Source organism: Salmo salar, chromosome ssa10 (genome assembly GCF_905237065.1).
Source record: "Salmo salar chromosome ssa10, Ssal_v3.1, whole genome shotgun sequence".
Taxonomy (NCBI): Eukaryota; Metazoa; Chordata; class Actinopteri; order Salmoniformes; family Salmonidae; genus Salmo; species Salmo salar.
Window position 1 is genome coordinate 60490904 of NC_059451.1, and position 144179 is coordinate 60635082.

Below are 144179 nucleotides of genomic sequence, written 5' to 3' on the forward strand. Positions count from 1 at the left end.
GCCCGCGGGCCTCTTGCCTAAGCACTCCCTAGGTGCCTTCCCCTTCCCCCCTGGGAACAAATGAAACAGAATATTCCAAATGTCTTTACAACAAACTGAGAAAAAAACCACTAACTCAGGACATTAAAGAAGCTCTCTCTGAGCAACAAACTAACACAGAAAATTACAATCAGCTCTCACAGCAACAACTACACAGTACATACCAAATGTCTTAGCAACAACCAACATGATATAACTCTCAGCCATTATCTGTGTCTCCCAGCAAATATCTCTCTGTCATCATCTGTGTGTCTCCTCCTCTGAGCAACAGCACACTGGCTTATATAGCTTTAGGTGGGGTTGTTAATTGGAGACAGCTGTGTCCTGACGAGGGGGCGGGGTCAGCTCTCCAATCAGGAATGGGGCCGACCAATCAGCTGCTTGGAGAACTTCAGGAAGCCATTACCTGAAACACAAACTACAACACAGAAACTGGGGAACGTAACAGAGGGAAATAAGTATTGACCCCCTCTCAATCAGAAAGATTTCTGGCTCCCGGGTGTCTTTTATACAGGTAATGAGCTGAGATTAGGAGCACACTCATAAAGGGAGTGCTCCTAATCTCAGCTTGTTACCTGTATAAAAGACACCTGTCCACAGAAGCAATCAATCAATCAGATTCCAAACTCTCCACCATGGCCAAGACAAAAGAGCTCTCCAAGGATGTCAGGGACAAGATTGTAGACCTACACAAGGCTGGAATGGGCTACAAGAACATCGCCAAGCAGCTTGGTGAGAAGGTGACAACAGTTGGTGTGATTATTCGCAAATGGAAGAAACACAAAAGAACTGTCAATCTCCCTCGGCCTGGGGCTCCATGCAAGATCTCACCTCGTGGAGTTGCAATGATCATGAGAACGATGAGGAATCAGCCCAGAACTACACGGGAGGATCTTGTCAATGATCTCAAGGCAGCTGGGACCATAGTCACCAAGAAAACAATTGGTAACACACTATGCCGTGAAGGACTGAAATCCTGCTGCGCCCGCAAGAAAGCACATATACATGCCCGTCTGAAGTTTGCCAATGAACATCTGAATGATTCAGAGGACAACTGGGTGAAAGTGTTATGGTCAGATGAGACCAAAATGGAGCTCTTTGGCATCAAGTCAACTCGCCGTGTTTGGAGGAGGAGGAATGCTGCCTATGACCTCAAGAACACCATCCCCACCATCAAACATGAAGGTGGAAACATTATGCTTTGGGGGTGTTTTTCTGCTAAGGGGACAGGACAACTTTACCGCATCAAAGGGACGATGGACGGGGCCATGTACCGTCAAATCTTGGGTGAGAACCTCCTTCCCTCAGCCAGGGCATTGAAAATGGGTTGTGGATGGGTATTCCAGCATAACAATGACCCAAAACAGACTGCCAATGCAACAAAGGAGTGGCTCAAGAAGAAGCACATTAAGGTCCTGGAGTGGCCTAGCCAGTCTCCAGACCTTAATCCCATAGAATATCTGTGGAGGGAGCTGAAGGTTTGAGTTGCCAAACGTCAGCCTCGAAACCTTAATGACTTGGAGAAGATCTGCAAAGAGGAGTGGGACAAAATCCCTCCTGAGATGTGTGCAAACCTGGTGGCCAACTACAAGAAACGTCTGACCTCTGTGATTGCCAACAAGGGTTTTGCCACCAAGTACTAAGTCATGTTTTGCAGAGGGGTCAAATACTTATTTCCCCCATTAAAATGCAAATAAATGTATAACATTTTTGACATACTTTTTTCCCTCACTGCAGTTGAAGAATTTATGTCAAACTAGGCATTGGTTTCTTGGGCGCTGACATAATCATTGCGTCTTCATTATCCGGATGGACCCTTAGTAGACTAGACCCGTTGATAGATTTCTCGGGTGTTTTAATCTACATGTTGGGTACTTGACCCAGCTCCATGGCTGTTTGACTGGGTATATCTTGTTTCACTCAGACATGTCTGAACAAATAACCTTAAGTTTTGTGACTTATATATAGCCAAAGTGGATTAAAAAAATAAAAAGATCAGAGCATGTTCGGATCAAAGTAATCATAACATGGTGACCCCACAGTTATAACATTTTATAATCAAATTGCATTACCTCCTGCCACGCCCCCCTCATAAATCCTTATGCTCCACCACTTTCAACCAAGACACTATGCAGTACAATATTCCCAAGCCAAGCCTCATCTGTACCCCCCCCTCTCCCCAATATGTGTGTGTGTGTGTGTGTGTGTGTGTGTGTGTGTGTGTGTGCGTGCGTGCGTGCTTGCGTGTGAGGTAGGGACAGGACGAACACAGTGTGAGTTACATGCCAGTCATTGTCTTGTCTCTCGCTTTCTTTTGCTCGATCTCTTTATTCATCAATCTCATACAATGTTTACCATGACAACCACAGTGACAGGCAATAGTGATGATGATGGTGATGATGAAGAAAAATAAGCTGATGATGATGTGGATGAAGAAGAGCAAAAGGTTCGGAGGTGTTTTCGTAGTTCTGCGACCAGCCTCTGGGAGGAGTCGCGGATGTATTCTTTCATGTTACTGTTTCTCTCAGTTCTGTTATTCACTCTATCTGTCTTTCTTTCAATTTGGTCTTTGTTTTTTGTCAGGTTTTTTTTGTGCCATGAACATGTAACGTCGCCAGTAAGCACCTGAGGCCTGGCCCACAATCCTGCCAGGACTAGCCTGATTAGTGGAACTGGGAGGGGCAAGGGAGAGGAGGTGTAGGAGAGGGGAGAGAAGAGTGGGAAGAGGAGTAGGAAGTAGAACAGTAGGAAGAAGAAGGAGAGGAGGAGTAGAAGAGGAGGGATGAAAGCAGTTCCTGCTCAGTGCTGAATCCTCCTGATGGACTGGATCTGAGGGGTCTGGGCGTGGGAGCCAAACTCACGGTAGCACTTATACTCTCCTCCGTGGCAGTCACACTCCATGACGTACTGGTGGCCACGGTAGCCGGGGAACTGGTAGCACACGAAGCTACAGGGAGAGAAGAGAGCAGGCCAATCAGATACACTGTTACTGTGAGGTGAGTCACAGTGGGCCAATGGAAATGAGGGTGAGGATCAACTTGGCAATAGGACAGCATAATGCAGGCAATATAAGTGCAAATATCACTACAGTAGTATAGTACTGGAGTAGCAGCTTCAGATTTGCAATTATAGAGTAAAGATTGGTCTGTGCTAGAAATGTACAGTAGTAGTAGCACGAGTTGTAGAAGCAATCATTATTAGCACTAGATATTGGTCTGTGTCGGTAGTGTACAAGTAGTGGTAGTACAAGTAGTAGTAGAGTAGTAGTAGTCGGTGGCAATTGTGTACAGAAGCAGCAGTGGTAGTATATTTAGTGTGAAGTGGCAGTGTCCCTGTCATGGAATTAGTACTTACGCTCCGCTCTGGATGTGCATGGATCCAACCTCATTGTTGAACCAGCCCATGGCCTGCAGGGAGGGGTAGTCATCACACATCTCAAACTGGCGACCAGTCATGTTCTCCTTCTCATAGATGGTTATGCGGGACTCCTTGTGGCTCTGATAGAGATGGAGAGAGGGAGATAGATAGAGAAAGGAGGGATGGTGAGAGCGATGAGCGATAGAGAGATGATGGGATGAAAAGGAGAGACATTTTAACACACAGTTTACATTCTTATAGTATTTCATATATTGTTATTGATAATTGAATGTATCATAAGGTTATACAATGTTATGCAATGTAAATATAATCTGGTAACATAGGCATGGTAATATGTCATGTTCATTATGTAATAAAGTAAAGATATTGCAGTGTGATTTGATGTATTGTAGATACTGTTGATAATGTGGAGTGACTCACAGCGGAGCAGATGGGTCTGAAGGAGATCATCCTCTCAATGCGGTAGGAGTTGCTGCCGCTGTAGGCCTCGAAACGGGGGTAGTCTCCCTTCTCCAGGACAAACTGCTGGCCACAGAAACTGGAGTGCTCATAACCCACCCAACTAGAGGGAGGGAGAGAAAGGGAGATGGAAAGAGGGAGATAGTGATGGAGGGAGATGGATTGAGAGAGAGGGCGATGTAGGGAGACAAAGGAAGGTAGGGAGAGAGAGGTAAAGAGATAAGAAAGGGAGATAGTGAGATTGAAATCAAGGAAAGAAAGACAGTGATGGATGGAAGGAGAATTGAAAGAAGAGATGAATAAGGAGAGAGAGTGATTAGTTAGTGCCCAATGTAAAAAGTTTTGGGACTACTTACGCTCCACACTCAACCTTCAGGGATCGGATGTTCTCCATGCCACACTCCATGATGTTTTGGCAGCAGGCGGTGAACTCCATACGTTTTCCCTGGAAGTACTCCTGGTCGTACACAGTAATCTTCCATGGGCCCATGGGCATGGTATTCATAGGGTTGGTCAGAGCCATTATGTCCTTCTGCCTCAGTGCTGACCTGGAGAGAGAGAGGAGGGAGGGAGTTAGAACAAATAAACATGCAATCATCCATACTGACATTCTTCTCCAAGCATGTCTCTGCACATAGACAATCATCACTGTATAAAAACATAGAAGCTCTCACGGAAATAGTCTGATATACATATAAATAATTCAGTTAATTCTTGATAAAATATATTTTTATCAAGAATGTCTTGAAGCTCGCAGTGAATGACCCATATCCTCTGGTCCCCTGACCTGTAGCTACAGAACAATACAGTTCATTGAATCATGAGGTAAAGCCTTAGACAGATGCCTGACCAGCTCTTTTAAATAAACAGAGTGATCTATGCATGATGACCAGTCATTTATACCTCTCCACTGAAGCTCCCTGTCATCAGAGCCTCAATGGTTCTCAGACTATTTTATACCATGATCCACTTAAACTGAAGCCTTTCAAATAATAGCATTGTAATCCTCCAAATAAGACAAAACAAAATGTATCTTAATTCTAACAGGTCTTCCGTGAGACCTCCCAGTCACCCCCCACCACTGTTTCCAGATACATAATTTGGGAAACACTACCCTGTAGTCCCGTTCTAACAGCCCTGCGAAGCTCTATCACACAGACAAATAGAAGTCTATGGGCCGGCTATGCTATGTCAAGACCCATCAGATCAGACCTATCCAAACAGACAGGACTAAATTAAGTCTGTTAGATAAACATGAAGCAATGTGCTAGCAGACCTACCTAAAACGTAAGCTGTGTCTGTCACAGGGTTCCACTGACTGGTCTGCCAGAGAGGTGTGTGTGTGGGTATATATACACCCCGGGGCCTGGGGCTAGGGGGTCGGCCACACCCGATTCACTGTCAGCACTTTGCTTTGGGATCCATTGTTACTAAGCCTGAACCTGCCTGAGATGGGGTTAACACACATACATATGCATACATGGGCGTACGCAGACACACACAGAAATAATTAAGGCAGGTCTTTATACCTTAGAGTGTTCATATATGGATTAATTGTGTATTCAGTAAATGGACATGCACACACACACACACACACACACACACACACACACACACACATTTGCTCACAGAGACACAGGAGCACAGACTTACAGACACATAAAGTCAGACCACTGTAGATACAGATGGGGGGAGGGGGGGCAACTCAATATTAGGAAGATGTTGCTAATGTTTGGTATACTCAGTGTATGAAATAATATTACTAACTGGGTAGTTTGGGTCCTGGATGCTGATTGATTGAAACAGCATTTCAACTGTGTGTATATCAGATAATAGACCATGGGTATGAAACAAATAATACTTGTTTACTGTTCTACTGATGTTGGTAACCAATTTATAATAGCAAAAGACTTTGCGTCGTGCATTAGAACAGCCCTTGGTATATTGGTCATTATAAACTGGGTGGTTCGAGCCCTGAATGCTGATTGGCTGACAGCCATGGTATATCAGACCGTATACCACGGGTATGACAAAACATTTATCTTTTACTAATTACATTGGTAACCAGTTTATAAAAGCAATAAAGCACCTTGGGGGTTTGTGGTATATTGACCAATATACCACGGCTAAGGGCTGTATCCAGGCACTTCGCGTTGCGTCGTGTGTAAGAACAGCCCTTAGCTGTGCTATATTGGCCATATACCACACCCCCTCATGCCTTATTGCTTAAGTATACCACTAACTCTTTATTATGATAACAGTGTAATGTAACTTTACTTACTATGCATTTTTAGCTCAGTGTAACAGTGTTGGTCAAAAATACACGTTATGGGTCATTTGTGAATGACATAACTGATCAGCATTTTGGGAATAGTAGAAGGACATTTGTTAGGATGAGGGGGCAGTGGTACAATGCCAGGGGGGTAATGAGGGGGCAATATAACCCTGGTCTCTGCCATGGAGGATAGAGTGGTAGTTGGGTAGATCTTTGCACTGGTAAAGTCTGGTACAGTTTATTAGTACTGGCTGGTTATTTCTGATCTCTAGTGTGAATGGACCATGATTTAATAAAATATCAGATGTGGGGGTGGTATAAAAGAGCGAGAAAGAAAAAAAGAGAAAGAGAGAGAAAAAGAAGAGCTCTTGTTGCCAAGGATACAGAGTGAAAAATAAGAGCTCTTGTTGCCATGGATACAGAGAGAAAAAGAAGAGCGCTTGTTGCCATGGATACAGAGAGAAAAAGAAGAGCTCTTGTTGCCATGGATACAGAGTGAAAAATAAGAGCTCTTGTTGCCATGGATACAGAGCGAAAAATAAGAGATCTTGTTGCCATGGATACAGTTAGAAAAAGAAGATCTCTTGTTGCCATGAATACAGAGGGAAAAAGAAGAGCTCTTGTTGCCATGGATACAGTGAGAAAAAGAAGATCTCTTGTTGCCATGGATACAGAGAGAAAAAGAAGAGCTCTTGTTGCCATGGATGCAGAGAGAAAAAGAAGATCTTGTGTTGCCATTGATACAGAGAGAAAAAGAAGCGCTCTTGTTGCCATGGATGCAGAGAGAAAAAGAAGAGCTCTTGTTGCCATGGATACAGAAAAAAGAAGATCTCTTGTTGCCATGGATACAGAGAGAAAAAGAAGAGCTCTTGTTGCCATGGATACAGAAGAAAAAAAGATCTCTTGTTGCCATGGATACAGAGCGAAAAAGAAGAGCTCTTGTTGCCATGGATACAGACAGAAAAAGAAGAGCTCTTCTTGCCATGGATACAGAGGAAAAGGAAGAGCTCTTGTTGCCATGGATACAGAGAGAAAAATAAGAGCTCTTGTTGCCATGGATGCAGAAAGAAAAAGAAGAGCTCTTGTTGCCATGGATACAGAAGAAAAAAATAAGATCTCTTGTTGCCATGGATACAGAAATAAAAAGAAGAGCTCTTGTTGCCATGGATACAGAGTGAAAAAGAAGAGCTCTTCTTGCCATGGAGACAGAGAGAAAAAGAAGAGCTCTTGTTGCCATGGATACAGAGAGAGAAAAGAAGAGCTCTTCTTGCCATGGATACAGAGCGAAAAGGAAGAGCTCTTCTTGCCATGGATACAGAGAGAAAAAGAAGAGCTCTTGTTGCCATGGATACTGAGAGAAAAAGAGGAGCTCTTGTTGCCATGGAGACAGAGAGAAAAAGAAGAGCTCTTGTTGCCATGGAGACAGAGAGAAAAATAAGAGCACTTCTTGCCATGGATACAGAGGGAAAAAGAAGAGCTCTTGTTGCCATGGATACAGAGAGAAAAAGAAGAGCTCTTCTTGCCATGGATACAGAGAGAAAAAGAAGAGCTCTTGTTTCCATGGATACAGAGAGAAAAATAGATTTGTTCTTCTCTGGAGAATGTTGCAGTTTTTGGATGAGATGCAGAAGAGTTGTTTGTCAACGTTACTCACTGTTCACATAGCCATTGTTCATTTGTTTGTGTTCTAAAGTAGTGTATAGTTAAGTATGTAGCTAATTATTTACATTAGCCATCAACATTTTAGTTGTATTCAAGATTCTTCCTAGATTTATTTTGTTTGTGTCTATATGCTTGTGTATGTACACTTGTCTGTCCTAAGTAAATGCACTGATATGCTGAAAGCAGTGACAAACTGTGTCTTGGACTAGTTTCTAGTAAAGCATGCATTTACCAATATGCTGGAGGCAGAGCAATTTTCCATTTCACCTCCTTTTTCCTTTTCTTTTTTACAATCAACCTAAATGAACATGAATTGTGGCGCTGTCATTATTTCCATGTACAGTACGGTGTAGTGAACTGTACATCCATACTTAAGGCAAAGCAGGCACGCTCTGTCTGGTACAATGGGAGATTAGACAGGACAGAGCTAAAGTAAAATGCTATAGCCTATTCTAAATCTCTATGGCGCTATGCCTCTCTCCCCTGTATGTCATTGTGCTGCTAAAGCAAACAAGCAGAGATGGGACAAAACAGTATAGCGAGAGACTGGTGGGACTGTAGAATGCTTAACATCTAACAGAGGCTACAGCATCCATCCATCCACTCCTCTCACCAAACAATGAACACGTTGGGAACAGCTTACTGAGGTCAGCACATTGCCCAGACCTCTGTGTGTGTGTGTTTGTGTGTGTGTGTTTCTCAGTGAATGTTGGTCTATGCATATGTTTTGGATGTTTTGGTGTGCAGCGGCTTTGTTGCTAGTATGTGTATAAAGCATATGTCACGTCCTGACCAGTAAAAGGGGTTATTTGTTATTGTAGTTTGGTCAGGGCGTGGCAGGGGGTGTTTGGTTTGTGTGTTTCGGGGTTTTTGGTTTATGTTCTAGATGATCTATTTCTATGTGTTTATCTAGCTTGTCTATTTCTATGTTAGTTTTGTCAATGACCTCCAATTAGAGGCAGCTGGTTGTTGTTATCTCTGATTGGAGGCCATATTTAGTTGTGTGTGTTTTCACTTGTGTTTGTGGATGGTTGTTTCCGGTATAGTCTGTGCACCTTACTTTGTTTTGTTTAAGTGTTTTTCTTTAATAAAATAAAGAAGATGATAAATATACCCGCTGCATTTTGGTCCGCTCCTTACGATGACCGTTAGAGCATATCAATGTATGTGTGTGTGTGTCTGTGTGTGCGTGTGTGCGTGCGTCCGTGTGACACCCTTAGCATGTATTCCTCTGTGTGTGTGTGTCTGTGAGTGTTTCTGCTGATGTTAGCAGCAGCCTAGAAGTGACAAAGAGACAAGCACTGTCAGCAAGCCTATGGGAGGAGCTCTCTGTGACCATATATACTCTACCGTATACAGACATCGGCCATTCAACAAACACGCAGGCGGACAGACACACTCACGCCTTAGACCTGTGCTAAGAAACATAATCACCTTATCAGATGAAAATGTACACAGGTTGCTGTTTGTTTTGGATGAACCGATTCTTCAGTGCTGCAAACATTTTTTGGTGGGTGAAAAAGCTAAACATAATCCACAAAGAAAAGACTGCTAATAATTCTCCACAATCATAGAGTCCGCCCTTTTCTTTTGCGGTGTTCTCTTTCCGTTATTGCACCTTTTATGAAAATGTATTCTAGTAAACAAACTCAGCAATGTATTTTTTACAAATGGACTTCAGGAAAAATGTGAAAATGCTCCTTTTCAGCCTTGATGACAAACCAAACCATAACAAACCCATCCTGAAATGTCCACTGTGACTGGTTCTGCAGTAGAGGCCTGTAGGATGCAGCATTTCCTTATGGATGAACTTGTAGAACTGCTGTGACATTTTGGAACAGCTGTGACATTCCAGAATCTGTTTGACTTTCCAGAATGTCTGGGATATTCACTGGAAATCTCATGGACTAGACTGTATGCCATTGGCCATATTGGCAATGGCATACAATGCCATTGGCATATTGGCAGTCCGTTTTACCATATGGCACATTTTAATAACCTAAAGTTGCCATCTCCACATGCACCTACCTTCTCACCGATCTGAAAGAACAGGCCAGCCAGGTGAATGCAAACCTTTTGCAAACCTTTGGCATTTGCTTTATTGCAGAGGCAAGGAGAGAAGGCCACTTTTTTAAATACGCAACCTATGACCATATAGGAAATAACCCCAAATGATGTATAGACTGCCGTCTAGTCCAGTGACACTACATGGTCTGGTCAGTACAGGGTAGGGTACTGATAGGCTGTGGTAAATATTAGTCTCGGAAAGTCAAACCCACTCTCCACAGAGTCGGCAGAAAGTGGATGTTTCTGGTTCTCAAGGGTACAGTATTTTCAACCTAACTTCCATTTCCCCTGAAAAATGGAAGTGGGGACTCAGTTTAGGCATCTTTTTATGCCTGCTACCTGCTACCTAGGCAAGCTGGAATATTGGTACATTGTGTGTGGTAACCAGTATGTCTAGAGAGACAAATTAAATACTGCTAAGGCATTCAGTGTTGTGGTTCTGACCTATTACTCAATTGTACTTCCTAATGCACCTGCTGCAAATGATGAAACAATATGGAGAAATTTAGGCTATATAGGTTTATAGGCCTACCCCACATGATTAATATATCTGTTTGGTCCTCTGACAAACCAATAGGCCTAATTGACTTCTCTTGATGGAAATCAGCAGCCAGTATCATTTCAGCTGACATGGCAAAACATTTTTGGAGTGACATCCAAACGGACCATACATAATTGAGAGATAGGGGTAGCGCCCAATAGGGATCAAATAAAATATTATATCAGATGTCTAAAACCTTGCATTGTTTTTAAATGTAACATGTTAGTGGAGAAGATGCAGTTTGGGCATTTGGATCTCAACCAGTGCCACTTCCCTTTTTCCAATTACGACGAAAAGGCACAATGCTCACTTTGCCTTGCAATCTTTACGAGGCAGCTGCAAGCCCGCAGACGACTCCACCAGAGACTGTTTCAGTCAGGATACAGTGCGCTGTTGGTGGATTTGTTCGATGTTAGGAAGAGAGAGAGCAACTCTATAGCAGTATCATCTCCTGCAGACAGCAGACTTCAACTCAGAAAGAAGAAGGGCTTTGAATTAAGCACCAAGCAACTACAGACAGCAGCTGTAGCCTTTGGAGAGGGAGGGAGGGAGGACGACCGTTTTGTATCTTGCAGGCACGGGCTAGGAGAAGGGGGAGGAGAGACAGAGAATGAGCTATTCTTGCAGCAGCAGACGCAACAGCCGGGACCGTCAAGCGCTAAGAAGTCCACAGGTAATAATCCTGGCAGTTGCTGATACCGGAGTAAACAGCAGTAACAACATCAACAGCCAGGCTAGCCTGAACGCGAACCAAAGCCCAACAGCAGCAATGAAAGTAAAAAAAGGCTGCAACTCAACGGGTGTGGGGGTCCCAGCGACCACGGAAGAGGAACTGCTCGGGAACACGGCGATCACTCCCGAGGACGTATTGGGCTTGCAGAAGATCACCGAGAGTAAGTTCGATAGTCCATATACCACACTAGGCTTACCGATTGACTGGCTGCTTTGGGTAGCCTAATAATAAGACACGCATAAAACCCCATTCATTTAGTGAATGAAGTGTGAAGGGGCCTAAGCAAAGTGTTGCAGAGAGGGTGTTTCTTTTATTAAACAGTTTCCTTCTCTTCCACAATGTTCATGCATTCATTGCAACAATGTAACCACATTCCATCTTCTCTGGTTAATAATACATTGTCAGCTGAATTTTACGGAAAACTGCCCAGCTAGCACAATGGATCTGGGCCGATTCCAGCTGAGAGTCGGGGCACTCAGCTGAGAGTCAGACTCGGCCGATGTCATGTGGCCCGAGTCTGGGCCGCCTTCGGCAGTATTACTTATGGCTAGGATGCGGGGATTGAGCTCGGGCTGATTCAGGTGTGAGTTATCTGGCCCAAATGTATTACTTGAGGCTCAGGCCGATTGAGCTACTCTCTGGCAGATGATTATACGGGCTGCTTTATGTAATTAGCATTTCATTATTTATTTGGCCATATTTTCTCTTTGTTTCTGTGATCCAAAAATACAATTAACATTTAAATGAAATTCTTTAAGAGTCCTGTGTAGTATTTCAGTATTTTGATACTTTGTGCAAGGCAATTGATAAGCATTAAAAACTGTGTGGATGGAGCCTCCCGAGTGGTGCAGCGGTCTAAGACACTGCATCGCAGTGCAAACTGCGTTGCTACCGGGAGACCAATGAGGCCACCCACAATTGGCCCAGCGTCGTCTAAGTTAGTGGAAAGTTTGGCTGGCCGGGATGTCCTTGTCCCATCACGCTGTAGTGACTCCTGTGGAAAAGGTCAAGGTTTCTGAATACTTTTCCAATGCACTGTGGAGAGAGAGAGAGAGAATGGTTTAGCAGCTATATCTATCCATCTCTGATGCCCTAACCCCACTAACCTCCGTGTGCAGGAAGTTAAGTAACAGGTGGCCAGTAGGGCACTTAACTATTTTAAGTAATACCTTCTTACACAACAGGTGACGTCCCAAATGGCACCCTGTTCCTTATATATGTAGGGAATAGGGTGCCATTTGATGCCCATCCAAACACCCTCCCTCCCCTCACACTTAGCCTATAAAATGCTGGTTGTTGTTTTACTTAATCAAATCAAATGTATTTATAAAGCCCTTCTTACATCAGCTGATGTCTCAAAGTGCTGTACAGAAACCCAGCCTAAAACCCCAAACAGAAAGCAATGCAGGTGTAGAAGCACGGTGGCTAGGAAAACTCCCTAGAAAGGCCAGAACCTAGTGAGAAACCTAGAGAGGAACCAGGCTATGAGGGGTTGGCCAGTCCTCTTCTGGCTGTGCCGGGTGGAGATTATAACAGAACATGGCCAAGATGTTCAAATGTTCATAAATGACCAGCAGGATCAAATAATAATAATCACAGTAGTTGTCGAGGGTGCAACAGGTCAGCACCTCAGGAGTAAATGTCAGTTGGCTTTTCATAGCTGATCATTCAGAATATTTCTACCGCTCCTGCTGTCTCTAGAGAGTTAAAAACAGCAGGTCTGGGACACGTAGCACGTCCGGTGAACAGGTCAGGGTTCCGTAGCCGCAGGCTGAACAGTTGAAACTGGAGCAGCTTCTGTTATTCTGTGTAGCATGCTGACCTCCAGCCATACACTTATAAATTAGGATTCTTCCTCTGCACTACAGGGATGAGAGTTCCTCATGGAACCTTTTTTAATCCAGAACTTCTTCAGAACAATCTTCTCTATGAAAGAAATGGTTCTTTGTTAGATGAAAATGTTCTACCTGGAAGGATCCTTCTAGATGGACAAGTCGAGAACCCTTTCTTATACAGTGCTACTGCCATAGAAACAGAACAAGAGTAGTGTTGAACAATGTCCAGCTGGGAATACCCTAATGAGCCCAACTCCGAGGCCGGGACAAGCTCCAACTCGGAGTGTCGGGACGAGAGGGGAGTCATGCTTGGATGGCTGCAGCATCTTGGAAAATCTCTCCATGGTTACAGCAGCCTATCTCTCTGTGGCCTAACAGGAACACACACACAGAGACAGTCCTCTCTGTGTCAGGAGGGAGAGTCTGTCTCTCTGTCTGTCCATTCGTCCGCCTGGCTGTCTGTCTGCCTGCCTCGTTGGCTTGCTAGCTGGCTCATTCGCTGTCTGCCTGTCTGTTGGCCTTGTTTCCTCTGTCCCCTGAAGAACAAAGGGATCACACTCTTTCAGAGGCTGACACCATTTCTTCCAGTCAGAGAGAAAGAGGGAGACAGAGAGAGAGGAGAAGGACGCCTTATAGTCAGTGTTTGTGTGTGAGTTTATTGAGTTCTAACAGAGCACACAATGGACAAGACAGGAGTCTGACAGTCAGTGACTTTCATTTAGTTCTGTGACGACCCTCCCACTCTGTCTGCCGAATTCTTTCTCTTTGCTCTTGTGTTCCTTAATAGGATGTCAGTGGGCGGAGCTGGGAGGGTCTTCAACGAAATGGGACACACCCGGGATAAATACACCTTTTCCCCATTCATTGAGGAGACTCTCTCCATGCAGACACACTGTTGGATTTTGGTTGTGGGATTTTTGTGGCCTTTTTGGCTGTTTGCTTTGGCACCTTTCAACACATCTCATTATCACATCTACAGTGGGGACAACAAGTATTTGATACACTGCCGATTTTGCAGGTTTTCCTACTTACCAAGCATGTAGAGGTCTGTAATTATTATCATAGGTACACTTCAACTGTGATAGACGGAATCTAAAACAAAAATCCAGAAAATCACATTGTATGATTTTTAAGTAAATCATTTGCATTTTATTGCATGACATAAGTATTTGATACATCAGAAAAGCAGAACTTCATATTTGGTACAGAAACCTTGGTTTACAATTAAAGAGATCATACGTTTCCTGTTGTTCTTGACCAGGTTTGCACACACTGCAGCAGGGATTTTGGCCCACTCCTCCATACAGACCTTCTCCAGATCCTTCAGGTTTCGGGGCTGTCGCTGGGCAATACGGACTTTCAGCTCTCTCCAAAGATTTTCTATTGGGTTCAGGGCTGGAGACTGGCTAGGCCACTCCAGGACCTTGAGATGCTTCTTACGGAGCCACTCCTTAGTTGCCCTGGCTGTGTGTTTGGGGTCGTTGTCATGTTGGAAGACCCAGACACGACCCATCTTCAATGCTCTTACTGAGGGAAGGAGGTTGTTGGCCAAGATCTCGCGATACATGGCCCCATCCATCCTCCCCTCAATACGGTGCAGTCGTCCTGTCCCCTTTGCAGAAAAGCATCCCCAAAGAATGATGTTTCCACCTCCATGCTTCACGGTTGGGACGATGTTCTTGGGGTTGTACTCATCCTTCTCCTTCCTCCAAACACGGCAAGTGGAGTTTAGACCAAAAAGCTCTATTTTTGTCTCATCAGACCACATGACCTTCTCCCATTCCTCCTCTGGTTCATCCAGATGGTCATTGGCAAACTTCAGATGGGCCTGGACATGCGCTGGCTTGAGCAGGGGGACCTTGCGTGCGCTGCAGGATTTTAATCCATGACGGCGTAGTGTGTTACTAATGGTTTTCTTTGAGACTGTGGTCCCAGCTTTCTTCAGGTTATTGACCAGGTCCTGCCGTGTAGTTCTAGGCTGATCCCTCACCTTCCTCATGATCATTGATGCCCCACGAGGTGAGATCTTGCATGGAGCCCCAGACCGAGGGTGATTGACCGTCATCTTGAACTTCTTCCATTTTCGAATAATTGTGCCAACAGTTGTTGCCTTCTCAACAAGCTGCTTGCCTATTGTCCTGTAGCCCATCCCAGCCTTGTGCAGGTCTACAATTTTATCCCTGATGTCCTTACACAGCTCTCTGGTCTTGGCCATTGTGGAGAGGTTGGAGTCTGTTTGATTGAGTGTGTGGACAGGTGTCTTTAATACATGTAACGAGTTCAAACAGGTGCAGTTAATACAGGTTATGAGTGGAGAACAGGAGGGCTTCTTAAAGAAAAACTAACAGGTCTGTGAGAGCCGGAATTCTTACTGGTTCGTAGGTGATCAAATACTTATGTCATGCAATAAAATGCAAATTAATTACTTAAAGATCATACAATTGCTTTTGATGTGATTTTCTGGATTTTTGTTTTAGATTCCGTCTCTCACAGTTGAAGTGTACCTATGATAAAAAATTACAGACCTCTACATACTTTGTAAGTAGGAAAACCTGCAAAATCGGCAGTGTATCAAATACTTGTTCTCCCCACTGTATGTACGCAACCACTCACTTACGCTACTGATTACTGACTACACACCCCATTGTTAATTGTATTTAGGTTACTTCAGTTAATAAATATATTTTGTTATTCCTTATCTCCACATTGTCTCCCTTTTTGTTACGGACTTCGAGCTGGTTTGTGACAGTTCACTGTTCTTGTCCTTTAAAGACATGCTCCGGGACTTTAGCAAATTGGGCTAAACTACATTAGGATTTTTTTAACATCCCGCTTTAGGCTGGATGTGTCAATGTGTAGTTCATACATGTGTAATCTATGAGCAGAATTACTGTTTTACCTTAATAAGCCATGAAATCCCTAGTTTGAAAGTGACTGTTGATTGGTAACTGTGTGGCACCATTTTCCTATTCAGGGAATCTACACACATTTTAGTGACATACTGCAAGCTTGACCCATGTGGGCCAGCCCGCTAGCGATTTGAGTTCCAGCCCCTTGCTATTATTTTCAACATGTCAACCAAATAAGGTTTACAAGCTATACATAGTGCATTTATGAACGGGGATTTACAAACTGATGTATTTTATAACATCACTGTTTGCTAGTCGAGCTAGGCTAACTAGTTAGCTATAGCCAGAGCCATATATATATATATATATATAGAGAGAGCTATATTTAGAAACACGAAATACATGGCTCTCTGGCCATAGCTAGCTAACTTATCATAATAAGGCTCTGGATTATTTGAAAAATAAATAGAAAGGAAAATACTCCACATAGTAGCTATGTAGCTAATGCAAATATTCTACTGATAAAGCTACAGGATTAGTAGCACCCATTCATAACTTCACTAATTAATTTTTATTACTTGCAATTTACATATAAAATGTAAAAACCATAAGTCTATTAGTAGCTTGCTTCCCATATTGATAATCAATTTATACAATGTGTTGCTCATCATCAGACTAGCCGAGGGAAAGAACATGATCTACGGATAAAAGGAGGACGAGGACGGGCTGTGCAAGGTGCTCCCCTGGGCCAGGCTTGAGTTGCATAGGGGCGACGTTCAGCAGAGAGGGACTGGAATAGATGGTCCAAGTCGAGGAGAGACAGAATGCGGGAGCAGATGATGAAACAGTAGGATAAGAATTTGCAATTGCGCTCAGCATAGCAAAATGTCAACAGATAATGTCCTAGGCCTTATTAATTATACCGTTCATAACTTGTAAACATAACTCTCTTTCCCACTGTAATGCATTGATATTTAATAGCATGAATAAACAATATGCAATATCATTCCAGTAGCCTATGAAATGTTTTCTAGCACAATAGTAATAATAATAGTTACACCTGTATAACTGTGCTATTTATGACCCTTTCGAAAGGGTCTCTATGAATCATAACGAGTCTTATAATGCTACTCCTGAAAACATGTAACTAACATACAGTGGGGGAAAAAAGTATTTGATCCCCTGCTTATTTTGTACGTTTGCCCACTTACAAAGAAATGATCAGTCTATAATTTTAATGGTAGGTTTATTTGAACAGTGAGAGACAGAATAACAACAAAAAAATCCATGTCAAAAATGTTATAAATTGATTTGCATTTTAATGAGGGAAATAAGTATTTGACCCCTCTGCAAAACATGACTTAGTACTTGGTGGCAAAACCCTTGTTGGCAATCACAGAGGTCAGACGTTTCTTGTAGTTGGCCACCAGGTTTGCACACATCTCAGGAGAGATTTTGTCCCACTCCTCTTTGCAGATCTTCTCCAAGTCATTAAGGTTTCGAGGCTGACGTTTGGCAACTCAAACCTTCAGCTCTCTCCACAGATTTTCTATGGGATTAAGGTCTGGAGACTGGCTAGGCCACTCCAGGACCTTAATGTGCTTCTTCTTGAGCCACTCCTTTGTTGCCTTGGCCGTGAGTGTTGGGTCATTGTCATGCTGGAATACCCATCCACGACCCATTTTCAATGCCCTGGCTGAGGGAAGGATGTTCTCACCCAAGATTTGACGGTACATGGCCCCGTCCATCGTCCCTTTGATGCGGTGAAGTTGTCCTGTCCCCTTAGCAGAAAAACACCCCCAAAGCATAATGTTTCCACCTCCATGTTTGACGGTGGAGATGGTGTTCTTGGTGTCATAGGCAGCATTCCTCCTCCTCCAAACACGGCGAGTTGAGTTGATGCCAAAGAGCTCCATTTTGGTCTCATCTGACCACAACACTTTCACCAGTTGTCCTCTGAATCATTCAGATGTTCATTGGCAAACTTCAGATGTATATGTATTCTTGAGCAGGGGGACCTTGCGGGCGCTGCAGGATTTCAGTCCTTCACGGCGTAGTGTGTTGCCAATTGTTTTCTTGGTGACTATGGTCCCAGTTGCCTTGAGATCATTGACGTAATCCTCCTGTGTAGTTCTGGGCTGATTCCTCACCGTTCTCATGATCATTGCAACCCCACAAGGTGAGATCTTACATGGAGCCCCAGGCCGAGGGATATTGACAGTTCTTTTGTGTTTCTTCCATTTGCGAATAATCGCACCAAATGTTGTCACCTTCTCACCAAGATGCTTGGCGATGGTCTTGTAGCCCATTCCAGCCTTGTGTAGGTCTACAATCTTGTCCCTGACATCCTTGGAGAGCTCTTTGGTCTTGGCCATGGGGGAGAGTTTGGAATCTGATTGATTGATTGCTTCTGTGGACAGGTGTCTTTTTTACAGGTAACAAGCTGCGGTTAGAAGCACTCCCTTTAAGAGTGTGCTCCTAATCTCAGCTTGTTACCTGTATAAAAGACACCTGGGAGCCAGAAATCTTTCTGATTGAGAGGTGGTCAATACTTACTTCCCTCATTAAAATGCAAATCAATTTATAACATTTTTTACATGCGTTTTTCTGGATATTTATGTTGTTATTCTGTCTCTCACTGTTCAAATAAACCTAACATTAAAATTATAGACTGATCCTTTCTTTATCAGTGGGCAAACGTACAAAATCTGCAGGGGATCAAATACTTTTTTCCCCCCACTGTAAGTGGACTATGTCTTATGAAGTAGGCCACATTCATACAAAACCATAATACAGAACTATATGCTTGACAGTATATTGTCATGTGAGAAACCACAAGGTTGCTTTATCGAATCCCTGAGCCGACAAGGTAAAGAGCTGTCATTCTGCCCAAGAGCAAGGCAATTAAACCCCACACCAGCTGCTCCTGGGAGCCGATGATGTTGATTAAGGCAGTTCCCTGCACCTCTCTGATTATGAGGGGATGGGTTAGATGCGGAAGACACATTTCGATTGAATGCATTCAGTTGTGCAATGACTAGGTATAGTGCATTTGGAAAGTATTCAGACCCCTTGCAAATCAATTTACAATATTTTTGACATGCGTTTTTCTGGATTTGTTTGTTGTTATTCTGTCTCTCACTGTTCAAATAAACCTACCATTAAAATTATAGACTGATCATTTCTTTGTCATTGTGCAAACGTACAAAATCAGCAGGGGATCAAATACTTTTTTCCCTCACTGTATATATAGGGCGCACATGTATCAACTTTCACAGTGAATGCTTTTGTTCAAATGTTTTGTGTGCGTATTAATTGAATATTACCAAATGCATAAGTAAAAAATATTGCACCTATTTAATGTAACCCTTGCCGTTAATAGATTGTAAAGCAGCATAGAACTGACCTAAACGTTTGGAAAATATAAGTTCACTTTTGCATCCATAGTATTAAAACACATCTGAAGTGCAAGTGCACTGTTTAGCTGGGGAGGACGGCTGGGGAGGACGTCTACTGCTGATCACTAAAATATCCTAATGACTATCACACTTCCTCAAGCCAAAGATTATGGTGACACTATACCAAAGATGGTTTGGTATGGTTTAGAAACCAAGCTTGAGTTATCAGTATAACCCTGATAACCAATCACAGATGGTGTTGGGATCCAGAATGTCCTCCACCTGAACCCAACACCGCTCCTCTGGGCCATACCCCTCCCAGTCCACCAGATAGTGGAGCCAACCCCCAAGATGTCGGGAGTCCAGTAGAGATCTGGCGGCATAGGCCGGACCCCCCCTCGATGTCCAGGGGGGACAGCATCAGGGGACCAGGAACCACCGGCCTGAGAAGGTAGACATGAAAAGGTGAGATACAATAGTCACTGGGAATCTGTAGCCTATACGTCACCTCGTTCACCCTCCGGATAAACTTCAATGACCCCACAAACCGGGGGCTCAGCTTCTTGCTGGCCAGGCGGAGTGGGAGGTTCCTGGTAGAGAGCCAGACAATCCCCAGGGTGGTACATGGGGGGGCAGTGTGGTGGCATTCTTCCTGCTCCTTCTGACAGTTGATGGCACGCTGGAGTCTCACGTGAGCATCGCGCCACAGTTCTTCTGCGCACCCGAACCACTCATCAACCGCAGGAGCTTTGGTCTGGCCCGGGGTCCACGGAGCCAGGGCCGGCTGAAAACCCAGAACACACTGGAAGGGGGTCAACCCAGTGGAGGAGTGACGCGGCAAGTTCTGGGCGTGTTCTGCCCATGGAAGGAATCGAGCCCACTCTCCCTGCCAGTCCTGAAAGTGACTCCTCAGGAACCTCCCCAGCTCCTGGTTCATCCTCTCCACCTGCCCGTTGGACTATACCTCGAGGCCTATACCTGGAAGTGAAGCTGACCGTGACCCCGAGCTTCTCCATAAAGGCTCTCCATACCCGTGATGTGAACTGGGGGCCACGGTCGTAGACAATGTCCTCCAGAAGGCCATAATGCCAGAAGACCTGCTGGAATAGTGCCTCAGCGACCTGGAGAGCTCTAGGGAGACCAGAAAGAGGGATTAAACAGGATTTTGAAAGTCTATCCACAACCACCAAAATGGTGGTGAACCAGTCAGAGAGGAGATCAGTAACAAAGTCAATGGATAGATGGGACCAGGGATGCTGCGGCACGGGAAGGAGTTTCCCTGCTGGAGAGTTCTGGGGGGATTTGTTTTGGGCACATACGGAACAGGAGTTGACGTAGCGAGTGACGTCATGTGCCAAGGTGGGCTACCAGTACTTCTCAGAGATGGATTGGTAGTGCGAGAAATACCTAGATGTCCAGCGATGACAGCTGTGTGTGCCCAGGTCAGCAGCTGATCCCTTATCCTCGTGGGAACGGAGATGCGTTCGGGAGGACAGTTAGTGGGTGCGGGCTCCCTCTCCAAAGCCTGGCGAATGCCCACCTTGCTTGGCACAGATTTAGCCTCCTCGCTGTTCAGGTTCCGATGGTCGGTGAGGATGACGAATGGTTCCTTGGCACCCTCCAGCCAGTGTCTCCACTCCTCTACTACTCCACTACTCACCGCCAGGAGCTCTCGATCACCGATGTCGTAATTCCTCTCTGCAGGGGACAGTTTTTTAGAGTAATATGCACACAGACTCAATTTCTGTGGATTACCCTGTCATTGAGACAGAGCTGCCCCCATGCCCCCCTCTGAAATGTCCACCTCCAATGCAAAGGATATCGTGGGATCTGGGTGTTTGAGCAATGGGGCGGAGGTGAAACGTCCATTTTACATTTACATTTTACATTTACGTCATTTAGCAGACGCTCTTATCCAGAGCGACTTACAAATTGGTGCATTCACTTTATGATACCCAGTGGAACAACCACTTTACAATAGTACATCTATATCGTTTTTTTTGGGGGGGGGGGGGTTAGAAGGATTACTATATCCTATCCCAGGTATTCCTTAAAGAGGTGGGGTTTCAGGTGTCTACGGAAGGTGGTGATTGACTCCGCTGTCCTGGCGTCGTGAGGGAGCTTATTCCACCATTGGGGTGCCAGAGTAGCGAACAGTTTTGACTGGGCTGAGCGGGAACTGTGCTTCCGCAGAGGTAGGGGGGCCAGCAGGCCAGAGGTGGATGAACGCAGTGCCCTTGTTTGGGTGTAGGGCCTGATCAGAGCCTGAAGGTACAGAGGTGCCATTCCCCTCACAGCTCCGTAGGCAAGCACCATGGTTTTGTAGCAGATGCGAGCTTCAACTGGAAGCCAGTGGAGTGTGCGGAGGAGCGGGGTGACGTGAGAGAACTTGGGAAGGTTGAACACCAGACAGGCTGCGGCGTTCTGGATGAGTTGTAGGGGTTTAATGGCACAGGCAGGGAGCCCCGCCAACAGGGAGTTGCAGTAATCCAGACGGGAGATGACAAGTGCCTGGATTAGGACTTGCGCCGCTTCCTGTGTAAGGCAGGGTCGTGCGAATGTTGTATAGCATAAACCTACAGGATCGGGTCACCGCCTTGATGTTAGCGGAGAACGACAGGGTGTTGTCCAGGGTCACGCCGAGGCTCTTAGCACTCTGGGAGGAGGACACAATGGAATTGTCCACCGTGATGGCGAGATCATGGAAAGGGCAGTCCTTCCCCGGGAGGAAGCAGCTCCATCTGGCCGAGGTTCAGCTTGAGGTGGTGATCCGTCATCCACACTGATATGTCTGCCAGACATGCAGAGATGCGATTCGCGACCTGGTTATCAGAAGGGGGAAAGGAGAAGATGAATTGTGTGTCGTCTGCGTAGAAATGATAGGAGAGACCATGTGAGGATATGACAGAGCCAAGTGACTTGGTGTATAGCGAAAATAGGAGAAGGCCTAGAACTGAGCCCTGGGGGACACCAGTGGTGAGAGCACGTGGTGCGGAGACGGATTCTCGCCACGCCACCTGGTAGGAGCGACCTGTCAGGTAGGACGCAATCCAAGAGTGAGCCGCGCCGGAGATACCCAACTCGGAGAGGGTGGAGAGGAGGATCTGATGGTTCACAGTATCAAAGGCAGCAGATAGGTCTAGAAGGATGAGAGCAGAGGAGAGAGAGTTAGCTTTAGCAGTGCGGAGAGCCTCCGTGACACAGAGAAGAGCAGTCTCAGTTGAGTGACCAGCCTTGAAACCTGACTGATTTGGATCGAGAAGGTCATTCTGAGAGAGATAGCAGGAGAGCTGGCCAAGGACGGCACGTTCAAGAGTTTTGGAGAGAAAAGAAAGAAGGGATACTGGTCTGTAGTTGTTGACATCGGAGGGATCGAGTGTAGGTTTTTTGAAAAGGGAAGCAAATCTCGCTCTCTTGAAGACGGAAGGGACGTAGCCAGTGGTCAAGGATGAGTTGATGAGCGAGGTGAGGTAAGGGAGAAGGTCTCCGGAAATGGTGTGGAGAAGAGAGGAGGGGATAGGGTCAAGCGGGCAGGTTGATGGGCGGCCGGCCGTCACAAGACGCAAGATTTCAGCTGGAGAGAGAGGGGAGAAAGAGGTCAAAGCATAGGGTAGGGCAATGTGAGCAGGACCAGCGGTGTCGTTTGACTTAACAAACGAGGATCGGATGTCGTCGACCTTCTTTTCAAAATGGTTGACGAAGTCATCCGCAGAGAGGGAGGATGGGGGGAGGGGGATGAGGATTCAGGAGGGAGGAGAAGGTGGCAAAGAGCTTCCTAGGGTTAGTGGCAGATGCTTGGAAGTAAGAGTGGTAGAAAGTGGCTTTAGCAGCAGAAACAGAGGAGGAAAACGTAGAGAGGAGGGAGTGAAAAGATGCCAGGTCCGCAGGGAGGCTAGTTTTCCTCCATTTCCGCTCGGCTGCCCGGAGTCCTGTTCTGTGAGCTCGCAATGAGTCGTCAAGCCACGGAGCAGGAGGGGAGGACCGAGCCGGTCGGGAGGATAGGGGACATAGAGAGTCAAAGGATGCAGAAAGGGAGGAGAGGAGGGTTGAGGAGGCAGAATCAGGAGATTGGTTGGAGAAGGATTGAGCAGAGGGAAGAGATGATAGGATGGAAGAGGAGAGAGTAGCAGGAGAGAGAGAGCGAAGGTTGCGACGGCGCAATACCATCTGAGTAGGGGCAGAGTGAGTAGTGTTGGAGGAGAGCGAGAGGGAAAAGGATAAAAGGTAGTGATCGGAGACTTGGAGGGGAGTTGCAGTGAGATTAGTAGAAGAACAGCATCTAGTGAAGATGAGGTCAAGCGTATTTCCTGCCTTGTGAGTAGAGGGGGACGGTGAGAGGGTGAGGTCAAAAGAGGAGAGGAGTGGAAAGAAGGAGGCAGAGAGAAATGAGTCAAAGGTAGACATAGGGAGGTTAAAGTCACCCAGAACTGTGAGGGGTGAGCCATCCTCAGGAAAGGAACTTATCAAGGCGTCAAGCTCATTGATGAACTCTCCAAGGGAACCTGGAGGGCGATAAATGGTAAGGATGTTAAGCTTGAATGGGCTAGTGATTGTGACAGCATGGAATTCAAATGAGGAGATAGACAGATCGGTCAGGGGAGAAAGAGAGAATGTCCACTTGGGAGAGATGAGGATTCCAGTGCCACCACCCCGCTGACCAGATGCTCTCGGGGTGTGCGAGAACACGTGGTCAGACGAGGAGAGAGCAGTAGGAGTAGCAGTGTTTTCTGTGGTAATCCATGTTTCCGTCAGCGCCAAGAAGTCGAGGGACTGGAGGGTAGCATAGGCTGAGATGAACTCTGCCTTGTTGGCCGCAGACCGGCAGTTTCAGAGGCTGCCGGAGACCTGGAACTCCACGTGGGTCCTGCGCGCTGGGACCACCAGGTTAGAGTGGCAGCGGCCACGCGATGTGAAGCGTTTGTATGGCCTGTGCAGAGAGGAGAGAACAGGGATTAACAGACACATAGTTGATAGGCTACAGGAGAGGCTACGCTAATGCAAAGGAGATTGGCATGAAAATTAACTAAACAACTGGGGAAGCGAGAGAGCAGGGCCTCCCTCACTAACAATTCACTGAAACGCTAAAACGCTAAAATATAACTTTTTTTCTAGCTACCACTAGAAATTAAAATTTATGTGAACTACATTGGTTCAATGTTTCCAGGAATAGGCTCGAACTTAGTTTATTCCGCTAGATAACTTGGTACAGTATTCTTCCGTGAAAACCCACCTAGTGCACCGTGTCCTATGACGCCGTAGCTAACTAGCTAACTAGCATGCTAGCATCCTATAACACACGGTTAGCACCAATATTTGGTAACAACAAGCTACCAATGGATCATTCGTGTCCGTGTCTAGTTCATAACGCAGAAGTAATTAAACGTTGGCTAGCTAACACAAAGTCAGTCCTGCTAGCTACACAGGTGGACTACACATCTCGAATGTTCAGAAAGTTAAGCTTACTTTGCAAAAATCTTATTGACTAAAAATGATACAGCTAGCTGGTAGGGTTAGCTTGCTAGCAGTGGGTGCGTTGTTGACTATGTAAGAAAATGTAGCTGGCTAGCTAACCTCGATAGTTACTCTGTACTACGCCTTTATCTTGATACAAAGACAACTATGTAGCTAGCTAACATTACACTAGTCAAATCGTTCCGTTGTAATGTATATAGTTTCTACAGTACTGCTGATTGGTAAAGTTGGCTAGCTAGCTGTGGTGTTATGGTGTTGACGTCCCTTAGGGAGATGGAAGGCCTTGGCTGAGGAGAGAGGTGAGAGGAGCGGCTACGGAGCGCAAGTTCCTGATAAAACGGCAGGAGAAGTTGGCAAACCCAAAAAACTGTTCTAACCCCTTTATGGTGGTTGGGACTGGCCATGACCTGACCGCATCTACCTTCTTGTTATCCTCACTCTCTGCAGGCTGATTTCGTAGCCTAAGAAGGAAACAGCCTTCTGATGAAATTGGCACCTCTCAGCCTTGACGAACAGGTGGTTAGCAAGGAGGCGTTCCAGGACTGCTCGAACGTGAGAGATGTGATCCTCCAGGGTAGCCGAGTATACCAGGATGTTATCAAGATACACAACCACCTGGCACCGGAGCATGTCCCTGAACACCTCATTAACGAATGCCTGGAACACTGACGGAGCGTTGGCTAAGCCAAATGGCATCACCAAGTACATGTAGTGGCCAGACACTGTGCTAAACGCAATCTTCCATTCATCCCCCTCCCGGATTCAGATGAAATTGTATGCACTCTGTGGGTCCAGTTTAGTAAAGAACCGGGCACCACGGAGCTGTTAGATGGCTGCCGGGACCAATGGGAGAGGGTAACGGTACTTCGTGGTGATTTCATTGAATCCTCTAATCAATGCAGGGACGTAACCCTCCATCCTTCTTGGCCACAAAGAAGAAACCAGCCGACGCGGGAGAAGTAGACGTGCAGATGAAACCTTGTTGGAGCGTCTCTTGGATGTAATCCTTCATGGCCTGGGTATCAGCCACCAACAGAGGGTAAATGCGGAGGGTATCTTGTGACCTGGTGCACTGGTGATGAAGGGGATGTTCTCCTGATGAATGGACTCCACAGTGAGGGTGATGTGTGTGATGGTTCCGGATCCTAGTGGCCGATTATCGAGGCCTTGAACCGGGAAAGGAGAGTAGAGTGGGTATGTGATGATGTTAAGAGAGGCAAGGGTCTAGTCAATAAAGTTCCCCGCAGCACTGTAATCCACCAACGGTGTAGTTGACAGTCCCTCTTGTACTGTGTCTAGTGTGATGGACAAAAAAATAAAACAAATAAAGAGTTTAGCAGAAAGTGATGAAGATGAAATACTCACTCCTGCACCAGGAGGTGGAAGATCACTTGACCATCCCTCTGCTCTTGTGGATCCCGGATTAGGAAGTGTCGGACACCGCTGGAGCTGGTGCCTTCCTTGACCACAATACAGACAGAGCCCCAGTTGTCTCCATCTGCGTCTCTCCACCGCGGGGAGACATGTGACCCCTACCTCCATGGGTTCAGGCTCTGATCCTGAGTTTTCAGTGAGGGAGGGAGAGAAGCAATGAGTATACCGACACTCCCGAAGTAGGTTATCCAGATGGATGGCCATCGCAATGAGTGCGTCTAGGAAGAGGTTGTCATCGCAACAGGTCAGTTCTGTCTGGACCTCCTCACGCAGACCGCTTCTGAATAGCGTACGAAGCATCTGCTGGATGCTGCTACTGTCCGGAAGGTGACTGTGCATTCGGCAGCCGTCTGGTCCCCCAGCCACAATTGAAGTAGGCGCTCACCCCACTCTCTGCCCTCCAGGGGATGATCAAAGCATTTGAACAGAGCCATGAACCCCTCATATGAATCTAGCACCTCCTCTCCTCTCTCCCAGATGGCCGTAGCCCATTCCAATGCTCACCCGGTCAGCAGAGAAATAACTGTGGCAACATTAGACCTCTCGGTGGTGGGGGACCCATGTGGTGCGTAAAGTAGAGGGAGCACTGAAGCAGGAAGCCACGGCATTTAGATGGGGTGCCATCATATTTAGTGGGGGGGACAAATGGGCATCGCTGACCTGAGTGAGTTGCTGAATGGGCTGTTGTGCTGGCTCTCTGGGTCAACTGGTTGTAGAGTATACTCCGCTAGTTGACGATAACGCCTCCTGGGTGTGTTCAAGACGTTGCACAGTGTGAAGAACCTCTCACATAGCCATCCCCAGTTGTACCAACTGGTCATGGTGATGACATAGAAGGTATCCCTGCTCGTCAACTGTCTGGAGATGCTCTTTTTTCCTGCTGCCTCCATTGTTGGAGTCAGTGTTCTGTAACGGAGACGCTGAGAGTCGAGAAGCAGGTGAAAGGTTTAATAAAACAATAAACATGGAACGAGACAATATAACAGCATTTATAAACACAGGAATAATACTGACTGGGGAAAGAACCTAAGGGAGTGCCAGATATAGGGGAGGTAATAAGTGAGGTAATGGAGTCCAGGTGTGCCTCATGATGACGTACAGGTACGCGAAATGAATGATTGCATTTAGCTGTGGTTTTGGTTTTTGTGACATTATATGCTAGCTTGAAAAATGGGTGTCTATTTCTGGCTGGGTACTCTGCTGACATAATCTAATGTTTTGCTTTCGCTGTAAATCCTTTTTGAAATCGGACAGTGTGGTTAGATAAAGGAGAGTCTTGTCTTTAAAATGGTGTAAAATAGTCATATGTTTGAAAAATGGAAGTTTTCGGATTTTAGAGGACTTTGTATTTCGCGCCACGCCCATCATTGGATATTGGAGCAGGTGTTCCGCTAGCGGAACGTCTAGATGTATTAATCTAACCACATTGTCCGATTTCAAAATGGCTTTACAGCGAAAGCAAAACATTAGATTATGTTAGGAGAGTACATAGACACAAATAATCACACACGCATTTTCCAAGCAAGCATATATGTCACATAAACCATATCGGACATATCGAGTGCATAGAGGAGTTCTGTATCTATAATTCTTAAAATAATTGTTATGCTTTTTGTGAACATTTATCGTGAGTAATTTAGTAAATTGTTAGTGAATTCGCCGGAAGTTTGCGGGGGGTATGCTAGTTCTGAACGTCACATGCTAATGTAAAAAGCTGTTTTTTGATATAAATATGAACTTGATTGAACAAAACATGCATGTATTGTATAACATAATGTCCTAGGGTTGTCATCTGATGAAGATCATCAAAGGTTAGTGCTGGCTTGGTACTCTGCTGACATAATCTAATGTTTTGCTTTCGTTGTAAAGCCTTTTTGAAATCGGACAGTGTGGTTAGATTAACGAGAGTCTTGTCTTTAAATAGCTGTAAAATAGTCATATGTTTGAGAAATTGAAGTAATAGGATTTTTAAGGTATTTGAAAATCGCGCCACTGGATTAGACTGGCTGTTGCGTAGGTGGGACGAATTCATCCCGCCTAGCCCAGAGAGGTTAATCTGAGTAACAATGCCCTGTCTTAGGTCAGTTAGGAACACCACTTTATATTTAGAATGTGAGATGTCAGAATTATAGTAGAGAGAATCGTTTATTTCAGCTTTTATTTCTTTCATCACATTCCCAGTGGGTCAGAAGTTTACATACTGTCACCACTTCCGCTGAAGTCGGTCCATCTCATTGTTCGGGCGGCGTTCGGCGGTCAACGTCACCGGTCTTCTAGCCATCGCTGCTCCACTTTTCATTTTCCATTTGTTTTGTCTTGTTTTCCTGCACACCTGGTTTACATCTCCTCAGAATTACTATGTGTATTTAGCCCTTTGTTCCCTCTATGTCTGTGTGGGGTATTGTTTATTGTCAAGGTTGACAAGCTTCCGGCTGGTTTGCGCCAGGTTTTGTTTTGTACCCGTGCTTTGTGGCAGCCGGTACTTTGTACTTGGTTTTTGTACTTTGTGCTACCTCACTTGTTCTTTGGGCATTTGTTTTTGTGACGCGGATTGCGTTTTGTTCAAATGATTGCCTAAGTAAAGTGCTTTGTCCACTCATCTCTGCTCTCCTGCTCCTGACTTCCATGCACCAGCTACACCCACCGTTGACACATACACTCAATTAGTATTTCGTAGCATTGCCTTTAAATTGTTTAACTTGGGTCAAACGTTTCGTGTAGCCTCCACAAGCTTCCCACAATAAGTTGGGTGAATTTTGGGCCATTCCTCCTGACAGAGCTGGTGTAACTGAATCAGGATTGTAGGCCTCCTTGCTCGCACATGCTTTTTCAGTTCAGCCCACACATTTTCTATGGGAATGAGGTCAGGGCTTTGTGATGGCCACTCCAATACCTTGACTTTGTTGTCCTTAAGCAATTTTGCCACAACTTTGGGAGGTATGCTTGGGGTCATTGTCCATTTGGAAGACCCATTTGCGACCAAGCTTTAACTTCCTGACTGACGTCTTGAGATGTTGCTTCAATATATACACATAATTTTCCATCCTCATGATGCCATCTATTTTGTGAAGTGTACCAGTCCCTCCTGTAGCAAAGCACCCACCCACAACATGATGCTACCACCCCCGTGCTTCACGGTTGGGATGTTGTTCTTCGGCTTGCAAGCCTCCCCCTTTTTCCTCCAAACATAACGATGGTCATCATGGCCAAACAGTTCTATTTTTGTTTCATCAGACCAGTGGACATTTCTCCAAAAACTATGAACTTTGTCCCCATGTGCAGTTGCAAATCGTAGTCTCGCTTTTTCTATGGCGGTTTTGGAGCAGTGGCTTCTTCCTTGCTGAGCGGCCTTTCAGGTTATGTCGATATAGGACTCGCTTTACTGCGGATATAGATACTTTTGTACCTGTTTCCTCCAGGAACTTCACAAGGTCCATTGCTGTTGTTCTGGGATTGATATGCACTTTTTGCAGCAAAGTACGTTCATCTCTTCCTGAGCGTTATGACGGCTGCTTGGTCCCATTGTGTTTATACTTGCGTACTATTGTTTGTACAGATGAACGTGGTACCTTTAGGCATTTGGAAATTGCTCCCAAGGATGAACCAGACTTGTGGAGGTCTACAATTTTGTTTCGGAGGTCTTGGCTGATTTCTTTTGATTTTCTCATGATATCAATCAAATAGGCGCTGAGTTTGAAGGTAGGCCTTGAAATACATCCACAGGTACACCTCCAATGGACTCAAATGATGTCAATTAGCCTATCAGAAGCTTCTAAAGCCATTGCATCATTTTCTGGAATTCTCCAAGCTGTTTAAAGGCGCAGTCAACTTTGTGTATGTAAATTTCTGACCCACTGGAATTGTGATAAAGTGAATTATAAGTGAAATAATCTGTCAGTAAAGAATTGTTGGGAAAATTACTTGTGTCATGCACAAAATAGATGTCCTAACCGACTTGCCAAAACTATAGTTTCTTAACTTCTATGAGCTAGGTGGGATGCTAGCTATGGGCTAAGTCCACCTGCGGGACACACTATTCAACAGCCAGTGAAATAGCATGGCGCGAAATACAAAACAGCAAAAATCTCATAATTTCATTTTCTCAAACAACCAACTATTTTACACCATTTTAAAGATAAACTTCTCGTTAATCTAACCACATTGTCCGATTTCAAAAAGGCTTTACGGTGAAAGCATAAAATGAGATTATGTTAGGACATAAACTTCACAAGAAAAACCACACAGCCATTTTCCAAGCAAGGACATGCATCATAAAAACCAAAAATACAGCTAAAATATTCACTAACCTTTGATGATCTTCATCAGATGACACTCATAGGACTTCATGTTATACAATACATGTATGTTTTTCTCAATAAAGTTCATATTTATATCCAAAAACCCAAGTTTTACATTGGCGCGTGATGTTCAGAAAATGTATTCCCACCAAACATCCGTTGAATGTGCACATCAATTTACAAAAATACTCATCATAAACAGTGATAAAATTTACAAAAGTTATTGAAAGAATTATAGATATCCTCTATGGGCTAGGCGGGACGAATTCGTCCCACCTACGTAACAGCCACTTGAAGCCTGTGGCGCGATTTTCAATACCTTAAAAATCCTATTACTTCAATTTCTCAAACATATGACTATTTTACAGCATTTTAAAGACAAGCACTCACCATAATCATATTTACTATTATAAAAATGTCATTACCTTTTGTTGTCTTCGTCAGAATGCACACCCAGGACGTCTACTTCAATAACAAATGTTGGTTTGGTCCAAAATAATCCATCGTTATATCCGAATAGCGGCGTTTTGTTCGTGCGTTCCAGACACTATCCGAAATGGTAAAGAAGGGTCGTGCGCATGGCGCAATTCATGACAAAAAAAATCTAAATATTCCATTACCGTACTTCGAAGCATGTCAACCGCTGTTTAAAATCAATTTTTACGCCATTTTTCTCGTAGAAAAGCGATAATATTCCGACAGGGAATCAAATTTTCGGCAAACAGAGGAAAAAATCACAAAGGCGGGGGCGGTCGGGTCACGCGCCTAAGCCCAGAGTCCCTTGATCGGCCACTTGAGAAAGGCGATAATGTGTTTCAGCCTGGGGCTGGGATGACGACATTCAGGTTTTTCCCGGGCTCTGAGCGCCTATGGACGACGTAGGAAGTGTCACGTTAGAGCAGGATCCTTAGTAAAAGATAGAGATGGAAAAGAAGTTCAAGAAATGGTCAGACAGGCCACTTCCTGTAAAGGAATCTCTCAGGTTTTGACCTGCCATTTGAGTTCTGTTATACTCACAGACACCATTCAAACAGTTTTAGAAACTTTAGGGTGTTTTCTATCCATATATAATAAGTATATGCATATTCTAGTTACTGGGTAGGAGTGGTAACCAGATTAAATCGGGTATGTTTTTTATCCAGCCGTGTCAATACTGCCCCCTAGCCCTAACAGGATATACTTCTCCTTAATGCAACCGCTGTGTCAGATTTTAAAATAGCTTTACGGAGAAAGCACATTTTTCAATATTCTGAGTACATAGCTCGCCATCAAAGCAAGCTATACAGATACGCGGGGTCAACTAAACTCAGAATTAGTATTATAAATATTCTCTTACCTTTGCTGATCTTCGTCAGAATGCACTCCCAGGACTCCTACTTCCACAAGAAATGTTATTTTTGTTCGAAATACTCCATATTTATGTCCAAATACCTCCGTTTTGTTCGTGCGTTCAGATCACTATCCAAAGGCATAACGCGCGAGCGTAAATCCAGACATGAAAAGTCAAATAGTTCCATTACCGTTCGTAGAAACATGTCAAACGTTGTTTACAATCAACCCTTAGGGTCTTTTTAAGGGGTCTTTTTAACATAAAACGTCGATAATATTCCAACCGGACAATAGCGTATTCATTACAGAGGAAAAAGAAGGAGAGGCGGGCCAACGTGCCCACGCAGTAAACAACTCACTGGTCCCAGGCAGTCCATTCATTGACTGAGCTCATATTTTCTGCCCAGTAACAGGAGAAGGATGAAACACGTTTCTAAAGGCTGTTGACAGCCAATGGAAGCCTTAGGAAGTGCAATGTGACCCCACAGACACTGTAATTTCGATAGGGATTCAAAAGAAGAACTACAATTCTCAGATTTCCCACTTCCTGGTTGGATTTTTCTCAGGTTTTTGCCTGCCGTATGAGTTCTGTTATACTCACAGACATCATTCAAACAGTTTTAGAAACATCGGAGTGTTTTCTATCCAAATCTACTAATAATATGCAAATATTTGACTCTGGGCCCGAGTATTAGGCAGTTTATTCTGGGCACGCTTTTCATCCGAAAATGAAAATACGGCCCCCTATACCTTAAAAAGTTAACAAGAAATTTGGGGAGTGGTTGAAAAACGAGTTTCAATGACTCCAACCTAATTGTATGTACATTTTCGACTTCCACTGTATGCTGAGCACTTGTTGGCTGCTTTTTCTTCACTCTGCGGTCCAACTCATCCCAAACCATCTCAATTGGGTTGAGGTCGGATGATGGTGGAGGCCTGGTTATCTGATGCAGCACTCCATCACTCTCCATCTTGTTCAAATATCCCTTACACAGCCTGGAGGTGTGTTGGGTCATTGTCCTGTTGAAAAACAAATAATAGTCCCACTAAGCACAAACCAGTTGGGATGGCGTATCGCTGCAGAATGCTGTGGCAACCATGTTGGTTAAGTGTGCCTTGAATTCTAAATACATCACAGACAGTATTACCAGCAAAGCACCCCCACACCATCTCACCTCCTCCTCCATGCTTCACTGTGGGAACCACACATGCGGAGATCATCCACTCACCTGCTCTGCGTCTCACAATGACACGGTTGGAACCAAAAATGTAAAATTTGGAATCAGACCAAAGGACAGATTTTGGTGTCATGTCCATTGCTCGTGTTTCTTGGCCCAAGCAAGTCTCCTCTTTTTATTGGTGTCCTTTAGTAGTGGTTTAGTTGCAGTAATTGATTCACGCAGTCTCCCCTGAACAGTTGATGTTGAGATGTGTCTGTTACTTGAACTCTGTGAAGCATTTATTTGGGCTGCAATCTGAGGTACAGTTAACTCTAATGAGCTTATCCTCTGCATTAGAGGTAGCTCTGGGTCTTCCTTTCCTGTGGTGGTCCTCATGAGAGCCAGTTTCATCATAGCGCTTGATGTTTTTTTCGACTGCACTTGAAGAAACTTTCAAAGTTCTTGAAATTTTCCGTATTGACTGACCTCCATGCCTTAAAGTAACGATGGACTGTCGTTTCTCTTTGCTTATTTGAGCTGTTCCGGCCATAATATGGACTTGGTCTTTTATCAAATAGGGCTATTTTCTGTGAACCACCCCTACCTTGTCACAACACAACTCATTGGCTCAAATGCATTAAGAAGGGAAGAAATTCCACAAATTAACTCTAAACAGGGCAATTGAAATGTGGTCCAGGTGACTACCTCATGAAGCTGTTTGAGAAAATGCCAAGTGTGTGCAAGAGTGTGCAAAGCTGTTAGCAAGTCAAAGGGTGGGTACTTTGAAGAATCTCAAATATAATAAATATTTATTATATTAACACTATTTTTATTTAACCAGGCAAGTCAATTAAGAACAAATTCGTATTTTCAATGACGGCGTTCCCCGGCCAAACCCTCCCTTAACCCGGACGACGCAGGGCCAATGGAGGGCCGCCCTATGCGACTCCCGATCACGGCCGGTTGTGGTACAGCCCGGGATCGTAACAAGGTCTGTAGTGACTCCTCTAGCACTAAGATGCAGTGCCTTAGACCGCTGTGCCCCTCATGAGCTACTCATTTTCGCCCTACCCTCTGTAGCGCCTTGCAGTTGGATGGCAAGCAGTTGACATACCAAGTCAAGATGCTCTCAATGGTGCAGCGGTAGAACTTTTTGAGGATCTGAGGGCCCATGCAAAATCTTTTCCGTTTCCTGAGGGGGAAGAGGAGTTGTTCTGCCTTCTTCACAACTGTGTTGGTGTGTACACCATGATAGATTCTTAGTGATGTAGACGCCAAGGAACTTGAATCTCTCGACCCACTCCACTACAGCCCTGTCGATGTGAATGAGGGCGTGCTCGGCCCTCCGTTTCCTGTAGTCCACGATCAGCTCCATTGTCTTCTTGACATTGAGGGAGAGATTGTTGTCATGGCACCACAGTGCCAGATCTCTGACCTCCTCCCTATAGGCTGTCTCATTGCCCTCTGTGATCAGGTCGTCAGCGAACTTAATGATGGTGTTGGAGTCTTGCGCAGCCACCAGTCGTGGGTGAACAGGGAGTACAGGAGGGGGGGACTGAGCATGCACCACTAAGGGGCCCGGTGTTGTGGTCATCCTGGTGGATGTGTTGTTGTCTACCCTCACCACCTGGGGGCGGCCCATCAGAAAGTCAGGATCCAGTTGCAGAGGGTGGTATTCAATCCCAGTGTTCTTAGCTTAGTGATGAGCTTGGAGGGCATGATGGTGTTAAACGCTGAGCTGTAGTCAATGAACAGCATTCTCAATTATTTTTTTACAGGAAACAAGCACAGCACTTACACAAATAACTGATGATTGGCTAAGAGAAATTGATGCAAAACAAGAGCGCTACACAAACAAGGAGGTGATTCCACCTCGGGAGGCAGGAAGGAGGCAGTAGGCTAGCTAGCTCGTCTTGACGAGTCAGCTAATGTCACGTTTCGATGGCAGGAAAAGGGGTGAAGTCAAGCGCAGGAGACGGAGGTCCGTTGAACAAAACGTTTAATAATCTATAAACAAAAATGCCGCAACAAGGCAGGGTGCAAAGTCCCAATAAGGCAGGAGAACAGCTCCAAAATACAAAATAGACAGGCCGCAGCCCGGCAACCCTTAAACCTAAATAGTACGCGGCAAAGTCTAATACATAAATAAATCCTGGCCACAACGTAAAACATAACAAGCAACAATCCCACACAAATCCCCAAACCAAGCAGACAAACTAAATACCCCCCTAATTACAAACAAGGAACAGGTGCAGACAAAAAACAGACATAACTAACAGACACTGAAACATGGATCGGTGGCAGCTAGTAGGCCGGCGACGACGACCGCTGACGACACAGGCGTTGTGACAGCTAACCTGACAGCTAACCTTCTGTGGACGTTGTGACAGCTAACCTGACTAGCACGCTTTGCAGTGCTGTTTAGTTAGCCTGATCCCGTCCACATAAGAACAGATCGTCAACAAAGTCAAGGAAGAGAGGTAAACATGCATGAGCGAGGCAGGCACAGGCTGCAGGGAGTGCCCAACAACCTAACCGCCCTCTTGCTTCAAGTCGCCTCCCTTACCCGGCGACAGAGCACACAGCAGTCGGGTTGAGCTAGAGCAGCTTTCGCATGCCTCAGCCCAGGCAGACAATGTAAGCCCCTAATCCTTCCCTGGGTTCCGTAACCCAGCTGAGGTACGGGCAGCTGTGAGAGGAAGCCATAAGAATTCCACATGTTTTCCAAGGGAACCTACCTGCAGCATGGACTAGGGGAACATGCCAGGCGTGGTCAAGACGCTGTTACGTGTTCAGCCCGCACACAAGCTTACACGAGTGGGGGGCAGCCGGAGCATGCACCATGCTGAGACATACCATATATCAAGAACATCTTTTCATTTATTTGGGCATGGTCTTGAACCCGAACCCAGCTTCTTAGCCTTCGTCGTTTTGGTTGCGTTAGCCATCTTAGCCAGTTAGCCAGGCTAAACAGGCCTAAGAATAACTAACAGATTCAGCAGGAAACTCACAAAACCAGTTGCCAAGAGTTAACCAGAAGGATGAGCACGCTCTCTTTAAGTGGGACAGTTAAGTTGGAGTAATGGCTGACAGATTTCACGTTTACATGTTTATTTAAAAAAATGTGTGACATTGTTCTGCTCAGCTGAAGGTGAATAGCAGAAGAATATAAGGAATTTATCTCTGCCTCGGTTATCAGTGGAAGGCGGGGCATCCGGTGAGGCACAGGTTCATTGGCCTTGTCAGGCGTGATTCAAATGGGATTCAGTAGAGGGCGCTAGCGCAAACTCCCCAAAGCTGTGTTGTACCTAGTTGACCGACTGAAATGGAACTGAACAAACACTCCCAATAACAACATCTGCTTTAGACTCAGGTGTCAAGTCTCTAAGATGCTGGCCAAATTACTACACTCGGCTTCTGTTCTGTGGGAGTTCTCTCTCTGTCCCCTGCTTCCATCTGTCTGCCTGCCAGCCTGCTTGTCCGTCCAACTGTCTGTGTAGTGTTGTGTTAGAATGAAGTGACCCATCCTCTGATTGGAGAGGACTACATGGTCACACCATGACAACATCATGGATCACCAAGCCCTGGGGAGTTAGCGTTCAGAGGCAGGGCTGGACATTTACTACATGCCACTGTTACGAACATGTCAAAATAGTTATTCCCTGTTACGAACATGCCAAAATAGTTATTCCCTGTTAGGAACATGTCAAAATAGTTATTCCCTGTTATGAACGTGTCAAAATAGTAATTCCCTGTTACGAACATGTCAAAATAGTAATTCCCTGTTATGAACGTGTCAAAATAGTAATTCCCTGTTACGAACGTGTCAAAATAGTAATTCCCTGTTACGAACGTGTCAAAATAGTAATTCCCTGTTACGAACCTGTCAAAATAGTAATTCCCTGTTACGAACCTGTCAAAATAGTAATTCCCTGTTATGAACGTGTCAAAATAGTAATTCCCTGTTACGAACGTGTCAGAATAGTAATTCCCTGTTACGAACATGTCAAAATAGTAATTCCCTGTTACGAACGTGTCAAAATAGTAATTCCCTGTTACGAACATGTCAGAATAGTAATTCCCTGTTATGAACATGTCAAAATAGTTATTTCCTGTTATGAACGTGTGAAAATAGTAATTCCCTGTTATGAACGTGTCAGAATAGTAATTCCCTGTCATGAACGTGTCAGAGTAGTAATTCCCTGTCATGAACGTGTCAGAATAGTAATTCCCTGTTACGAAGATTGTTTCAGATCTGCAATGGGCCATTAAGTGTTGTCTTGGAGTAGATGTCAGAGTAGGGCCTGATTTTGGAACTAGGCATCTGTTTTTCACCTGCAGCACAGCCCCATATCCATCCCCATCACATCCCCTCTGGGCCAGCACAAAATAATTTGGCAGCAGACCACCATACTGTACCCTCCTTCCCTCCCTCTTCACTCAGATTCTCTCCAACCCTGCCCACCTACGTCACCTGCTCCCTCCCTCTACTAACCATACTGTGTCCCCCCCTGCCCCCCTGCCCCTCTGGTTCTAAACCTTCTCCCCTACCCCCTCTTGCTCCCCCCCTGCCTCCCTCTCTCCCCCCACTCTCCAGTGAGTGATAAAATGGATATGCTTCCTTGCGAGTCACTAGTCCCGTTGAGCTGTGTTAAAGCGCAGTGGCTTCCTGCTCGTCCCTGATTGGCTGTTCAAACAGACCTGAGTGGTCACTCTGGCTGCACATGTATTCTTTTATAATCTTGTTTTATTCTTCTCTCCTTTGATGGCTAGAGAGTGACACATAACATGGTCATCATGATCCTCATGGTAATCTATTGAGTGTTAAGGAAAAGACAGGCCATTCTCCATTCAAACTCAGCTTAATGTGATGTAAGTTTTGAGAAATACAACTTTGTTATATGTCAAGGTCAAAACTGTAGCCTACATTTGAAAAGAGAACACTAAAAACTTCACTCCCCACAACTCCAGTTCAAACCCCACTGTTTCCTTTATGAGGCATGCTAGATGTATGTAGCCTTCAGACAGTGTGTGTCTGTTTTATTATATCCATACACAACTAAAAGCCAAACGCTGTGGTTACAGTGACACAGACTCTGCTCTGCCGTTCATTTCACAACTCTGTTTTATGTAATCCCTACTGTATGCATTTCTAGCCACATCCTGATTCACATCCTGATTGGCTCAGTGGAGAAAGAACAAGCCCTCATTGGTCAAAGGCCGGGACAACTGTGAAGATGTCAGGGTGATGATGTCAGTTAATGGTATCATCATCATATTTTACATCTCCAGGTGGGGGGTTTGGATAGAGAGGTGAGGTGAGGTGCCCAGTGTGAGTAAGTGATTCGAGGGCAGGGGACCATGGTAATGCTGCTTCCAGTGGTTAGAAGGCCACCCATCACTGTGAGAGTCAGTTGGCTTTTTCAGTTGTCATGGTGATTAATTATACAGTCCAGCTGATGAGAACTGGGTCAAATGCACCTACAGTTTGGGGTCATGTACAACTATGTGGGCTGTATGGATAAGTGGGTTTCCTATTGTTATTGTATGAAGCCTATAGCTTACTTAGTGAATGGACTGATAGTGATTTAAAATATCAGCCTTCTATACAAGCGTTTTGTTAGCTGTTAGGTGCATATTTGTGGCTGTTGAATGGTAATGAGTGGAAATGTAATTTCAACTGCTGTTGTGTTGGCTTCCTTTGGTACAAAACCTGTCTTCTCTGCTATGTTCTGCTCTCCTCTCTTGCTCTTTTTCGGTTCCCATCTGCTCCTCCCTTGTGCTCAGTTTCTCTCTCTCTCTCTCTCTCTCACTCTCTCTCTCTCTAATGTCAATGTTTTCTATTCTCTAAACACACACACACCCTACTAATCCCCAGGAGGCTAATCTGAGATCGAGGATTAGTGTCTAAATAAAGGCACCATCGTCCCTCAGCTTTCTGTCCCCATATACCACCGTCACATGACATCACCCACATGACCCAGGCATCCCACTGCTGGCTTGCCTCTGAAGCTAAACAGGGTTGGTCCTGGTCGGTCCCTGTATGGGAGACCAGATATTGGTAAAAGTGATGTTGGAGGGCCAGTAGGAGGCACGTTAAACAGGTGTCCTGAGACTCTGTGATCATGGCACTTAGGGTAAGAGTAGAGGTGTTAAACCTGGTGTCCTGGCTAAATTCCCAATCTGACCCCCCCAATCTGACCCAGCTCCTCAGTAAAAGGCACATGACAACCCGCCTAGAGTTTGCCAAAAGGCAGCTAAAGGACTCTCAGACCATGAGAAACAAGATTCTCTGGTCTGATGAAACCAAGATTGAACTCTTTGGCCTGAATGCCAAGCGTCACGTCTGGATGAAACCTGGCACCATCCCAACGGTGAAGCATGGTGGTGGCAGCATCATGCTGTGGGGTGTTTTTCAGAGGCAGGGACTGGGTGAATAGTCAGGATCGAGGGAAAGATGGACGGGGCAAAGTACATAGACATCCTTGATGAAAACCTGCTCCTGAGCGCTTAGGACCTCAGACTAGGGCGAAGGTTCACCTTCCAACAGGACAACGACCCAAAGCACACATTCAAGATGCAGGAGTGGGAGTGGGACAAGTCTTTGAATGGACTGGCCCGCCCGTTCCCCAGACCTGAATCCAATTGAGCACATCTGGGACATCATGTCTCGCTCCATCCACCAACGCCACGTTGCACCACAGACTGTCCAGGAGTTGGCGGATGCTTACAGGCACGTGGAGGCCACACACACTACTGAGCCTCATTTTGACTTGTTTTAAGGACATTACATCAAAGTTGGATCAGCCTGTAGTGTGGTTTTCCACTTTAATTTTGAGTGTGACTCCAAATCCAGACCTCCATGGGTTGATAAATTGGATTTCCATTGATTATTTTTGTGTGATTTTGTTGTCAGCACATTCAACTATGTAAAGAAAAAAGTATTTAATAAGATTATTTATTTCATTCAGATCTAGGATGTGTTGTTTAAGTGTTCCCTTTATGTTTTTGAGCAGTATATATAAATGCAACATGTGTTGGTCCATGTTTCATGAGCTGAATAAAAGATCCCAGAAATGTTCCGTATGCACAAAAAGGTGATTTCTCTAAAATGTTGTGCACAAATTTGTTTACATCCCTGTTAGTGAGCATTTCTCCTTTGCCAAGATAATCCATCCACCTGACAGGTGTGGCATGTCAAGAAGCTGATTTAACAGCATGATCATTACACAGGTGCACCTTGTGCCGGGGACAATAAAAGGCCACTCTAAAATGTGCCACAGATGTCTCAAGTTTTGAGGGAGCATGCAATTGGCATGCTGACTGCAGCAATGTCTACCAGAGCTGTTGCCAGAGAATTGTATGTTCATTTCTCTACCATAAGCAACGTTGTTTTAGAGAATTTGGCAGTATGTCCAAACGGCCTCACATCCGCAGACCACGTGTACCCGCGCCAGCCCAGGACCTCCACACCCGGCTTCTTTACCTGCGGGACGGTCTAAGACGAGCCATCCAGACAGCTGATGAAACTGTGGGTTTGCACAACTGAAGAACTTCTAAAAAAAACTGTCAGAAACCGTCTCTGGGAAGCTCATCAGCGTGCTCGTCGTCCTCACCAGGGTCTTGACCTCACTGCAGTTCGGCGTCGTAACCGACTTCTTCAGTGGGCTAATGCTCACATTCCATGGCCACTGGCACAGTGGAGAATTTTTCTTCAGTGTAGATGTCACCTTGATACATACAGTCTACTACTCAATGGTGAGGGCATGAATGGCAACAACAGGGCAACAATACCAGGACACAGTGCTTTTCGTTCCCACTTGACATGCACTACTGTCTGGCAATGGAATGGGAAGTACCTTGCCAATATCAGGGTGACCTTCACAGTAAGCACATGCATACAACACACAAAGCAATAGTAGACCTATCAGCAATACTTAAAAAAAATACATATTATTTGTTTCTTTTTTTTTTACCCCATTTTCGTGGGATCCAATTGGTAGTTACAGTCTTGTCTCATCGCTGCAACTCCCTTACTCGGGAGAGGCAAAGGTCGAGAGCCGTGTGTCCTCCAAAACACAACCCAACCAAGCCGCACTGCTTCTTGAAACAATGCCCACTTAACCTGGAAGCCAGCCGCACCAATGTGTCAGAGGAAACACCGTACACCTGGCAACCGTGTACAGCCCACCACAGGAGTCACTAATGTGTGACGGGACAAGGACATCCCTGCCGGCCAAACCCTCCCCTAGCCCAGACAACGCTGGGCCAACTATGCCCCACCCCATTGGTCTCTCCTGGACTTGAACCCAGGATCTCTAGTGGCACAGCTAGCACTGCAATTCATTGTCTTAGACCACAGCCCCACTCGGGAGGCCAAGCAATACTTTTAATAAAAAATAAACAATCGTTAGTTTTATAACTGAAAATTTACAATTATTTGTGTAAGACTAGCATTGAAATATGACTCATCCTCTGGCTTAAAAACCGAAGTCCAAACTCTCGCGGTACAGTAGCTCAATGCAGTTGCATGGTAAGAAACCAAAATAAAAAAATACAGCTCAATCAAAACTGTCTAACCAAAAGCAGAGCACTTTCGACATACCCACTCCTTACTACACGCCCAGTACTTTCCTTTCGACATACCCACTAATTTCTACACGCCCAGTACATTCCTTTCGACATACCCACTCCTTTCTACACGCCCAGTACTTTCCTTTCGACATACCCACTCATTTCTACACGCCCAGTACTTTCCTTTCGACATACCCACTCCTTTCTACACGCCCAGTACTTTCCTTTCGACATACCCACTCCTTTCTACACGCCCAGTACTTTCCTTTCTACATGCCCAGTACTTTCCTTTCGACACCCACTCGCCCATACTCAGATCGCCATATTGGAATGCAGCTACCCCCTTCTCCTCATGCCATCATGGCCACCTAATCATCCCCAGCTTCAAATTGGCTTATTCATCCCCCCTCCTCTCCCCTGTCACTGTTCCCCAGGTCGTTGCTGTAAATAAGAATGTGTTCTCAGTCAACTTACCCGGTAAAATAAAAATACATTAAACAGGGAAAAACTCTGAGCCACAAAAGATACATTATTGGCCAGGGAGTGTAAATCAAATCAAATTTGTATTGGTCACATACACATGGTTAGAAGATGTTAATGTGAGTGTATCGTAATGCTTGTGCTTCTAGTTCCTACAGGGCAGTAATATCTAACAAGTAATCTAACAATTCCCTACTAGCTACCTAATACACACAAATCTAAAGGGGTGACTGAGTATATGTACATATAAATATATGGATGAGAGGTGGCCAAGCGGCATAGGCAAGGTGCAGTAGATGGTATAAAATACAGTATATACATGTGATATGAGTGATGTAAGATATGCAAACATTATTAATAAAGTGGCATTATTTAAAGTGGCATTGTTTAAATTGACTAGTGATCCATTTATTAAAGTGGCCAGTGATTGGCTCTCAATGAGTTAATGATTGCTGTTTAGCAGTCTGATGGCCTTGAGATAGAAGCTGTTTTTCAGTCTCTCGGTCCCAGCTGTGATGTACCTGTACTGACCTCGCCTTCTGGATGGTAGCGGTGTGAACAGGCAGTGGCTCGGGTGGTTGTTGTCCTTGATGAACTTTTTGGCCTTCCTGTGACATCGGGTGCTGTAGGTGTCATGGAGGGCAGGTAGTTTGCCCCCGGTGATGCGTTGTGCAGACCGCACCACCCTCTGGAGAGCCTTGCGTTTGAGAGCGATGCGGTTGTGCATCTGTAAAAGTTAGTAAGGGTTTTGGGTGGGTTTTGGGTGACAAGCCACATTTCTTCAGCCTCCTGAGGTTGAAGAGGCGCTGTTGCACCTTCTTCACCACACTGTTTGTGTGGGTGGACCATTTCAGTTTGTCTGTGATGTGTACGCCGAGAAACTTAAAACTTTCCACCTTCTCCGCTACTGTCCCTTCAATGTGGATAGGGCGGTGCTCTCTCTGTTGTTTCCTGAAGTCCACAATCAACTCCTTTGTTTTGTTGACGTTGAGTGAGAGGTTGTACGCTATAGATTCAGGGTAGATATTGAATGTACAGTAGCTGGGTTACAGTGCATTCAGTAATTATTCATACCCCTTGACTTATGCCACATTTTCATGTGTTACAGCTTGATTTGTTTTTTTTACACACAATTACCCATGTTTTTGGAAATGTTTGCAAATGTATTGAAAATGAAATACCTCATTTACAGTGCATTCGGGAAGTATTCAGACCCCTTGACTTTTTCCACATTATGTTACATTAGTCTTATTAAAAAATGGATTAAATAAAAATAAATCCTCAGCAATCTACAAACAATACCCCATAATTGTCACACCCTGACCTTAGAGATCCCTTTTATTCTTGTAACGCCCTGGCCATAGAGAGGGGTTTTTGTTCTTTATTTTGGTTAGGCCAGGGTGTTACATTGGGTGGGCATTCTATGTTCCTTTCTCTATGTTTTTGTATTTCTTTGTTTTGGGCCGTGTGTGGCTCCCAATCAGGCACAGCTGAAGCTCGTTGTTGCTGATTGGGAGTCACACATAAGGAGCATGTTTTTCCTTTGGGTTTTGTGGGTAATTGTTTCTGTTCAGTGTGTTTCCTGTCAGTACTGTTTGGCTGTTGGTTTTCCTGTTTTTTTGTATAGTGTTCTCTTTGTTTGAATTAAATTTCAAGATGAACACTAACTCCGCTGCACCTTGGTCTTCTTCCGACGACAGCCCTTACAATTCTCTATTTGGTTAGGTCAGGGTGTGACTAGGGTGGGAAATCTATGTTACTTATTTCTATGCTGGCCTGATATGGTTTCCAATCAGAGGCAGCTGTCTATCGTTGTCTCTGGTTGGGGATCATATTTAGGCAGCCTTTTCCCACCTGTTGTTTGTGGGATCTTATTTTGAGTTAGTGCATGTTGCACCGCTGTTGTCACGGTTTGTTGTTTTGTTTATAGTTTGTTGTATATCTTGCATAGTTTCACATATTAATAAAGATGTGGAACGATACTCATGCTGAGCCTTGTTCCTTCTCTACACACAAACGTGACAATAATGACAAAGTAAAAACAGTTTTTTAGACATTTTCAGAAATACATTATTTACATATTTATTCAAACCATTTGCTATGACACACAAAATTGAACTCAGGTACATCCTGTTTCCATTGATCATCCTTGAGATGATCCTACACCTTTACTGGAGTCCATCTGTGGTAAATTCAATTGATTGGACTTGATTTGGAAAGGCACACACCTGTCTATATAAGGTCCCACTGTTGACAGGTTTATTTGAGATTCTTCAAAGTAGCCACCCTTTGCCTTGATGACAGCTTTGCACACTCTTGGCATTCTCTCAACCAGCATCATGAGGTAGTCACCTGGAATGCATTTCAACTAACAGGTGTGCCTTGTTAAATTGTGGAATTTATTTCCTTCTTAATGTGTTTGAGCCAATCAGTTGTGTTGTGACAAGGTACGGGTGGTATACAGAAGATAGGCCTATTTGGCAAAATTCGAAATTGTGTTTTTTTTACATTGGTTAACAGGCACAGTGCAACAAAATGGCATATCATACACTGCATTTGAGGAACAATGGGAAAGTAATTCTGCTTTGAATGTTGATAAACTTGTAACCTCACTTTTGAGATAATGGCCAAAATAGAATGTTTTGGTACCTACTGGAGAGCTCTTCTTTGTCTACACCCATTCAGCATCGTTCTCACCCTCTTAAGCTTTAGTCCCCACCCAAACCCTAACCATTTTACTCACCCTAGCAGAGCTGGTTAGGCTGTTTTCATGTTATCCAGAGCATTGGTGACTATAACTGTGCTGCTTACAACAATTTATTACGCTTTTTTGCCAACGTTTACTGACACCGGCCATGGGTGTTGAGCGTTCGTAAATTCATCAGTTATTCTGAGCTTTGGCACACTCAGATGAGAGTGCTCTGAAATCGGAGTAGATGGCCAGACTGGATTTACGAACAAATCCGAAATGGTTACTTGCACAGTGAAGTCTTTTGTTAAACATTTAGCTAGCTAGCTAGGTAAACAATGAACCATAATCTCAACTCATGATGTTTATACCCTGCTTGAATCTGCAGGTAGCTAACCAACCAGGTTCAATGTTAGCTAGCTAACATTAGGCCATAACTAGCAATGCAAATGGCTCTGAGATACGAGTAACAAGATCATACACATAACGTTAGCTAGTGAGCCAGCCAGCTAATGTTCGCTAGCTAACAGTACACTTTATGAAATCACTTTCAAAATTAGAAATGTGTAATGTCTGAAAATGTAGCTAACTAGACTATCTTACCTGTATTCATCATGGATGGACACGTCTCCTGTCAAGGATAGAAAATAAAACATAGAATGCCCACCCACCTATCACACCCTGGCCTAGCTAAACAGAGAAAACACAGCTCTCCTAGGTCAGAGTGTGACATCATGAATGGACACGTCTGCTGTCGGTTGCCATGGTTGCACTAAGTTTGAAGATGTAAACCGGAGACAGGTGTTTTCGCTATCTCCTTAGCTATCATACTCAAATTCCACTGATTTCAAAACTAGGTCCTCCAGAAAGTGGAGAGCAACACTTATGCAGTTTTACTACGTGATACATTGACACAAAAAGAAGTGTTAGACAGGATTACCTACACATACTGACCAGCTCAAATAGACAGAACCGTGCTATATAGTAGACAAATCCAAACTCCTCTCTCAGCATGTCCAGCCCACTCATTATCTCAGACAATCATGGCTAGCAGAAAGGTTCCTGTTTTTTTCTGTGGCTAAACCAACTTAGGCTCGTAATTTAACAATTTTATTTGTATTTACAGATGACATACACGTTTGTTATTAAGGCACATGAAAGATCACATGTTCGAGAAGGCATTTCTGCCAATTAAGGCATTTTGATTTAAAAAAAAGTTTACGTTGAAATGGCGACATATGCCTAGTTTCTTGAAATGGGCCACATATTATGGCAAGAACAGCTCAAATAAGCAAAGAGAAATGACAGTCTATCATTACTTTAAGGCATGAAGGTCCGTCAATCCGGAAAATGTCAAGAACTTTCTTCAAGTGCTATGATGAAACTGGCTCTCATGAAGACCGCCACAGGAAAGGAAGTTCATTAGAGTTACCAGCCTCAGAAATCATCATTTAACTGCACCTCAGATTGCACATCAAAGAGTTCAAGTAACAGACACATCTCAACATCAACTGTTCAGAGGAGACTGTGTGATTCAGGCCTTCATCGTATAATTGCTGTAAAGAAACCACTACTAAAGGACACCAATGAGAAGAAGAGACTTGCTTGGGCCAAGAGACATGAGCAATGGACATTAGACTGGTGGATATCTGCTTTTTGGTCTGATTTTGAGATTTTTGGTTCCAACCGCCGTGTCTTTGTGAGACGCAGAGTAGGTGAACGATAATCTCCGCATGTGTGGTTTCCACCGTGAAGTATGGAGGAGGAGGCGATGGCTGCGCCCGGCTGGCGGGCGGCGATGGTTGCGCCCGGCTGGCGGGTGTCCCTGGCTGCGCCTGGCTGGCGGGCGTCCCTGGCGGCTCCGGCGGCACTGACCCAGGATTCACCAGGCTGGGGAGATATGAAGGAGGCCAGGCCCTGGGCGCAAGCACAGGACTCACCAGTCTGGCGGGCGGCTCTGGCAGCTCCGGGCTGGCGGGCGGCTCTGGCGGCTCTGGCCCAGGATTCACCAGGCTGGGGAGACATGAAGGAGGCCTGGCCCTGGGCACAGGCACAGGACTCACCAGGCTGGGGAGACATGAAAGAGGCCTGGCCCTAGGCGTAGGCACAGGACTCACTGGGCTGGCGGGCGGCTCTGACTGCTCTGGACAGGCGGGCGGCTCTGGCGGCTCCGGACAGGCGGGCGGCTCTGGCGGCTCCGGACAGGCGGGCGGGTCTGGCGGCTCCGGACAAGCGGGCGGCTCTGGCGGCTCCGGACAGGCGGGCGGCTCTGGCGGCTCCGGACAGGCGGGCGGCTCTGGCGGCTCCGGACAGGCGGGCGGCTCTGGCGGCTCCGGACAGGCGGGCGGCTCTGGAGGCTCCGGACAGGCGGGTGGCTCTGACGGCTCCTGACTGGCGGGCGGCTATGGCGGCTCCTGATTGGTGGGCGGATGTGGCGGCTCCGGACTGGCGGGCGGCTCTGGCGGCTCTGGCGGCTCCAGATTGGCGGGCGGCTCTGGCGGCTCCGGACCGGCGGGCAGCTCTGGACTGGCGGGCAGCTCTGGACAGGCGGGCTGCCCGCCGGTCCGGAGCCGCCAGAGCCGCCCGCCAATCTGGAGCCGCCAGAGCCGCCAGAGCCGCCCGCCAGTCCGGAGCCGCCACATCCGCCCGCCAATCAGGAGCCGCCATAGCCGCCCGCCAGTCAGGAGCCGTCAGAGCCGCCCGCCTGTCCGGAGCCTCCAGAGCCGCCCGCCTGTCCGGAGCCGCCAGAGCCGCCCGCCTGTCCGGATGGGGAGACCCACTGGCGGCCTAGTCCTGGGAGGTGGCACAGGACGGACCAGGATGGGGAGACCCACTGGAGGCCTGGTCCGAGGAGGCGGCACAGGAGAGACCAGGATGAGGAGACTCACTGGAGGCCTGGTCCGTGGAGCAGGCACAGGACTGACCAGGATGGGGAGACCCACTGGCGGCCTGGTCCGTGGAGCAGGCACAGGACTGACCAGGATGGGGAGACCCACTGGAGGCCTGGTCTGAGGAGGAGGCACAGGACTGACCAGGATGGGGAGACCCACTGGAGGCCTGGTCCGTGGAAGCGGCACAGGAGAGACCAGGATGGGGAGACCCACTGGAGGCCTGGTACGTGGAGCAGGCACAGGACTGACCAGGATGGGGAGACATGCAGGAGGCCTGGTTCTGGGCGCAGGCACAGGATAGACCGGGTCCTGAAGACGCACTGGAGGTCTAGAGCGCACGGCCTGCACAACCCGTCCTTGCTCGATGCCCAATCTCCCCAGGCAGATGTTAGGAGCTGGGATGTAACGCACCGGGCTCTCCACGCGTACTGGGGACACCGGCGCTTTACTGCATAACACGGTGCCTGACCAGTACTACGTTGCCTCCTGTAAGCACGGGGACCTGGCTCAGGTCTCCAAGGGCATGCCTTTCGTTAACCTGTTAGGGCTAGGGGGCAGCATTGACACGGCTGGATAAAAAACATACCCGATTTAATCTGGTTACCACTCCTACTCAGTAACTAGAATATGCATATACTTATTACATATGGATAGAAAACACCCTAAATTTTCTAAAACTGTTTGAATGGTGTCTGTGAGTATAACAGAACTCAAATGGCAGGTCAAAACCTGAGAGATTCCTTTACAGGAAGTGGCCTGTCTGACCATTTCTGGAACTTCTTTGCCATCTCTATCATTTACTAAGGATCTCTGCTCTAACGTGACACTTCCCACGTCGTCCATAGGCTCTCAGAGCCCGGGAAAAAAGAGAATGTCGTCATTCCAGCCCCAGGCTGAAACACATTATCGCCTTTCTCAAGTGGCCCATCAAGAGACACTAGCTTATGCGCGTGACCCCGACCGCCCCCGCCTTTGGGATTTTTTCCTCTGTTTGCCGAAAAGGAGATTCCCTGTCGGAATTTTATCGCTTTTCTACGAGAAAAATGACGTAAAAATTGATTTTAAACAGCGGTTGACATGCTTCGACGTACGGCAATGGAATACTTTGAATTTTATTGTCAGGAATTGCGCCAAGCGCCGACACTTCTTTACTATTTCGGATAGTGTCTGGAACGCATCGAACAAAACGCCGCTATTCGGATATAACGATGGATTATTTTGGACCAAACCAACATTTGTTATTGAAGTAGACGTCCTGGGTGTGCATTCTGACGAAGACAACAAAAGGTAATGACATTTTTATAATAGTAAATATGATTATGGTGAGTGCTAAACTTGCCGGGTGTCTAAATAGCGAGCCCGTGATGCCTGGGCTATGTACTTAGAATATTGCAAAATGTGCTTTCACCAAAAAGCTATTTTAAAATCGGACATATCGAGTGCATAGAGGAGGTCTGTATCTATAATTCTTAAAATAATTGTTATGCTTTTTGTGAACGTTTATCGTGAGTAATTTAGTAAAATGTTAGCGAATTCCCCGTAAGTTTGCGGGGGGTATGCTAGTTCTGAACGTCACATGCTAATGTAAAAAGCTGGTTTTTGATATAAATATGAACTTGATTGAACAAAACATGCATGTATTGTATAACATAATGTCCTAGGGTTGTCATCTGATGAAGATCATCAAAGGTGAGTGCTGCATTTAGCTGTCTTCTGGGTTTTGGTGACATTATATGCTGGCTTGAAAAATGGGTGTCTGATTATTTCTGGCTTGGTACTCTGCTGACATAATCTAATGTTTTGCTTTCGTTGTAAAGCCTTTTTGAAATCGGACAGTGTGGTTAGATTAACGAGAGTCTTATCTTTAAATGGCTGTAAAATAGTCATATGTTTGAGAAATTGAAGTAATATGATTTTGAAGATTTTGAAAATCGCGCCACAGGATGGCAGTGGCTGTTACGTAGGTGGGACGAATTCGTCCCGCCGGTCCCATAGAGGTTAAATAGCAGAAAGGAAATCTTTATTGGAAAGATACTTATCTACCATTTGACAAATACAAATAATCTTGCTCTTTTGTCCATAAAAAATCATAATAATTTTGCTTTCAAGACAACTGGAACTCTGGGACAACTGGGGGAAAAAAATAGATCAAATCATAAAGTCAGAGATAATCAGGTCAGAAAGTCGAAGCTCTAGAAATAGGCTCAAGTTCCCCACCTGGAATTCCGAGTTGGATGACCTGTTAAAAAAACTTTTCCCAGTTCCGAGTTGTCTTGAACACACTGAAGTCGGAAGTCGGAGATTTCCAAGTTCCGACTTTCCAGTTGTTTTGAACACAGCATAATGTCATCATGGGTACTCAACTCTTACCATACGAGATCCAGAGACTGCTGGTTTTCTTTTCTATCTCATAGTTAATTGCACACACTTGGTGTCCCAGCACACACTTGGTGTCCCAGGTCATAATGCACTATCCTTCATTGCGGGTGATAGGTTCCGTACACATCACTGAATTCTGTATCAGAAAGTAGGCTGGACCTCTTAAAACTCGCAGATCAATGCGCTGCTCTCTTTTTGTTTATAAAATCCTTACTTCATTATTGAATTACAGACATTTGAGTCACCAGACCCGATCACAGGTATGGCTAACTTTGGAGATCCCTTCGGTCTCCACAGAGTTAGGTTTAGTTTTTTTGCACCTTACTTGTGGAATGATCTCCAGAACTCTCTAAAGTTAAATGTTTTGGTGCCACTAGGGGCAGTTCAGACGGCTGGTTGAGGAAAGTGTGATTGTTTTTCATGATTGGATTTTGTAAGTTACTTTTCTTACATTTCTTGTAAATATTGTTTTTCTTTACTTTGGTATTGTGAATTTATATGATTGTGTGCCAGGCTCCCTTGTAAAAGAAGCCTTGGTCTCAATAGGATGTCCCTTTTTAAATAAGATGTAAATAAAGATAGAATATTGCTTTGGTAATCTCCTGCCTGTGTATTCCTAGTAACCTAACCTATTTACACTGTATGTGTAATCCTCAAGGTTATTGTTATGCACTCTGCATTGGCAACCATTTATTTAAAGACTTTACAGAAACAGAGGATCAGTAGACGAAGACTTCCTTTCTTCTATAAAAAAAGAAAATAGTATATAATTGTGTTTATATTAACATCCTTTCTTTCTCTCCTTTTCCCTCCCTTAACACCCCCTCCCTCCCTCCCTCCCTCCCTCTATCAGACTACTTATGTGGGCCAGGTCAGAATGTGTACAGCATTGACTTCACCAGGTTCAAGATCAGAGACATGGAGACAGGCACAGTGCTGTTCGAAATCACCAAACCTCCTCATACAGGTGAGACACACACACACACAGGGGTCTGATTGGCCTATTATGATGAGTGTTACCTTTGAGTGTTATCTCTGTCTGTCTGTCTGTCTGTCTGTCTGTCTGTCTGTCTGTCTGTCTGTCTGTCTGTCTGTCTGTCTGTCTGTCTGTCTGTCTGTCTGTCTGTCTGTCTGTCTGTCTGTCTGTCTGTCTGTCTGTCTGTCTGTCTGTCTGTCTGTCTGTCTGTCTGTCTGTCTGTCTGTCTGTCTGTCTGTCTGTCTGTCTGTGCGTAGATAAAGCAGGAGATAAAAGCGCCATTGATCCAAACGCCGGGAGGTTTGTCCGCTACCAGTTCACCCCCGCCTTCCTGCGGCTAAGACAAGTTGGCGCCACGTAAGTCTAACCAATTAACTCACAAGGAGGTCTGTAACCCTAATCCCCATCTTACACAGAAGTCTAACCCTAACCCCCAATCTACACAAGTCTGTAACCCTAACCCCAAATGTACACATAAGTCTAAACCTAACCCTCAGTTTACACAGAAGTCTAACTCTAACCTACAAAGAGGGATGCATTTTAATCCTAAGGATATTGCCTCTTCCCCTCCCCCGCCCCCCCTCTCTTTCTGCCTTTATCTCACCATCCTTCCCCTCTCTCAGTGTTGAGTTCACCGTAGGAGACATGCCCATAGAGAACTTCCGGATGATTGAGAGGCACTACTTCAGAGAGAAGCTGCTCAAAAGCTTTGACTTTGAATTTGGCTTCTGTATGCCCAGTAGCAAGAACACGTGCGAACACATCTATGAGTTCCCCCCTCTGTCTGAGGATGTCAGTGAGTACACACACACACACACACACACACACACACACACACACACACACACACACACACACACACACACACACACACACACACACACACACACACACACAGCGAGAGAGAGAGAGAGAGAGAGAGAGGGGCCTGGGAAATGTGCTGACAGACAGTGTTTGTGTCCAAATACCCATACTTGCGTCCTAAATAGTAGGCCATTTGAGTATACGAAAAAATTATGTTTAATAGTATGCAACAGTTCCAAAATCGAGCATACTTTAAATGCCTGGATGTCATTAATTTCGGCTTTGACAAAAGCTGATCAATTAGATATGGGGATGTGCTACCAAAATCAATGAATAGCAGGAAACAATGCAATTGCACATGACTCATTCTCAGTATGTGAAAATAGAATTCTAGTTATAGTATGTACATTTTCAAAAATCGAGTATGGTTTAAATGCCAGGATGTTATACTAATTTTGGATCTTCGTCTAGTAGAATTCGATGCACACTTTTCCACAATACATTGGAAGAGGTGGGCTGCGAGTGAGAGGACATAGTTCTCTTCAAGTAGCCAAACAACAATACTAGGCTACTTAATTGGGAAGAGGCCGAATAGCAAAGCTTCTGCACAGGTGTTCAAATGTAGGCTAAGTAGTTTTGTTCTCCTTAACATGATCACAAGTATTGTATCGTAGCCTACTTGAAAACAGAAGTCTATATATTTTTTGTTTTACCCAAAGTGGATTTCTGTTTTCTCATTGAAAAGTGTTTCTGGTTTTCTTGGCCTTCGTCAGAGCTTCAAATAGATGAAATTAAGGTTGTTTTGGTCAGTGTTTACACACAATACCCCATAATGTCAAAGTAATTTTTACAAATTAATTACAAATGAAAGGCTGAAATGTCTTGAGTCAGTAAATAAGTATTCAACCCCTTTGTTATGGAAAGCCTAAATAAGCTCAGGAGAAAAACTGTGCATAAGAAGTCCCATAATAAGTTGCATGGACTCACTCTATGTGCAATAATAGTGTTTAACATGATTTTTTTTATGACTACCTCGTCTCTGTACATACAAATATCTGTAAGGTCCCTCAGTCAAGCAGTGAATTTTAAGCACAGATTCAAGCACAAAGACCAGGGAGGTTTCCCAATGCCTCGCTAATAAGGGCACCTATTGGTAGATGGGTAAAATGAAAAAATCTGACATTGAAGTTATTAATTACACTTTAGATGGTGTATCAATATACCCAGTCACTTCAAAGATATAAGTGTTCTTCCTAACTAAGTTGCCGGAGAGGAAGGAAACCGCTCAGGATTTTCACCATGATGCCAATGGTGACTTGGCTGTGATCCAATACAACACATTACTGAGTATCACTCTCCATATTTTCAAGCATAGTGGTGGCTGCATCATGTTATAATGGGTATGTAATCGTTAAGGACTGGGGAGTTTTTCAGGATAAAAATAATCCTAGAGGAAACCTGGTTTAGTCTGCTTTTCACCACACTGGGAGATGAATTCACCTTTCAGCTGGACAATAACCTAAAACACAAGGCCAAATCTACACTGGAGTTGCTTACTAAGAAGACAGTGAACGCTCCTGAGTGGCCGTGTTACAGTTTTGACTTAAATCTACTTGAAAATCTATAGCAAGACCTGTCTAGCAATGATCAACAACCGATTTGACAGAGCTTGAAGAATTGTTTAAATAATAATGGGAAAATGTTGCACAATCCAGGTGTGGAAAGCTCTTAGAAATGTACCCTGAAAGACTCTGTAATCGCTGCCAAAGGTGCTTCTACAAAGTATTGACTCAGGGGTGTGAAAATTCAGACGTTTGATTGCAAATGCCGAGGGAGTCGAAAATAGAACACAGAAGGCTGTGTAATCTCTGAATTACAGCTTCAAACTAAGGGCAACCATCCGTGACAGAGAGGGAGAAAGAGCTGATGATTCTTATGGCATTGCACATGGTCAGTGTGAACCAGAGTGACTTGACACAATGGGCCAAGCAAGCTGTACAAAAAAAACGGAAACGACAGAGGACGTCTTATTTAAAGAAAGGGGTTGCAGTCTGCCGTGAAGCATTCATCCATGTATACGGGTAAGAGTCTAGCTGCATTTTCAGATATTAGAAGTTTCTAATTTTGTCAGAAAGTTGTTTTCATTGCAAGTTAAAACATTCTGTTAGCTAGCTAACATTGAACCTAGTTGGTTAGCTTTAGCTACCTGCAGATTCATACTACATCATGGTGTATAGCAATGACAATTTGTTTCTATTGCTACTGTATGAGGATTATGGTTCATTGTTTAGCTAGCAAGCTAGTAGCATGCCTAAACAAAATACTCCACTTCGCCAGATGATTACATGACCAATCAAGTTAGCCAGGTGTACAGTCGTGGCCAAAAGTTTTGAGAATAACACAAATATTAAATATTGCTGCTTCAGTGTCTTTAGATATTTTTGTGAGATGTTACTATGGAATACTGAAGTATAATTACAAGTGTCAAAGGCTTTTATTGACAATTACATGAAGTTAATGCAAAGAGTCACTATTTGCAGTGTTGACCCTTCTTTTTCAAGACCTCTGCAATTTGCCTTGGCATGCTGTCAATTAACTTATGGGCCACATCCTGACTGATGGCAGCCCATTATTACATAATCAATGCTTGGAGTTTGTCAGAATTTGTTTTTTGTTTGTTTGTCCACCCGCCTCTTGAGGATTGACCACAAGTTCTCAATGGGATTAAGGTCTGGGGAGTTTCCTGGCCATGGACCCAAAATATCGATGTTTTGTTCCCCGAGCCACTTAGTTATCACTTTTGCCTTATGGCAAGGTGCTCCATCATGCTGGAAAAGGCATTGTTCGTCTCCAAACTGTTCCTGGATGGTTGGGAGAAGATCGCCCGGCAGATGTTAGGAGCTGGGATGTAGCGCACCGGGCGCTCAACGCGTACTGGGGACACCGTGCGCTCTGCCGCATAACACGGTGCCTGACCAGTACTACGCTGCCTCCTGTAAGCACGGGAAGTTAGCTGAGAATTCCTTCCTGACTGAGGCCAACTTCTCGTGTGCCCCCCCCCCCCACACAATTTTTTTTGGGGGGGGCTGCCTCTCGTGCCTGCCTTGCCTCATACCACCGCCTCTCAGCTTTCGCTGCCTCCAGTTCCTCTTTCGGGCGGCAATATTCCCCAGCTTGTCCTTTTCCGTCCAGAATTTGTCCCTTTCCGTCCAGAATCTCCTCCCAAGTCCACGAATCCTGAACCTTCTGCTCCCTGTTACCACGCTGCTTGGTCCACTTATGGTGGGTAGATCTGTAACGGTCGTTGTGAACACAGGACCAAAACGCAGCGGGGATATGAATGCTCATCTTTTTTAATATTGAGAAAAGTGAACACTTACAAAATAAACAAAACAACGACTACACAGTTCCATAAGGCACAGTAGCTATATGGAAAACATCTACCCACAAAACCCAAAGGAAAAACAGGCTACCTAAGTATGACTCCCAATCAGCAACAACAACATACAGCTGTTCCTGATTGAGAGCCATACCCGGCCGAAACAAAGAAATCCCAAACATAGAAACACGGACATAGAATGCCCACCCAAATCACACCCTGACCAAACCTAAATAGAGACATAAAAAGGCTCTCTCAGGTCAGGGCGTGACACTTGTGGGGGCCGTAGAGCAAAACGGTGAACACCAGTGTGTTTGTGAGAGTCTCCCATTGTGTTCGTGAGAGTCATAATAGTAGGTGAAACTGTTCGAACGCTACAGATGTTTACGTGAGAAGACAGATATTCGGGATGTCTCATGGTCTGACAAAACCAGTCCTTTCACCCCAGATGCAGAAGTGTGACACTGGCAAAAAAATGTATATCTCTAGCTTAAACAAACAGATATTGATGGGAATTTTTGTTATGTTACTTAGATAGACAGTGTGTTAATCAACTCTAGTGGCTTAAGTGTTGTTAGATTACATAGTTACCTCAATCATTATTTAAAATAATTTCTGTGACATCACAGCAATTGCAGCAATTGCTAGCTAGCAGGCTCAGATAAATAAAAATCCCTCTAGATACAGCCACTTCTCATAGTCATGTCATGAGATTTGTAAATTTGTAAATGAAAGAGGAATATAATAATAAGAATCGAATGGAGTTTCCCATCTCTCCATTTGGAGTATTTCTGGTGCAGCACAGATGGTGTGACAAAGGCATTTCCTAAAAGACCTGCTAAATTCTTTGTTAATTTTAAGGTTGGAACCAATATGCACTACCTCCAGCAGGCAGAGAGGCAAGCATGATTAGTCCGCCAGCTCAGGGACAAGCTACAATTTTAACACCCCTGTGTAATGTTCAATGTAATTGCATTGCTGGACTTCTTGAAACTAAATGTATTTGTATTGTAAAAATGTTTTATTTCTAAAAGGAAATGTATGGTTTAAACATGTCTTTAATGTTTGTTTGTTTTAGCTGATCGTGATAATTCTCTAAGTGTTAATACATTTGTGTATGTATCATTAATCCTTTATGTATGTGTTATGAATGACCAAAGGTGTCTGACTTTATAGATAGTACAGCGTCATATGATACAAGGCATGTATGTATGTGTTATAAACAGGAGTTAAAATCTGATATCAACTTTGGAGGGGACAATTACATGAAATTTTCTCAAGAGCAATTCCTGAGGGGGACACCAAAAGTAGTGCTGTAACACATAGCCTACATTGTAATATGGTAAATGTATATTGAGGAACCAAAGAAATAAGGTGTTTGCCGTACTCCTAACTACCGGTACCCAAAACTACACAACTAATCACAACAGCAATACCATTGCCTTTAACAAATCTTAGTTCAGTCACCAGTTTAAGTTGAGAGTGGGGGTATCCATGGCATTTTCCAATTATGTTCCTATTTTACAAGTAAAGAAAATTGAGAACCTTTCATAATGTTGTCAAACAAAGACTCAACAAACTTACCTGAGACTCCCTGTCTCTGCCAGTCTGTCCCTGCATATCTGTTCCCAACTCTGCTGTCTGTGTGCCATCTGTTGCCTGCTCTGCCTAATGACATCATTGTGAAACATTTCCGTTAGAATTTCATTTCTTTCTTATGAACATTTTATCAACTAGTCTTTGAGATATTAGGCTACTAGGGTTCTTACTTTGCGTTTTGGTGTACTGAAAAATACTCTGATGTCCATCTTTTATTTTTCTGCCATTTTTCTACCTGGCTGGCTGGCTGGCTGGCTGGCTGGCTGGCTACACACACACACACAGTGTGTAGGTTATTTACAGTAGGAGATGGGCTTCTATCATCTTATCTTTTATCATTCTATTTGGGCTTCGATCTAAAAGGTAGCTAGCAAATGTGAAACGGATTAAAATGACAAGAGTTGACAGCTGTATGAGTTCACCATTTACACAACATACGCTGCAACCTTTTGCAATTTTAATAGTTTGTTTCATATTGGCTGGCTTCCAACAATAGCTGAATTTGCAAAGCTAGCGAGCATCAATTCCGTTTCAGTGGTGTTTGCTATAATCTTTGCTACCCGTGTTAAATAAAGGTGAAATAAAATAAATAAACAAAAGTTCCCTTGCGACAATTTAGCTTTTGCAACGAGACCATTAAATATATTTAAGACAATGGTAGAAGAGAGTGTAGTTCTGTTCAGTTTGGACTTCAGTTTATCGCTAACCTTATCACAGGGACTTTGAAGCACTAACTTACATCATCTGCATGCTGATCTTGGAATAAATTGACGATAGCAAAGATTCCATTTTTGACGAGGCCACATAAATGGAATAGGTACTAGCTAGATTAATAGTTAATATTTGCGCGCTAGCTCTGCATATTCAGCTAGTGTGTGTGCGCGATTGACTGGATTAACCTCACGTCAGTTATGTTCATTGAGTGCCTTTCAGACAGTGGATACGACCCCTCTGTTACCTTGCCAACTAAGGAACTGGCAGTGGATCAAACCATTGTGAGGCAAAGGGTGGGGGGGTCGCAATCTTTTGAAACTTAAAAACGCGCTATTAAGTGTCTATAATCAGCACAATTGCTTTCATTGCATATTATTAATATTATTTAAATTACATAGTTATGTTTCAGTGATATATTGGGGGGGACAAATCATATTTTTCCCAGGATGGGGGGGGTCGTGTTCCCCCCGTCCCCCCCGGGATTCCCGCCCCTGGTTATAAATTACCAAAGGGATCTGACTTTAAAGTACAGTGTCATGCGATGTAGAGTCTTTATGGATGTGTTTTGAATGACTGAAGGCGTCTCACTTCAATCTAAGTATTACAGGGCACTACATAAAGTGTCAATAAATAGGTTATTAACGTTCTGCTGACTCATGAAGGACAGCCACAAAATCATAATTAGGGCTTAATTCTGGCCATTTCCACAATTTCTCTTCTTAAAATTGTATTTTAAATCTAACACTAGCTAATGAAGGACAAGTTTGATGTGTTGGTCCACCAGATCTTCTGTACATTTGAGCAGAAGTGTCTAGGAACGAGATTAGGTGTAATGTGACTAACATGAGTTCACAGAGCGTGTGCCATCTTTCAGCACAACATGCCACCCTTTATACAAAGCACATGTTTATATCATATTTGACATAAGTGAGTTATGTCACATTTGACATTGGTGATTATGTCACACAGTTATGCCACATTTATGAACCCTTCATAAAGCATGACATACGGTTATAGATGTTTTGTATCACATGTAGTATTTATGAAGGCATTATGAAGCCTTTATAAGCTGAATGTAATTTAAAATGGGATAAAATATGGTCATCTAGAAATTTTCTATTTTTCTATTGCCACTATTCAAATAACAATTTCAGTGTACCGTTTCTACCTTCTGTATCCTGTGACATTAAACTTTGATTTGATATAGTGTGTGTTTACCAGGGACAGTAATGTGAAGATCAACATGACCTGCACCAAAGTCAGATTAGGATATAGGACAAGGACTAGATAAAGTGTATTTTTACCTGGAGTTTTTGCTTATTGTAGGCTACTGCTTTCACCACTTTTAGTCTTGAAATCTTTGTTTATTTACTGCACTATCTTGCTCTGTTTAGCACATGGCCTTAAAGAGATGGGTGGGGCTAAGGCTTAAGTGTTACGTCCTGACCATAGAAAGCTTTTATTTTCCCTGGTAGAGTAGGTCAGGGTGTGACAGGTTTTTTTTGTCTAGTTTATTTATGTCTATGTTGGTTCTAGTTTCTTTTTTCTATGTTGGGGGTTTTGTCTAGTTTATGTATTTCAATGTGGGGTTCTAGTTTCTGTATTTCTGTGTTGTTGTTTTTTGGGATGATCTCCAATTAGAGGCAGCTGGTCATCGTTGTCTCTAATTGGGGATCATATTTAAGTTGTTGTTTTTCCCACTAGGTTTTGTGGGAGATTATTTTGAGTTAGTGTAGAGTTGAGTTAGTGAGTTTGTTGTTTTGTTTATTCGTTTATTTGTATGTCTTGCATAGTTTCACAGTTATAATAAAATGTGGAACGATACATACGCTGCGCTTTGGTCCCATTCTTCAGACAGCCGTGACATTAAGAGGGTGTAAACGAGGTTGAATGAGTGTAAACAAAGAAGAGCTCTCTAGTACAAAAACATTCAAAGGCCATTTTCTTAAAAGTGGGGTTACAAATTTCAAAACAGCATTACTTTTCAATTGTTCCTTAACTGTAGTGCATTGTATATTTTGAAGCTCTGAGTCAGTACTTTTATCCAATGTAGATAACATCATTTCACATTTTGGAACATAAGATCGTAAAGAGATGGTCGGTCATATTTGGCCTTGTGTTTTAGGTTATTGTCCTGCTTAAAGGTGGATTTGTCTCCAAGTGTGTTGGAAAGCAGATTGAACCAGGTTTTCCTCTAGGATTTTGCCTGTGCTTAGCGTTTCTTTTTATACTTAGCTCCATTCTGTTTATTTTAATCCTAAAAAACTCCCTAGTCCTTGCGATTACAAGCATACCCATAACATGATGCAGCCATTACTATGCTTGAACATATGAAGAGTGATGTGTTGTGTTGGATTTGCCCCAAACATAACGCTTTGTATTGAGGACATAAAGTACATTTTTTTGTCAAATTTTTTCGAGTTTTACTTTGGTGCCTTATTGCAAACAGTATGCATGTTTTGGAATATTTTTTTTCAGTACAGGCTTCATTATTTTCACTCTGTCATTTGAGTTAGTATTGTGGAGTAACTAGAATGTTATTGAGTCATCCTCCGTTTTCTCATATCACAGCCTTTAAACACTGTAACTGTCTTAAGGTCATCATTGGACTCATGGTGAAATCCCTGAGTGGTTTCCCTTTCACCTTTATTTAACCAGGTAGGCTAGTTGAGAACAAGTTCTCATTTGCAACTGCGACCTGGCCAAGATAAAGCAAAGCAGTGCGACACATACAACAACACAGAGTTACACATGGAATAAACAAACATACAGTCAATAATACAGTAGAAAAAAATACATTTAAAAAAGTATATATACAGTGTGTTCAAATGAGGTAAGATAAGGGAGGTAAGGCAATAAAATAGGCCATAGTGGCGAGGTAATTACGAGATAGCAATTAAACACTGGAGTGATAGATGTACAGAAGATGAATGTGCAAGTTGAGATACTGGGGTGCAAAGGAGCAAGATAAATAATACAGTATGGGGATGAGGTAGATGGATGGGCTATTTACAGATGGGCTATGTACAGGTGCAATGATCTGTGAGCTGCTCTGACTGCTGGTGCTTGAAGTTAGTGAGGGAGATAAAAGTCTCCAGTTTCAGTGATTTTTGCAGTTTGTCCCAATCATTGGTAGCAGAGAACTGGAAGGAAAGGCAGCCAAAGTAGGAATTGGCTTTGGGGGTGAGCAGTGAAATATACCTGCTGGAGCGCGTGCTGCGGGTGGGTGCCGCAATGGTGACCAGTGAACTGAGATAAGGCGGGGCTTTACCTAGCAAAGACTTCTAGAAGACCTGGAGCCAGTGGGTTTGGCGACAAGTATGAAGCGAGGGCCATCCATTGAGAGCGTACAGGTCGCAGTGGTGGGTAGTATATGGGGCTTTGGTGACAAAATGGATGGCACTGTGACAGACTGCATCCAATTTGTTGAGTAGAGTGTTGGAGGCTATTTTGGAAATTACATCGCCGAAGTCGAGGATTGGTAGTATACTCAGTTTTACAAGGGCATGTTTGGCAGAATGAGTGAAGGATGCTTTGTTGTGAAATAGGAAGCCAATTCTAGATTTAATTTTGGATTGGATGCTTAATGTGCGTCTGGAAGGAGAGTTTACAGTCTAACCAGACACCTAGGTATTTGTAGTTGTCCACATATTCTAGGTCAGAACTGTCCAGAGTAGTGATGCTGGACGGGCGGGCAGGTGTGGGCAGCAATCGGTTGAAGAGCATGCATTTGGTTTTACTTGCATTTAAGAGCAGTTGGAGGCCATGGAAGGAGAGTTGTATGGCATTGAAGCTCGTCTGGAGGGTAGTTAGCACAGTGTCCAAAGAAGGGCCAGAAGTATACAAAATGGTGTCGTCTGCGTAGAGGTGGATCAGAGAATCACCAGCAGCAAGAGCGACATCATTGATGTATACAGAGAAGAGAGTCGGCCCGAGAATTGAACGCTGTGGCACCCCCATAGAGACTGCCAGAGGTCCGGACAACAGACCCTCCGATTTGACACACTGAACTGTATCAGAGAAGTAGTTGGTGAACCAGGCGAAGCAGTCATTTGAGAAACCAAGGATGTTAAGTCTGCCAATAAGAATGTGGTGATTGACAGAGTCAAAAGCCTTGGCCAGGTCGATGAATACGGCTGCACAGTATTGTTTCTTATCGATGGCGGTTACAATATCGTTTAGGACCTTGAGCGTGGCTGAGGTGCACCCATGAGCAGCTCTGAAACCAGATTGCATAGCGGAGAAGGTGCGGTGGGATTTGAAATGGTCGGTAATCTGTTTGTTAACTTGGCTTTCGAAGACCTTAGAAAGGCAGGGTAGGATAGATATAGGTCTGTAGCAGTTTGGGTCAAGAGTGTCCCCCCCTTTGAAGAGGGGCATGACCGCAGCTGCTTTCCAATCTTTGGGAATCTCAGACGACATAAAGGTGAAATAAATAAATACAAATAAAATGCTAGCTAGTAGCTAGTTAGCTGGCTAGCTTCTGTTGGGGGATTCTGGTTCGAAAGTAAAGAAAAATACTTTAGAAAGTAGCAGATCCATACCACATTGGGTGAGGCGGGTTGTAGGAGAGTATATTGAAGTTGAGGTTTAGGAAAAATATAAAAAAGATATGCGAAGAAAAAAGATACAAAAGATATATACACGGGACACGGGACAAGACGAGGACAACGACATCTGACTCCTACTCCATCTTGGATTCCTCTCCGGCAACTGGGTTAGGAATGATGCCTGAGTCTTTGTAATGACTGGGTGTATTGATACACCATCCAAAGTGTAATGAATAACTTCACATGTTCAAAGGGATATTCAATGTCTGTGTTTTTATATATATTTTTAACCAATCTACCGATAGGTGCCCATCTTTGTGAGGCATTGGAAAACCTTGGTCTTTGTGGTTGAATCTGTGTTGCTCGACTGAGGGACCTTATAGATAATTGTATGTGTGGGGTAAAGAGATGAGGTAGTCATTCAAAAATCATGTTAAACTCTATTATTGCACACAGTGAGTCCATGCAACTTATTACAAGACATTTCAGCTTTTCATTTTTTATTATTTTGTAAACATGTCTAATAACATAATTCCACTTGGACATTGAGGAGTACTGTGTGTAGGCCATTGGAACAAAATCTAACTTGAATACATTTTAAGTTCAGGCTGTAACACAACAAAACGTGGAAAAATAAAGGGGTGTGAATACTTTCTGAAGGCACTGAATAACTATATTCCTATTCTATTCAGAGTTTAGAGAGAAAATCTAATTGGATATTAGCTATTATCCAGGTTGGTTAATGAGATGTATGTCTGTTGAATTTGAAAAAGAAACACCCTCACTCGGCCCCGCCCCACCTACTCAGCCAGTCAGGATCCGCTAGTCCATTGTGGGCATGGCATACTGCATGCTTTTTATTGAACAGTATGTGCTATATAGTATGCAACGATGAGTACAAATGATGCAATTTAAGTATGTAGTACGCTAGTATGGGTATTCGGACACAGCCACAGTGTTGTTATGTGGTGATTTTGATCTGTTTGGTAATTAAAACCCAATAATGTTGTTGGTCCAACAGACCCGCAAACACTGGGTGAATAACAAAAACATGAACACCACACATGGGTTACATTTATTTTCAATTGCTAATATGCATTGGTCAAAACTGAAGTCACATTGTCCAAACTCTTCACACAGTCAACGAAACAGAACTGTACGTGGAAAAACTGTGAATCATTTTTTATTGCTTTCACACAAAATACATTCAATGACCACATTCTCTGAAATCCATTAACTCTTTTCTCATTCATACTCCACCACCTGCAAAACGATATATTTGCAGCACATGTTTTCAAATGCTAACACACCATTTTCAAAACTGTTGATGGCAAATGTCGTGCATTTCTGCAGTAACCAGATTGAAACATAGAAAATCTCAGAAGAATATTTAATCGTTCCAAACATAGCTGATTGCAATTTCATCTGAAAGCCTACCCAAGTGTCCTTTTTTTAGTGTCGTTACCAAACAGACAAAAGAGGACGGCTTTGGGATGATTTAGTTTGGAAACATGGATCAAGGAAGACAGGTTAGTGTGGAAAGAAGAGTGTCAGGGAGAGGGAGAATGCATGGATGACAAAAGAGAGGAAGACCAAGAGCGGTGGTCTCTGATGAGATAAGGGCCACAATTATTGACCATGTTGTAAACCATGGTCTCTCTTTGAGAGAGGCCGGTTTAAGGGTGCAGCCAAATCTGCAGCGTTCAACAGTTGCATTTATAGTACGAATTTTCCGGCAAAACAACAGGTGAGATGTGCATCCTTCAATGATAATTGAACTACATATTACAGTACAATACAGTATGTTCACATTTTTGTTCAGTATGTTTATCCCCGCTAAACACCAGTCTCAACGTCAACAGTGAAGAGGTGACTCCGGGATGCTGGCATTTTAGGCAGAGTTGCAAAAAAAAGCCATATATCAGACTGGCCAATAAAATAAAAGATTAAATGGGTAAAAGAACACAGACACTGCTAAACTGAAGGCCAGCATCCCGGAGTCGCCTATTCACTGTTGACGTTGAGACTGGTGTTTAGCGGGTTCTATTTAATGACTCTGCCAGTTGAGGACTTGCGAGGCATCTGTTTCTCAAACTAGACACTCTAACATATTTGTCCTCTTGCTCAGTTGTGCACCGGGGCCTCCCACTCCTCTTTCTATTCTGGTTAGGGCCAGTTTGCGCTGTTCTGTGAAGGGAGAAGTACACAGTGTTGTACGAGATCTTCAGTTTCTTGACAATTTCTCGCATGTAATAGCCTTCATTTCTCAGAACAAGAGTAGACACAGAAGGAAGTTCTTTGTTTCTAGCCATTTTGAGCCTGTAATTGAACCCACAAATGCTGAAGCCTCAGATACTCAACTAGTCAAAAGAGGGCCCGTTTTATTGCTTCTTTAATCAGAACAACAGTTTTCAGCTGTGCTAACAAAATTGCAAAAGGGGTTTTCTAATGATCCTTTTAAAATGATAAACTTGGATTAGCTAACACAACGTGCCATTGGAACACAGGAGTGATGGTTGCTGATAATGGGCCTCTGTACGCCTATGTAGATATTCCATTAAAAAAAATCAGCTGTTTCCAGCTACAATAGTCATTTACAACATTAACCTGTTATGGCTAGGGGGCAGTATTTTCACGGCTGGATAAAAAACGTACCCGATTTAAACTGGTTACTACTCCTGCCCAGTAACTAGAATATGCATATAATTATTGGCTTTGGATAGAAAACACTCCAAAGTTTCTAAAACTGTTTGAATGGTGTCTGTGAGTATAACAGAACTCAAATGGCAGGTCAAAACCTGAGAGATTCCTTTACAGGAAGTGGCCTGTCTGACCATTTCTTGAACTTCTTTGCCATCTCTATCTTTTACAAAGGATCTCTGCTCTAACGTGACACTTCCTACGTCTTCCATGGGCGCTCAGAGCCCGGGAAAAACCTGAATGTCATCATCCCAGCCCCAGGCTGAAACACATTATCGCCTTTGTCAAGTGGCCGATCAAGGGACTGTGGGCTTAGGCGCGTGCCCTGGCCGCCCCCGTCTTTGTGATTTTTCCTCTGTTTGCCGAAAAGGAGATTCCCGGTCGGAATATTATAGCTTTTTTACGAGATAAATTGCATAAAAATTGATTTTAAACAGCGGTTGACATGCTTCGAAGTACGGTAATGGAATATTTAGAAATGTTTTGTCACGAATTGCGCCATGCGCACGACCCTGATTTACCATTTCGGATAGTGTCTGGGACGCACGAAAAAAACGCCGCTATTCGGATATAACGATGGATTATTTTGGACAAAACCAACATTTGTTATTGAAGTAGCAGTCCTGGGAGTGCATTCTGACGAAGACAACAAAAGGTAATCAAACTTTTATAATAGTAAATCTGATTTTTATGAAGGCTAAACTTGCTGGGTGTCTAAATAGCTAGCCCGTGATGGCTGGGCTATGTACTTAGAATATTGCAAAATGTGCTTTCACCAAAAAGCTATTTTAAAATCGGACATATCGAGTGCATAGAGGAGGTCTGTATCTATAATTCTTAAAATAATTGTTATGCTTTTTGTGAACGTTTATTGTGAGTAATTTAGTAAATTGTTAGCAAATTCCCCGGAAGTTTGCGGGGGGTATGCTAGTTCTGAACGTCACATGCTAATGTAAAAAGCTGTTTTTTGATATAAATATGAACTTGATTGAACAAAACATGCATGTATTGTATAACATAATGTCCTAGGTGTGTCATCTGATGAAGATCATCAAAGGTTAGTGCTGCATTTAGCTGTCTTCTGGGTTTTTGTGACATTATATGCTAGCTTAAAAAATGGGTGTCTGATTATTTCTGGCTGGGTACTCTGCTGACATAATCTAATGTTTTGCTTTCGCTGTAAAGCCTTTTTGAAATCGGACAGTGTGGTTAGATAAAGGAGAGTCTTGTCTTTAAAATGCTGTGAAATAGTCATATGTTTGAACATTTTTAGTTTTTGTATTTTTTAGGAATTTGTAATTCGCGCCACGCCTATCATTGGATATTGGAGCAGGTGTTCCGCTAGCGGAACGTCTAGATGTAAGAGGTTAACAATGTCTACACTGTATTTCTGATCAACTTGATGTTATTTTAATGGACAAAACAATGTATTTTCTTTTAAAATCAAGGACATTTCTAAATGACCCCAATCTTTTGAGCGGTAGTGTATGTATGAGTACATGTGTGAATGTTTATTTGTGTGTGTAGTGTATTTGAACGGTAGTGTATTTAAGTACAGTTAATAAAGTGAAAAGGTGTTATTCTTATTCTATAATGAAATACTGACTTATGTGAAAAATCATTCACACTTCAAAGAGAAAAGTTCATCATTTATGTAATGCTCCATGTTGTTAGTGTTTTTTAGGTCAGTGTGTTATGAGTGACAATGTATGCTTTCTGAGTGAGAATTGTTGCCAGTGTTATGGTCGAACGAGCTTATTTTGAGACGTACAGTATGAAGTGTTTTTTTGGTTTGAGTGAGTTTTGGAGGTGAGATTAATTGTTTTGCGTGTAATGCAGACTGTGTGAAGAGTTTTGAAAAAGTGCCTTCAGTATTGACCGATGCTTGTTAGCAATTGAAAAAACCGAATATATATAATGTGTTGTGTCTCTGTCGCTCCCTGCAGTGCGAGAGATGATCCTGCACCCGTACAAGACACAGTCCGACAGTTTCTACTTTGTGGACAACAAGCTGGTGATGCACAACAAGGCAGACTACTCCTACAGTGGCGGCCCATAGAGGATAGAGGACCAACCAGGCTCCTGCAGACAGACAGACAGACAGAGGGACCATGTTACTCAGTGGCACTGTTAAAAACCCACTGATCCCATGCTCTCATCCTCCCTCTCAGCCCTATGGAAAAGCTACAGAAACACCCCTGAACAGACCCAACTCAGTTGCTGTGTGTGTGTGTGTGTGTGTGTGTGTGTGTGTGTGTGTGTGTGTGTGTAGCTTGTCTGTCAGAGCCTGGGAACACATGCACCAACACACACAAACACACACAAAGCGACAGAGGCAATAAGACCAGCAAGTTTCTGTATAGGACCAGTAGAGGCTAGAGAAGAAACGTGTAAATAAAACGTCTCTGTATATTTATTCTGTGGGTGTGTGTACAAGACTGTATGTTTGTTATGACTGTGTGTGCGTGCGCATGCATATATGTGTCTGTTAGTGTGTACAACATGTGAGTCTAAAACTTAATAAAATTAGTTAACTGATTTTGAAAAGTTTTTCAGTTATACTCTTCGTCCATCACAATAACTCAGTTTTACTGCATAATATCATATGACTGGTATATATACATAGATTTGACATCACATATCATGGTAAATCACAGGTAAATATACATGTACATTTCACTTTATATTTTATGTTTATCAACAATAGGGAATTTTTATGGAACTTTATGGACAGAGGACTTTCCAAATACAGTTAAAACTAGGTAATTTGGTGCCTTCAGAAAGTATTCACAACCCTTGACCTTTTCCACATTTTGTTGTGTTACAGCCTAAATTTTAAATTGATTAAATTTAGATTTTGTGTCACTGGCCCACACACAATACCCCATAATGTCAAAGTGGAATTGTTTTTTTTGAGATTTTTACAAATGAATAACTCTTTTGTTATGGCAAGCCCAAATATGTTCAGGAGTAAAACATGTCTTAACAAGTCACATAAGTTGCATGGACTCTTTGTGCAATAATGTTTAACATGATTTTTTAATGACTACCTCATCTCTGTATCCCACACATACAATTATCTGTAAGGTCCCTCAGTCAAGCAGTGAATTTCAACCACAAAGACCAGGGACGTTTTCCAATGCCTTGCAAATAAGGGCGCCTATTGGTAGATGGATAAAAAATACAAAAAGCAGATATTGAATATTCATTTGAACATGGTGAAGTTATTAATTACACTTCAGATGGTGTATTTTTTAACCTTTATTTAACTAGGCAAGTCAGTTAAGAACAAATTATTATTTTCAATGACAGCCTAGGAACAATGGGTAAACTGACTTGTTCAGGTGCAGAATGACAGATTTTTTATATTTTTTTTACCTTGTCAGCTTGGTGATTTGATCTTGAAATCTTTCGGATGTTAGTCCAACACTCTAACCACTAGGCTACCTGCCACCCTGCCCCATGTATCAATACACCCAGACACTACAAAGATACAGACTTCCTTCCTAACTCAGTTGCCGGAGAGGATAGAAACCGCTCCGGGATTTCCCCATGAGGCCAATGGTGACTTTAAAACAGTTACAGTTAATGGCTGTGAAAGGAGAAAATGGAGGATAGATCAACAACATTGTAGTTACTCCACAATACTAAACTAATTGACAGAGTGAAAAGAAGGATGCCTGTACAGAATATAAATATTCCAAAAGATTAATCTTGTTTGCAACAAGGCACTAAAGTAATTCTGCAAAAAAATGTGGCAACGCAATTAACTTTTTGTCATGAATACAAAGCATTATGTTTGGGGCAAATTCAATACAACACATTACTGAGTACCACTCTCCATATTTTCAAGCATAGTGGTGGCTGTATCATGTTATGGGTATACTTGTAATCATTAAGGACTGGGGAGTTTTTCAGGATTAAAAAGAACAGTCAAAATCCTAGAGGAAAACCTGTTTCGGTCTGCTTTCCTCCAGACACAGGGAGATGAATTCACCTTTCAGCAGGACAATAACCTAAAACACAAGGCAAAATATACACTTAAGTTGCTTACCAAGACGACATTGAATGTTTCAGAGTGGCCTAGTTATATTTTTGACTTAAATCGACTTGAAAATCTATGGCAAGACTTGAAAATGCCTATGTAACAATGACCATCAACCAACTTGACAGAGTTTGAAGAATTTGTGCAATATTGTACAATCGAGGTGTGCAGAGCTCTTAGAGACTTAACTAAAAAGATACAGCTGTAATCACTGCCAAAGGTGATTCTAACATGTATTGACTAAGTGGTGTGAATACTTATGTAAATTAGATATTTCTGTTTTTCTTTTTCAATAAATTTGCAAACATTTCTAAAAACATGTTTTCCCTTCGTCATTATAGGGTATTGTGTGTAGATGGGTGAGAGAAAAAAATATTGAATCCATTTTGAATTCAGGCTGAAACTCAGCAAAATGTGAAATAAGACAAGGGGTATGAAAACTTTCTGAAGTCACTATATAAGATAGCCAATAGATTGGTAGTGTATCCATTCAAAACAAAATTATTATATTTACCATATGTACAGTACCAGCCAAAAGTGTGGACACACCAACTCATTCCAGGGTTTTCCTATATTTTTACTATTTTCTACATTGTAGAATATTAGCGAAGACATCAAGACTATTAATAACACATATCTTTATTTTTACTATTTTCTACATTGTAGAATAATAGTGAAGACATAAACTATGAAATAAAACTTACGGAATCATGTAGTAACTAAGTGTTAAACAAATCAAATGCATTTTATATTTGAGATTGTTCAAAGTAGCCACCCTTTGCCTTAATGACAGCTTTGCATACTTTTGGCATTCTCTCAAACAGCTTCATGAGGTAGTGACCTGGAATGCATTTAAATTAACAGGTGTGCATTGTTAAAGCTCATTGGTGGAATTTTGTGTTGTGTTGTGACAAGGTATGGGTGGTATACAGAAGATAGCCCTATTTGGTAAAAGACCAAGTCCATATTATGGAAAGAACAGCTCAAATAAACAAAGAGAACTGACAGTCCATCATTACTTCAAGACATTACTTTCAGTCAATGTGGAAAATAACTTTGAAAGTTTCTTCAAATGCAGTTACAAAAACCATCAAGTGCTATGATGAAATTGGCTCTCATGATGACCGCCACAGGAAAGGAAGACCCAGAGTTACCTTTTCTGTAGAGGATAAGTTCATTAGAGATACCAGCCTCAGAAATTGCAGCCCAAATAAAAGCTTCACAGAGTTCAAGTAACAGACACATCTCAACATCAACTATTCAGAGGAGACTGCGTGAATCAGGCCTTCATGGTCAAATTGCTGCAAAGAAACCACTACTAAAGGATACCAATAAGAAGAAGAGACTTGCTTGCGCCAAGGAACACGAGCAATGGACATTAGACCGATGGAAATCTGTCCTTTGGTCTGATGAGTCCAAATTTGAGATTTTTGGTTCCAACCGCCATGTTTTTGTGAGACGCAGAGTAGGTGAACAGATTATCACTGCATGTGTGGTTCCCACCGTGAAGCATGGAGGAGGAAGTGTGATGGTGTGGGGGTGCTTTGCTGTTGACACTGTCTGTGATTTATATAGAATTCAAGGCACACTTAACCAGCATGGCTACCACAACATTCTTCAGCGATACACCATCCCATCTGGTTTGCGCTTAGTGGGACTATCATTTGTTTTCAACACAACAATGACCCAACACACCTACAGGCTTTGTACGGTCTATTTGACCAAGAAGGAGAGAGATTGAGTGCTGCATCAGATGACCTGGCCTCCACAATCACCCGACCTCAAAACAAATGAGATGGTTTGGGATGAGTTGGACCGCAGAGTGAAGGAATAGTAGCCAACAAGTGCTCAGCATATGTGGGACCCCCTTCAAGACTGTTGGAAAAGCATTTCAGGTGATGCTGGTTGAGAGAATGCCAAGAGTGTGCAAAGCTGTCATCAAGGTAAAGGGTGGCTACTTTGAAGAATCTAAAATCTAAAATATATTTTGATTTGTTTAACACTTTTGTAGTTACAACATGATTCCATACGTTTTATTTCATAGTTTATGTCTTCACTACTAATCTACAATGTAGAAAATAGTAAAAATTAAGAAAAATCCTTGAATGAGTAGGTGTGTCCAAACTTTTGACTGGTACAGTATATCAAGTATTTTGCACTGTTCCTTAGCAATCATTTAAAGCACAACACCTTAGTTTAACCATTGTCATCATGGGAGAAAAACTAACATTTTACAATGTTACCATACCAGCAGACCTGTCCAGTCAGTCTTTGTTTTCACACAACATTTGTGTTAGGTTCTGTAAATGTTACAACTGTGTTATTATCAGCACTATGAAATTGCGGCTAGTTCAGGGCTTCAGGGTTTTTCTTTCAGGTAATTTAGAAAATCATTTTGAGAATGTTCAGACGTTTCTTTGTTATGAAACGTATTGCAAAAGGATTCATATGTAGCAAATATTTTGGATACTTTTCTCCCTCTTTCTTTCTCTTTCATTCTTTGCACGTCTGTATTATCTGAGTTCCTCTTACTCTCTTTTTTGTCTTTCCCACATCTCTCCATTCCTCCTCTCTCTCTCTGCCTGTCCCTCTTTCTCTGCCTCTCCCTCCCTCTCACTCTCTCCCACTGTCCCGACACATCCATCTCGGTCTCTAACTTTTACCTCCTCTCTTTCTATCAGAAACACATTCCAATGTGTTAAGCAGCATACAGGTGTCATGTTCCCCAGTAAGATAAAATGGATGAACTGGAATGACCATGTTAGTCAAACAAGTTCAACAGATTTTATGATTCATTCATGTAACATGATTTAGAAAATTAACTGATAAATATGTAATGTTTTTAACCATTCTATTGCCAGTCTGGGTGAACCAAAAATAAATAAAGTTTTGCGTGATTTTTTTTAATAAGAAATAACTTTTTTATTTGAAAAAATGATTACGGGTTTTGTGTGTGCGTGTGTGCATTCGCACATGCGTGTATAGTGTATCTGTATTTGTAGCTGATGCTGAAGTTGAAAGGGAAAGTTATGTGACCTGTCTGCACAGATTCTCTAGATACAGTACAGTACCTCTAGATACAGTAAATAAATGTGATGTAAACATCTCTGAGCAAAGAGCAGAGTTTGCAGTGTTACTTGATTAAAAATAAACAAGAGCATGAATGGTATATTATATACAACATATAAAAAAAAAAAATTGACAGGGACAACCCAGCAAACCAAAATTGGTTCTGTGAAAGTTCCCAGAAAATAGTTCTCATAACACAAAATATGTTTGCCTGATGTTGCAAGAACGTTCCCAGAACGTTGCTCTCACATTTTGTTGTGGCAGTATGTTCTAAAAACATTACTTGTGTTATTACATTACCTGGAAACCCAATGACAACATCTGTGGTGGTTATCACAACATTTGAGTGAATTTTAGGAGAATATTCCCAAATAGATTAAATTTAAACATTTTACATTTACATTTTACTTTTAAGTCATTTAGTAGACACTCTTATCCAGAGCGACTTACAGTAGTGAATGCATACATTTCATTTCATGCATTTGTTTTTTGTACTTTTCTGAAAAACAACAACGTTTTGTTATCAAAAACATTATCCTAATGTCACAACTAATGTTCTGGGACTGTTCCCGGTTGTTCTGGGAATGCAAATCAATCAACATTTCTGTAAATGTGCCAGATTTAGACTTCTGGGTAGTTTTCCAATTCCTGGGCAGATCGATATATGTGACCCGTTTCAGGAAACTAGGCGTATGTCACGGGTCATTACTTCACAGGAGAGCTGTTTGAACGTAAACTTTAACCAAAAATGTTAAATAGTTTTTGGGGTAGAAATGCCTTCTCGAACATGTGAACTTTCATGTACCTTATCAAATGTATGTCATCTGTAAATACGAATACATTTGTTAAATTACCAGCCTAGTTGTTTTAGCCACAGAAAAAGTCAGCAACCTTCCCGAATGCCATGATCAGCTGAGATAATGAGTGGGCTGGACATGCTGAAAGATGTATTTGGATTGGTCTGCCATATAGCACTCTTCTGTCTATTTGAGCTGGTCAGTATGTCTAGGTAATCCTGTCTAACACAGCTTTTAAAAAAATGTATCGCGTAGTTAAACTGTATAAGCTGTTAGGATTCCTTCCTTACGTCCTTGTTAATCATTGGTTCATTGGTGAAATAAGCATTATGACAATATCATTAATAAAATCATTCAAAAACCTTTATTAACTTCTTAACCTGTTGGGGCTAGGGGGCAGTATTTGCACGGCCGGATAAAAAAAACTTACCCAATTTAAACTGGTTACTATTCTTGCCCAGAAACGAGAATATGCAGATTATTAGTAGATTTGGATAGAAAACACTCTGAAGTTTCTAAAACTGTTTGAATGGTGTCTGAGAGTATAACAGAACTCATATGGCAGGCAAAAACCTGAGAAGATTCCATACAGGAAGTGCCCTGTCTGACAATTTCTTGCCCTTCGGTTGCATCTCTATCGAAAATACAGCATCTCTGCTGTAACATGACATTTTCTAAGGCTTCCATTGGCTCTCAGAAGGCGCCAGAAAGTGGAATGACGTGTCTACTGTCTCTGGGCGAAGAACAGCAGGGGAATTTGTGAGTGGTCAGGCTGGGAACAGTGACACTGGAGATGCGCGTTCATGAGAATTCTCATGCTTCGAAGTACGGTAATGGAATATTTTGAAAATTTTTGTCACGAAATGCGCTCGCGCGTCACCCTTCGGATAGAGACCTGAACGCACAAACAAAACGGAGCTATTTGAATATAACTATGGATTATTTGGAACCAAAACAACATTTGTTGTTGAAGTAGAAGTCCTGGGAGTGCATTCTGACGAAGAACAGCAAAGGTAATCCAATTTTTATAATAATAATTCTGAGTTTAGTGAGCGCCAAACTTGGTGGGTGTCAAATTAGCGAGCCTGTAATGGCCGAGCTATCTACTCAGAATATTGCAAAATTTGCTTTCGCTGAAAAGCTATTTTAAAATCTGACACCGTGATTGCATAAAGGAGTTCTGTATCTATAATTCTTAAAATAATTGTTATGTATTTTGTGAACGTTAATCGGGAGTAATTTAGTAAATTCACCGGAAGTCTGCGGTGGGTATGCTAGTTCTGAACATCACATGCTAATGTAAAAAGCTGGTTTTTGATATAAATATGAACTTGATTGAACAAAACATGCATGTATTGTATAACATAATGTCCTAGGAGTGTCATATGATGAAGATCAAAGATTAGTGCTGCATTTAGCTGTGGTTTTGGTTTTTGTGACATATATGCTTGCTTTGAAAATGGCTGTGTGATTATTTTGGCAGGGTACTCTCCTGACATAAACTAATGTATTGCTTTCGCTGTAAAGCCTTTTTGAAATCGGTCAATGTGGTTAAATTAACGAGAGTCTTGTCTTTAAAATGGTGTAAATTAGTCATATGTTTGAGAAATTGAAGTTATAGCATTTTTGAGGTATTTGTATTTCGCGCCACGCGATTCCACTGGCTGTGGAATCGCAAGCGTCCCACGTTCCCAGACAGGTTAATCTAACCACATTGTTCGATTTCAAAAAGGCTTTACAGCGAAAGCAAAACATTAGATTATGTCAGGAGAGTACCCTGCAAGCAGAACGCCTCACCAATATCCAATGGTAGAGCGTGGCGCGAAATACAAATACCTCAAAAATGCTATATCTATCCAATCAACCCTAGAGTCTTCATCCTGTCATAGAACATAGTACAGTCGTGGCCAAAAGTTTTGAGAATGACACAAATATTAATTTCCACAAAGTGTGCTGCTTCAGTGTCTTTAGATATCTATGTCAGATGTTACTATGGAATACTGAAGTATAATTACAAGCATTTTATAAGTGTCAAAGGCTTTTATTGACAATTACATGACGTTGATGCAAAGAGTCAATATTTGCAGTGTTGACCCTTCTTTTTCAAGACCTCTGCAATCCGCCCTGGCATGCTGTCAATTAACTTCTGGGCCACATCCTGACTGATGGCAGCCCATTATTGCATAATCAACGCTTGGAGTTTGTCAGAATTTGTTTTTTGTTTGTTTGTCCACCCGCCTCTTGAGGATTGACCACAAGTTCTCAATGGGATTAAGGTATGGGAGTTTCCTGGCCATGGACACAAAATATCGATGTTTTGTTCCCCGAGCCACTTAGTTATCACTTTTGCCTTATGGCAAGGTGCTCCATCATGCTGGAAAAGGCATTGTTCATCACCAAACTGTTCATGGATGGTTGGGAGAAGTTGCTCTTGGAGGATGTGTTGGTACTATTCTTTATTCATGACTGTGTTCTTAGGCAAAATTGTGAGTGAGCCCACTCCCTTGGCTGAGAAGCAACCCCACACATGAATGGTCTCAGGATGCTTTACTGTTGGCATGACACAGGACTGATGGTAGCGCTCACCTTGTCGTCTCCGGACAAGCTTTTTTCCGGCTGCCCCAAACAATTGGAAAGGGGATTCATCAGAGAAAATGACTTTACCCAAGTACTCAGCAGTCCAATCCCTGTACCTTTTGCAGAATATCAGTCAGTCTCTGATGTTTTTCCTGGAGAGAAGAGGCTTCTTTACTGCCCTTCTTGACACCAGGCTATCCTCCAAAAGTCTTCGCCTCACTGTGCGTGCAGATGCACTCACACCTGCCTGCTGCCATTCCTGAGCAAGCTCTGTACTGGTGGTGCCCCGATCCCGCAGCTGAATCAACTTTAGGAGACGGTCCTGGCGCTTGCTGGACTTTCTTGGGTGACCTGAAGCCTTCTTCACAACAATTGAACCGCTCTCCATGAAGTTCTTGATGATCCGATAAATGGTTGATTTAGGTGCAATCTTACTGGCGGCTATATCCTTGCCCGTGAAGCTCTTTTTGTGCAAAGCAATGATGACAGCACGTGTTTCCTTGCAGGTAACCATGGTTGACAGAGGAAGAACAATGATTCCAAGCACCACCCTCCTTTTGAAGCTTCCAGTCTGTTATTCGAACTCAATCAGCATGACAGAGTGATCTCCAGCCTTGTCCTCGTCAACACTCACACATTTACATTTTTTTTTTTTTACATTTAAGTCATTTAGCAGACGCTCTTATCCAGAGCGACTTACAAATTGGTGCATTCACCTTATGATATCCAGTGGAACAACCACTTTACAATAGTACATCTATATCTTTTTTTGTGTTAACGAGAGAATCACTGACATGACGTCAGCTGGTCCTTTGTGGCAGGGCTGACATGCAGTGGAAACATTCTGGAGTATAAGCAAATTGCCATCATACAAACTGAGGCAGCAGACTTTGTGAAAATGTATATTTGTGTCATTCTCAAAACTTTTAGCCACGACTGTACAATGTAGGACTTGATTGAAAGTTCTCTGGTTCAGTATGTCATCATAGGGTGTTAACCATTCTGATATGGTGTGGAGACTCAAAAGTTTCAGCTGATAACACGTGTCTCTATGAGGCCTTCCCACTATATTAGTACAGTTTTCAGTGTAGGCTTGGTTCATCATAACTGGGATAGTACTTCTTCCCGTAACCCATGGTATATCTGCAGTTATCTTTCCTCCTCTGAACGTCAGGGTAGCGTTCACCTCTTACATCTAGACGTTCCGCTAGCGGAACACCTACTCCAATATCCAATGATAGGCGTGGCGCGAATTACAAATTCCTCAAAAATACAAAAACTTCAATTTTTCAAACATATGACTATTTCACAGCATTTTAAAGACAAGACTCTCCTTTATCTAACCACACTTTCCGATTTCAAAAAGGCTTTACAGCGAAAGCAAAACATTAGATTATGTCAGCAGAGTACCAAGCCAGAAATAATCAGACACCCATTTTTCAAGCTAGCATATAATGTCACAAAAACCCAGAAGACAGCTAAATGCAGCACTAACCTTTGATGATCTTCATCAGATGACACACCTAGGACATTATGTTATACAATACATGCATGTTTTGTTCAATCAAGTTCATATTTATATCAAAAACCAGCTTTTTACATTAGCATGTGACATTCAGAACTAGCATATCCCCCGCAAACTTCCGGGGAATTTGCTAACAATTTACTAAATTAATCACGATAAACGTTCACAAAAAGCATAACAATTATTTTAAGAATCATAGATACAGAACTCCTCTATGCACTCGATATGTCCGATTTTAAAATAGCTTTTTGGTGAAAGCACATTTTGCAATATTCTAAGTACATAGCCCAGCCATCACGGGCTAGCTATTTAGACACCCGGCAAGTTTAGCACTCACCAATATCAGATTTACTATTATAAAAGTTTGATTACCTTTTGTTGTCTTCGTCAGAATGCACTCCCAGGACTGCTACTTCAATAACAAATATTGGTTTGGTCCAAAATAATCCATCGTTATATCCGAATAGCGGCGTTTTGTTCGTGCGTCCCAGACACTATCCAAAATGGTAAATCAGGGTCGTGCGCATGGCGCAATTCGTGACAAAAAAATCGAAATATTCCATTACCGTACTTCGAAGCATGTCAACCGCTGTTTAAAATCCATTTTATGCCATTTTTCTCGTAAAAAAGCGATAATATTCCGACCGGGAATGTCCATTTAGCTAAACAGAGAAAAGAAAACAAAGCTTTCGGTCGACGCGGGCACGAGCCTGAGTCTCACAGTACTGTAACCAGCCACTACCCAAACGCACTACTTTTTTTCAGCCAGAGCCTGCAAAGTCACGATTCAGCATTTTGCCGCCTTCTGAGAGCCTATGGCAGCCGTAGGAAGTGTCACGGGACAGCTAAGATCCTCACTCTTCAATAAACAGAGACAAGAAGAACGACACCTTGTCAGACAGGCCACTTCCTGCATGAAATCTTCTCAGGTTTTTGCCTGCCATATGAGTTCTGTTATACTCACAGACATCATTCAAACAGTTTTAGAAACTTTAGGGTGTATTCTATCCAAAGCCAATAATTATATGCATATTCTAGTTACTGGGCAGGAGTAGTAACCAGATTAAATCGGGTACGTTTTTTATCCAGCCGTGAAAATACTGCCCCCTAGCCATAACAGGTTAACAAGTCTCTACCTAGTAAGTTTACAGGTTTTTCAGGTGAGTTTAACATGGGGGCTGTGATTCTACCCCATCTTCAAAATCCAGTGTCAGATCTTTCGTCCAGTACACATTTCTGGGTTGTCCTGATGCCCCAATTACTGTTACTGATGATTTGCTCAGGGGAGCCTGAACAACTTGTCCCAGTTTGCCTAAACAGGAATAGTGCGCTCCAGTGTCTATTAGGAATGGTAGGTCATGTCCATTAACGTTGAGAGTAACCATTGGCTCTTCTCTTCCATCTTTGATTTCATACTGGAGACACTGGTGCAGGGGAGTCAGGCACCTTAATTTTTGATTTTGAGGGAAATAAGAACTGTTGGTGTTCAGATTTCCCATTGGCCATGACTGTTCTCCATCATTAACTTGTCCTTCTTGTCCATGGGGCATATGTGGCCCCTGCGGAGCATTTTCACCTCCGGGCGAGTGGTACTGTGGCTGAGGAGCATATTGCTGCCAAGTTGGGTAGTACACTCCAGAATGTGCATTAGCAAAATGTCCCCTTCCTCTGCCAGGCCCAAAGTTTCCTCTGCCCCTTCCTCTTTCATTTCCCCCACACTGTGAACATATATGCCCCATTTTCACACAGGCCCAGCGTTAAGTGTTTGTCCAATCACGAGGGGTTCTGGCGGGCCCATATCCTCTTCCAGTCCATGGTTGTGGTTTACCATAAGGCTGCATAGGGAAAGGCACATATCCTGCAGGCACCAGGTTCACGGGTACCAGATGTGACGGGGGGGCTGCAGGTTGTGGTTGTGATGAGCCTGTAGGAACAACTTGAGCAGTCATCACATTGTGAGTAAACCCACCACTTCCTTTCTCGATCTGTGCAAGCTGGGCCTTCTTCAGTGCAGTGTCTAGTCCTCCTTTCCTCAATTTCTCATCATACTTTTGTTCCTTCCAGTTCTTGAACCAATGTCTGAGATACTCTTCTTTCTCTCCCCCAGTCTTTCTGTCCCATCCTATTTCATCTTTAACCTTTTCTCTGATGGGTTCAGGGCAATTCTTGGCAGTATAATCATTGAACATGCGTTCTCCAGTGTCATTCTAGTCATATCTTTTTCTGAGTTCCTCATTCCATATTGCTTTCAACTTTTCAAGCCATTCTGCGAAATCTGTGTTTTTGTCAAGGGCCACATGGCTTAGTCTGGCCATTTCTCATACAGTGGGGTATTCATATCTTAGAGTCCTCCACAGGGGTGCTCGGACTTCACTCAATACTGTTTCAGGTGGAGCATCATCGATGTTCTCAACAGCAGCTTCTCCAATTGCCCTGGTGTCATCATCCTTGCCAGTAGCGCCTTGAGGTCCCAAAGGCACAAGTTTTTGTTGTGCCTGTGTAAATGCTCAAAAGTATGTATCCACCCATCCGCTCCTTTTGAGATCCTGGGCATGCCTTTCACTGCTGTTTCCAGGTCTTCAAAACTCCAAGCCTTGTATTCCTGAGTCACCTGTCCCCAGGGACAAGTACGATACACCAAGGGCATGGAAAATGTCTCTCAGTTCTACTTCACACTCTTCTACCTCCCTCTGGTAGCGTCTTACCATATCTTTGGCTTGTCTGACCTCATATTTCAGCTTTTGACTTTCCTCCACATCATCTGTGTCCATTGTCTCTTTAACCTGTCTGGGCTAGGGGGCAGTATTTTCACGGCCGGATAAAAAAACGTACCCGATTTAAACTGGTTACTACTGTTGCCCAGAAACGAGAATATGCATATTATTAGTAGATTTGGATAGAAAACACTCTGAAGTTTCTAAAACTGTTTGAATGGTGTCTGTGAGTATTTGTTCCGCATTCTATTGTTCTCTCTAGCTTTAGTTTGGTTACGGTAGCCTTGTTCATGAAGATCTGTCCTTCAAGCAACATCATTCCAATCACAGTTTCTGATATTAGGGTACTTTTCTTCTTCATCTTCTTCTTATCCATTTGTTTTGTCTGAATGATCTCCTTGACTAAATCCAACCTAGTCTTGCTGAATGAACCAGCTATTGGAAATCTATTTTCTCCTGCCATCTCTGTCCAGACATGCCATTTCCTAAAAGTGAATGTAAATTCCACAGCGGGATGCTTCATTAGCATATATTCAATAGGCGTGACAGGTGTCATTGCTCCTATCTCCTCATTCTGGTTTGACTGTGCCATGGTGCTCCGGCTTTTTATTTAGCTTGTCTGCGTGTAATGTGTTTTTCTAACCTCCATAGGGTTATCCTAAAGTGGATGTAATATATAGGAATATGCCTATATAAATTCTCCTCTATCTTCATTCAGTGGGTGATATTTAATTACAGTGGGTGATACTGTAATCCTAATTCTACTCTCACTTGATCCAGTCTATAGTAAATGGTTCTACTTATACTCAAATATATTTCACACACGGGCCTCACAGAGACAACCTCATGGTAAACTTCAATTACTAATGTTTTATCTTACGGGTGTAGAGTAATAGTTATATGTTATACACCAGTGCCCCCTGGTGATAGGATCCAAAAAATATATATATATATTTTTTAATTGTCTACAGAACGTCTTTATAATTATCTTACTGATGTACTAAGGGGTTGTACATTTCCAATACTGTGCTATGGTATGAAATGGTCACTAACAAAAACGTTCAACCTTTTACTCCTAACTTTGTATTCCACTATTGGGCCATTACCCCATTACCCAATAACTGTCATAATCCACAGCCAAACAAACAATGAAACATACAACGCACCGTTCATAACCAACTCAACTCATTCATTGGGTACCTCTACAAAATAAACTCCACAAAATAAAAATAACTAGAATTGAGTAATTTTTGCCCGCGTTACAACCCAAATAATCTCTAACAAATCAAAGTAAAACCGGACAATTGTTGCTCTGAATTGTCTCTAACAAATAAACAAAGAACTAGTATGAGTAATTGTGGCCCTGAATTACTTCTAACAAATACAATTAAAACCTTCAAACTTTCATTTCATTCATCCTATATTGACACCATGCATTTCACCAATAGTCCGTTATGTAATTTCTCCAAACTAAAATCCGATTATGTCATATTCAAAGCGTATGTCTATAATTTAGATTGAGTGAGGTGCCACTTACTTGTTAGAGGGAAACCACACATTAAATGCCATTTAATAACAGACTTAGATTAAACGGGTGTCTGCTTACCTTACTTAAGTTTGAGCTCTGGCAATGTAGTGTGGAATCTAAGCCAACCAGGGTGATACTTACTCCTGGCAAGCTCACGAAATGTTGGGGTTCATTCCTTACGTCCTTGTCAATCATTGGTTCATTGGTAAAAATAGCAGTATGACAATATCTTTAATAAAATAATTCAAAAACCTTTATTAATGCAATTGCAGACAGAAGTTGACAATCCGAGTAAGTTCTGCATCAAACAAAAAGTTTCCAGTTGTTTTGTTACACCCTCAGTCTATCCTGGTGATGTCACTGCCTACGTCATTACCTTTTTACTCCTGAGACCAAAACCCTATATAAACAATGGCTTTTAGTGTTATCTAAAACTTAGCAGTAAGCATCCACTCCCCAAAGCTGATTTACTGTGGAATGTTTGACTAGTCTTATCTCCTCCACTCCCCTGCAGAGCTCCTTCTTCACAGTCACACATTCTCAGAGGGGCCTTTTTATAAGAAAGAGAGAGAGAGAACTAAAAAACAATTGTGGAATACTAAACCTCTACAATGAATATATATTGTTAATCTGTAGTCTAGGACCCTATAAATGTAAGGAGGGAGGGGTCTTATAACCCCTCCCCTTCTATTAATACTACATGAAAATAATCAATTATTCTAATACATCAAACATTTTGGTACAACCCTTTTCATGACCCCTAGGTGAACCCGACAAGCCTAATGTCAGGTTAAAGTGTACTGTTAGCTAGCTAATGCTAGCTTGCTGGCTCGCTAGCTAACATTACGTGTATGCTCTACACTTTTAGGAGGACCGAGTTTTGAAATCAATGGAATTCGAGTATGATAGCGAAGGAGATGGAGAAAACACTTGTCTCTGGATTACATCTTCAAACTAAAAGCAACCATGGCATCCGTGACAGGAGACACATCCATCCATGATTTATACGGGTAAGATAGTCTAGTTAGCTACATTTTCAGACATTAAATGTTTCTAATTTTGACAGAAAGTGGTTTCATTTCAAGTTAAAGTGTACTGTTAGCTACCTAGCTAACATTAGCTGGCTGGCTGGCTCGCTAGCTAACATTAGGTGTACTATCTTATTATTCGTATCTCAGAGCCATTTGCTTGACTAGTTATAGCCTAATGTTTGCTAGCCTCTATGGGCTAGGTAGGACGCTAGCGTCCCACCCGTGGTGCACTCCATCAACAGCAGGTGCATTTCAAGAGCGGCAAATTTGAATCCAAATAAATGTCAAAATTCAAATTTTTCAAACATACAACTATTTTACACCCTTTGAAAGATAAACATCTCCTTAATCTAACCACGTTTTACGATTTCAAAAAGGTTTTACGGCGAAAGCATAAATTTAGAGTATGTTAGGACAGTACATTTACAAGAGTTGTGTGTAATGTTTTGTCAATCCAAAGACAGGGTCACCAAAACCATAAAACCAGCTAAAATGATGCACTAACCTTTTACAATCTCCATCAGATGACACTCCTAGGACATTATGTTAGACAATGCATGCATTTTTAGTTCTATCAAGTTCATATTTATATCCAAAAACAGCGTTTTACTATGGCATTGATGTTGAGGAAATCGTTTCCCTCCAATAACCGGCAGTCAAGTCAACACCACAAATTAAATAATTAAAATTAGAAAACATTGGTAAAATATTATATTGTCATTTAAAGAATTATAGATTTACATCTCTTGAACCCAATCAACTTGCCAGATTTAAAAATAACCTTACTGGGAAATCACACTTTGCAATAATCTGAGCACTGCGCCCAGAAAAATACGCGTTGCGATACAGACTAGACGTCATGTTGGGGAGATCTAAAATCGAAAATACTATGTAAATAATCCATTACCTTTGATTCTCTTCATCAGATGTCACTTCCAGGTATCACAGGTCCATAACGAATGTAGTTTTGTTCAAAAAAGCTCATCATTTATGTCCAGAAATCTCCGTCTTGTTAGCACATGATCTAAGCCAGCTGGACTTCTCGTCATGAACGAGGGGAAAAAATATATTTACGTTCGTTCAAACATGTCAAACGTTGTATAGCATAAATCATTAGGGCCTTTTTTAACCAGAACATGAATAATATTCAAGGTGGACGAATGCATACTCTTTTATAACGTATTGGAACGAGGGTACCCAACATGAACTCGCGGCCAGGTGTCTAATGGGCCATCATCGTTCCATGGCTCTTGTTCGGTCAGATCTCCCTCCAGAAGACTCAAAACACTTTGTAAAGGCTGGTGACATCTAGTGGAAGCAATAGGAAGTGCCAAAATATTCCTCAGCCCCTGTGTTTTTCAATGGGATAGGTTTAAAGGTAATACAACACATCAGGTATCCACTTCCTGTCAGAAAATGTCTCAGGGTTTTGCCTGCCAAATGAGTTCTGTTATACTCACAGACACCATTCAAACAGTTTTAGAAAATTTAGGGTGTTTTCTATCCATATGTAATAAGTATATGCATATTCTAGTTACTGGGTAGGAGTGGTAACCAGATTAAATCGGGTATGTTTTTTTATCCAGCCGTGTCAATACTGCCCCCTAGCCCTAACAGGTTTAACTGACATTGAACCTGGTTGGTTAACTACCAGCAGATTCATGCAGGGTAATATCATTATGAGTTGAGATTATGGTTCATTGTTTACCTAGCTAGCTAGCTAACATTAGCTGGCTAGCTCGCTAGCTAACGTTACGTCTATGACCTTATTATTCGAATTTCAGAGTCATTTGCTTGACTACTTATAGCCTAATGTTAGCTAGCTAACATTGATCCTGGTTTGTTCACTAGCTGCAGATTATGCAGGTTTTTTTGCCTGCCATATGAGTTCTGTTATACTCACAGACATTATTTTAACAGTTTTGGAAACTTTAGATTGTTTTCTATCCAAATCTATTATATGCATATTCTAGCTTCTGGGCCTAAGTAACAGGCAGTTTACTTTGGGCACGCTTTTCATCCGGACGTGAAAATACTGCCCCCTTGCATAAGAGGTTAAGGATCCACATGGGAGGCTATGTGCTAAACAACCAAAGATTTCAAGACTAAAGGCTGGTTTCTATGTGCGAAATGACATGTCTGTAGACAGTTATCGAAGTGACATCATGAACATTCTATTGTCATCCAACATCAATCTTGTTGTTGTTGTTATGAAAAAATATAAACACAACAAAACGACAGGCTGCATGACATCAGCATGCATTGTATTTAAACACCAATAAACCCATCCATTTAAAAATGAATTTAGTATATGTCAATATAGCAAATCAGGCAACTAAAAGCAACTTTCAAAACAATGTTTTGGTTAATTTCAAGCTTGTTTGCTAGCTATCTAACGTTAAGTTAGCTGGCTAGACAGCTCAAATAATGACCATATCATAGCTGACAACATCTTAACTTTAGCTAATTTGTAATCATTATTACAGGAAAATAAACTCACAACAAGATCATTATTTACAAGTTAATGGCAAGCTAATTACAGAAAGGTTGTAAGTGTGACGAAATAAAAGCAGGGCATTCTACCGGAGACAGTGTGACTGTGAGTAATCAATCCCAAAATCTTATCTTAACCTATTTTACCCCATTACAAAATTTGGTTTAGTATGAAAACTCTGTGCCATTACAATGTGGAATGTTTTTGTGTTCATTGTTTGTTTGTATTTTTAATATCTTTGCCAACAAACATAGTTGCTATCTGTAGATTCAATGTAGATTTGTGTATGAAATGCATTTAGGAACTTACACTATTCGTTTTTAGATGCTAGATAATAAGGAGTCAGGCAGATCCACAGAAAGTAAAGACAGTATAGGTTGAAATTAATCTACAATTTGAAATGACTACACATTTTTGGAGTTAAGCATATTCTAAGATTTTTTTTAATAAATAAATTAAAAAATCCTTCAACGTAAACTACAGGAAAAGATGTCAACCAATACACCTGCATTTTTTAACAACAAAGACATCACCAAATTCTACAATGGTCTTCCCTCTGCGTGTTTTTTACCATTCTGACATACCTTTCCATAGCATGGGCTGCCTCATGCTCAGTTCTCACTCCTTCTGAACAACTCATTCTTGTGCTGATGAAGCAGCGTCTTGGTCTTCCTCACAAAGAGTTGTCCTTACACTTAAATGTTAGTGCTGGTATCATGCAACACAATCTCACATTCAGTTTGTGCATACATGTACATAATGTATTTCAGCAGATTTAGTGCGTTTTTGTGCTACTTAATCCGTGCGAAAAGACAGATTTAACCAGTTGGCTACACACAAGCCTTTCCAACAACCATAGACGCCTATATTTCTTTCTTTTTTACATTATGATTACATAGATATTTTGTCTTTATTTAATCCCTATTTTAACATTGTAGTTGTATGCCTATATGTACTGTTTTCGATTTCAATTTTTTGGAACAGACTTCTCAGAATATAATGAATTTAAGCAATGCATGATGGCTAATGGTGTTTTATTCGGTTGCAGTTCCATGTATTTCTTACAAAAAACAAACATGTAAACTGTTTTTATTGACCAGAATGTAACTGAAAATACAATAGCAACCTTGTCAGTGTTCATCAATACCAATATTTTTTTATTTTCGTATCAAATTTGGGGAAATGTATTCAGTCATTGTAGTCTTAAAATATTGTTGGCTGACCAAAACATGAACCCGTAATAAGGATAGGGTGGAATTGTACTATGAGCTGGCTGAGTCTAAATACATGGCTCTGAGTGTAAGCACCTTTTCACTAGAAACTATCTTGGGTTAAAATTACCGACCGTGCGAAATAGCAAGAAAGCTTTTGGATTTCCACTGGGCTGCACCTACGGTTATGAGAGCGATGAATCATGTGCAATACCTATGTCGACCTGTGATGAGCTGCAAAACACTGGAAAGCTTCTAGCCTACTGGAAAGTTACAAGAAGAAGAAAAGTTACCTCATCCGGTCATGTGACATTTATTGTTTATAGATTTTTCTCGCCACACCAGAGGTCTGGACCCTGGACTGATAACAGGTAGGTCGCCAGTTCGTCCCTTATTCAAAGAAATACAGCATGCATACACATTTGTTTTGTGTTTGTTAAAGTGTGTGGTTTAAAACACGTGTTAAACCAGTAAGGAAGGTTATGTAACTAAGGTGAAAAAGAAAGTTGCATACACAACATAGAATGTGTGGATATTTTTGTTGCATTTGGATATCATTCTCACTTATTATTTTAGCCATCTATACATTAGGCTATATATTCACCTTTTTCCTCTTTGCATCTTCAAAGAAATACACATTGCTACTCAATCTGTATTCATCGTGTGACCTCTCCTTGGAAGCAGGAGAGAGGGACCATTGAAGGGACGTAAAGGAGTTGATGAAATCCTGTTAAGACATAGACAATCAGATGAGAGGAAGTCCTAACTTGTCAATGACCTAAATTGATTGGTCATATATAAGAGAGAAGACAATGTAGACACTAGCCTTTTATACAATGGGTGGGTCTAATCGTGAATGCTGATTAGTTAAAACCACATTCCAGCAGGTGTCTATTTCACAATTTACCCCCGGGCTAAATCTATGAAGTTGAAATGCCTATTTACTCTGTTCCATCTGACTGCACAATCCACTGTTTCATCAACCATGCCAGGAAATGTATAAACTTGATCTCCACCATAAAAAGCATCTAGACATTATCTCCCATTTCTTTTAGACTAGCATTTTGTTTTCAACAGCAGAGATTTCCTCTGAAGAATCTTATGTTTGTGAATCTGTTTCAACATATTTGTAATTACAATAAGACCTTTTAGTATGTACAACACATTAATGGCATGGACAAAATGTAGAAAGCACTTAGGTATTTCAAACACAAATTCTTTACTTGTGCCTATCTCTTGTAATCCTGACCTGCCCAATGTGTTCTTAAAGGTTGACCTCTATAAATGGTGCTTGCTGGGTCTTAGGAGGTTTGCTGACCTGTTCCATAGTGGATTGAATACAATGAAGTAATTTATCGAAATCCGTACTGAATACAACATCTCTGGTACAGATTCTTTTAGATATCTTCAAATCCGAAATCCTGAGATCTCAGTTATCAGAAGTTGAAGAATTAATAAACACATCTATACCTATCAAAGGAATGATTGCTAAGCTGTACCTGACATTAAGACAATGTGAATCCACTTTTATCCCTCTTCAAAGGATGTGAGAAACGATTTTGGTAAGGAATTTGAGAAGGTCTGGCTTGTAATCTGGAATAAGATACACTACGCACTTCTTTGGGGTAGGGGGCAGTATTTTGACGTCCGGATGAAAAGCGTGCCCAAAGTAAACTGCCAGCTACTCAGGCCCAGAAGCTAAGATATGCATATTATTAGTAGATTTTGATAGAAAACACTCTGAAGTTTCTAAAACTGTTTGAATGATGTCTGTGAGTATAACAGAACTCATATGGCAGGCAAAAACCTGAGAAAAAAATCCAACCAGGAAGTGTGGAAATCTGAGGTTTGTAGTTTTTCAAGTGATTGCCTATCTAATATACAGTGTCTGTGGGGTCATCTTGCACTTCCTAAGGCTTCCACTAGATGTCAACAGTCTTTAGAACGTTGTTTCATGCTTCTACTGTGAATGGGGAGAGAATAAGAGCATATGGAGTCAGATGACTGAGAAAATGACATGAGCTCAATCACGCGCACTCCCGTGTGAGTTAGGTGTGTTCCTTTTCATTTCTGAAGACAAAGGAATCGTCCGGTTGGAATATTATGGAAGATTTACGATAAAAACATCCTAAAGATTGATTCTATACATAGTTTGACATGTTTCTACGAACTGTAATATAACTTTTTTGACTTTTCGTCAGAACTTACTGCGCAAGCACAGTGCATTTGGATTACTCGACTGAAAGCACGAACAAAAAGGAGGTATTTGGACATAAATATGGACTTTATCGAAACAAAACAAACATTTATTGTGGAACTGGGATTCCTGGGAGTGCATTCCGATGAAGATCATCAAAGGTAAGTGAATATTTATAATGCTATTTGTGACTTCTGTAGACTCCAAAATGGCGGGTATCTGTATGGCTTGTTTTGATGTCTGAGCGCTGTACTCAGATTATTGCAAAGTTTGCTTTCGCCGTAAAGCTTTTTTGAAATCTGACACAGTGGTTGCATTAAGGAGAAGTTGATCTATAATTCTGTGCATAATACTTGTATCTTTTATCAAAGTATATGATGAGTATTTCTGTAAATTGATGTGCTCATTCACCGGTAGTTTGGAGGCAAAACATTTCTGAACATTACACACCAATATAAAATGGGGTTTTTGGATATAAATATTAACTTTATTGAGCAAAACGTACATGTATTGTGTAACATGAAGTCCTATGAGTGCCATCTGATGAAGATCATGAAAGGTTAGTGATTAATTTTAGCTTTATTTCTGGTTTTTGTGACACCTCTCCTTGCTTGGAAAATGGCTGTGTGGTTTTTCTTGTCTAGGTGCTGTCCTAACATAATCTAATGCTATGCTTTCGCCGTAAAGCCTTTTTGAAATCGGACACTGTGATTGGATTAACGAGACGATTATCTTTAAAATGGTGTATAATACTTGTATGTGTGAGAAATTTGAAAGATGAGATTTTTGTTGTTTTGAATTTGGCGCTCTGCTATTTCACTGGCTGTTGGCGAGGTGGGACGCTACCGGTATAGGTTTTAATAGTTAGAATATTTTGATCGGATTCATTAGGATCCACATTAGCCGACGCCAATGGCTACTCTTACTGGGGTCGACACATTACAGACAAAATACTACAATTTACAGACATTTAAAAACATTGACATGTAGTGTGTGTACATACACTACCGGTCAAAAGTTTCAGAACACCTACTCATTCCAGGGTTATTCTTTATTTTTCCTATTTTCTACATTGTGGAATAATAGTGAAGACATCAAAACTATGAAATAAAACATATGGAATCATGTAGTAACCAAAAAAGTGTTCTTTAAATAGCCACCGTTTGCCTTGATGACACCTTTGCACACTCTTGGCATTCTCACAACCAGCTTCATGAGGTATGCATTTCCTGGAATGCATTTCAATTAACAGGTGTGCCTTCTTAAAAGTTAATTTGTTGAATTTCTTTCCTTCTTAATGCGTTTGAGAAAATCAGTTGTGTTGTGACAAGGTAGGTATACAGAATAATGTAATTTACCAAATAGGGCTAAGTCCAAATTATGGAAAGAACAGCTCAAATAAGCAAAGAGAAACAACAGTCCATCATTATGTTAAGTCAATACGGAATATTTCAAGAACTATGAAAAATTCTTCAAGTGCAGTCGCAAAAACCATCAAGCGCTATGATGAAACTGGCTCTCGTGAGGACCGCCACAGGAAAGGAAGACCCAGAGTTATCTCTGCAGCAGAGGATTAAAGTTAACAGACACATTCAAGTAACAGACACATTCAAGTAACAGACACATCTCAACATCAACTGTTCAGAGGAGACTGCGTGAATCAGGCCTTCATTGTCGAATTGCTGCAAAGAACCCACTACTAAAGGACACCAAAAATAAGAGACTTGCCTGGGCCAAGAAACCCGAGCAATGGACATTAGACCGGTGGAAATTTCTTGTTTGGTCTGGAGTCCAAATTTGAGATTTTTGTCTTTGTGAGACACGATGTAGGTGAACGGATGATCTCCACATGTGTATTTCCCTCTGTAAAGCATGGAGGAGGAGGTGTGATTGTGTGGGGGTGCTTTGCTGGTGACACTGTCTGTGATTTATTTCGAATTCAAGGCACACTTAACCAGCATTGCTACCACAGCATTCTGCAGCGATACGCCATCCTGTATGGTTTGCGCTTAGTGGGACTATAATTTGTTTTTCAACAGGACAATGACCCAACACACCTCCAGGCTGTGTAAGGGTTATTTTACCAAGAAGGAGAGTGATGGAGTACTGCATCACATGACCTGGCCTCCACAATCACCCAACCTCAACCACATTGAGATGGTTTGGGATGAGTCAGACAGCAGAGTGAAGGAAAAGCAGGCAACAACTGCTTAGCATATGTGGGAACACCTTCAAAACTGTTGGAAAAGCATTCCAGATGAAGCTGGTTGAGAGAATGCCAAGAGTGTGCAAAGCTGTCATCAAGGCAAAGGGTGGCTATTTGAAGAATCTCAAATATAAAATATATTTTCATTTTTTTAACATGCTTTTGGTTACTACATGATTCAATTCAAATCAAATCAAATACATTTAATTGAGTTGTTGTAGATCTTACAGTGAAATGCAACAATAAAATACCAGTAGCTAGGCTATATATAGGGGGTACCGATACAGAGTAAATGTGCGGGGACACAGGTTAGTCGCGGTAATTGAGGTAATATATACATGTAAGTAGAGGTAAAGTGACTATAAACGGATAATAAACAGAGAGTAGCAGCTGCGTAAAAATGGGGGTGGGGGGACAATGCACATTTTCCGGGTAGACATTTGATTAGCTGTTCAGGAGTCTTATGACTTTGGGGTAGAAGGTGTTAGGAAGCCTTTTGGACCTAGACATGGTGCTCCAGTAATGCTTTTCGTGCAGTAGCAGAGAGAACAGTCTATGACTAGGGTCACTGGAGTCTTTGGCAATTTTTAGGGCCTTCCTCTGACACCGCCTGGTATAGAGATCCTGGATGGAAGGAAACTTGGCCCCCAAAAAATAAAGGGAACACTTAAACAACACAATGTAACTCCAAGTCAATCACACTTCTGTGAAATCAAACTGTCCACTTAGGAAGCAACACTGATTGACAATAAATTTCACATGCTGTTGTGCAAATGGAATAGACAACAGGTGGAAATTACAGGAAATTAGCAAGACACCCCCAATAAAGGAGTGGTTCTGCAGGTGGTAACCACAGACCACTTCTCAGTTCCTATGCTTCCTAGATGATGTTTTGGTCACTTTTGAATGCTGGCGGTGCTTTCACTCTAGTGGTAGCATGAGATGGAGTCTACAACCCACACAAGTGGCTCAGGTAGTGCAGCTCATCCAGGATGACACATCAATGCGAGCTGTGGCAAGAAGGTTTGCTGTGTCTGTCAGCGTAGTGTCCAGAGCATGGAGGCGCTACCAGGAGACAGGCCAGTACATCAGGAGACGTGGAGGAGGCCGTAGGAGGGCAACAACCCAGCAGCAGGACCGCTACCTCCGCCTTTGTGCAAGGAGGAGCAGGAGGAGCACTGCCAGAGCCCTGCAAAATTACCTCCAGCAGGCCACAAATGTGCATGTGTCTGCTCAAATGGTCCGAAACAGACTCCATGAGGGTGGTATGAGGGCCCAACGTCCACAGGTGGGGGTTGTGCTTACAGCCCAACACCGTGCAGGACGTTTGGCATTTGCCAGAGAACAAGATTGGCAAATTCACCACTGGCGCCCTGTGCTCTTCACAGATGAAAGCTGGTTCACACTGAGCACATGTGACAGACGTGACAGAGTCTGGAGACGCCATGGAGAACTTTCTGCTGCCTGCAACATCCTCCAGCATGACCAGTTTGGCGGTGGGTCAGTCATGGTGTGGGGTGGCATTTCTTTGGGGGGCCGCACAGCCCTCCATGTGCTCGCCAGAGGTAGCCTGACTGCCATTAGGTACCGAGAGGAGATCCTCAGACCCCCTGTGAGACCATATGCTGGTGCGGTTGGCCCTGGGTTCCTCCTAATGCAAGACAATGCTAGACCTCATGTGGCTGGAGTGTGTCAGCAGTTCCTGCAAGAGGAAGGCATTGATGTTATGGACTGGCCCGCCCGTTCCCCAGACCTGAATCCAATTGAGCACATCTGGGACATCATGTCTCGCTCCATCCACCAACGCCACATTACACCACAGACTGTCCAGGAGTTGGCGGATGCTTTCGTCCAGGTCTGGGAGGAGATCCCTCAGGAGACCATCCGCCACCTCATCAGGAGCATGCCCAGGCGTTGTAGGGAGGTCATACAGGCACGTGGAGGCCACACACACTACTGAGCCTCATTTTGACTTGTTTTAAGGACATTACATCAAATTTGGATCAGCCTGTAGTGTGGTTTTCCACTTTAATTTTGAGTGTGACTCCAAATCCAGACCTCCATGGGTTGATAAATTGGATTTCCATTGATTATTTTTGTGTGATTTTGTTGTCAGCACATTCAACTATGTAAAGAAAAAAGTATTTAATAAGATTATTTCATTTATTCAGATCTAGGATGTGTTATTTTAGTGTTCCCTTTATTTTTTTGAGCAGTGTATATATATATATACAGTATCTCACAAAAGTGAGTACACCCCGCACATTTTTGTAAATATTTGAGTATATCTTTTCATGTGACAACACTGAAGAAATGACCCTTTGCTACAATGTAAAGTAGTGAGTTTACAGCTTGTATAACAGTGTAAATTTGCTGTCCCCTCAAAATAACTCACCACACAGCCATTAATGTCTAAACCGCTGGCAACAAAAGTGAGTACACCGCTAAATGAAAATGTCCAAATTGGGCCCAATTAGCCATTTTCCCTCCCCGGTGTCATTTGACTCGTTAGTGTTACAAGGTCTCATGTGTGAATGGGGAGCAGGTGTGTTAAATTTGGTGTCATCGCTCTCACACTCCCTCATACTGACTGGTCACTGGAAGTTCAACATGGCACCTCATGGCAAAGAACTCTCTGAGGATCTGAAAAAATGAATTGTTGCTCTACATAAAGATGGCCTGGGCTATAAGAAGATTGCCAAGACCCTGAAACTGAGCTGCAGCACGGTGGCCAAGACCATACAGCGGTTTAACAGGACACATTCCACTCAGAACAGGCCTCGCCATGGTCGACCAAAGAAGTTGAGTGCACGTGTTCAGCATCATATCCAGAGGTTGTCTTTGGGAAATAGACGTAAGAGTGCTGCCAGCATTGCTGCAAAGGTTGAAGGGGTGGGGGGTCCGCCTGTCAGTACTCAGACCATACGCCGCACACTGCATCAAATTGGTCTGCATGGCTGTCGTCCCAGAAGGAAGCCTCTTCTAAAGATGATGCACAAGAAAGCCCGCAAACAGTTTGCTGAAGACAAGCAGACTAAGGACATGGATTACTGGAACCATGTCCTGTGGTCTGATGAGACCAAGATAAACTTATTTGGTTCAGATGGTGTCAAGCATGTGTGGCGGCAGCCAGGTGAGGAGTACAAAGACAAGTGTGTCTTGCCTACAGTCAAGCATGATGGTGGGAGTGTCATGGTCTGGGGCTGCATGAGTGCTGCCGGCACTGGGGAGTTACAGTTCATTGAGGGAACCATGAATGCCAACATGTACTGTAACATACTGAAACAGAGCACGATCCCCTCCCTTCGGAGACTGGGCCGCAGGGCAGTATTCCAACATGATAACGACCCCAAACACACCTCCAAGACGACCACTGCCTTGCTATAGAAGCTGAGGGTAAGGGTGATGGACTGGTCAAGCATGTCTCCAGACCTAAACCCTATTGAGCATCTGTGGGGCATCCTCAAACGGAAGGTGGAGGAGTGCAAGGTCTCTAACATCCACCAGCTCCGTGATGTCGTCATGGAGGAGTGGAAGAGGACTCCAGTGGCAACCTGTGAAGCTCTGGTGAACTCCATGCCCAAGAGGGTTAAGGCAGTGCTGGAAAATGATGGTGGCCACACAAAATATTGACACTTTGGGCCCAATTTGTATATTTTCACTTAGGGGTGTACTCACTTTTGTTGCCAGCGGTTTAGACATTAATGGCTGTGTGTTGTGTTATTTTGAGGAGACAGCAAATGTACACTGTTATACAAGCTGTACACTCACAACTTTACATTGTAGCAAAGTGTAATTTCTTCAGTGTTGTCACATGAAAAGATATTCTCAAATATTTACAAAAATGTGAGGGGTGTACTCACTTTTGTGAGATACTGTGTATATATATATATATATATATTTCTTTTTTTCACTGCATTGTTTGTTAGGGGCTTGTAAGTAAGCATTTCCCTGTAAGGGCTACACCAAAACAAGTGCAAATTATTCTAGAATGTTCTGGCTTACTTTTACAAACTTTTATTTGTATTAAAAGTCAAGTCTTGATTCTATTGAAATAATCTGCTCATATAAAAGTTATTTAAATCTGTTGTTCGCAATCGTTTGTATTGATTGTCAAACATCAAAATTGTAAATTTTTCTAAAAACATCTGTCCTACATTTCCAACCTTTGATTTGCATAAAAAGTCAGTTGTCGATTTGATAGAAATAATAAAATCATATGCAAATAGTTTAACCTCATACATCTAGACGTTCCGCTCGCGGAACACCTGCTCCAATATCCAATGATGGGCGTGGCGCGAAATACAAATTCCTCTAAAATCCGAAAACTTCCATTTTTCAAACATATGACTATTTTACAGCATTTTAAAGACAAGACTCTCGTTAATCTAACCACACTGTCCGATTTCAAAAAGGCTTTACAGCGAAAGCAAAACATTAGATTATGTCAGCAGAGTACCAAGCCAGAAATAATCAGACACCCATTTTTCAAGCTAGCATATAATGTCACAAAAACCCAGAAGACAGCTAAATGCAGCACTAACCTTTGATGATCTTCATCAGATGACACACCTAGGACATTATGTTATACAATACATGCATGTTTTGTTCAATCAAGTTCATATTTATATCAAAAAACAGCTTTTTACATTAGCATGTGACGTTCAGAACTAGCATACCCCCGCAAACTTCCGGGGAATTTACTAACAATTTACTAAATTACTCACGATAAACGTTCACAAAAAGCATAACAATTATTTTAAGAATTATAGATACAGAACTCCTCTATGCACTCGATATGTCCGATTTTAAAATAGCTTTTTGGTGAAAGCACATTTTGCAATATTCTAAGTACATAGCCCAGCCATCACGGGCTAGCTATTTAGACACCCGGCAAGTTTAGCCTTCACCAAAATCAGATTTACTATTACAAAAGTTTGATTACCTTTTGTTGTCTTCGTCAGAATGCACTCCCAGGACTGCTACTTCAATAACAAATGTTGGTTTGGTCCAAAATAATCCATCGTTATATCCGAATAGCGGCGTTTTGTTCGTGCGTTCCAGAAACTATCCGAAATGGTAAATCAGGGTCGTGCGCATGGCGCATTTCGTGACAAAAAAATTCTAAATATTCCATTACCGTACTTCGAAGCATGTCAACCGCTGTTTAAAATCAATTTTTATGCAATTTATCTCGTAAAAAAGCGATAATATTCCGACCGGGAATTTCCTTTTCGGTAAACAGAGGAAAAAACAGAAAGACGGGGGCGGCCAGTGCACACGCCTAAGCCCACTGTCCCTTGATCGGCCACTTGAGAAAGGCGATAATGTGTTTCAGCCTGGGGCTGGAATGACGACATTCAGGTTTTTCCCGGGCTCTGAGAGCCTATTGGAGCCGTGGGAAGTGTCACGTTACCGCAGAGATCCTACGTTTTGGAATGAGATGTCAAAGAAAGACAATAAATGGTCAGACAGGCCACTTCCTGTAAAGGAATCTCTCAGGTTTTGACCTGCCATTTGAGTTCTGTTATACTCACAGACACCATTCAAACAGTTTTAGAAACTTTGGAGTGTTTTCTATCCAAAGCTAATAATTATATGCATATTCTAGTTTCTGGGCAGGAGTAATAATCAGATTAAATCGGGTACGTTTTTTATCCAGCCGTGAAAATACTGCCCCCTAGCCATAACAGGTTAAATCTGGATGTCCAAGATGGCAACTTGAGCACAGCAGTGTAGATCACCTCAAGATAAAAATGTAATATTCAATATCGGTGTATTAATATTAGTACTTCACACACTGGTGGTTAATAACCTTCAATCTGGATAACAACACAAAACAAATCATAAGGCTAGAGAAATGTATCGACAAATATTACGAAAACAAGCAACACCGAAACATGACGGAGAGTAAAAAAGGTGAACCAATCCCCAAAAGAAAACACGTCTCTTCGACGGACACAGACTTAAGCTTTTCACCACTGTGAATGGTAAGGGTGGAAAACCAATCTGTTAAAGTCGATAAAGACAACCTGGGCATACTTGAATTAGACTGTAAAGATATAAAGGAGTTGAAGGCAAGCCTCGAGATGAGTGACGAAAAAGCTGCGACATTGGAGAAAGAAAGAAAATGGACAGTCAAGAAGATTCAACTGACGTTAACAACTTAATAAGGAGAACATGTTTCTGAGAGAAGCCTTGACATACAGACTAGATCCATGAGAGAAAATCTGGTACTTACTGGTATCCAAGAGAAAGAAGGAGAAGTTCCAGAAGGTGTAGTGAGGGAGTTCCTCCTTACAGTGTTTCGGACAGAGATATGAGCGCCCGATCGTTGCCAAATTTGCTTTCTTTAACCTCTTCAAGTAAGGTGATTCGCTAGATAAATATTAAATGGTGATCGTATAAAATTGGATTGTAAAGTTAGAAAATTAAAATAAAAATTAATAAAAAAAAAATTAAAAAAAAATTGGAGGAAATCGTTTCCCTCCAATAACCGGCAGTCAAGTCAGCGTCACAAATTAAATAATTAAAATTAGAAAACATTGGTAAAATATTATATTGTCATTTAAAGAATTATAGATTTACATCTTTTGAACGCAATCAACTTGCCAGATTTAAAAATAACCTTACTGGGAAATCACACTTTGCAATAATCTGAGCACTGTGCCCAGAAAAATACGCGTTGCGATACAGACTAGACGTCATGTTGGGGAGATCTAAAATCGAAAATACTATGTAAATAATCCATTACCTTTGATTCTCTTCATCAGATGTCACTTCCAGGTATCACAGGTCCATAACGAATGTAGTTTTGTTCAAAAAAGCTCATCATTTATGTCCAAAAATCTCCGTCTCGTTAGCACATGATGTAAGCCAGCCGGACTTCTCGTCATGAACGAGGGGAAAAAAATATATTTCCGTTCGTTCAAACATGTCAAACGTTGTATAGCATAAATCATTAGGGCCTTTTTAACCAGAACATGAATAATATTCAAGGTGGACGAATGCATAGTCTTTTATAACGTATTGGAACGAGGGTACCCAACATGAAGTAGCGCCAGGTGTCTAATGGGACATCACCGTTCCATGGCTCTTGTTCGGTCAGATCTCCCTCCAGAAGACTCAAAACACTTTGTAAAGGCTGGTGACATCTAGTGGAAGCAATAGGAAGTGCCAAAATATTCCTAAACCCCTGTGTTTTTCAATGGGATAGGTTTAAAGTCAATACAACACATCAGGTATCCACTTCCTGTCAGAAAATGTCTCAGGGTTTTGCCTGCCAAATGAGTTCTGTTATACTCACAGACACCATTCAAACAGTTTTGGAAACTTTAGAGTGTTTTCTATCCATATATAATAAGTATATGCATATTCTAGTTACTGGGTAGGATTAGTAACCAGATTAAATCGGGTACATTTTTTTTATCCAGACGTGCAAATGCTGCCCCCTAGACCCAACAGGTTAAAGGTAAGAAAATAATAAAAAGCCTGGGTAAAAGACTTGCTGCCACGAAAATAGGTCCTTTGCTGTTGTTCTGGAATTGATTTGCACTTTTCACACCAAAGTACGTTCATCTCTAGGAGACAGAACTCGTCTCCTCCTGAGTGGTATAATAACTGTTATTGATAAATAACAGTCATCACATTAATGATAGTCACGTCATGACACATGAAATGCATGCAACAAACAGGGTACGCTTTTTAACATGTCAAATAAATATTAGCAAGTCAGGTTCGCTATGTACAGCAAAATAACTAACTAGCTCTCTGCTTGGCTAGCTATCTAGCTGAACACAGAAAGTTAGCGCATTGTTCTTTGATTGGCTAAATGGATCCGTCTCGTCACAAGACTTTGTCTAAAGTTTTGACATTTTGAATCATGAATAGTGCATCCGACGACACGTAGACTTTCTAGAACTAGACCGTTCACAAACTTACACTTCAGTGTTGTGACGCAAAAATTTTTGCAAAATGCATAGTGCATAGAATTAAAAAGGTATTGTCAGATATTATTCATCCTAATTAGACAGGTTATTTACATGGACGATACACTGGAGATAATAAAAGACATCATTTCCAATCCCCCAGTTACGGCTTGGTAATTGTGGAGGAGGAATGAGGCGCAGGAAGCAGCGAACACAGGGTAGTGGTGTTTTTAATATACACTCACACAAAAAACAAATGTTCCCACACACAGGGGAGAAAATACAAATGGCGTCCAACAACGTCGACACGAACACAAGCCGTCTCACAAGAAACAATCATTAATCCCGCACGAACAGGAGCGGGCCAGCTAAACTAAATAGCCCCGCTAATGGCTAATTGACCACAGGTGTCACAAAATAAAAAAAGGGAAAAGCAAAAGGGAATCGGTGGCAGCTAATAGGCCGGTGACGACGACCGCCGAGCGCCACCCGAGCAGGAGGGGGCGCCACCGTCGGTGGGAATCGTGACAGTACCCCCCCTCCTGACGCGCGGCTCCCGCAGCGCGCTGACACCGGCCAAAAGGTCGACCCGGAGGGCGAGGCGCAGGGCGATCCGGACGGAGGTGGTGGAACTCCCTCAACATAGATGGGTCCAGGACGTCCGCCGCCGGCACCCAGCACCTCTCCTCCGGGCCGTACCCCTCCCAGTCCACGAGGTACTGTAGGCCCCTCGCCCGGCGTCGCGAGTCCAGAATGGCCCGTACGCTGTACGCCGGGGACCCCCCGATGTCCAGAGGGGGCGGAGGGACCTCCGGCACCTCATCTTCGTGAAGGGGACCAGCTACCACCGGCCTGAGGAGAGACACATGAAACGAGGGGTTAATACGGTAATAGGAAGGGAGTTGCAACCGATAACACACCTCGTTTATCCTCCTCAGGACTTTGAAGGGCCCCACACACTGCGGCCCCGGCTTCCGGCAGGGCACGCGGAGGGGCAGGTTCCGGGTCGAGAGCCAGACCCTGTCTCCCGGTGCGAACACGGGCACCTCACTGCGGTGGCGGTCAGCACTCCTCTTCTGCCGTGCACTGGCCTCCTTTAGTGAGTCCTGGACGGCTCTCCAGGTCTCCTTGGAGTGCTGGACCCAGTCCTCCACCGCAGGAGCCTCGGTCTGACTCCGGTGCCATGGTGCCAGGACCGGCTGGTAACCTAACACACACTGAAAGGGTGATATGTTAGTAGAGGAGTAGCGAAGTGAGTTCTGGGCTAACTCAGCCCAGGGAATATACCTCGCCCACTCCCCTGGCCGGTACTGGCAATACGACCTCAGGAACCTGCCCACCTCCTGGTTCACCCTCTCCGCCTGCCCATTGCTCTCGGGGTGATAACCGGAGGTCAAACTGACCGAGACCCCCAGCCGCTCCATAAACGCTCTCCAGACCCTGGATGTGAACTAGGAACCTCGATCAGAGACAATGTCCTCCGGCACCCCGTAGTGCCGGAAGACGTGGGTAAATAGGGCCTCCGCAGTCTGCAGGGCCGTAGGGAGACCGGGCAATGGGAGGAGACGGCAGGACTTAGAGAACCGATCCACAACCACCAGAATCGCCGTGTTCCCCTGAGAGGGGGGGAAGATCTGTCAGGAAGTCAATGGACAGGTGCGACCATGGTCGTTGTGGAACGGGGAGGGGCTGTAACTTCCCTCTTGGTAGATGCCTAGGAGCCTTACTCTGGGCACACACCGAACAGGAAGAGACATAGGACCTCACGTCCTTAGCTAAGGTGGGCCACCAGTACTTCCCCCTTAGACTCCCCACTGTCCTCGCCTCACCAGGATGACCCGCAGTAGGTAGCGTGTGCGCCCACCGAATCAAACGATCACGAACACCGAGCGGCACATACATGCGCCCCACGGGCACCTGCGCAGGCGCAGGTTCCAACACCAATGCCCGCTCGATGTCCGCGTCCACCTCCCATACCACAGGTGCCACCAGCCTAGACGCTGGAATGATGGGAGTTGGATCGATGGGCCGGTCCTCCGTGTCATAGAGACGGGACAGCGCGTCGGCCTTAGTATTTAGGGAACCCGGTCTATAGGAGATGGTAAACCTAAACCAGGCGAAGAACATGGTCCACCTCGCCTGACGTGGATTCAGTCTCCTCGCTGCCCGGATGTACTCCAGGTTTCGGTGGTCGGTCCAGATGAGAAATGGGTGTTTAGCCCCCTCAAGCCAGTGCCGCCACACCCTCAAAGCTTTAACCACTGCTAGCAACTCCCTGTCCCCCACATCGTAGTTACGCTCCGCCGAACTGAGCTTCTTTGAAAAGAAAGCGCAGGGGCGGAGTTTCAATGGCGCACCCGAGCGCTGTGATAGCACGGCACCCACCCCAGCCTCGGATGCGTCCACCTCCACTACGAACGCTAAAGACGGGTCCGGGTGCGCCAACACGGGTGCGTCGGTGAACAGCGTCTTCAATTTCTTGAAGGCTCCGTCCGCCTCCGTCGACCATCGCAAACGCACCGGCCCCCCTTTCAGCAGTGAGGTAATGGGAGCCGCTACCTGGCCAAAACCCCGGATAAACCTCCGGTAGTAATTGGCAAAGCCTAAAAACCGCTGCACCTCCTTCACCGTGGTTGGAGTCGGCCAATTACGCACGGCCTTAACGCGGTCACACTCCATCACCACCCCCGTGGTGGAAATGCGATAACCCAGAAAGGAGACGGCTCGTTTGGAAAACTCACACTTCTCAGCCTTAACGTATAGGTCATGCTCCAGCAGTCTACCAAGCACCTTGCGCACCAGGGACACATGCGCGGAGCGGGTGGCGGAATATATCAGAATGTCATCGATATAGACAATCACGCCCTGCCCGTGCAGGTCCCTGAGAATCTCGTCAACAAAGGATTGAAAGACGCCTGGAGCATTTTTCAACCCATACGGCATGACGAGGTACTCATAATGGCCTGATGTGGTACTAAAGGCGGTTTTCCACTCGTCTCCCTTCTTGATACGCACCAGATTATACGCGCTCCTGAGATCCAGTTTTGTGAAGAACTGCGCTCCGTGAAATGATTCCACCACCGTAGCGATGAGAGGTAGTGGGTAACTAAACCCCACTGTAAAAGCGTTTAGACCTCGGTAATCAATGCACGGACGCAGACCTCCCTCCTTTTTCTTCACAAAAAAGAAACTCGAGGAAGCGGGTGAGATGGAGGGCCGAATGTACCCCTGTCCCAGGGATTCCGTGACATATGTCTCCATAGCCGCCGTCTCTTCCTGTGACAAGGGGTACACGTGACTCCTGGGAAGTGCAGCGTTAACCTGGAGATCTATCGCACAATCCCCCTGTCGATGAGGTGGTAATTTAGTCGCCCTCTTTTTACAAAAAGCGATCGCCAAATCGGCGTATTCAGGGGGAATGCGCACGGTGGACACCTGGTCTGGACTCTCCACCGACGTGGCACCTATGGAAACTCCTAGACACCTACCTGAACACTCCTCTGACCACCCCTGGAGAACCCCCTGTTTCCACGAAATACAGGGATTGTGACCAGCCAGCCAGGGGACCCCCAGCACCACCGGAAACGCAGGCGAGTCAATAAGGAAAAAACTAATGCGTTCCTTATGATTCCCCAGCGTTACCATGTCCAGTGGCACCGTAGACTCCCTGACTAGCCCTGACCCTAATGGTCGCTATCTAGGGAGTGCACGGGGAAAGGGGAATCTATCGGCACCCGCGGAATGCCCAGCTTAATGGCAAGTCCACGGTCCATAAAATTCCCAACTGCGCCTGAATCGACTAGCGCCCTATGCTGGGAAGAGGGAAAAAATTTAGTAAACAAAACAGGTAAAAACACATGACCAACAGGGGGTTCTGGGTGAATCTGGTGCTGACTCACCTGAGGTGACCGAGAAGTGTTCTGCCTACCATCTCGACTCCCAGACTGGCTCCTCCAGCACCGGTCGGCTGTGTGTCCTCTCCGACCACAGCTGGTGCAGGAGGAGCCACCTCCTCCGGTGCCCCTTGGCACGGCCCCCCCTACCTCCATAGGGGTAGGGGCGGGGGTGCACGGGGGTGGAACGGGCAGGACCCTCTCCGAACGCCTGCGGGCAGCCAGCAAGTTGTCCAGTCGTATGGACATATCTATCAGTTCGTCCAGAGACAGAGCTGTGTCCCGACAAGCCAGCTCCCTGCGGACGTCCGCCCGGAGACTGCAGCGGTAGTGGTCTATGAGGGCCCTGTCGTTCCACCCCGCCCCAGCAGCCAAGGTCCTGAACTCCAGCGCGAAGTCCTGGGCACTCCTCGTCTCCTGCCTGAGGTGGAACAGCCGTTCACCCGCCGCTCTTCCTTCCGGAGGGTGGTCGAACACGGCCCGAAAGCGGCGGGTGAACTCCGGGTAGTGGTCCCTCGCCGTGTCTGGACCGTTCCAGACCGCATTAGCCCACTCCAGAGCTCGGCCCGTCAGGCAGGAAACGAGGGCACTCACACTCTCCTCCCCCGTGGGAGCAGGTCTGACGGTGGCCAGGTACAGCTCAAGCTGGAGCAAAAACCCCTGGCACCCAGCCGCCGCCCCATCATACTCCCTCGGGAGCGCCAGACGAAGCGCGCCAGAGCCAGACGTCATGGGAGGCGAAGATGGCTGTATCGGGGGAGGTTGAGGTGGAGAGAGGATACCACTTCTCTCCCATCTGTCCATCCTCTCCATCATCTGGTCCATTGCCGATCCGATGCGATGGAGGACTGTCGTGTGGTGGAGTACGCGTTCCTCCATCGAGGGCAGAGGAGTGGCCGCTGCTCCCGCTGATTCCATGCCTTCTATCGTGGTACGGTATTCTGTTACGGCTTGGTAATTGTGGAGGAGGAATGAGGCGCAGGAAGCAGCGAACACAGGGTAGTGGTGTTTTTAATATACACTCACACAAAAAACAAATGTTCCCACACACAGGGGAGAAAATACAAATGGCGTCCAACAACGTCGACACGAACACAAGCCGTCTCACAAGAAACAATCATTAATCCCGCACGAACAGGAGCGGGCCAGCTAAACTAAATAGCCCCTCTAATGGCTAATTGACCACAGGTGTCACAAAATAAAAAAAGGGAAAAGCAAAAGGGAATCGGTGGCAGCTAATAGGCCGGTGACGACGACCGCCGAGCGCCACCCGAGCAGGAGGGGGCGCCACCGTCGGTGGGAATCGTGACACCCCCATATATTTTTGGGGTAAATATATATATATATCTAAATACATACATACATACACATACCAATATATATATATATATATATATATTTACCTATATATATATATATATATATATATATTTATGTATGTATGTATAGATATGTATGTATGTATAGATATGTATGTATGTATAGATATGTATGTATGTATGTATGTATGTATGTATGTATGTATGTATGTATGTATGTATGTATGTATGTATGTATGTATGTATGTTTAGATATGTATGTATGTATAGATATGTATGTATGTATGTATGTATGTATGTATGTATGTATGTATGTATGTATGTATGTATGTATGTATGTATGTGTATATTCATGAATGTTTATATATATATATATATATATATATAAACATTCATGAATATACACATACATACATACATACATACATACATACATACATACATACATACATACATACATACATACATACATACATACATATACACACTTAAAAAAATATACCTTTATTATTCCCGCAAACCCTACCAACCCTCCCCAAATTGGCGTAAACTAATAAACAATAACACTTAGGCTTCTACCTTCAGTTTATACATACTATACACATATTACAGACACAATCCATTTTACAATAGTTATATTTTGTTTGTTTTTAGTCCTGGCCTTCCTCTATTTCTGATGTCCATCCAGTTTGATTTCTATTTGTAACTGTGCTATTTCACAACATTTCTGAACCTATATACATTTTACAGACCCCGTATGTTTTACATTTGTTATCTTGTTGTTATTAGTCCCACCCTTCAGCTCCATTCAACCCCTCCCATCTATCTCTTAACACCATCCATTTTGGATTTCTATTTGCTGTATATTTTTCAACTGTGCTGTGATGCTTCACAAAAGTACTGAATATTTATATTCTCATAGCTTCTACAGATTGTAAATTAAAGCTAAAAAATGTGCTAAAATAATTATTATATTATTGATCGATTGACTATGACTTTTCAAATCACCCAGTATTGCTATCTGCAGCTATGTTCTAGGTAAATGTTACAATTCTTCAGCCATTCCTGGACCTGTGACCAAAAACGAGCTACATATGGACAGTACCAAAATAAATTATCTAATGACTCTGCCTCCTCGCAGAAAAATCTGCAGTGCTGGGAAGATTGTAGCCCCCATATATTTAAAATTGTATTGGTTGCAAGAATAATAATTTAAATAGAAAAATTAGAAGTTTTGAATCCATTGTTTTGCGTGTCGATTCATAAACCATGTGCCATGGAATCAGTACATCGAAAATCTCTTCCAAACTATTTTGCAATGTCTGTGGCACAGCTGTCAATTTGTTGGTCCTTAAATGAAACTGGTATATATTTTTATTCATCACAGTTTTCTTTAACCATTTTTGGTCTTTAATGCAGGGCCAACAGACAAGTTCCTTACTTTTTCCCCCTTCCACTTGCCTCTTCCATTTTTGTGGTAATGCTGCAATTAGTTGGTTGTAGTTTTGGGTAGAGCAGACATTTCCATATGTCTGTGTTAGCTGCATGTGTGACATAACTCCACCAGTCCTATTTATGATATCATTTACAAAGATTATACCTTTTTTAAAGTTATCAAAAAATGTTTTTTTTATCAATTAGTATATTTGATATACTAATATTTGTTGTATTATTTGTTCTATCTTTGGATTGGATTGAACTGAAATTGCAACCAACTTTCTAAGGCTTGTTTCTGAAATAATGATATTTTAGAGATGATTTAGTTTTTAAATAACTGAAAGTGAGCAGTTGTAATCTAAATAAAGGGGAAAAGGCCATTCTTGAACATGGGGTGAGACATTTTAACTAATATACTAGAGAACCATTTCGGATTTAAGTATAACTTTTGTATAACTGATGCCTTTAGTGAGAGATCTAATGCTTTAATATTTAATAAGTTCTTCCCTCCGAATTCATATTCGTTATATAAATAGGCCCTTTTAATTTTGTCTGGCTTGCCATTCCAAATAAAATTGAATATTTTTTTTTCAGATCATTTAAACAGCAGGTCACTAGGTGTAGGCAAAACCATAAGCAAATAGGTAAACTGTGATTTGACTAAAGAGTTAATCAGGGTGATTTTTCTACAAATACACAGGTATTTTCATTTCCATGGTAGCAAGATCTGATCTATTTTTGCTAACTTTCTATTAAAATGTATTGGAGTGAGATTGTTTCTTTCAAAATATGTATACCGAGTATGTCCACATCCCCGTCAGACCATTTTATTGGTAAACAACACAGTAATGTAAAAGTAGCATTTTTTTGTGATCCAATACGTAATATAGTACACTTCATTATTTGGTTTTAATCCAGAGAGGTTAGAAAAAGTATCTAGATCCTCTATGAGGCTGTAGAAGGATTCTAATTTTGGTTTAAAAAGAAAACATGAATCAGCGTACAATGACACTTGTTTTTAAACCACGGATTTCGAATGCCTTAATATAATTGTTGGATCTAATTTTAACAGCTAACATTTCAATAGCAATAATAAATAGATATGCCGATAGTGGACAACCTTGTTTTACTCCTCTTGCCAGTTTTAAACTTTGAGATGTGGCCATTATTTTCTATTTTGCACATAGGTTTTCTATACTTAACCCATGTTATAAGAGATTCTCCAAAATTGAAATATTCCAGGCATTTATATATAAACTCCAGTCATACTTTATCAAAAGCCTTTTCAAAATCAGCTATGTAAACCAGGCCTGGTGTCCCCGATATTTCATAGTGTTCTATTGTTTCCAGTACTTGTCTTATATTATCTCCAATGTATCGTCCGTCTAAAAAACCTGTCTGATTAGGATGAATAATATCTGACAAAACCTTTTTCATTCTATGCGCTGAGCATTTAGCTCGAATTTTTGCATCACACACTGAAGTGTAAGAGGCCTCCAATATTTTAATGGACTGGATCTTTATATATACCATTTGGGTCCTGTTTCAGTAATAATGATATCAGACCTTGTTGTGTGTCCGATAATCTACCATTTATATAGGAGTGGTTAAAACATGCTAATAATGGTCCTCTGAGTATATAAAACAAGTTTGTTATACTTCCACTGGTATGCCATCCAGCCCTGGAGTTTTCCCGGACTTAAGGCTTTAATTGCATCAAGAAGTTCCTCCTCTGTAATTTGGCCTTCACATGAGTCTTTCTGTACAGATGTTAATTTTACATTATTAATAGGATAAAATCCATACAATTAGCTTTGGTTAGTGGAGATTGAAAAATGAAAACTTAAAGTACTTTACTTCCTCTTTCAAAATATTGTTTGGTGAATCATGAGTGACTCCATGATTTCTAACAAGTTTCAAAAAAATGTTTTGGTAGCATTTCCCCATATTCCATCCAGTTTGCTTTATTTTTATAATATATTACACTTGATCTTTCTTGAATAAGTTCCTACATTTCTTTTTGTTTTTCTTATTCTGAGCCTCTATGGTACATTTCTTATTGTTATCTATCTGTACTGTTAGTCCTTCCATTTCCTTTGTTAAAATGGTGTAACGGGGTGAGTGACTGGTTGCCGGGAAGTCAGGCGCAGGAGAGCAGAGATGGGTGATAACAGGAGAACTTTAATATACACCCTGGCCCAAAGGCACAGGCGAGGCAGCACAAAGCACAACCACTGTAACATGAACCGGATTAAACAAAACAAACAAACCTGTGTTTGAAACAAACCTAGCGCAAGCCAGCCTGTAGCGTAACACCCTACACAAAGAACAATTCTACACACAGACATGGGGGAAACAGAGGGTAATATACATTTAGTCTGATGAGGGAATGTGAACCAGGTGTGCGGGAAAACAAAACAAAACAAATGGAAAATGAAAGGTGGAGCGGCGATGGCTAGAAGACCGGTGATGTCGACCGCCGAACGCCGCCCGAACAAGGAGAGGGACCGACTTCGGCGGAAGTGGTGACAAATGGACTCTTTTGACCTAAATTGCTTTTGTTTTGAAGATGAGTACTGAATTGCATGGCCTGTGAAGGCACATTTAAAAGTGTCCCATACAATAAGGGAATCTGCAGTACCTATGTAATGTCGGAAAAAGTCCGTTATAAATTATTCTGTCCTAGTTAAAAACAAGTGATTATCCAATAGGCTTTGATTACATTTCCAATATCGTCGCCCACGTGGAAATTCTGTAAGAGTAATATATTTGCCAATTATGTGATGGTCCGACCGCATTCTGTCCCCTATTAACACTTTTTTATATTTTGGTGCAGAGAGAATGACGTAAGAAAGTAATAAAGACAATAAGCTTGATTGAGCCTCGGCCATGTATATTTCACTAGGTATTTACGCCTTCATATATCCACTAATATATCCATGACATTCATGATTTCCTTAAGCGCATGAGGCTGATAGTTTGTAGTGTGAATACCTCCACAGAGGTATTTAAAAATGTATTATAATCCCCAACCATAATAATAGACTATTTTATTGCTTGTAGGGTTGATAAATTATTATATATATTTTCAAAGAACCATGGCTCATCATTATTTGGACTGTATAGGTTAATAATATATATGTATATACAGTTGAAGTTTATGTCGATATAGGACTCGTTTTGCTGTGGATATAGATCCTTTTGTACCTGTTTTCTCCAGCATCTTCACAAGGTACTTTGATTTTGTTCTGGGATTGATTTGCACTTTTCACACCAAAGTATGTTCATCTCTAGGAGACATAACGCGTCTCCTTCCTGAGCGGTATGACGCCCATGCTGTTTATACTTGCATACTATTGTTTGTACAGATGAACGTGGTACCTTCAGGCGTTTGGAAATTGCTCCCAAGGATGAACCAGACTTGTAGAGGTCGACAATTTTTTTTCTGAGGTCTTGGCTGATTTCTTTTGATTTTCCCATGATGTCAAGCAAAGAGGCACTGAGTTTGAAGGAGGGCCTTGAAATACATCCGCAAGTACACCTCCAATTGACTCAAATTATGTCAATTAGCCTATCAGAAGCTCCTAAAGCCATGACATAATTTTCTGGAATTTTCCAAGCTGTTTAAAGACACATTCAACTTAGTGTATGTAAATTTATGACCCACTGGAATTGTGATTCAGTGAATAAGTGAAATAATCTGTTTGTAAACAATTGTTGGAAAGATTACTTGTGTCATGCACAAAGTAGAAATTCTAACCGACTTGCCAAAACTATAGTTTGTTAACAAGAAATTTGTGGAGTGGTTGAAAAACGAGTTTTAATGACTTTAATCTAAGTGTATGTAAACTTCCGACTTCAACTGTAAGTACACTGCTCAAAAAAATAAAGGGAACACTTAAACAACACAATGTAACTCCAACTCCATCACACTTCTGTGAAATCAAACTGTCCACTTAGGAAGCAACACTGATTGACAATAAATTTCACATGCTGTTATGCAAATGGGATAGACAACAGGTGGAAATTATAGGCAATTAGCAAGACACCCCCAATAAAGGAGTGGTTCTGCAGGAGGGGACCACAGACCACTTCTCAGTTCCTATGCTTCCTGGCTGATGTTTTGGTCACTTTTGAATGCTGGCGGTGCTTTCACTCTAGTGGTAGCATGAGACGGAGTCTACAACCCACACAAGTGGCTCAGGTAGTGCAGCTCATCCAGGATGGCACATCAATGCGAGCTGTGGCAAGAAGGTTTGCTGTGTCTGTCAGCGTAGTGTCCAGAGCATGGAGGCGCTACCAGGAGACAGGCCAGTACATCAGGAGACGTGGAGGAGGCTGTAGGAGGGCAACAACCCAGCAGCAGGACCGCTACCTCCGCCTTTGTGCAAGGAGGAGCAGGAGGAGCACTGCCAGAGCCCTGCAAAATGACCTCCAGCAGGCCACAAATGTGCATGTGTCTGCTCAAACGGTCAGAAACAGACTCCATGAGGGTGGTATGAGGGCCCAACGTCCACAGGTGGGGGTTGTGCTTACAGCCCAACACCGTGCAGGACGTTTGGCATTTGCCAGAGAACACCAAGATTGGCAAATTCGCCACTGGCGCCCTGTGCTCTTCACAGATGAAGCAGGTTCACACTGAGCACATGTGACAGACGTGACAGAGTCTGGAGACGCCATGGAGAACGTTCTGCTGCCTGCAACATCCTCCAGCATGACCGGTTTGGCGGTGGGTCAGTCATGGTGTGGGGTGGCATTTCTTTGGGGGGCCGCACAGCCCGCCATGTGCTCGCCAGAGGTAGCCTGACTGCCATTAGGTACCGAGATGAGATCCTCAGACCCCTTGTGAGACCATATGCTGGTGCGGTTGGCCCTGGGTTCCTCCTAATGCAAGACAATGCTTGACCTCATGTGGCTGGAGTGTGTCAGCAGTTCCTGCAAGAGGAAGGCATTGATGCTATGGACTGGCCCGCCCGTTCCCCAGACCTGAATCCAATTGAGCACATCTGGGACATCATGTCTCGCTCCATCCACCAACGTCACGTTGCACCACAGACTGTCCAGGAGTTGGCAGGTGCTTTAGTCCAGGTCTGGGAGGAGTTCCCTCAGGAGACCATCCGCCACCTCATCAGGAGCATGCCCAGGCATTGTAGGGAGGTCATACAGGCACGTGGAGGCCACACACACTACTGAGCCTCATTTTGACTTGTTTTAAGGACATTACATCAAAGTTGGATCAGCCTGTAGTGTGGTTTTCCACTTTAATTTTGAGTGTGACTCCAAATCCAGACCTCCATGAGTTGATAAATTGGATTTCCATTGATTATTTTTGTGTGATTTTGTTGTCAGCACATTCAACTATGTAAAGAGAAAAGTATTTAATAAGATTATTTCTTTCATTCAGATCTAGGATGTGTTGTTTAAGTGTTCCCTTTATTTTTTTGATCAGTATATATTTTTGCAATTGCATTTACTTTTGATTCTTAAGTACATTTAAAAGCAAATACTTTTAGACTATTACTCAAGTAGTATTTTACTGGGTGACTCACTTTTACTTGAGTCATTTTCTATTAAGTTGTCTTTACTTTTACTGAAGTATGACAATTGGGTTATTTATCCACCACTGGCTTTATTCAGTCTTCCTACTACTATAATGAAACGGTCTGCTGAGTCTGCCTCTACACTTGACATTGGTTATTTATCCACCGTGGTATTATACAGTCTGCCTACTACTATAATGAAACGGTCTGCTGAGTCTGCCTCTACACTTGACATTGGTTATTTATCCACCGTGGTATTATACAGTCTTCCTACTACTATAATGAAACGGTCTGCTGAGTCTGCCTCTACACTTGACATTGGTTATTTATCCACCGTGGTATTATACAGTCTTCGTACTACTATAATGAAACGGTCTGCTGAGTCTGCCTCTACACTTGACATTGGTTATTTATCCACCGTGGTATTATACAGTGCTCCGCTAGTTTTAGATTGAAAATTGGAATGATATGATTGACTGCATATGACCTTGTAAATGTATGTTCCTTAAGGTTAGCCACATAAGTTTCGACTTCTTAACCATGGATTGTAGCGTAGTTGTGTCGTCCGAGTAGCCTTCCCTGTAGCTCAGTTGGTAGAGCATGGTGTTTGCAACGCCAGGGTTGTGGGTTCGATTCCCACGGGGGGCCAGCACAGAAAAAAAAAAAAAAAAAATGTATGAAATGTATGCATTCACTACTGTAAGTTGCTCTGGATAAGAGCGTCTGCTAAATGACTAAAATGTAAAAAATGTAAATGATGACAAGCCTTGTTCCATGTTGTAGACGGTTTTCTTAACTGTATCCAATTCAGTACGAACCATTGCTGTATGCTGTGCGAGTTCATTCTTGTATGTCCTTACTGAGCGCCTCCTTGAGTTCTGACTTGCGTATAGATGAAATGTCCGCTCTAAGGGCAACAAGAATCTCGGCCTTCAAATCCTCAGTGTTCATTTTTCCCGAGCTGATGGGAGGAGCCACTGCTCCCATTTGTTGAGGAACTCGAGTTCCTCGTCTTGGGCCTAGTGTTTTTGTCACGTCCTGACCAGTATAAAGGTTATTTGTTATTGTAGTTTGGTCAAGACGTGGCAGAGGGTATTTGTTTTATGTGGTTCGGGGTGGTGTTATGTAGTAGGGCGTTTGATTTATTATTTCCGGGGTTTTGGTCTATGTTCTATGTTTTGGTATTTCTATGTTCTTTCGGGTTTGTTGTATTTCTATGTTTAGGTTAATGGGGGGGTTGGACTCTCAATTGGAGGCAGGTGCTTTCTCGTTACCTCTGATTGAGAGTCCTATATATGGGTAATTGTTTGGGTTAGTGTTTGTGGGAGATTGTTTCTTGTTTTGCCTGTCTGAGCCTTACAAGACTGTTTTGTTGTTCGTGAGTTCTTCGTAATTTTGTTATTTTGGTGTTCACTTTAAGTTATAAATAAATCAAGATGAGCATCCACATTCCTACTGCGTTTTGGTCCTCCATTCCAGACGACAACTGGGACAGTTTTCTCTTTTGTCTTTTGTCAGTGACTCCGCTGAACTTAAACTTTTGCAGGTAATGCGTCATTTACGCATTAAGTAAAAACAAAGTAAAGCACGTAATTTCCTAGTTCTTTTTGGGTTGAAGTGCAAAGAAAATATTAAATAAATGCAATTTCAGCAGGAGCTCACAAAAACAAAGTTAAGTACAAATTATTCTAGCAATATCTGACCTACTTTTAAAACCTTTGTTTTGCATTAAAAGGAAAGTTTTGATTGCATAAAAATATTAAAATAATATGAAAATGCATTTAAATCTCTTGTTCGCAATAACTTTTGCATTGATTGTCGTAGAAACATCAGAGAAAGTGCAAATGGTCTGGCCTACTTTTACAACCTTTGATTTGCATAAAAATTATAGTTTTGATTTAGTAGAAATAATCAAGTTAAATAAAAATGCATTTAAATCTCTTATTCGCAATAACTTTTGCATTGATTGTCACAGAAACATTAAACCAAGTAAAAATTATTCTAAACACATATGGCCTACTTTTACATCCTTTGATATGCATAGAAAGTCAATTTTTGATTCTATAGAAATAATTGAATAATTTGAAAATGGATTTAAATCTCTTTTTTGTAATAACCTTTGTATTGATTATCATCATTATCATAAAACGTGAAAACAAGTGTAATCTATTCTAAAAAGGTCTGTCCTACATCTACAAACTTTGATTTGCTTAAAAAGTCGTGTTGATTTGATAGAAATAATCATATCATATGAAAATGCTTTTAAATGTATAGTTCGCAATACCTTTTTAATTCATTTTCATAGAAACATTAAAACAATTGAAAATTATTCTAAAAACATCCTGCCTACTTTTACAACCTTTTATTCACATAAAAAGTAAAGTGTTCATTTGATAGAAACAATCCACTCATATACAAATGCAATTAAATTTGTTGTTCACATAATTTTGCATTGATTGTCAAACAAACCTCAAAACAAGTGCACATTATTCTAAAAACATATGGCTGACTTTTACAACCTTTTATTTGCATAAAAACTAAAGTGTTGAAAATATGAAAATGCATTCAAACTGCAGAATGAATAACATAAACACATAACACTGACAGAAGCATTATTTAAACAGAAATGTTTCTGATGAGGTTACTAACGGCCATCATATTTGACATTAAACCATTGAATAAGATGTTAGAGTGGGAGAATTTTGTTTGGTTACACATCAGGTGGGATGTATCATTGGGGATTCATCATTCAGTATGGAGTCACTGTAGAAATGGGAGTATTCCAGGCAGGAGATGCCAACAACTGTCTGGAGTTGTGCCTGCCTACACTGTGATGAAAAGGTCTAACCCCTCAGTTTTCAATTTTGAATAGGCCAACATCCAAGCATAGATGGGTGAAAAACTTGAGTTACCCATTTTCATAAGCTATTTGTATATGACACAACAGACCAAACCCAGTTCGTCATACATTGGGCATCTCTGTGTATATAATGATGTGCACATATTGAGCAGTTTGTGTTCGCTTGGAAGACTGAAAGAAAAAACTGAATTACCAATTTTTGTATTCAATGTTGCCACATAAAAAAAGGAGTCATAAAATAAATTATTATTTTAATTGACTGGATAACAGGACTTAGATGTAATTCGTGCAACTTCATCAAAAGTGCTAATTCCTTGAACTCCACATGATGCCTGTGGAATCGTCCCAGCAAACTGTTCTCTTTTGAGTGACATTTCCTTCTAGGACAACATTATGGTCGAGTGTGATGGCATGTCGGGGAAGCTAGCAACAACCTGTGTTGCCATCTAAATATTCAGAAAAAATTTGACAATTTAAATGCAATTCATGAATGTCCATTATGACATAAAGGTCATTCACACATACAGTATGCACTCAGTAGACAGTTTATTAGGTACACCACCCCGATCACGAACATGATTCACTCCTACAGACAGTGAGTCATGTGGTTTGCTATATAAAGTTGCCTACTTTATATAGCAAACCACATGACTCACTGTCTGTAGGAGGCATTGAGGCATTCAGTTACTCTTCGATTGAACTTTAGCATGGGCAAAACAAGTGACCGAAGCGACTTTGATCGATCGTCGGTGCCAGTCGCGCCGGTTCCAGTATCTCAGGAAAGGCCGGGTTCCACTCCTATCAGCTAATAACAAGAAGAAGCCGCTCCAGTGGGAACGCTATCACCAACACCATACAATTGAGTAGTGGAAATAAATCACCTGGTCCGTTGAATCCCGGTTCCTGTTGTGTCATGTTGATGGCAGAGTCAGGATTTGGCGTAAGCAGCATGGCCCAGTCGTGCCTGGTGTCAACGGTACAGGCTGGTGGAGGTGGTGTAATGGTGTGTGGAATGCGTTCCTGGCACACGTTAGTCCTCTTGATACCAATTGAGCAACATTTGAACGCCTCACCTTGTCAAATCCATGTCCCAAAGAATTCAAGCTGTTCTGGAGGCAAAGGGGGGTCTGACCCGGTACTAGGTGGGTGTACCTAATACATTGGCCATTGATTGTATGTAAGACATTAGATAAAACATGTAATGTAGTGATTCAGTAATGTCATCAGCTCACCTCCATGACAAACACCCCACATCTGAATCTGTCCTGTTGTACAGTGTGGTTGATGGTAGCTCCCTTCTACTTAATCCCTGCCAGTCATCCTTCCCTGACAGTTAAGGCACACTTTGAAGTACTCCGTGTCTTACAGTGCTTTTGGAAAGTATTCAGACCCCTTGACTTGTTCCATACTTTGTTACGTTACAGCCTTATTCTAAATGTATTTATTCTTTTAAATTCTCAGCAATCTGCACACAATATCCCATAATGAAAAAGCAAAAACAGGTTTTTTGAATTTTTTGCAAATGTATTAAAAATAATAAACAGAGAATTCAAACACTTTGCTATGAGATTCAAATTGAGCTCAGGAGCATCCTGTTTCCATTAATCATCCTTGAGATGTTTCTACAACTTGGAGTCCACCTGTGGTAAATGAAATTGATTGGACATGATTTGGAAAGGCACACACCTGTCTATTTAAGGTCCCACAGTTGACAGTGCATGTCAGACCAAAAACCAAGCCATGAAGTTGAAAGAATTGTCCTTAGCGCTCCGAGACGAGGCACAGATCTGAGGAAAGGTAAACAACTCTGCAGCATTAAAGGTTCTCAAGAACACAGTGGCCTCCATTCTTAAATGGAAGAAGTTTAGAACCACCAAGACTCTCCAGCCAATCTGAGTAATCGGGGGAGAAGGGCCTTGGTCATAGAGGTGACCAAGAACCCAATGGTCACTCTGACAGAGCTCTAGAGTTCCTCTGTGGAGATGGGAGAACCTTCCAGAAGGACAACTACCTCTGAAACAATCCACCAATCAGGCCTTTATGGTAGAGTGGCCAGACGGAAGCCACTCCTCAGTAAAAGGCACATGACAGCCCGCTTAGAGTTTGTCAAAAGGCACCATGAGAAACAAGATTCTCTGGTCTAATGAAACCAAGATTGAACTCTTTTACCTGAATGCCAAGTGTCACGTCTGGAGGAAACCTGGCAGCATCCCTACAGTGAAGGATGTTGGTGGCAGCATCATGCTGTGGGGATGTTTTTCAGTGGCAAGGACTGGGAGACTAGTCAGGATTGAGGCAAAGATGAACGGAGCAAAGTACAGAGAGATCCTTGATGAAAACCTGCTCCAGAGCGCTCAGGTCCTCAGACTGGGGAGAAGGTTTACCTTCCAATAGCACAATGACCATAAGCACACAGCCAAGACAACCCAGGAGTGGCTTCGGGACAAGTCTCTGAATGTTCATGAGTGGCCCAGCCAGAGCCCGGACTTGAACCCGATCTATCATCTCTGGAGAGATAGCTGTGCAGCAACGATCCCCATCCAACCTGACAGAGCTTCTGTCAGGTTGGATCTGCAGAGAAGAATGGTAGAAATCACTCAAATACAGGTGTGCCAAGCTTGTGGTCGTCATACCCAAGAAGACTTGATGCTGTAATCGCTGCCAAAGTTGCTTCAACAAAGTACTGAGTAAAGAGTCTGAATACTTATGAAATGTAATTTACATTTTTTATAAATTAGCAAACATTTGTAAAAACCTGTTTTTGCTTTGCCGTTATGGGGTACTGTGTGTTGATTGATGAGGGGGGAAAATAATTTAATCAATTTTAGAATAAGGCTGTAACAACAAAATGTAGAAAAGTCAAGGGGTCTGAATAGTTTCCGAATACACTGTATACAATATTCTGCCTATATGAACAAATACAATATTTCTAGCCATACTTGATTTAATGAAAAGCAGTAAACATACACATTTAATAACAGACTCATGAACACAATCACGCAATAAACATACACATTGTTTCACATTCTTTAATAAAAGACTTATAAAAAACAAACAAGCAATAGGCTACAGCTCGCTTCCGATTCCATGGCGCTTCACAGCTGCCCCAGGAAACTCAACCTACCGTAGCCTCATGCGGACGAAAGAGTAGCGAGGAAGGAATTCACTGCTGCTGCAATGTAAGCAGTAAGATACACGTTGTGGCAGTACTTTGTGATTTTTCAGACATTTGGAGCCGTAGTAGACTACTACAGTGTGAGAGTTCCATGGTTTTACAGGTGTGACTACAGTGCTTCTTGTGCGTTGTCAGTTATCTGCAATAATGTTTCCAGAGCCACTGTGGAAGTGGAATTTAATTGAATGCTGTAAGTTTTGTTTAATTTGTCTCATATGTGAGATATATGGTCAACTTTGTCATTTCTAGCTAATCATTTACTTATATTAGTGTGGTTGTGGTGGTTTTCGGCCAACAGAGGGGGCCGTTCGCTCTAGTGGTTGCTTCAGTTCACGGGCTCTCACTGCTGTAGTTCTCACGCTATGTTGTCAGTTGAATGAGTGACAAGCCAGCAGTGGCTGTACTAAGAGCAACCAGATATAAACTCATTGATTTCCAAGGTGAGTGAGTTGTAAAGCACATAATAAGAAACAAAGTTAAGAGGAGTGTAGTTATGTTACTGTTGTATTGTTTTCGTAATATTTTCATAGTTAACCCTTTGACACATACAATCACGTATTTGTGATCATTGTTGAGTGGTCCCTGCGGCGTATGATCTCAAATACGTGATTGGAACTGAAGCAACAGAACGTATGACGCAACAAATGCGTCTAAACAACATTGTTGTCTGAACAGCATCTAAATATTTTTTTGTACTGATGGAAAATAAAGGTCTTCAACTTTATTCCTCAATTTTACCATTGTAAAAGATAAATGCGAACCTCATCATCCAAGCATCACACGGAACACATCCACAGCCAAAATCATTCAGTAAACCAGTCTAAATAACAGGTTGTGCTGACAAAAAACAAAACATAAGTTAGCGACCTAACAGCTAGACTAGTTTACAATGTACCACATCTCTGGTGAGCACAAAAGACTAATGTAATGTTGTTTAGAAAATAAATGCGTATCAGCGAAGCTAACAGCAGCAACATTCTTTATGATGGCAGCCATGTTTGTTTACATTTGCGAAAACTCCATAATCACAGAATGTGAATTCACTATAATGCCGCATTCAAAACAACTGGGAAATCGGAAATCTCCAACTTCCGACTTCAGTGTATTGAAAACCACTAGGAACTCAGAAAATAATGAGCTCCGACTGGGAAAAATAGATTTGAACGGTCGTCCAACTCGGAATTACAACTCAGAGCTCTGACTTTCCGACGGGAACATCACTGATGTCATGATTTTACCTTGTATTTTTCCGATTTCCAAGTTGTTTTGAACAAATAAACAAAGTCAAAGATGGCTGCTCCCATTGCCCGGAAATATCAACTTAGTTTGGCCACTTTTCAGCATATTACAAATCTGCATGAGCTTGTTATAGCGTATGCACGAACCGGAGCACATGACTTGACAAGTTGTTTACAGTTTTTGACCAATCTCAAAGCAAAAAAATGTTATCGCCTCACAGATCATCACCCAAATACAAGCCTACTGCCTAGCCATAGCGTGAACAGGGTTGACAGATTTGGTTGAAACCATTTTAGTGGGGTTTGTGGGGGGTGTTCATTTAATTTGTGGGGGGTTTTCAGGTGCATGGGGGAGTAGAAATGGGGGAAGGTATCGTGGGAGGGATATAATGGAGGAAATATTACTATGATGGGGGATTTATCAATAAATGGGGGGCAAACACAGGATAAGTTTATAAACTAAATAAAATAAAGTATAAATATACTGTATAGTAAGTAATAATTGAAGTTTATATAAATGTAACCACGTTTTGGAAGGAGAGCGATAACTGGTCCACCCACGTAACATTCAGCCCCTTAGATGGCGCCAAAGCATAAACCTAGATAATCCTGTCTAGCTCCATAGTTTATGACAATCAATTATATCTACAACCTCGCTTCACTCATGCCATGGTCTCTGCATACAATATAGCTGATTACACACACGCAGCATTCAATCTGATCACCTGCACAAACTACCTCACTTTGTTGCTTACATTACTTTACCCACCACCCTGTTCTCATTATCCTCCGCCTCGACCAGGCTAAAACCTATCCAAGCCATAATACTCATCGCATTTGATGAGAAATATCTTCCTCGCTTGGTGACGAAGCAGTCATCTGTAGGCTACATATCCAGTGGTGATAATACATTGACATGGTGATGAAATGTAGCCACAGCTATAGCCTAGTTTTTCCAGGGGAGAATAAATTAAATTAATTTTAAAAAATGAAGAAAAGGTATTTAGGATGCCGGCCTTAGCAATGGTAGACATATGTAATATACGCTCATACCCCTCTCTCACTTTTTGTATGCCACTATTGTATCAAATACATCAGATTTCGCGCTTTAGGTTTCCCGCCCTATCTCACATGTGCAGCCCCTCAGACAGGCTAATACCAAACCCTCTTTCAGATAATAATACATGTAATATAGATGATAATAATAATTATACAATGATCAAAAATACTATAGATACTCCTACTATAGGAAGAAAGTTTTATAAAGCCTCATATGAATCAGACATTGCGGTATTGATACAATGTGGGGTGTGGAGAATAGCGACAAAATGCAACAATCAAATTCTAGAACAGAAGCATAGAATTCTGGTACCACGTGCTAAAAGAACATGGTACCAGTGACAAACTTAGTGTCACTGACATTAGAGGGGAGAGGTCTGTGCAGATTCACACAGCAGAGGTCACTATTCGGAAGGAGTCCCGTATCAGTGGGCAGATAGGGGAGGGAAGGCAGAGGGACAGGCTCTCATACACCAACCTCATGCACCAGATAAACGGGGGGCTCTGCAAGGGTCACACAGAACCAGACATCATTGAAGCAGTCATCAAAGCCATCAGCCCAGGGTTGAAGGTGAGGGACATGTTAGAGATCAAGTGTAACCTCATACTTCCAAAACTCAGAACGATCTTAAAAGGGCCCTACAATGAGGAAGACATTGTAGGGCCACAACTTCTGATCTATGTCAGAAGTTGCTTAGCATCTCCCAAGAATCCAGAGAGTCAGAACAAAACTTTCTGTTCAAGGCCATAGAACTAAAAGACAGGCTGCTATTTGCATCAAGGGAAAAGGATTGAGAGGAGCAGTACAGCCCAGATCTGATTAGGAAGAAGTTCCTGAGGTCAGGGTTGTTGTTTGGCAGTTTCAGATCAAGCCTTTCCTGGATGACCTGACAGTCAACGATGAGATGCTCATTAGAGAACAGGGGAATGAGGCTGCAAGCTTGGAGTCAGAGAAACAGAACAAGCTAAAGAAAGCAACAGTCAAGAGAACCCGAGTGAAAGAGCTATAAACTGGTTCGAAAGGCGAGCACACCCACATTCAGCAGGTGACCTCCCCAAGACCCAGCAGCCCACAGCCCACCAGAGGTGCCATTGACTGGAGAGCAGAGGAGAGACCATCAGCAGCCAACCACACACCACTGACCGAGCTCCACACCATTGTGAGGGAGCTGAAAAAGGAGATGGCTGAGATGAGGAAGATGTGGATGGCATCCATTACCACCATTGACACCAAAGAAGCCTACCAGAGACAGCCAGTGGCAGAGAGAGGGACACGGAGGAAAGGCTGCAGGACAGGCCAGGACGAGGGAAAAGGAGACAGCTGTAGACAATGCTTCAAGTGTGGCCAGACCGGTCATATATCCTGTGGGTGTCCAGCCTCCAGCCACTTGTAGGGAAACAGGAGAGGGTTGCTGTCGAGTGACCAGTTATAACCCACCCAATAAAGTCCAGTCGCTGTCACTGCTGCCTACAAGGAGAAGACAACAAGAACAGGCTGATGAAATGTAAGGGGTGCTCTGCAGCTGTGTACTGATCAAAAACATGTCAGAGGAACCACTGGGAGGAAGACCAGCCACTGTGTAGTGCAGTCAGTCATCTAGAACAAAAAGCACTAAAACACCAGACCCAAGAGGAATGTAAAGTCAACTACCTCTCCACAAAACAAAACACCAGACTTTTAAACCTAGTTGGTAAAAGGTGTATGGTGAAATGTCATTTCAACAACATACCTGTCTCAGCACTCTGGGATACAGGGGCACAGGCAAGCCTCATCAACGACGAATGGTGATGCCACTACCTGAATCACACCATCATCCGAGAGATAGATGAGCTACTAGGACCGGGATAGCTCACAGGTATGGCAGCCAATCAGACAATACCATTCATTGGTTGGATAGCTGTAGATTTCAGCTAAACAGTTCAGGTGTTTCCAGTCCCATTCTCCAAATGCCAGTTATTGTGTCCAGTAATCCTAATGTAGCAGAGGAACCTATCATAGGCTTCAATGTGATAGAGAAGGTAATCAAGGGTCAACAACAGCAGGGAACGAAATCAGACAATGTGTGCACAACCAATGTTGTAAGTGGGGCTAATGCATATCAGTCAGATAATGAGGGGGCCGTAGTGAAATATGGCAGACGGAAGACATTTCTTCCTCCAGGGCAAGCTATCACTCTTAGGTGTCGAACACACATACAGACCTACAGAGAATATGATGTTGGCCCTAATAGTAGCTCACTTCGTGTGCCTGAAGGTCTACACATAAAGGAAGTGCCGGTGTGCTAGTTTGGGAAACATACAGACTGTTAAAGTAGTGTACCCTGAAGCAGTGGAGCCAGTGGTGAAAAATCTGACACAGACACAGAAAAATTACACATACAGTACCAGTCAAACGTTTGGACACCTACTCATTCAATGCTTTTTCTTTATTTTTACTTATTTTCTACATTGTAGAATAATAGTGAAAACATCAAAACGACACATTTGAGATTCTTCAAAGTTGCCACCGTTTCTTCAAGCAGAGCCTCAAAAACCATGAAGCGCTATGATGAAACTGGCTATCATGAGGGCCGCCACAGGAAAGGAAGACCCAGAGTTACCTCTGCTGCAGAGGATATGTTCATTAGAGTTACCAGCCCAAATAAATGCTTCACAGAGTTCAGGTAACAGACATATCTCAACATCAACAGTTCAGAAGAGACTGCGTGATTCAGGGTCGAATTGCTGCAAAGAAACCACTACTAAAGGATACCACTAAGAAGAAGAGACTTGCTTGGGCCAAGAAACATGAGCAATGGACATTAGACCGACAGAAATCTGTCCTTTCGTCTGATGAGTCCAAATGTGAGATTTTTGGTTCCAACCTCCGTGTCATTGTGAGATGCAGAGTAGGTGAAGGGATGATCTCCCCATGTGTAGTTCCCACCAAGAAGCATGGAGGAGGAGTTGTGATGGTGTGGGGGTGCTTTGCTGGTGACACTGTCTGTGATGTATTTAGAATTCAAGGCACACTTAACCAGCATTTGTTTTTCAACAGGACAATGACCCAAAAGCACACCTCCAAGCTGTGTAAGGGCTATTTGACCAAAAAGAAGAGTGATGGAGTGCTGCATCAGATGACCTGGCTTCCACAATCACCTGACCTCTACCCAATTGAGATGGTTTGGGATGAGTTGGACCGCAGAGTGAAGGAAAAGCAGCCAACAAGTGCTCAGCATATGTGGGAACTCCTTCAAGACTGTTGGAAAAGCATTCCAGGTGAAGCTGGTTGAGAGAATGCCAAGAGTTTTCAAAGCTGTCATCAAGGCAAAGGGTGGCTACTTTGAAGAATCTAAAATCTAAAATATATTTTGTTTTGTTTAACACTAACACTTTTGTTTACTACATGATTCCACATGTGTTATTTCATAGTTTTGATGTCTTCATTAATATAGAAAATAGGTAAAAATTAAGAAGAACCCTTGAATGAGTAGGTGTGTCCAAACTTTTGACTGGTACTGTATTCCTTCACTCCAAATGCACATCACATTGAAAGACCCGACCCCTGTACATCTGTTCTAAAGCCAGCTCAGGATCTAATCAACAGTGGCTGTATTTTTTATTTTATCTTGGCAAGTCAGTTAAAAACAAATTCTTATTTTCAATGACAGCCTACCGGGGAGTAGTTTGTTAACTGTCTTGTTCAGGGGCAGAACAACATATTTTTACCTTGTCAGCTCGGGGATTCGATATTGCACCCTTTCGGTTATTAGTCCAAAGCTCTAACCACTAGGCTACCTGCCACCCCGTATCACAACATCAAAGTCACTCTACTCCTCACCCATTATCTGTGTCAGAAAGAAAGATGGGAGTTTAAGACTGTGCTGTGATTACAGAGAACTGAACCAGAAATCAGACTTTTCATTATACAACCTGCTTGCCGCTCCTCCCACTAACTCACCACCACTGCCTAAACCCAAAGGCTTCAAAGCAAAGGCAACAGCATCCAATGGACAGAGAAGCACCAGGATTTGTTAAACATCTTCGCCGACAGGCTGTCCAACCCTCCAATGTTAGCCTACCCAGACTTCAACCAGCTGACGCATCACAAGTAGGACTTGGGGCAGTCCTATACCAACGTCAAGAGGGCAAGATGAGAGTAATAGCCTATTGGTCCAGAACACTCACTCATCCAGAGAAGAACTACAATCTGCATTCGGGCAAGCTAGAGTTCTTGGCGCTGAGTGGGCTCTGTGAGCATTTCAGAGACTACCTATTCCATGCTCCTTCCTTTATGGTGTATACGGACAACAACCACCTCACATATGTGACCACCTCTAAGTTGAATGCAACAAGACAGAGGTGGGTTGCTGTATTGGCTGATTTCAACTTCAATGTAAAGAACAGACCTGGAAAGGCAAATGGAGGCGCAGATGGCCTATCAAGGATGCCATTGGATATGTTCATGACACAGTGTACAGAAGGAGTAAGTCAGGACACTCAGTGCCACAAAGCAGGGTATCCTAATGCAGCAGGAAGAGCCTACTCCACTGTTCAGCTCTATCACATTTAATGCCATCCAAGAGCAAGCAGAGAATGAGAGACTACTCAGCAAAGTACAGCCAATCTCCAGAGATGAAATACGGGAGGCTCAAAAGAAAAATCCAGTGATCGGAAAAGTGGAGTTCAAGATGAGAAACCAGAGACCTAGTGCAAATATCATTCATACAGAGGAGGGTGAAGTGAGAGCCTTGCTCAGAGAATGGGGAAAGCTAGAGATCAAACCAGATGGAACACTGCACAGGAGAAGTCATTACAGATGTCAACTCGTTCTTCCAAAACTCTACCATCCTCTCAGCGTCAAGGAACTGCATCAGGAAATGGGACATCTGGGCACAGAAAGAACATTGACCTTAATCAGACCCGGTTCTACTGGCCCAAAATGCAGCATGGTGTGGAACACTTCGTAAAAAATGAGTCTGAGGAAGAGGAAACCAAATAGACCAACACGAGCACACATGATGAGCATCAAAATGACTCATCTGTTTGAGTTAGGTTCTGTAGACTTCCTTCACCTGGAGACGTGCAAAGGAGGTTATGAGTACATACAGTTGAATTCTGAAGTTTACATACACTTAGGTTGGAGTCATTAAAACTCATTTTTCAACCACTCCACAAATTTCTTGTTAACCAACTATAGTTTTGGCAAGTCGGTTAGGACATCTACTTTGTGCATGACACAAGTAATTTTCCAACAATTGTTTACAGACAGATTATTTCACTTATAATTCAAGTTCAGTGGGTCAGAAGTTTACATACATTAAGTTGACTGTGCCTTTAAACAGCTTGGAAAATTCCAGAAAACGATGTCATGGCTTTAGAAGCTTCTGATTTCAAGGCCTACCTTCAAACTCAGTGCCTCTTTGCTTGACATCATGGGAAAATCAAAAGAAATCAGCCAAGACCTCAGAAAAAACATTGTAGACCTCCACAAGTCTGGTTCATCCTTGGGAGTAATTTCCAAATGCCTGAAGGTACCACGTTCATCTGTACAAACAATAGTACACAAGTATAAACAACATGGGACCACGCAGCTGTCATACCGTTCAGAGAGGAGATGTGTTCTGTCTCCTAGAGCTGAATGTACCTTGGTGCGAAAAGTGTAAATCAATCCCAGAACAACAGCAAAGGACCTTGTGAAAATGCTGGAGGAAACAGGTACAAAAGTATCTATATCCACAGTAAAACGAGTCCTATATCGACATAACCTGAAAGGCCGCTCAGCAAGGAAGCCACTCCTCCAAAACCGCCATAGAAAAAGCCAGACTACGGTTTGCAACTGCACATGGGGACAAAGATCGTACTTTTTGGAGAAATGTCCTCAGGTCTGATGAAACAAATATAGAACTGTTTGGCCATGATGACCATCGTTATGTTTGGAGGAAAAAGTGGGAGTCTTGCAAGCCGAAGAATACCATCCCAACCGTGAAGCATGGGGGTGGCAGCATCATGTTGTGGGGGTGCTTTGCTGCAGGAGGGACTGGTGCACTTCACAAAATAGATGGCATCACAAGGCAGGATAATTATGTGGATATATTGAAGCAACATCTCAAGACATCAGTCAGGAAGTTAAAGCTTGGTCGCAAAAGGGTCTTGATGAAGTATGAACCCAAGCATACTTCCAAAGTTGTGGCAAAATGGCTTAAGGACAACAAAGTCAAGGTATTGGAGTGGCCATCACAAAGCCCTGATCTCAATCCCATAGAAAATTTGTGGGCAGAACTGAAAAAGTGTGTGCGAGCAAGGAGGCCTACAAACCTGACTCAGTTACACCAGCTCTGTCAGGAGGAATGGGCTAAAATTCACCCAACTTATTGTGGGAAGTTTGTGGAAGGCTACCCGAAACGATTGACCCAAGTTAAACAATTTAAAGGCAATGCTACCAAATACTAATTTAGTTTTTTTTAAACTTCTGACCCACTGGGAATGTGATGAAAGAAATAAAAGCTGAAATAAATCATTCTCTCTACTATTATTCTGACATTTCACATTCTTAAAATAAAGTGGTGGTCCTAACTGACCTAAGACAGGGAATTTTTACTAGGATTAAATGTCAGGAATTGTGAAAAACTGAGTTTAAATGTTTTTGGCTAAGGTGTATGTAAACTTCCGACTTCAACTGTACTTGTTGTCATGGAACACTACACACGCTTTGCCCAAGCCTATGTAACCACAAAAAAGTCAGCCAAGACAGGTGCAGACAAACTGCTCAATGAAATTCTGTTTTCTTGGGAAAATATACCACGACCAGGGAAGAAAATGTGAAAAACAACTGTTACATCGACTGATCAGAGCTCTGTGGAATACGATGGTCACACACCACTCCGTTTCACCCACAGGGGAGTGGTCAAACAGAGAGATTTAATCATACCCTTCTCTCCATGCTCAGAACACTAAGAGAAAAACATAAGATTGACTAGAAAAGCTAGCCTCCACATCTCCCCATCAATCTCCTGTTTGGGATAAAAAGAGAGGACAATCCAGGCTCCTACAAGGACTATGTGGAGAAGTGGAAAAAGAGAATTACTGAGGCCTATAGAGATAGCATCCAAAAATGAAGTCAAGTCAGCTGACAGGAGAACGAAGCAGTACGACAAGAGAACCTATGGGTCAGAACTTCAAGAAGGCAGCAGGGTCCTTGTAAGGAACATGAGAGAAAGGGGAGGGCCAGGCAAAATCCACTCCTACTGGGGAGATTAAGTCTATGTCATCCAGGCCCGCAAAGGTAAAGACAGTCCAGTTTTCGAGGCCCGACAGTGGGAGAGGTAAGTTAAGAGTGCTCCATAGAAACCTGTTGTTGCCATGTGACTTTCTACCTGTAGCTGAAACCCCAGAACAACCTCAGAGCAACGACAGAGTAAAAAGACCGAGTAACGGAACAATGACACAGAACCATCAACACACAGACAGCAAGGAACATTCTGATGAGGAGTTCCAGGCAGGACTACTTACCTGGTCATCCACCGAGCCACCATGTCCACCCACACTAAACCACACAGCACATGAGTTCCATCCTCAGAGCACACCAGAAGTACAGGAGAGGTGTCAGTCGCCACAAATGGCTGAAGAGGAACAGGAGCGAACTCAGCTGGAGAAGGAGTGGGAAAGGGGAAACCTAGTCAGTTGCACAACTGAATGCATTCAACCGAAATGTGTCTTCCGCATTTAACCCAACCATAGACAAACATTGGTGGTAGAATGGCCTTACTGAACAGCTCAGTGACTTTCAACGTGGCACTGTCATAGGATGGCACTTTTCCAACAAGTCGTCTAGGAGCAATGGAGCAGTGGAAACGCGTTCTCTGGAGTGATAAATCACGTTTCACCATCTGGCAGTCCGACGGACAAATCTTGTTTTGGTGGATGCCAGGAGAACGCTACCTGTCCGAATGCATAGTGACAACTGTAAAGTTTGGTGAAGGAGGAATAATGTCTGGGCCTGTTTTTCATAGTTCGGGCTAGGCCCTTTAGTTCCAGTGAAGGAAAATCTTAACACTACAGCATACAATGACATTCTAGACGATTCTGTGCTTCCAACTATGTGGCAACAGTTTGGGGAAGGCCCTTTCTTGTATCAGCATGACAATGTCCCCGTGAACAAAGCGAGGTCCATACAGAAATGGTTTGTCGAGATCAGTGTGGGATAACTTGACTGGCCTGCACAGAGCCCTGACCTCAACCCCATTGAACATCTTTAGGATGAATTGGAACGCCAACTGCGAGCCAGGCCTAATCACCCAACATCAGTGCCCGACTTCACTAATCCTCTTGTGGCTGACTGGAAGTAAGTCCCCACAGCAACGCTCCAACATCTAGTTGAAAGCCTGCCCAGAAGAGTGGAGGCTGTTATAGCAGCAGGTGTCTACATACTTTTGGTCATGTCATTTTTATCCGATTCTATCACAAAGCTGCCTGCAAAAACTCAAGCCCCCCCCCCCCAAAATGTAATTATTATTTAAAGTATTACTTATTTACAAAATCATTCTCACTTTTACAGTCGCTTATTTCTTAAAGACATTAAACAGTGCTTTCATTTGTGATACAGCAGGCACTGCCACCTAGTGGAGAATAGCTGTATAAATGCTTCAACAGGTGGTGGTGACAGACATACAGTACATAACTAAACAGGTCAACATTCACAAGGCCGCAGGGCCAGACAGATTACCAGGACGTATACACCAAGCATGCACTGACCAACTGGCAACTGTCTTCACTGACATTTTCTACCTCTCCCTGTCTGAGTTTGTAATACCAACATGTTTCAAGCAGACCACCATAGTCCCTGTGCACAAGAACACTAAGGTAACCTGCCTAAATGATTACCGACCCGTAGCACTCACGTCTGTAGCCATGAAGTGCTTTGAAAAGCTGGTCATGGCTCACATCAACACCACTATCCCAGAAACCTTAGACCCACTCCAACTTGCATACTGCTCCAAAAGATCCACAGATGATGCAATCTCTATTGCACTCCACACTGCCCTTTCCCACCTGGACAAAAGGAAAACCTATGTGAGAATGCTATTCATTGACTACAGCTCAGCGTTCAACACCATAGTGCCCTCAAAGCTCATCACTAAGCTAAGGACCCTGGGACAAACACCTCCCTCTGCAATTGGATCCTGGACTTCCTGACGGTCCGCCCCAGGTGGTAAGGGTAGCTTACAACAAATCCGCCACGCTGATCCTCAACACGGGGGCCCCTCAGGGCTCAGTCCCCTCCTGTACTCCCTGTTCACTCATGACTGCATGGCCAGGCACGACTCCAACACCATCATTATTTTTGCCGATGACACAACAGTGGTAGGCCTGATCACCAACAACGACGAGACAGCATAAAGGGAGGAGGTCAGAAACCTGACCGTGTGGTGCCAGGATAACAACCTCTCCCTCAACGTAATCAAGACAAAGGAGATGATCGTGGACTACAGGAAAAGGTGGACCAAGCACGCCCCCATTCTCATCAACAGGGCTGTAGTGGAGCAGGTTCAGAGCTTCAAGTTCCTTGATGTCCACAACAAACTAACATGGTCCAAGCACACCAAGACAGTCGTGAAGAGGGCACGGCAAGGCCTATTCCCCCTCAGAAGACTGAACAGGTTTGGCATGGGTCCTCAGATCCTCCATCAAGAGGCCTCAGACCACTTCCCTTTTACGCTGCTGCTACTCTGTTATTATCTATGCATATATCACTTTAATAACTCTACCTACATGAATATATTACCTCAATTACCTTGACAATGTGCTGGTGCCCCAGCACATTGACTCTTTACCGGTACCCCTGTATATAGCATCGCTATTGTTATTTTACTGCTGCCCTTTAATTATTTATTTCTTATTTTTCTTTAGGTATTTTTCTTAAAACTGCATTGTTGGTTAAGGGCTTGTAAGTAAGCATTTCACTGTAAGGTCTACACCTGTTGTATTCGGCGCAAGTGACAAATAACATTTGATTTGATTTAACACCCATTTCAAATGATGCAAAAGAAGCAAACAGACCGAAATGGGGACCTACCTGAACTTGCCCAATAAGACACAGAGCGTGCTCAGGACACACAGAGTGCACCCAGAGTAGGCTATAGCGTTGTCGAATCATACAAAGTTTGTAACGGCGGTCATTTTTATATTTTTTGTTAAAATTGTACCTTTATTGAACTTGGCAAGTCAGTTAAGAACAAAATCTTATTTACAATGACGGCCTACCCCGAACAACGCTGGGCCAATTGTGCACTGCCCTATGGAACAGTGCACAATCTCTGGCACAATCTCTGGTCCATCTCTGGCACTGAGATTGAGTGTCTTAGACCACTGTACCACTCGGGAGCCCAAACAAAAGTCCAAAGTTGCTAAGCTTGCTAGATAGCCTCCAATTAATGACTATTTGGCTGATGATTATACAGATAGCAGATCAGCCCATGAATAACAAAGAGATGAAGAGAGGAAATTGTTTAAATATCAAGGTATCTTAACGGAGACCAACTGTTTAAAAAATATTTCCATATCTACTCTCATTGGCCTATCGTTTGTTGATCACACATTCTACTGAAGCTCCCACATCGGCAGCAATACCAGACATGGATTACAGAATAAAGTTAGGAATGTTCATGCAAGACAGGAGTCAGGATTTTGGGTTTCAGTGGGATTGGGACAATAGGAAATAAGCCTAGGCTCTATATAAGGCTACTACGTGAGTCAATAGATAAATAATACAATTGATTTAGGCTACATTATTGCATGCTAAGCGTTTCTGATCGGTGATAGATGAGCAAACTAATAAATTATCTACCACTTCCATTTGTCCAGCCAGAGATCAATTAACCAAATATACAGACAGAGATTCAGTGATTATCAGACAAGTCACAGGCTTTTGGTCAGGAGTAGGACATGATTGATTATCAGAGTAGGACAGGCTGAAGAGCCCCCCACAGAATCAAGTGGAGCACCAAAACATTCTGTGTGGAAGCACAGCTATCCAAATAAGGATAAAAAAAAGCTGTACAGGCAAATCCCTTGCATTAATCTGCCTAAAGATAACAAAGTCACAGGCTGACACCAAATAAGAATTTACCAAAAATATGTCCAAAAATGTGCATAACTATGTCCCAAATGACACCCTATTCCCTATATAGTGCACTACTTTAGACCAGAGGCCTATTGAACCTGGTGAAACGTACTGTACTATATAGGGCATAGTGTGCCATTTGGGACGAAGCTAGAGTGTAGGACCTTCCAGATGCAGAGGACTAAAGGGAGTCCATCCAGTGGCATAGTCTGCAGTCCATACCAGTCTCTCCTTTTCCATTACAGTATGTGCTATGGGATGAGGGGAGTTAGTGCACACAATGGGGGTCTCCCACTCTGTAAATCAGGGGCATGGAGCGGTTACGGACCATCAGAGATTGGTGTTCCCCTGAGAGGTGGAAAGATAGCAACACACACAAACATGACTTTTAGAGGTCAGTTTAAGGCCGGTATAATACAAGTAATTTCTTAAAGATAATAACAGTTCTTGTGGAACATACAGTATGTTTTGTTTTGGCGTGTTATCAGCAAACAGATTATATTCTGTGCATGAGGATGGTAAAGGATGACATGAGGTGACTTGATGTTGAATGGAGATGTTTCAGAGTTTTTAGGAAACGTCCATAGTTGAAGTCGGAAGTTTACATACACCTTAGCCAAATATATTCATTGCTCGTAAATATTCCCTGTCTTAGGTCAGTTAGGATCACTACTTTATTTTAAGAATGTGAAATGTCAGAATAATAGTAGAGAGAATGATTTATTTCAGCTTTTATTTCTTTCATCACATTCCCAGTGGGTCAGAAGTTAACAAACACTCAATTAGTATTTGGTAGCATTGCCTTTAAATTGTTTAACTTGGGTCAAAGGTTTCGGGTTGTGTGAATTTTGGTCCATTCCTCCTGACAGAGCTGGTGTAACTGAGTCAGGTTTGTAGACCTTGCTCACACATGCTTTTTCAGTTCTGCCCACAAATGTTCTATAGGATTGAGGTCAGGGCTTTGTGATGGCCACTCCAACACCTTGACTTTGTTGTCCTTAAGCCATTTTGCCACAACTTTGGAAGTATGCTTGGGGTCATTGTCCATTTGGAAGACCCGTTTACGACCAAGCAACTTCCTTAACTTCCTGACTGATGTCTTGAGATGTTGCTTCAATATATCCACATCGTTTTCCATCCTCATGATGACATCTATTTTGTGAAGTGCACCAGTCCCTCCTGCAGCAAAGCACCCCCACAACATGATGCTGCCACCCCCATGCTTCATGTTTGGGATGGTGTTCTTCGGCTTGCAAGCATCCCACTTTTTCCTCCAAACATAACGATGGTCATCATGGCCAAACAGTTCTATATTTGTTTCATCCGACCAAAGGACATTTCTCCAAAAAGTACGATCTTTGTCCTCATGTGCAGTTGCAAACCGTAGTCTGGCTTTTTTATGGCGGTTTTGGAGCAGTGGCTTCTTCCTTGCTGAGTGGCCTTTCAGCTTATGTCGATATAGGACTCGCTTTACTGTGGATATAGATACTTTTGTACCTGTTTCCTCCAGCATCTTCACAAGGTCCTTTGCTGTTGTTCTGGTATTGATTTGAACTTTTCGCACCAAGTTACATTCAGCTCTAGGAGACAGAACGCGTCTCCTTCCTGAGCGGTATGACGGCTGCGTGGTCCCATGGTGTTTCTACTTTTTGCGTACTATTGTTTGTACAGATGAACGTGGTACCTTCAGGCGTTTGGAAATTGCTCCCAAGGATGAACCAGACTTGTGGAGGTCTACAATTTTTTTTCTGAAGTCTTGGCTGATTTCTTTTGATTTTCGTATGATGTCAAGCAAAGAGGCACTGACTTTGAAGGTAGGCCTTGAAATACATCCACAGGTACACCTCCAATTGACTCAAATGATGTCAATTAGGCTTATTATCTGAAGCTTCTAAAGCCATGTCATCCTTTTCTGGAATTTTCCAAGCTGTTTAAAAGCACAGTCAACTTAGTGTATGTAAACTTCTGACCCACTGAATTATAAGTGAAAAAAATTGTGGAGTGGTTGAAAAACGAGTTTTAATGACTCCAACCTAAGTGTAAACTTCCGACTTCAACTGTAGATAGTTCAGTGATCTTGGTTCGTGAAATATCTACCATCAATATTTTGGGGCTCTATTCAATCGGATTGAATAGAGCCCCATGAACGTGAAAGAACACCTTCCTCACCTTCTCTTCGTTGCAGTCTGTATCCCTCTCTCCCTCCTTTTCTTTGCAGGCCAGCTCTTCCCCCTCCTCTTTCTCTCTTTCTGTAGATGACTCCTCCACTGAACAACTCTCCCTCCCCTTCTCCTTCTCCTCTCCTCCTCCACACCCCTGACCACAATCTTTCACCTCTTCTCCTCTAGACTCTTTTACCTCCTCTCCTTTCTGTCTCTCCTCTGCTGTCTGTCTGTCCTCCTGTCTCTCCTCTCCTGTCTGTCTCTCCTGTCTCTCCTCTCTCTGGGGCTCCAGCGTTTTTTCTGACTTTGTCTTTTCCAGTGGGTCAGTGTCTGTGGTTGAGCTGTCTGTTGTGGTAATCTGTTGCTGTGAGTTAGCAGGGATAGAGGAGCCTGTCTCTATCTTTGCTTTGGTAGACAAAGTGGTGTCTGCTCTTTTGCCATCCTTCTCTTCCACTTCCTTCTCAAACACCTCCTCCTCCTCTCCCTTCTCTTCCTCCCCAACTTTGGCCTCAGGGTCATCGGATGTAGTTAGGGGCGTCTCTTCACCCGTCGCCCCGTCTCCTTCCTCTCCGCTGGACTTCCTGTGTCGTCTCGAAGGTGGGCGTCGCCGGATGGACAGGCGGGCTCTTCCCTGGAGAGGCAGGGACACAGACCATTAAGAACAGCTACGACACAGGATATGACATAATACACATGCAGACAAACACACAGGCTTAAAGGTATGAACACACACACACACACACACACACACACACACACACACACACACACACACACACACACACACACACACACACACACACACGTGTGCACTTACACACACACACACACACACATTTGTTTTACTAACCTTGAGGGGACCAAAAAATGTATTCCAATCCAAATCCTATTTTCCCTAACCCCTAACCCTAACCTTAACCCTAACCCCAAACCTCTAAACCTAACCCCTAACCCTAATTGCAACCGTAAACATAACCCTTAACACTAAAATAGCCTTCTTCCTTGTGGGGACTGGCAAAATAATGAATAAATTATTATTAAAAATATATATATATATATATATTAAAATTAAGAAAAAGCCTTGAAAGAGTAGGTGTGTCCATACTTTTGACCGGTACTGTGTGTATATGTATATATATATACTTTTTTTTATTTTTTATTCTACAATGTAGAAAATAGTAAAAATTAAGGAAAAGCCTTGAATGAGTAGGTGTGTCCATACTTTTGACCGGTACTGTGTGTGTGCGTGTGTGTGTGTGTGTGTGTGTTATATATATATCACACACACACACACACACACACACACACACACACACACACACACACAGTACCGGTCAAAAGTATGGACACACCTACTCATTCAAGGCTTTTCCTTAATTTTTACTATTTTCTACATTGTAGAATAATAGTGAAGACATCAAAACTATGAAATAACACATGGAATCATGTAGTAGCCAAAAAAGTGTTAAACAAATAAAAATGTATTTTATTTTTGAGAGTCTTCAAAGTAGACAGCGTTGCACAGTGCTGGCATTCTGTCAACCAGCTTCATGAGGTAGTCACCTGGAATGCATTTCAATTAACAAGTGTGCCTTGTTAAAAGTTCATTTGTGGAATTTCTTTCCTACTTAATGCGTTTGAGCCAATCAGTTGTGTTGTGGTAACAGAAGATAGCCCTATTTGGTAAAAGACCAAGTCCATATTATAGCAAGAACAGCTCAAATAAGCAAAGAGAAATGACAGTCCAGCACTACTTTAAGACATGAAGTTCAGTCAATCCGGAAAATATCAAGAACTTTTTTCAAGTGCAGTCACAAAAAACATGAAGCACTATGATGAAACTGGCTCTTATGAGCACCGCCACAGGAAAGGAAGACCCAGAGTTTCCTCTGCTGCAGAGGATAAATTCATTAGGTTTTAACTGCACCTTAGATTGCAGCCCAAATAAATGCTTCACAGAGTTCAAGTAACAGACACCAACTGATCAGAGGATTGCCCAAACTTTTGATTGGTGCTGTATGTGTGTGTGTTTTATTGTCACATACACAAGATAGGTGCAGTGAAGCGTGATCTTTTACAGGGTCAGCCATGGTAATATGGAGCAAATTAGGGTTAAGTGCCTTGCTCAATGGTACATCAACCTGATTTTTTTGCCTTTCGGTTACTGGCTCTAACCACTAGACTACCTGCCGCCCTGAAATGTTACCACTTGTCTGAATTTTCCTTGTTTTACTATCCTTGTGAGTACTTCTGATCCCCACAAGGATAGTAAAACCAAAAGCACCCACACACTTAGCAGACCTTGTTGATACTGGGCAGTAGGGATCCTTCAGTGGGTGTGGCTGGGACCTCAAAGGTGGCAGGCGTCTCTTCCTCGCTCAGCGACCGAGGGAGGGGTGCCCTGCTGACTGGGGAGGTGGGGGTTACCGTAGTAACAGGAGGGGTGGGGGAGCAGGGGGAGGTGGGGGTGAAGGAGGGGGGCAACAGTCTCAGCCCAGGGCTCTTAGGAGAGGGCAGGAGGGAACAGGGGGATAACGCCAGGTTAGCCTGGAGAGAGAGAGAGAGGGTGGGGAGAGAGGGAGAGAGAGCGCAAGGAAGAAAGAGAGAGAAAGACAGGGAGAGAGAGAGATAGTTATTGCAATGTTATTACATACTAAGATTCAGAGAGCATAGCAGGCATTTTGTGTGGGCTGTCCTCAGTGACACTGACTGGATGTTGAAGTGTGAGACACTCAGTCAGGAAATGGCTGCTCTCTCTTATTATCAACCTGTGAGACTTTACTGTAACTGATCCTCTCCATCTGACCTCCCTTCTCTTTCCTCTCTCTGCATGCACCTGCACTGCTCACTGGCATACAACAGGGAGCGGCCTTGAATGTACTGTATGTGTATATATAGCCTGTGATTGCATAGATTGCTCCTGATCTATTACACTGTACATGTTTTTGTGTTCCATGTATCATCATGTATGGTACAGCAAGAGCTTATCACTCTCCAAATCAACACGCACACAGATGCAGACAAGTACTTACACACACACACACACACACACCATGCTCACCTGCAGTTTCTCAATAAGAGCAGAGTTCCTTTTGGTTTTGGCAGGATGCAGAGACGGTGAGATGGGTTTCTGAAACACAAGTGAGAAAAACACACATGCGCACACACACACACACACACACACACACACACACACACACACACACACACACACACACACACACACACACACACACACACACACACACACACACACACACACACACACACACACACACACACACACACACACACACACACTTCATCACGGCATGCTTCTCTGTCTCGTCCTATATATTAACCTTATCTCAGTCTGTATTAGATACCAGGTTTAGGGTCAACTCTATTTCAACCCTAGTAGTCTTCATTCAGTGATACTAAGATACAGAACTGCACAAAACACAGCACTACCCCTCACACACACATGTACACACAGACATCAAAAGGGACATGGCATTATAGAACTGTACAACACACAATTGTCAAACAGTCCCCTCAAACACTCACAGCCACACACTCCTCTCACCTCCTCGTCCACCTGTCCCTGTGCTGTGGTCTTGGGGAGCTGTAGGGTTCGAGGGGGGCGTCTCCTAACAGGCTTACTCTGGAAGAGAAACCAACACCAAGAGGCTACTCAAACTATACCAACAGCCATAATACAATTACACATAGCACAGCACTTGCATGGCACTAGCATAGCATAGTAATCACATAATACTAACACACGCACACAGATCAAGAGACACAAGACCAGAGGCTACTAAACCAACACTGTGCCATGAACACAATGGGCCTACTAACAACATAACATACACTGAAACGTCAACATAACAGAAGACAACAGAACAACACAACTAGAACCGCTACAGACATGCAGACATACAAATCTGATACTACAACACTCACACATGCCACTGGCCAACAAGACAAACGTTCATTTTAGAGATAAACAAAAACGATCATAGTGTACTGTCACTGACATGACTCAGAGGCACACAACACAAATATCCTGTTGGGGATAGGGGGCAGTATTGACACGGCTGGATAAAAAACGTACCCGATTTAATCTGGTTACTACTCCTGCCCAGTAACTAGAATATGCATATAATTATTGGCTTTGGATAGAAAACACCCTAAAGTTTCTAAAACTGTTTGAATGGTGTCTGTGAGTATAACAGAACTCATATGGCAGGCAAAAACCTGAGAAGATTTCATGCAGGAAGTGGCCTGTCTGACAAGGTGTCGTTCTTCTTGTCTCTGTTTATTGAAGAGTGAGGATCTTAGCTGTACCGTGACACTTCCTACGGCTGCCATAGGCTCTCAGAAGGCGGCAAAATGCTGAATCGTGGCTTTGCAGGCTCTGGCTGAAACAAAGTAGCGCGTTTGGGTAGTGGCTGTTTACAGTACTGTGAGACTCAGGCTCGTGCCCGCGTCGACCGAAAGCTTTGTTTTCTTTCCTGTTTAGCTAAATGGAGATTCCCGGTCGGAATATTATCGCTTTTTTACGACAAAAATGGCATAAAAATGGATTTTAAACAGCGGTTGACATGCTTCGAAGTACGGTAATGGAATATTTAGATTTTTTTTGTCACGAATTGCGCCATGCGCACGACCCTGATTTACCATTTCGGATAGTTTCTGGAACGCACGAACAAAACGCCGCTATTCGGATATAACGATGGATTATTTTGGACCAAACCAAAATTTGTTATTGAAGTAGCAGTCCTGGGAGTGCATTCTGACGAAGACAACAAAAGGTAATCAAACTTTTGTAATAGTAAATCTGATATTGGTGAGTGCTAAACTTGCCGGGTGTCTAAATAGCTAGCCAGTGATGGCTGGGCTATGTACTTAGAATATTGCAAAATGTGCTTTCACCAAAAAGCTATTTTAAAATCGGACATATCGAGTGCATAGAGGAGTTCTGTATCTATAATTCTTAAAATAATTGTTATGCTTTTTGTGAACGTTTATCGTGAGTAATTTAGTAAACTGTTAGTAAATTCCCCGGAAGTTTGCAGGGGGTATGCTAGTTCTGAACGTCACATGCAAATGTAAAAAGCTGTTTTTTGATATAAATATGAACTTGATTGAACAAAACATGCATGTATTGTATAACATAATGTCCTAGGGTTGTCATCTGATGAAGATCATCAAAGGTTAGTGCTGCATTTAGCTGTCTTCTGGGTTTTTGTGACATTATATGCTAGCTTGAAAAATGGGTGTCTGATTATTTCTGGCTTGGTACTCTGCTGACATAATCTAATGTTTTGCTTTCGTTGTAAAGCCTTTTTGAAATCGGACAGTGTGGTTAGATTAACGAGAGTCTTGTCTTTAAATAGCTGTAAAATAGTCATATGTTTGAGAAATTGAAGTAATAGCATTTCTAAGGTATTTGAAAATCGCGCCACGGGATTCAACTGGCTGTTGCGTAGGTGGGACGAATTCGTCCCGCCTAGCCCAGAGAGGATATACTGCTCCAAAAAATAAAGGGAACACTAAAATAACACATCCTAAATCTGAATGAATGAAATAATCTTATTAAATACTTTTTTCTTTACATAGTTGAATGTGCTGACAACAAAATCACACAAAAATAATCAATGGAAATCCAATTTATCAACCCATGGAGGTCTGGATTTGGAGTCACACTCAAAATTAAAGTGGAAAACCACACTACAGGCTGATCCAACTTTGATGTAATGTCCTTAAAACAAGTCAAAATGAGGCTCAGTAGTGTGTGTGGCCTCCACGTGCCTGTATGACCTCCCTACAATGCCTGGGCATGCTCCTGATGAGGTGGCGGATGGTCTCCTGAGGGAACTCCTCCCAGACCTGGACTAAAGTATCCGCCAACTCCTGGACAGTCTGTGGTGCAACGTGGTGTTGGTGGATGGAGCGAGACATGATGTCCCAGATGTGCTCAATTGCATTCAGGTTTGGGGAATGAGCGGGCCAGTCCATAGCATCAATGCCTTCCTCTTGCAGGAACTGCTGACACACTCCAGCCACATGAGGTCTAGCATTGTCTTGCATTAGGAGGAACCCAGGGCCAACCGCACCAGCATATGGTCTCACAAGGGGTCTGAGGATCTCATCTCGGTACCTTATGGCAGTCAGGCTACCTCTGGCGAGCACATGGAGGGCTGTGCGGCCCCCCAAAGAAATGCCACCCCACACCATGACTGACCCACTGCCAAACCGGTCATGCTGGAGGATGTTGCAGGCAGCAGAACGTTCTCCACGGCATCTCCAGACTCTGTCACGTCTGTCACATGTGCTCAGTGTGAACCTGCTTCATCTGTGAAGAGCACAGGGCGCCAGTGGCGAATTTGCCAATCTTGGTGTTCTCTGGCAAATGCCAAATGTCCTGCACGGTGTTGGGCTGTAAGCACAACCCCCACCTGTGGACATCGGGCCCTCATACCACCCTCATGGAGTCTGTTTCTGACCGTTTGAGCAGACACATGCACATTTGAGGCCTGCTGGAGGTCATTTTGCAGGGCTCTGGCAGTGCTCCTCCTGCTCCTCCTTGCACAAAGGCGGAGGTAGCGGTCCTGCTGCTGGGTTGTTGCCCTCTTACGGCCTCCTCCACGTCTCCTGATGTACTGGCCTGTCTCCTGGTAGCGCCTCCATGCTCTGGACACTACGCTGACAGACACAGCAAACCGTCTTGCCACAGCTCGCATTGACGTGCCATCCTGGATGAGCTGCACTACCTGAGCCACTTGTGTGGGTTGTAGACTCCGTCTCATGCTACCACTAGAGTGAAAGCACCGCCAGCATTCAAAAGTGACAAAAATATCAGCCAGGAAGCATAAGAACTGAGAAGTGGTCTGTGGTCACCACCTGCCAAACCACTCCTTTATTGGGGTGTCTTGCTAATTGCCTATAATTTCCACCTGTTGTCTATTCCATTTGCACAACAGCATGTGAAATTTATTGTCAATCAGTGTTGCTTCCTAAGTGGACAGTTTGATTTCACAGAATTGTGATTGACTTGGAGTTACATTGTGTTGTTTAAGTGTTCAGTTAAAAGTTTGGACACACCTACTCATTCAAGGGTTTTTCTTTATTTTTACTATTTTCTACATTGTAGAATAATAGTGAAGACATCAAAACAATGAAATAACACATATGGAATCATGTAGTAACCAAAAAAGTGTTAAACAAATCAAAATATATGTTATATTTGAGATTCTTCAAAGTAGCCATCCTTTGCATTGACGACAGCTTTGCACACTCTTGGCATTCTCTTAACCAGCTTCACCTGGAATGCTTTTCCATCAGTTTTGAAGGAGTTCCCACATATGCTGAGCACTTGTTGGCTGCTTTTCCTTCACTCTGCGGTCCAAATCATCCCAAACCATATCAATTGGGTTGAGGTTGGGTGATTGTGGAGGCCAGGTCATCTGATACAGCACTCCATCACTCTCCTTCTTGGTGAAATAGCCCTTACACAGCCTGGAGGTGTGTTGGGTCATTGTCCTGTTGAAAAACAAATGATAGTCCCACTAAGCGCAAACGATATGGGATGGCGTATCACTGCAGCATGCCGTGGTAAAGGGAACTGAATGTACTCAACTGAAATGTGTCTTCTGCATTTAACCCAACCCCTCTGAATCAGTAAGTGTGCCTTGAATTCTAAATAAATCACTGACAGTGTCAACAGCAAAGCACCCCCACACCATCACACCTCCTCCTCCATGCTTCACGGTGGGAACCACACATGCTGAGATAATCCGTTCACCTACTCTGTGTCTCACGAAGACACGGCGGTTGGAACCAAAAATCTCAAATTTGGACTCATCAGACTAAAGGACAGATTTCCGTCGGTCTAATGCGTTTTGCAGCAATTTGACCATGAAGGCCTGATTCACGCAGTCTCCTCTGAACAGTTGATGTTGAGATGTGTCTGTTACTTGAACTCTATGAAGCATTTATTGATGCTGCAATTTCTAAGGCTGGTAACTCTAATGAACTTATCCTCTGCAGCAGAGGTAACTCTGGGTCTTCCTTTCCTTTGGCGGTCCTCATGAGAGCCAGTTTCATCATAGCACTTGATGGATTTTGTGACTGCACTTGAAGAAACTTTAAAAGTTCTTGAAATTTTTCAGAATGTAGAAAATAGTAAAAATTAAGAAAAACCCTTGAATGAGTAGGTGTGTCCAAACTTTTGACTGGTACTATACATTTCATGAATGAGTGTTAACGACCGGGTGTGTGTTTAAGATCTATTTGGTCAAACAGAAATAAACACATAAAAACATCAATGAGGAGCTAATATTATTATACTGACACATTACAGTGCCCATCATTACATCAATGAATGTGGTTGTGTATTTTAAAGCAGGGCTGACACTGTGTTCACACAGAGGCACAGATATTCATAGAACCACTTCCTGCACCTCACTTCCTGTGTGTAACTTCATGTTTCACTTATCTGTGTTTTAACACGTGTAGTTGCTTCAGTACTATCTATCTGAGTGTCAGCGAGAGAAAGAAGAGAAGAGAAAAGAGAGCAAAAAGAGAGAGAGAGAAAAGGAAGTTATAATGACCTCACCCCATCAGTTCCCATTGGGATGGGAGGGGCATGAGCTTTGAACTTTCCAGCCAGCTCCGCCACTGACTTCTTAGGCGGGGCGTCGTCCTGAAACACAGGAAGTACAATATGGCTTAGTACTGCTGACACACACACAGATGAGGTGAGGTCATTGATTTGGGGGAAGCTGGGGGGGATATTGGACAGGGAATGCTTCCCAAATGGTACTCTATTCCATAAATGTTCAAATCAAATCAGATATTATTGGTCACATACACGTTTAGCAGATGTTATTTTGGGTGTAGCGAAACACTTGTGTTTCTAGCTCCAACAGTGCAGTAATATCTAACCATTCACAACTACACACAATACACACAAACCTAAAAGTAAAATAATGGAATTAAGGAATATTTTAGTATTAGGATGAGCAATGTCGGAGTGGTATAGAATAAAATACAGTAGAATAGAATACAGTATATACATATGAGATGAGCAAAGCAAAAGTATGTAAACATTATTAAAGTGACTAGTGTTCCATTATTAAAATGGCCAGTGATTTCAAGTCTATATATATAGGGCAGCAGCCTCTAAGGTGCAGGGTTATGGAACCGGGTGGAAGCCCCCTGGTGATGGCTTTTTAACAGTCTGATGGCCTTGAGATAGAAGCTGTTTTTCAGTCTTTCGGTCCCAGCTTTGATGCACCTGTACTGACCTCACCTTCTGGATGGTAATGTGGTGGACAGGCAGCGTTTCGGGTGGTTGTTGTCCTTGATTATCATTTTGGCCTTCCTGTGACATCGGGTGCTGTAGGTGTCCTGGAGGGCAGGTAGTTTGCCCCCGGTGATGCATTGGGCAGACTGAACCACCTTCTGGAAAGCCCTGCGGTTGCGGGCGTTGCAGTTGCCGTACTAGGCGGTGATGCAGCCCGACACAAAGCTCTTAATTGTGCACCTGTAAAAGTTTGTGAGGCTTTTAGGTGCAAAGCCACATTTCTTCAGCCTCTTGAGGTTGAAGAGGCGCTGTTGCGCCTTCTTCACCACACTGTCTGTGTGGGTGGACCATTTCAGTTTGTCAGTGATATGTACGCTGAGGAACTTGAAGTTTTCCATCTTGTCCCCTGCGGTCCCGTCGATGTGGATAGGTGCGCGCTACCTCTGCTGTTTCCCGAAGTCCATGATCAGCTCCTTTGTTTTCTCAACATCGGGAAGTGTGCAGTGCGATGGCGATTGCATCGTCTATGGATCTATTGGGGCGGTAAGCAAATTGAAGAGGGTCTAGGGTGTCAGGTAAGGTGGAGGTGATATGATCCTTAACTAGTCTCTCAAAGCACCTCATGATGACTGAAGCGAGTGCTACGGGGCAATAGTCATTTAGTTCAGTTACCTTTGCTTTATTGGGTACAGGAACAATGGTGGACATCTTGAAGCAAGTGGGGACAGTAGACTGGGATAGGGAGAAATTGAATATGTCCGTAAACACTCCAGCCAGCTGGCCTGCACATGCTCTGAGGATGCGGCTAGGGATGCCGTCTGGGCCGGCAGCCTTGCGAGGGTTAACACGCTTAAATGTCTAACTCACATCAGCCACGGAGAAGGAGAGCCTACAGTCCTTGGTAGTGGGCCACGTTAGTGGCACTGTGTTATCCTCAAAGCGGGCGAAGGTGTTCTAGCTTGTCCGGAAGCAAGACGTTGGTGTCCGCGACGTCAGTATAGAAACAAAATGAAGGCACAATTGAACGGCTCAGACACGAGACGTATGTGACGTTTTGCCTGTTGATTGCCTTACGAAGGGAATAACTACACTGTTTCTATTCGGCCATATTCCCAGTCACCTTGCCATGGTTAAATGTGATGGTTTGCGCTTTCAGTTTTGCGCGAATGCTGCCATCTATACACAGTTTCTGGTTAGGGTTGGTGTTAATAGTCTGTGTATTTGTCGATGTTATTCTCAGAGGCTAGCCGGAACATATCCCGCGTGATCAAAACAATCTTGAAGCGTGGATTCCGATTGGTCAAACCAGCGTTGAATATTCCTTAGCACGGGTACTTCCTGTTTGAGTTTCTACCTATAGGAAGGGAGGAGCAAATTGGAGTCGTGATCAGATTAGCAGGGAGGTCCTTGTAGGCATTTCGAAAAGTTGATTAGCCCTGGTCCAATGTTTTCTCAGAGTGAGTGCTAGTCAATGTGTTGGTAGAACTTCAGTAGTGTTTTTCTTAAATTTGCTTTGTTAAAATCGCCAGCTACAATAAATGCGGCATCAGGATATGTGGTTTCCAGTTTGCATAAAGTCCAATGACGTTCTTTGAGGGCTGTTGTGGTGTCGGTTTGAGGGGGAATATACACAGCTGTCACTATAAGCAAAGAGTATTCTCTTGGGAGGTAATACTGTCGGCATTTGATTGTGATGTATTCTACGTTGAGTGAACAAAAAGACTTGAGTTTCTGTATGTTATCACAATCACACCATGAGTAGTTAATCATAAAACATACACCGATGTACTGAGAACCCAGCTGGCTGTATGGACGGAGACAGTATATCCTGAGAGAGCCATGTTTCCATGAAACAGAGTACGTTACAATCCCTGATGTCTCTCTGGAAGGAGATTCTTGCCCTGAGCTTGTCTACTTCCAGAGACTGAACATTAGCAAGTAATATACTCGGAAGCGGTGGGTGGTGTGCACGCCTCCTGAGTCGGACTAGAAGTCTACTCCGAATACCTCTTCTCCGCTAGCAGTGTTTTGGATCAGCCTCTGGAATCAGTTGTCACGGTTGTCGAAAGGAGGAGACCAAAGTGCAGTGTGTGTGTCGTTCCACATTTTATTTATACTGTGAAAGTATGCAATACATAAATAAACTGAATGACAAAACAACAAACCGTGACGCAGAGGTGAAACATACACTACTCAAAATTAATCTCCCACAAACCCAGGTGGGACAAACAACAACTTAAATATGACCTCCAATTAGAGACAATGATGACCAGCTGCCTTTAATTGAAGATCATCCCAAACAAAGTCCAACATAGAAATACGAAACTAGAACAACCCAATATAGAAATACAAAACTAGAACATAACCACATAGAAAAAACTAAACTAGAAAACCCCCCTGTCACGCCCTGACCTACTCTACCATAGAAAATAACAGCTTACTATGATCAGGACGTGACATCAGTTAAATTGCCTTTGGGGATACGAACAAAGGATCCAATTCGGGAAAGTCGTAAAAGTTATTTCCGGCTGTATGTAGTAACACAAAAAAAATCCTGGGTTAATAGAGTAAGAATTAACACACACAAAAAACAAATACTGCAAAGTTGCTTAGGCGCTAGAAGCAGAGCTGCACTATCTGTCGGCGCCGTCTAGTGGGCATGAGCCCTGGTTAAAGGTAGCACACAAGGTAGGGAATAATGTGGCATTTGGAACACAACTTCCCCAATACTCAACCATACTGACACAACGGTACATTTACATTTATATTTTAGTCATTTAACAGACGTTCTTATCCAGAGCGACTTACAGTAGTGAGTGCAAACATTTTCGTACTTTTTCGTACTTTTCCAATTTTCCACAACAGGAAATGACCTCACACCCTCAGAATGGCTAGGGAAGGATATAGGGGGGGAATACAGCAAGGAGCATGATTAAAAGAAAACCGAGAGATGGATATAGAAATCGAACGAACAGTTGGATGTGTTTGCCTGTCTGCCATTATGTCTGTCTCTCTCCCGCTCGTCTCTCTGTATCCTGTGACCTCACCACACTTACATTTGCCACTCCCCTTTCCTTCTAGCTCTGGAACAGTCAGATTACACAGGTTACACACAAA

At 43.0% G+C, this 144179-nt stretch overlaps 3 protein-coding genes across 3 annotated transcripts in view; 1 reads left to right on the forward strand and 2 right to left on the reverse strand.

The window, feature by feature from the left end:
• Positions 1-2347: 2347 nt before the first annotated feature.
• Positions 2348-5338, reverse strand: LOC106560675 (beta-crystallin A1-like). The gene is made up of 5 exons (XM_014123781.2): positions 5157-5338; positions 4233-4424; positions 3838-3979; positions 3394-3536; positions 2348-2986 (listed from the first exon to the last, which is right to left on the reverse strand). The coding sequence occupies exons 2-5, from the start codon at positions 4397-4399 to the stop codon at positions 2839-2841; spliced, it is 600 nt and encodes a 199-aa protein (XP_013979256.1). The 5' UTR covers positions 4400-4424; positions 5157-5338; the 3' UTR covers positions 2348-2838.
• Positions 5339-10716: 5378 nt separating this feature from the next.
• LOC106560676 (protein unc-119 homolog A) lies at positions 10717-67214 on the forward strand. The gene is made up of 5 exons (XM_014123782.2): positions 10717-11314; positions 50796-50909; positions 51176-51275; positions 51542-51714; positions 66611-67214. Exons 1-5 carry the CDS (start codon positions 11032-11034, stop codon positions 66721-66723), a joined length of 783 nt encoding a protein of 260 aa, XP_013979257.1. The 5' UTR covers positions 10717-11031; the 3' UTR covers positions 66724-67214.
• Positions 67215-128670: 61456 nt separating this feature from the next.
• The window catches only part of LOC106560677 (capZ-interacting protein), a 21014-nt gene continuing 5505 nt past the window's right edge, over positions 128671-144179 (reverse strand). Inside the window, exons 2-7 of the mRNA XM_014123784.2 lie at positions 140373-140459; positions 135336-135413; positions 134832-134900; positions 134072-134317; positions 131778-132401; positions 128671-129956 (exon numbers count right to left, since the gene is read on the reverse strand). Coding sequence (XP_013979259.1) covers positions 129939-129956; positions 131778-132401; positions 134072-134317; positions 134832-134900; positions 135336-135413; positions 140373-140459 — 1122 coding nt within the window. The 3' untranslated portion in view covers positions 128671-129938. The remainder of the gene's footprint in view (positions 129957-131777; positions 132402-134071; positions 134318-134831; positions 134901-135335; positions 135414-140372; positions 140460-144179) is intronic.

What these genes read in the sequence shown, in the direction of transcription:
- LOC106560675 (XM_014123781.2), bottom strand. Translation starts at nt 4,399, where the DNA reads ATGGCTCTGACCAACCCTATGAATACCATGCCCATGGGCCCATGGAAG. An exon ending in CTGAAGGTTGAGTGTGGAGC is followed by an intron (nt 3,980 to 4,232) that starts GTAAGTAGTCCC and finishes CCCTCCCTCTAG; the next exon opens with TTGGGTGGGTTATGAGCACT. An exon ending in ATGCACATCCAGAGCGGAGC is followed by an intron (nt 2,987 to 3,393) that starts GTAAGTACTAAT and finishes CTCTCCCTGTAG; the next exon opens with CTTCGTGTGCTACCAGTTCC.
- LOC106560676 (XM_014123782.2), top strand. Translation starts at nt 11,032, where the DNA reads ATGAGCTATTCTTGCAGCAGCAGACGCAACAGCCGGGACCGTCAAGCG. An exon ending in CACCAAACCTCCTCATACAG is followed by an intron (nt 50,910 to 51,175) that starts GTGAGACACACA and finishes GTCTGTGCGTAG; the next exon opens with ATAAAGCAGGAGATAAAAGC. An exon ending in CTAAGACAAGTTGGCGCCAC is followed by an intron (nt 51,276 to 51,541) that starts GTAAGTCTAACC and finishes CCCCTCTCTCAG; the next exon opens with TGTTGAGTTCACCGTAGGAG.